This window comes from Sceloporus occidentalis, unplaced genomic scaffold, assembly GCF_023333645.1.
Source record: "Sceloporus occidentalis isolate IW3139 unplaced genomic scaffold, rSceOcc1.0.p SCAF_51, whole genome shotgun sequence".
NCBI classification, from domain to species: Eukaryota; Metazoa; Chordata; class Lepidosauria; order Squamata; family Phrynosomatidae; genus Sceloporus; species Sceloporus occidentalis.
Window position 1 is genome coordinate 3,443,876 of NW_028317031.1, and position 121,896 is coordinate 3,565,771.

Consider the following 121,896-nt stretch of genomic DNA (forward strand, 5'->3'; position numbering starts at 1 on the left):
GTAATGTTCTCGTATTACCGCAGAAGCTTCTGTGGCGGATGGGTGTGAACATTCGTACTAATCATTTTTGGGTGATGTGCCGGCTATTTTATTGCAGAATCATAAAGCTCCCAGAGATTTGCTGCCAAATGTCTACCTTCCAGCGCGTCGCTTTCTATACAATATATATATATTTACATTTTTTTCACAGTATTGGTCAAGGACTGTCTCAAAACGTGCGGGACATTTAGTTATTAAATGCCGTCCTAAATCACACAATTGATGTTGGTCGTGAAATGCGAAAGATGCTTTCCTGTTTTCTGAGAGCATAGCTTATTCAAATATTTAGCTTTCTCCATTGTTGGTTTGAAAAATGTTTAGTATTTCCTTACCAGCAAGTTCCTCCACATTTACAAAAAAAAAAAACCCCACTCTGGTGGACATCCCAGGGAAGCCCGAGGCTGGGATTATACATTAAACACACATTGTCCAGCGGGGCAGGCCCACCTGGACAGCCCCTCCCCCGTCACCAAATTCCTGTCTCCGAATACAAAGCCCTTTGCATCTGGTATGAGATCTGTGAATTCCTCCAAAAGTATGTCATAGAACATCCAATTCCCGGAGACTTCTCCTTAATTTTAACGCTTAGACCCAGTTGTTTATAATATATATATAACAATTTATTCTGGTTACACCTTAGCGAAATGCGCAGGGATTATTGTATTGACCGATTTTCATTAATTCAAAGAAATTTCTTTTAAAATGTTCTTTTCCTCGTTTTTTGTTTTAATATAAACGTGCAAAACGGTGCCACGCCAAGAGCACCAGGAACCGATGGGGATTTCTGTCTTGATCCTGATAACCCCCGACGATGGAGCAAATTTGGGATCTGCGCAAAATTTAGGCGAATGGTGCGTTGGCGCGATGTAAATAAGCTATATCTCGTAGTTCTGATGGGGCCTGGCGGTTTTCACTAGATGTTTATTCTCAGGAGTTGGTGATATTCAGAAGAAACCGGAAGAAGCAGAAATAAATGGGGGCTGGGTGAGCTTAACAGTGTGCGCAGAAGAGATGGCAATTGGTTACAGGGGGCAGTTTCTATATTTTAGCCTTCAGATGGTATAAGAAACTATATGGAGAAAGTGTCTGTTACAATGAACACGCACTATACGCGATCAATAATTATCAATTATATTATTGATAATATTATTTTAAAGCCAGGCTTATGAAACAGCAGTGTGTAAAATCTCCAGCATCTTCTCAAAACAGACAAGCAGTGCAGGGGTTAACGCCCTGTGGTTGAGAATAAGGTAAGCAGAAGCCACTCTGCACTGGGGAGGACCCTGACCAGATGCGGTGGGGGGAAGGGTAGTATTTGCATAACTGATTAAGTCCTGGAGGGGGGATTATAGGCAGGGGGGGAGGGTTTGGATGATGGCACAATGGATGTTACAAAAGATGTGGACACTTCTACATTCCCTTAGAATGTCCGGTGTATGAAACCAAATCTGGGCTGTTATTTACAATGCGTGACTCTACAAACGACCATTCTGATCAGAAGCTTACCCAATACAGTTTTGAATGACCTTGCTTAATGGTGATCAACAACCACTGACCCGTTCATTGTAACGCAGTTGCATAAAAGATCTGTGATGTGTGTGTATATATATATATATAATTTATACGTATATTAGTGTGCACAGTTAAGCAGGTGAGGTTTATTAAACAAAAATGCCCTGAACGCTGGCAAAAGGTGCCTTAGTTTTTATTGTTTGGATTTTTATAGCCTGCCTAACTTAAAAACTAGTTGTTAAGGGGTTAATGAGTGCCCTGCTTAGATATGGTTGCCATAGTAATATAACCCTGTTATTGTGCAGGTGACCTACTGGCGGAGTTCCGGCCTAGCCTCCATACTGCTGTTTTAACCTATGCGGTCTGCAGGGTTTAGTGCTTTTGCTGCAGAGGATAGTGACTGAACTTCTTTGCCGTGCTTTTATTATCTTTTATATATCTTTTTATGATGGCTGCGTACAGTGGGACCCCTTCATATGTTTTATATTTGAATCCCCACCGTACCTCGTTACACCAGAGCCCACCCTTTACCTCCTGACCGTGGCCGGTACCCCCACTCTCCGATAAAAAAAAATTCCTTTCCCTATATGTCTCGTAAAACGTACTTTTCAGTCTTGATTTGCTTGTTGGAGATGTTCTGGTTTTTTGTGTATTGTGTTGCTACATTTTACTTGTGAAAAAACACATTTTAGTCTTCCCTTTTATACAGTATCTAAATGCCTGTGAACGCTGGGACCATTTTAATAAAAATTGGAATGTCCTGGAGACTCTTCATCCATACAGTCTCTATTTCAGGATGCGATTAGGATACCTGTGGCCCTAAAGACAGTGCTGAATTAGTGCCCCTGATCCAAAATACATTTAATTCCCAGCCGTATGTACCCTTGGCTCCCAGTTGCCTGCTGTAGCAATCTTAATACAATGCCATTGGGCTCGCACTGTGATCTTGGTTGCTCAATGTTTAGAGGGTTCCACTTGGTTTGATTGATGGCTGTCAATTTAGAACAGATGCCCAATCACAGCGGGGAGTCCCGTGCCCCCCACCTTCAAAAGGATGTAATGACAAAGAGATGGGAGGGACTGTCAACATGATGCATGTTGTGGTCACTCCACGCCTGTCTTACTGCTTTCCATAAACAGGACTCCCCGTTAGTTTATCAGGTTTATGTTGTTAGAAATGGATTGCCTTGTTTACATTAAAGGATGTATATGTAAGAGGAACTAAACCACGCCGTCTCTGCTTCTCCAGTGGCTGGCTGAGTTTTTTGTAACCCTAAACACCTGTAGTGCCGATGTTGCTCACGTCATCTTTCTGAAATATTTGTAAGTGGTTAAGATGACGTGAGGTTTACATTGTAGTTTTTTGTTTTTTTTCGTATGTTGACCAAAAATATGCAAGACTATATTTTCCAAAAGCTGCTGATGCGTTCCATTGACTTGCTTTGCAGGAGTAGTTTGTTTCTGAATCTCTTTGTATTAAATAGACAAGTATAGCTGTGATTCTGATATTTCTGCTCGCTGGCGTCGCTATGGGCCACGCTTTCCCTATATAATGAAGTTAAGTTATCTGGATCCGATGATATATTGTGCACGTCCAACCTGGGCTATGCGTTATAGAATGAGAAGTGAAGTCTGGGAGCTGACATGTTCCAACATGTAAAAGTATCATATAAAAGGGACTCTGGAGCTTTGCAATAAACTCCCCCGGCTTTTGGGATTGGTACGGCTCTGAAATGGGAATGTGCTCCCAACAGGGTAATAAGTAGGGGGCTTTGTTTAGGTAAAAGGGAAGAATGTGCTGCAAAATAATGGTGAAAAGTGAGATAATTTAAGTAAAGGCTGTCCCGGGGGAGTAACCGTGCGGGGCTGATGCCCATACTGCCGCTAAATTCTTCTGGTTTTGTTTTAAGAAACATTTCCCGAAAAAGCCTTCTTGATAAGAGGCTGCTTGGAATAGTGCGAAACTTGGAAAGCATTCTCACTGGAGAGTACATCTCCGCGTGAAAGCCTAAAAGTGATACCGCTCTGATTATGGCCCAATGTTTTTATTTATGGCTTAATATTAGAAAGCCGTCTCAACGTTTTCATGGTTAATGGAAGTGATGCAGCTCGACCCATCCCAAACCACGTAGTGTCGTCGTACGTAGACTGTAGCAGTCTATAAACAGAGACCCCTTGTTTGTGGATGTCTTTCTCTGCTCAGGTTCATTGATGTCAGTCTGTCTGCTCATGAAACAGCAGGTGTCACAGTTCTTCCCTAGTGAAGATGAGTTGGTTACTTTAATTAGATAAGTCTTAGCTGGAGTCCAATTAAATGCACCTGATTGCTGAGGCTCTTCTCTCGACCTGCTTTAATCCACCTCTGTTCTCCTAATGCCATGACTTGACACAGAGAGTCGCATTCCTGCCACCCGTGGCAACCGCTCGGATGAAGCGTGAGCCGCGTCCCCGAGGATCGCTGATTAAGTCACTGATTTGGGAGTGGACTAACAAAGCAGGTGTGGATCCATTTGTAAGGAACAAGAACAATCAAACAATAACGCTTAAAAGGAAATCTGTGACCAGCAGAGCCAGGGACGTTTAATGACATTAAGCTTTAGCAGATTTTGATCATCTCCAACATCTGGCACTGCCAGGGTGCGCTCTGTATTTACCCCGTCTAGATATATCTTCCCTGATTCCACAGACTAGGCCTCTGTATATCCTCCCCAGCGCTAGAACCTGGCCCTGCATGCCGGTAGTCTCTATAGCTTGCAAGGGACATGCCTGCTAGGCTGTAGGGCCAGTATATATGGATGTAATGTATACACAGGCGCTATTAAACATTTCTGCGCAGGTTTGGATATGTTGAAATATCTTGGCTACCGTATTTTTCGCTCTATAAGACGCACCTGCTGATAAGACGCACCTAGATTTTAGAGGAGAAAAAAAAGGAAAAAATATTTTGAGCTAAAAAATGGGCTATAAAAAAAGGACATCATCCTCCCGTCATGCCTGCACAGAAAAAAGCTGGTCAGACATGATGGGAAGTGTAGTTGGACTACAAGCGCCGTACTGCGCATGCGCCGGCGCCATACGTGACACGGCGCTTGCGTCAAATCCCCCCGTCCTCTCCATCCAGTCCGCCCTTAGCCGTCGCAACGGACCAGAGAAGAGGAGAGGCGGCGACAGAGGCGGCGGTCTCCAGATGAAGACCTCCCCTGGACGGCGAAGCGAGACAGAGACTGTCCGGGACACTTTTGGTGAGTACCGTATTGGCTCGGATATAGGCCGCCCCCGTATATAGTCCGCACCCTAAAAGTTTGGTGCTTTTTTAAAGAAAAAGTTTTTTTCTTTAAAAAAGCACCAAAAAACATACTGCCACTCTGCCCCCCCCCCGCCCCCCGAGATATGCTACCACTGTCCTCCCTCCCCGAGATACGCTGCCACTGTCCTCCCTCCCCGAGATACGCTGCCACTGTCCTCCCTCCCCGAGATACGCTGCCACTGTCCTCCCTCCCCGAGATACGCTGCCACTGTCCTCCCTCCCCGAGATACGCTGCCACTGTCCTCCCTCCCCGAGATACGCTGCCACTGTCCTCCCTCCCCGAGATACGCTGCCACTGTCCTCCTCCCTCCCCGAGATATGCTGCCACTGTCCTCCCTCCCCGAGATACGCTGCCACTGTCCTCCCTCCCCGAGATACGCTACCACTGTCCTCCCTCCCCGAGATACGCTGCCACTGTCCCCCTCTGCCCCCCCCTCCCCAACTTACCGGAGCAGACTCCCGGGTGTCTTGCGGGGCCGGCGGGGGACATCTACGCAATACAACTTCCGGTGCCGGATGTGCCGCACCGGAAGTTGTATTGCGTAGACGTCCCCCGCCGACCCCGCAAGACACCCGGGAGTCTGCTCCGGTAAGTCCGCGGGGGGTGCAGAGGTAAAACGCATCCGCACGATGCGCTTAGACAACCTCCCGTGCCGGCACCCCCCCCCCCCCGTGGGAAGTGCTGGCAGGGGAGGCTGTCTGAGCGTATCAGGGAGTAGGATGCAGGTCCCCTGCACCGCTGCGGGGGATCTGTATCCTAACCCCGCTGCCTGCCCGGCGCCCGGGACTGCATGTCCCGGGCGTCGGGCGCTAGACCCCGAATATAGGCCGCACCCCCACTTTAAAGTCTTAAAGTGGGGGAAAAAAGTGCGGCCTATATTCGAGCCAATACGGTATATCGTTGCCCCCCCCTCCCTGCCTGCATCTTCGCTCCATAAGACGCGGCTGATTTTTCATCCTACTTTGGGAGGAAAAAAACTGCGTCTTATGGAGCGAAAAATACGGTAGTTACTCTCTAGCCCTGGCTCTCTACATATATGCCACTTGACTCGCTTTGATTCCGACTGTAACCTGTAAATGCAGCCCCGCTCCAGAACCAACCCTCCTTACTATGCTTTTTAAGTATGTTGCAGAACTTGAGTGTAGAACTTTTTGTATTCTTTAACTGATATTCACGGTGGCCTCTGCTTCTGGTTTGCCAACACCCCAGAATGCGATAAGAATGTAAGAATAAGTTACCACAATATAGAGGGAGCTGCCAACAGATGCCCGGCGGCATCACCACGTAAACAGAGTGGGGTATCATTCAGGACTCCACGGACCCGGCCAAGTCAGCCTGGAACTGGTCAGGCTATTCGCAACAGTTTTGGCTTCCTCTGATGATGAGCCTGGCACAGAACAGGCCAGCACCGGAATGACACAACTTTTGAGCTCTTTCTTGGATGCACAACCTGAGTGTCTACTCTTTGACTGCCGCGATCTAGAGGCAGGAACCCCTTAGTGTTTAAGGCTGGATACATTGTGGCGCATGTTGTGGATTCCCTGTTTGGCTGGTTTATGTTGCTGTTTGCTTAGCGAATTCAAGCTAAAACCAGTTTGGCGTTGGGGATTTGGTACCAGAGCACCCTCTACTGGTTTACTGCTGCGGTAGCGGCTCTGGTACTCCATTAAATTGTCGTGAAAGATCCAAGCAGTCGGGGGATTTATAGATTGGGTGTCAGAGGGACTGGTGTACTGGTTATATTTCCAAACAATTACTTGAGGCACAAACCAATGACAATGACAATTATATGCTTGCCTTGTAAAGATGTTTTGAAAAGTAGTCTAAAGCAAAGCTGGGAAATGAACCCATTCAGAGGTTTATGGGCCCCCTGTTTCCGGAGCCACGTACCCCACCTGAGAAATTTGAGTAGCATTCGGACAGTTACATCGATTTAGGCCAATGTGGCTTACTCACTATAAACCTTATGGAAGAACCAAGGCCTGTGGGAGGTGATCTCTCAATCACTGCTGAACAAGCAAAGTAATTTATTTGATACATTTGCAAAATGTGGATTTTAAGGTCATAAAGAATATTCTTCAAAAAGTTGTATAAATATTCCTATTATCTCTTTATTTGAGGCTGCTGCATTTTCAAACTTGCTGGTGTGGGTTGATCATTGGGCATCTTGGTTTCCCGTCGAATCCTACTGAAGCATAGTTTCAGCAAAAAAATCAAAAATAAAATCCAAAAAATAAATGGTGATATTTCTAGTACAAAAAGTGTTTTTAATGGCTAGAAATCTGATTCTGCAGGTGTGGCATTTTTGTAAAATTGGTATCTGCCTGAAATCCAGATTTTACAGTTTTTCTTATACGATTACACATAAAATATGCAAGGAATAAAAAATTTAGGAATCCTGTGTTTCAGGTAGATTAAATATTATTTTCATCATGTAAAGTAACATCTGCTTTGAAATCCACAGAGTGCAGCGGCAGCTCCAAGCCCGGTACTTGGAAACATTCCTCCAAACGACGGGATGCCGGGAGGACCCATTCCCCCAGGATTCTTCCAGGTAATAACTAGTCTAAAAACTATATTCTACAATATTATTCCTCTGGGAAACGGCATTGCACCGTGTGGCTGTCACGGTGCGGGTTAAGCCTGGTCGGAGTGCTTTGTCACGTAGATTATTGGGCATACAGGTGCGAGCCAGCCCTGCCTTTTGTTGCGCTGCTGCTAATTATGGGACCCGCTAAACGGCGTAATTACCAGCGGAATTAATGTTTAGAAAAAGCTGTTAAACAAATGCTTGCGGAAAGGCCAATTAATGTTTGTTAATTAAGGCAACTGTTCATAGTAACTAGCTGTGCGGTGTCTAGCAACAGGTCCGTGTCGCGATAAATAACCGCTCTGGCTAATTCAATATCACAACACAGCCTTCAACTCAATATTTCTACGCTCTTCTAATTTAATTCCCACCATGGATAACTTTGTTGCAGATTAAACCTCCGCTCTTCTTATTTATGGGATTTTTTATTTTATTTTTTTATATGTGTGGTATATTACAGCTAGGGTTGTGGATGTGAAGTCTTAAATGACATTTGGCATATTGTCAAAGAGCATATGTGCTATGAATACAAAAAAATTGCAATTGCGTAAAACTAAATTCTTTTTTTCTTTTTAGCAGGGACCCCCAGGTTCTCAGCCATCCCCTCATTCACAGCCACCTCCACACAACCCAAACATGATGGGTCCTCACAGTCAGGTAAGAAGTGGCCAGCAGAGTGGTAGCCATAATTCCGGTTTTTGAATGAAAATGGTCATGCTAATAGACCCACACAAAACACTATTTGTTATTTAGATCTTTGTATTTAATGTAAGAAATCCGCATGAACAAGATTGTAAGCTTGCGAGCCGGGCTCTCTCCACCTAATGTATCGGTTTGTCTTAGTCTGTCAATTCTCTTCTTGGTTGGCGCTATATAAATAAAAGAATAATAATAATGAACAGAAATTGCTTGAAACTGCAAGTTATGAGCCTTATGCTATAGATTGTGTACATACTGGTACCACTGATTGACCGAATGTTATGGACTTACTGCTGTGCATTTAGATTTATAATGTATCCTTTTTTTTTTTTTTTCTTTCTTTCTTTCTTTCTTAAATACAGCCTTTTATGTCACCTCGATATGGTGGTGGTCCCAGGCCGCACATACGGATGGGAAATCAGGTATGTGGTAATAAATATCCAAGGAAATACACCAACATTTAAATATTGTGGAAACTTTGTATGGGTTCCATACGCATCAATTTGCTGCTTTGTTGTCGCAAACCCTTCTTGTAGTCTTCCACCTTCACATAATTCTGAAGTCTCCATCATGGCTTATATGTCCTTTACTTAGTCCTCCGCCTTCACAAATCTCATTCTCCTTTCTTCTGCTTCCCCCAGCCTCCTGGTGGTGTCCCCGGATCCCAGCCTTTGTTACCAAACTCCATGGACCCAACACGACAAGGTAACTTTTTACAACACTGGAACTGCATTAGTTTAGTATCTCAGGCAGGTGCTATAACAGACTTTCTGTTTATTTCACAGGACATCCTGGCATGGGTGGTCCAATGCAAAGAATGAATCCCCCCAGAGGAATGGGCCCCATGGGTCCAGGACCTCAGGTAAGACTAAGCTTTGCTGTGTTGGTGCTTGTGATGGAAGCTTTTAATAAGACATGTTACATATGAATGTGTAAGAGTAGATCTGGCGTGTCAGCCCTTCAGTAGTCGACCAGCTGTTCAGTGTTCCATTGTATTTCCTGATTTGAACATTTTTGGCTTTTAACTCCAGCCATTGAAATGAAAAATGGACGTTAATTGTAACCTGTGTTGCCATTCATTTAATTTACTAAACTGTTTCATTTGATCTATTTTAATTGCATCTTGCTCTCTTGGACTAACCCTCTCGTTTTCTTTTCCCTTTTTCCCCCCATGGGTTTCCGCTCGTTCCTTCTAGTCTGATCCTTGGTTATCATTGCAGAACTATGGAAGCGGAATGAGGCCACCACCAAATTCCCTCGGTCCAGGAATGAACATGTAAGATGTGGCCTTGTGTTGTTAGTGACACTGAGCCTTTTGTTATTTGAGGGATGACCTTTAGTAATGATTTTGTTCTCTGTAAAATGTATTAGGGGACCTGGAGCAGGCAGACCGTGGCCAAACCCCAACAATGCTAATTCGGTAAGTGTTTGGTTGCCCGGCAAACTCTTTTCCTCTTTGTTTTCTGATTGTATCTAGATGTTGAATAGCAATTACTGTTCGGTGGTCTTATTCACCTTTGTTGCCGGCCCTTCCAAGCTGCAGTCCTTACTGCTAAGCCGTCCTAGGCCAGAATACGGCACTGCTGGTGTTGGCTTTCATTAATTAATTGTACAGCGCTGTGGAATTTGATGGCACTATATAAAACAATAAATGAACATCTCGTGCATGATAAATAGCATGTGATTGATTTCTTTACGAATAAAACTTGAAACTTTGAGATTTTTATGAAGGAGAAAAAGCATTGTATTTGTACAAAACCCTGGGGGTAGTATATTTTTCTCTGCACTTGGGATGGTACTGTCACTAATATATATTTATTTTTCTCTCTAGATTCCATACTCCTCCTCTTCACCAGGCACATATGTGGTAAGTTTAATATGGGTTTCTAGAAATGCTGAGCCTTTGAATATACAAATACAACTAATTCTGTGAAAGGGAATAAAGAGGGTACTTTAGAGAGTATTTACACGAAATAAGTGGTCAAACCCCACAATGGGCACATTATACTAGTTCACAGATAGCGCAAGCTGTAAATGAAGAGCTTTTGTTGGTGTCTTTCAGGGGCCCCCTGGTGGTGGAGGTCCTCCAGGAACGCCGATCATGCCTAGCCCTGCAGGTATGTATCCATGTCATATGGAAAGAAGCCATTCTTATTTCTGATCTTTAGCTGGCTATTATCGCGTCGCACCGCATTTATCTGAAGTAGCCGTGCGCAGACATCACAAACAGACCCAAGGAAATTAATGCCTGTAAAGATACATCTAAAGGATCATATGCACATCATATATATACATGTATATGTATGTGTCCTTGGTAGGACCTAATAGTTATCACTGTGTTGTGGAAAGTTTTGCTGTAGTATGTGTATGCAGTAGTGTATGCAGTTTCCCACTTCTAGCTGTTGTGTAAAATGCATTGTAAATTCTCCCTTTTAGATGTGTTAGGGATTAAGCGCAACCTATTGTTTGGGGTTTTTTTTGTTGAGGTATTATACATAAATATGTTTATTTGTCTTTAGAATCAACAAATTCGAGTGACAATATTTACACAATGATAAATCCTGGACCTCCTACAGGGAACCGCTCAAATGTAAGTTTGCTAAGCTGCGATCCCGACCTTGGTTTTAAGAGAACATTTATTCCAATACGTATACAGATTGAGTCCTATTAGTTAGGCCGCCTGCATTAACCTGTGTCTTCCTTATAGTTCCCAATGGGACCCGGATCAGATGGTCCTATGGGAGGGATGGGCGGAATGGAACCTCACCATATGAACGGTTCATTAGGTAAGTGCTATTCTGTATCAAAATGAGTCGGTTCATTTAAAACTTTTTTTTTTTTAATTAAAAAAAGGAAGTTGACTCGCTAAGCTCAATATATTCTCTAGAAAGGTTTTTAAAGTTTGTAATAAATGTGTTAAAAGTAGAGGACTCCAATAACAAACGTTTACTCTAACAAACATTTTCTGGTTTGCAGGGTCAGGAGACATGGACGGCCTTCCTAAGGTAAGCAAACACTTGTGGCCTTTTACACACTATTTATTTTACTCTAAAGGATGGGAGGCTAAAATACTGTACTAAAGACCTGCCCCGCTAGGGGAATGAGCTGTAAATACAGAGTGTTAAATATGAGTTTATTATCTTTCCATCAGAATTCTCCAAACAACATAAGTGGCATAAGTAACCCCCCAGGAACGCCGAGAGACGATGGAGAATTGGGAGGGAACTTCCTTCATTCCTTCCAAAATGACAATGTAAGCATTTTGAAACGATAACACGTTATTTAACCTTACCCGGACATAACACAGGCTTTCGTCTCTCAACCTTTCACGCATCTTTTAAACAATGTGCCACAACTGCCCCCGACAGTCTTAAAGGATAGGAATCTGTTTTAATTGATTTGTTACTGGTTACTGTCAAGAAATGTGTGTAACGTCACACAATCGTTCACTGTTGATGTAGATACTGCTATCATAGCGGAGATTTAAACACTTGCTGAGCACTTGAAATGACTTACGAGGTCGCCCATCAGATGGATAGCCGATTCTGAAAGCATCATTTTAATATATTGTTAAGCAAACATATGAACTTTGGTAGGAAGTTGTTACATGGCTTATGTATAACATAAATACGTTGCCTTCCAAAATGACAGAAGGGCTAAGATGTTTGCTTATAAAGATTTGTCCTTTTTTTTTTCTCCAGTATTCTCCCAGCATGACTATGAGCGTGTGACCCCCCCACTCTTTCACCTTGAGACCATACTCAACTCAGCTGCTGCTTGGAAGGTCACAGTAATTATGGAAGGTGACATGTCTGCTGTTGCAGAAGTTTGTGGGACTGCCCCCCGCTTTCTGTTTCATGCAATAAAAGGGGAAACCATTTATTCTGTCAAGCAACAGAGATGAAAACTGTCAGGACAAGGAAATCCTTTATACTTGTACAGAAAAACAAAAAAACTATTTTTCCCCTCTCTGAAGTCCCCCACTTTTCGCAACGGAAGGAAACTTCGAATAACGGATCTGATTGCTGTGTGCTTTTTTTCATTGTTTCTATGTCTGTGACGTGATATTCAAGGAGAATAGCTGAAATAGGAAACTGTCTTTAGTCATTTTTGTTAGTTTTTTTTTTTTTCTTTTTTCAAGACATTTTTTTCAGTTGCCCTCCTTCCCTCCAAAGAGTTTAATTGTGCAGTTCATGAAGAACTCCATAAACCTAAAGCAGTCCTATTTTATATGCTGTGCAGAGACTCTAATCAGAACTGTACTGACCACAAGACTGCTATCTTTACCTCATGGAAGACAAGACTTGATATTCTCGTTAAAGACCTTTTTTCTTCTTAATCTATATATTAACATAATGACCTAGAAACGCCCAAGAGATGATCTCATCGCGTGGAAGCAAGAGGACTCCATTGTCTGTGGTTTTAGAACTAAATGGCAATATATTTTTTTTAATGGGTATTGGAACACAGGTTTTAATCGGTAAAGCCTTGCTCTAAGAATACATGTTTTTGTTAATGTTATTTTCATTGAAGTGATGCTAGTTGGATATGAGGCACAGGCACCACAAATTCTCTTGTTTACAGGCCTGCCCAGCCATAGCCACCGTCTGGATTCAGTTCCTAGTAACTCGCTCAGCCCAGAACGCCATCGGGCAACATTGTATTGCTTTTTTTATTATTATTCAAACTGGGTCTGAATGGAAGTCGGGAAAGGAACCTACAACTTTAGATTCGTCAATGAAAAGGGACGTCTTTTCCTGCACTCCTACGGGCAATATGTAAGTGTGGGATTTTCGCTCGGTTACCGATTATAAATTGAAGACTTTTTTTTTTTTCTTTCTTTCCTGGAGGTGTAAACGTTATTTAATGTTGCCTTTTTTGGGGCATTATTATTGTGCATTGTCAGACGTGGCTATAAAGAGGAAAAGACAGCTCCTCTCAGGACAATGTTGCAGGAGAAATTCAGTATGTATTTGAAAAGGGATAGTTAAATTATTGTCTCTTGTAATGGGACAGCCTGGAATTTAAAAAAACAAAACAATTGTTCTTTTTGCCCTCCCTTGATGCTGTATTAAATTTAATAAATTTAAACAAACACTCAAATATGATTTACATTGCTTTGGATTTTCATTAAGCATATTAACCAGAAAAAGGTTTACTTCAATTCTCACATATATATATTTTCAGTAATGTGTGTTCCAAATTGTCCTCAATTTTAATTTCTACCCCTAATATGCAACATTTAGCTTTTTTTTTTTCTTCTTAACCCCTTCACTTGAGCATTATTCCTGGATAACTCCTGTATGTGACGGCTTGCTGGTACTTCTGTGTTAGTCTCTAGCGCTGGGGGTTCTGGGTTCTTGGCCAACAGGAGAATTCCAATGTTATCTTCTCCGACGGGTCACGGGAAATAGAAGAATTTGCATGAAACACCCTGGCTGTGTGTTTGATGGAAACGTATAAAAAGTCTTTGGTCGTTTTGCTCGATTTTTATCTATCATCTCTTTAAAGGAGAACACGCACCATTTTCTTATTACTAGGATCACATTGAAAATGTTTTCAGGCAGCTGCATGTTAGCCATTTGTGTGGATCTGTAATCTTGGCATCATTTACAAGACAAACACCGGACTCCTTATCATGCTGCCTGTGGGAAGCAGTACAATGGCTCATTGTTATCACCCAGCCCAACTCTGAGGGCTTATCCGCTAAAAGGCGGGTAGCCAGGAGCATCTGAGGTGCGGGTTCAGTGTAATAAAGCCTATTAAAGGGCCAACGCTGGTAAGTTTTCACTAATACAGTGTACAGGGCCAACCAAGCTCTTTCTGCAGAAGAAGCTCACTTTAGTTGAAACTAAGCTATCCTGACAACTCTTAAGTGAATGGAACTTATAGAGGATTTCACTAATTAGAATGAGAACCAGGTTTGTCAGTTCTAGCCTATATTATTGCTCATATTACTATTTTATGCTGAAGCATATTCCCTTTCTACAACCCTATGAGTCTTTATCTTGCTGGGATAGCTTCACAAATACACACAATGGCACATTTATAATGACAAATCTTGAGGAATGCTGCGCCACTTGCTGTAGATCTATTGCCAAGACGCTTAGGATGCTTTAAATCACTTGTAAGTATGTAAAGTCCACTGTTTCTAATCCAGGTTTATTAAATACATTCAGATAGTTGACTGATGCGAAAATCATCTGCTGTTTAATGGTTACTGGTTAGTGAAGACTTCTGGGTGTTCCTGCTTTTTTTTTTTTTTTTATAAAGCGGTGTCATTCCGCAGTGCTGTACAACGTGTGACCCGGACATTTACAGAAACTAAAGGTAAGGAGCGCCCGGCTCAATCGAGCTTACCCTTCTAAACCAGGATCACCGGAGTAGGTTCTGGTGGGGATGGGCAGCCACCCAACCTAGGGCATAGTCAGTAAATGGCATTTAACAGCACAGATATATTTAGATCCCACAAGAAATATAAATATCAAGGTTTTTATTACAAGGAATGGTATACAACAACTTTAAATTATTTATTTAGTTCATATACAAAATGAAAACTGAGCAACATGACCTCAGACTGCTCCATGGAGGTACATTGCCCAAAACTTTCGAAATGTTTCTGGCTGTAAACCAGACACTCCAGCAGGTGCCTAATAAAGAAAGATTAACTACATAAGTTACACTGCAGAATGGATACCTTATAACAGTTCATTTAAAAAAATAAAGCCCTACCACTGTAGAAGGTATAGAATACAGTCAATGATATCCAAGTAAGTAGCTAGAGCTCAGAATATGAATCCAGCTGGCTTCGTTAAGGGTGTGTGTGTACGTGTACGCGTGCGTCCGCGCACATTGAATACCTGCGTCACCATGAGAAACACCTTGGGGGTATTCTTTTTGTCTCAGTAACAAGTGCCCTCTAGGTCATATTCACTCAGGTAAATATTCTCTGCAATTTAAGACTTTTTTTAAACCCAAAAGCTTGTCAGTTTCTCAGATTTAAACCAGGAAATGGTGATCAACGTATGAATCAGCGCCAGGAACCCTCTCGTAGCAGTTGCATCTTGTATTCTGATAAAGGGGGTAACCCATCCTCTGTCTTGTTTCTCTTAATGAATGGGTACTTCTAATACAGGTATTTCAAAATCAAGTATAAGCTATTGTATAGAACTACTTGTATTACAAAATTAGTTTCAAAGTTTATAAAAATTGTATGCAGCATTGTGAAAGAAATTGCACAACTCACCAGAACAACTTTCCTCTTCATTTGTGGAACACGGAAGGCGGTATCGTATAACGGCTGGTCAGCATCAATCCAGACAAGATTTTTAACGCCATCATCAGACTCCAGATCCAGCGTGTTCAGCTGGAATGCCACAAAGTGGAAGAGCTGTCCATCAGTTGCAATACCTTGAACATAGACTGGCTGCTTCAAGACCTTTGATTCCTCCTAAAAGTTGAAGGATGTAGATTATAAATCATGGATTAATGTTACAATTCTTTGGAAAAAAAATAATATATATATACATTTTTGGACATCTTCTAGTTTAGAGAACAGTGTCAGAAAACCCAAAGGTTAAAAAATGAATTCAAGAACATCATTTGGCATTATTATTGCTTATTGGCACTTGCAGCCACACAGTAGTAGATTCCAAACCCACAGCGCAGCTGATAAGCTTATAATGCAGCAAATCATTTAAAAATAAACAAACCCTGAACACTTAACAGATATACCTGATCTCCCAGTAATATAAAACCTGCAACAAAGGAAGGCAATCAGCATGCACCGAGCAAAGAAATGCTATTTACAACATCACCATTGTACAGCGCTACAGAATTTGATGGCGCTATATAAAACAATAATAATCATAAGCATTTCAACATAGGGATTTCTTTCATATACTGTGAGGGATTTCCCAATATCTATGCTTGGGATGGTACATGCAGTGATGTGTATTTGCTGGGTGTGCATTGTTGTGTGTACACATTTTGTCATTTCAGCAGCAGCACAAAACCTCTCTTCATAACCTCATTAGGGTGTGCTTTTCTTTTTTCTATTAACTTTTTTTCCACAGGCATTAAACACAATGCCGTATGTTTGCATTAACAAAAGTGTCATTTTATCTCCTTTTTGCTCTTATCAGCCATATGATATCTTATGGGTTACTTTCCCTTCACAACACTGAGCTGATTCTTTTTATCAACGCAATGAAGTCAGTTTCATTAAGTCAGAGTATCTGATTAACAGTAAGGCATTCTATTGCTTACCACAAGCAGCTTAATACAGAGTCGGGTTGTTTGTCTAGTAGATAACAGTGCCAGAACACACATAAAATAAATATACAGATGTCTGAAAACATTAAAAAAAACCAGCAGAATAGTTTGAATACTTATTTTTAACCCGATACTGGTATCAGTATTCCCCTTAAGCAATAGCAGCTTTTCGTTACCCTTTTTTTACTCCAACATGAAAGACACGTTCATGCAGAGAACACATTAAGAACTTAACTCACCCCATTCAGAATCTTAGCTTTAGCCAAAGCGCTGCCGAATGCTAGCATGATCATCTTGGCCCGGAGCTGGTCTGGCAGGAATCTGGCTTTGGTGCTACACGGATCCATAATGAATATGGTGTGAGGGTCAGGGAACGGGTAACCCTCTTTGAACCCTGTGTGAGATGAATTTACCATAAATCAATTATTTTTATAAAAGAACAGACCTTTCAAAAGATAAGTTAAAATATGCTATAGCTTTAGTTTTTGATGAAAAAAATGGAATGTTTTAATTTTTCACTTTTTCCCATGGTTATATGTAGCTTTTCACACGCAGCAGACATGGACTGGGTGCTACTGGGTTTAATCCTGAACCTATTGACAGGCAGGACTTAAGGGGTCACTCCAGTGCAGCCCTCAAAACAAAGACTTCACCTTAAAGTACTCAACTACTTACTGTTAGGGGGCAGCTTCTTCTAGGTGGGCCCGTTTTTGCACCAGATTTGGCTGGAAAGTTGTATTGAAATCCGTGGGAGCGCTTTCTGTGCAGTGGTCTCATTAGACCCCCTGGAATTCCTGCATGAGCCGCTATTTAAGCTGGCTGGCAGCGAGTACAGCGAGTGTGAATATAAAGAGGACGCTCAGCGATCATATCCATTAACGTGCATATGATAGCTGAAGCGTCTCTTCGTATTCTGTGGTAAAGCCAAGAGATTCCGTAAATCTCTGCTAATCGCAAAGTGGCTGTTACAGATTCATGGAATGTATACTACATGTAAAGCAGGGGCTTAACGCTGGACCACCCATCAAGTAAGGAACAGATACCTAAATCATTGTGGTTCTTGTATACATTGACTTCCTGAAGGTCAATAGCAGGAGATATGGGGTACAGGGATTCCAGTTTATGGGGCACAGTGTCCTGAATCTCGCTCTCCGAGGCCAGGGGAGGCAGCGGGGCTTTGGCATTTAGAAGAAAGCCGCTGATCCCTCGCACATGAAAAGTGTCAGAACCTGTAAAAGAGACAGATATTTCAGCACATCAACTCTATTGTGTAATTTATATATATATATCCTGATCTTTTGTGCATTTTATATTTTATCACATCAGAACAACTGCTGTACAGATCCACCCAGGGTTGGATCATCAATCAAGGCATGGAATTTAATCATCTCTAGACCAACCTTAATTATGTTTAGAAGCCAGGAAGGAATATGCCAGCAGGAGTTAATAAAACATCAGTTGGGCTTAAAATAAAACCACTAAACATCACTATAATGGGACAGCGATGGCTACATTTAAGCGGTGTGTCGGATCCGTACTATAATACAGTATTCCATCCTCTCGGGTATACTGCTGAGACGAGACCTACCCCTTTGCCAGTAAGTTGACAGACGACAGTTCTCAACCATGCTTCTTTCAGAAAGCGCCGGGAATTTACTGTTCTGCGTCCGACACAAATGCAGCAGGCCTTGTAACAGTTTAGGGCTTCGAAAGGAGAAAGAAATGAGTAAAATCAGCCTGATATACATTAGCTCTATGGCTCTATACAAGATGTCAGAGTTTGCGTTCATGTATGAAACATTTTGAGCCTCATCTAACTTAACACGATATATTTTTCACTTAATAGGCGTCTCCAATAAGGGAGACGAGCAGATTTTGTTATCGGGTGTTAGGTTTATGACATTAGACATGCTTGTCCGGTTCTCAGCAGTGGAGGAACTTAATTGCTGATCTGCTGATTGCGCATGGATATGGCCGACGTGCACTGCTGGCTATCACACATATATGATCGCGGACACCTACCAGTATTCCTCTCTGATGGGCTGCTCTTCAGTGTTGCTCCATAAACACGCTTGGGCTATGGTATTGTGCACCAGCTCTTCATGGTTCGGGAACTGATAGTCTGGATTTTCACAAATGCTCATTATCTTCTGTGGTAAGCCTTCAATCATCTTCGTCTTGGTCAGCCATAGTGCTTGTTTTACCCCTACATGAATTAAGATAATATTTTGTGCTTCAGGCCATCATTTAGCTATAACCCATACCTTCAAACGGCATCGAGGAGACGTTCATGCATTGCCCTATACTGTGCAGCCATTTATAACTTTCAAAAAATACTATATACATGAAAATGTTTCCACCCCTCTTACTGTACAAGGGACCGTCCACAACATGCCCACCTTTCCCCTGGGCACGTCAAGGGACCGCCTGCAGCATTCCCACCTTTCCCCTGGGCACGTCAAGGGACTGTCTACAACATGCCCACCTTTCCCCCGGGCACGTCAAGGGACCATCCACAACATGCCCACCTATCCCCAGGGCACGTAAAGGGACCGTCCACAACATGCCCACCTACCCTAGAAACACAGAACTCCCACCTTTCCCTGTCACAAGGCATTGCCGATAGCACTCCCGCCCTTCCGAGGCGCGTCAAAACGTGACCCATAGCCGGTCTACCCTTCCCGAGTGTGGCATGGGAGCTCCACAACATCCCTTCTTGGGATATCCAAGGTGACCCAATGCACCCATCTTCAATGGCACATGAATTGACCCGCCATTGACAGATCACTGTGTGACATGGAGAGTGACCCTCTTCAGGAGCCCTTCTATCCTGCTGTCCTCTGTGGTAAATTAATGGATGCATCTCACTACCTACCGCCCAGCAAACGGCAGCTTCGTTGAAACACAAAGGACGGCCGCTCTTTATACAACTTCATTTCCTCCGGGGCAGGAGCCCGGTAATGAAAAGGGTCTGACCAGTCCTTCTTAAAGTCCGGGAACCGGGGACGTGCCAGCCACGGGAGATAGTACATACGATCAGCGTACGTGATGCGCTCAAGGCCCGGGATTTCAGGGGGTTCTTTCCGGACCTGTTGCCCTTGCCGTTTGCCCCAGCCGGCAGGAGCACTCAGGCACCGGAGGCCGGTACGGCGGCGGAGACATGACAAACCGGCCCCGGACACAGCCTGAGTCAGTATGGACGCCGCCATGTTTCCGCGCAAGGCCTGATGGGTTGTAACCTTTCAACCCAGGAACTCCTCAATATCCCGGGTAAGCGGCCAAAATGGTTTCTGGAACAGACAGAGCAATGAAATGCTCCGGTAGTACGGCAACTCCGTCAGTGTGACCGGGGCGGGGTGTAAACGGGAATAGAGGGGGGTAATAGTGTACAGACAGAATTGGGGGGGTTGTAACAGGGCATAATGAGGCATGGTGGGGGCAATAGAGTATAAAATAAACAGGAATTCGAGGGGTAATAGTGTATAAACCGGAATGGCGGGGGCGATGGTGTACAGATGGGGATGGGGGGGTAATAGTATGTAAGGCTCGGTGCATTATCCTCTATCTTCAGAGGGGAGGTCTGTGTTTAAATGACATGGTGGAAGAGCAGATATTTTTGTGAAAATCCTTTATTACAGCAGTTTCGGAATATGGAAAGTAGAGCGGAGAAACATAGAGTTTGATGGCTAGCTTTATGCCTGTCCCATGCGTCGTTAAATATCCTTACTGCGTTAGCCTCTCCCACGTATGCTGGGAGACTGATCCACTTATCTACCACCTGTTCTAACCTCCAAAAGTAAATTACATAGCATAGCTCATAAAATTAAAGCGCCAGTGGCAAAAATGAGTACTAATCTCTATTTCATGATAACGTATAATTAATGACATTCAGTGTATTTAAAGAAATTATATATATAATATGCTGCCATCTCATAATTTTTGATGCCTTCCGACCTATTAAGCTCGCTGTCTCCTCTGCTGTGTTCTCCAAAGCGCGCACACTTTTCACAGGTATGAGTGCGGCCCTGGACTATGTGAGATGTATAATGGTTTTATTCATCACGTGTACAGCAGGGGGCAGCACCTTACCCAGGCTGCCCAACAATATGTGTGTCCTGGAAAGCAGGGCTGATGTGGTCACCTTATCGAGTGTCGATTTACTAGTAACTAGGGTCAGTAATTGTTAGAGGGTTAGAGGCGTAACAGAATATATGGAGAAACCCCAGAGAACAAGAAAGCATCCACATCCATCGTTATAAGCAGGAGAGAACAGCACGCCAGATAGTTTACAGAGAGGGTGGTAGATATATGGAACAGCCGCTAATACAGTGAGGGAATTGAAACATGCATGGGTTAGACATTGTTATGCTAAATCTAAAACAAGACGAACGACTTAAGGTCTGAGTCTTTACATCACGAAAATGGGCGGAATGGTTCTTATTTGACGTGGAATTCCATGTTTATCACATCGACTCGATGAACAGTAGACTGGAAGCCATTCATGTTTTAAATACAAAGCATCGTGGGAAATAATATTAATAAGTTTGAAGATCGCAGTAAGTTAACTACTTTACTGGAAGTGTGATTTCTCAGACTGGAGGAGGACAAGGACCGTTATTCATTGAGGTGAATTGTAACCCATAATCACAGTCATTAGAACCCAAATCTATCACCAGGTTCTAAAGCCCTACAAGTCACAATAAACAAACATCAGAACATCTATTCATAAATCTTATTGTGTAAATAAAGTTCTATCACCGGGTCACATGGCTTCTTGGCGTTTTGGCTAAGGTCGTGCGAGTACCTGTGTCGGGGGGATCTTGGACCTCTGGCCTTAAAGCCAGAAGTGCAGTGAAGCCCCGCGATGTTTTTTCTGGTTGCACTCAGATTGGATCGGGGTCTGGATGGACGCACTCGCACCAGGCACTTTTGGTCCATTCATGCACCTTTTTTTACTAGCCCCAGACGTCTTAGGCTAGGAGGCGGTGTAGGAATTTTTATGGGAACTGACCTAAGAAGGCTGGGGTCTTGATTGTCACATTGTTTTGTTTTACCTTGCACTTTATTTTTATGCACTGAGCATGAAGTTTAATTTGTAATCACCTAAAATGTCCACGGCATAACCAGATCCCCAGGAATGATTGAGGTGCTTTCAGTGACCCTTCTCCTTGCTGGGGAGGGTCAAGAAGATCTGGCAATCCTGCAGGGCTTTTGGCCAGAAGGGCTCTCATGCTTTTGGGGAGTGCAACCTCTGAAGACCTGGGGGTCTGTTGGCTGCCATGACCCCTATGGGCACCAGCACCGTTTTTCACACCGGGTCACAGTCATAAAACAAGTCTCCAGCCACCCCACGTAAATGAACAGCAGCCCTCTTTGGCCACTGGAAACACTGAGATGCAGAGTAGTAGGTTTGTGGTAGTAACAGATTTGGAGCACCGGAAATTGGCTTGAATTTTTTACATTTATTTCCTTTTCCCTCTTTTTTTGGCCCAAGTACGGTTTACCTCGCCTTCCTAAATTGAATTTTAATTGGCGCATTGACGTCTCATCTCTTTGGTGAGTTGGCCAGTGCATATGGAGGTAAACATGTTCTGTGTAGGGTTTTAGATTCCTTGGCTTCTTTGTTCTCCCCGTCTCCCCGACCTAAAGGGCTCTGTTATATCCTCACGCGTGTTGTGTTCTGTAGGTGATGGATGATGTGGACTGGCTGTCTCTGAGACCGGTGGAGCCTTCACCTGCTCAGTGTTGTGGCAGTGGCTGCTCCCCCTGTATATACGACGTCTACCAGGCTGATCTGAGTCGTTGGGAGAAGGCCAAGGAGGCTGGGGATGCAGAACTCCTAAACAGGAGAAAAGCAGAGGTACTGATATGGGAAGAAATCATTTCTGTCTCCGAAACGTACTGATCAGTCGTCCCATACAGGAGGTGAAGGCAGGCGTGTGCATCCCGTGTCCAGGATTCAACCGCGTTGCTGCCAGTCCGTGCCATTGAGACACTAGAGTGATAGACATGTTTAACATACCACAGGCCTCAGCAAACTGGTTCCGCAGAACATGGGAAGGCTGGTGGACATCTTGTGTGCCATTTAAGCAGACATAAACCAAATCAACATGGCTATTCCTTTAAATGGAAACCAGACCACCACACGGTGGATGTTCTTATTATGCTGTGAGGCATGCGATGTATATTATGTCATTGTCTTCTCAGCTTTTTAATTCCATACGTTACGCCTTGTTTCCTAGACCAATGACTTGTTCCTGAGCGCAGAGTCATTCACAGCATTTGAGCTTTTACTAGTGGAACGGGAGACGGAGGATACTAATCGCTACAGATTTAAAATCCCAAACGGGAGCAACTTGGGACACACATTAGGACAGCATGTCATACTCAGGTAATAGTTCCTGTCAGCCGAGGAGACGCGAGACCTCAAACAGTCTCTGCCAGGCTACTGGATCGTTTGGCCATGTTTTATTTACTCCTACAATATTGTGTTTCTACATACATACATACATACATACATATAAAACCATCGCCACAGATATAAAACACCAGTGGATTAGCTGTACCAGAAAATAAATACATAAACAGGAAATGGGGATTATTTAAGGGATTTTTTTTTTTTTTAGAAAACATTTCTTAATACTATAATTCTATACTACTCTGTTTGTAACCTGTTGCATGCACATAGGATCAGTAGGTATATAAACATACAAATTTTCTTGCATTTATTAGATATATATACATATATACATACATACACACACACCAATCAGCCATAAGATGATGACCACCTGCATAATAATGTAGGCGCTTTCGGCAGTGCTCAGGGGTCAGCATGGGCACCCCACGAGAGCTGCAGTTTTGAAGATACTCAGACCCAGTTGTCTACCATCACAATTTGGCTCTTCTCAGAGCGTCTCAGATCCTTACATTTCCCCATTTTCCCTGCTTCTAACACATCAATTTTCGAGGATGAAATGTTCACTCGCTACCTAATATATCCCACCTATGATCAGTGTTATTCACTTCACCTGTCAGTGATCATAATGTTATGGTTGATCGGTGTATAATAAATAGCTTATTATCCTTGAGCTTTATTATTACTATGCCAAATTTTTTCACCTCATAAGAAATTGTGAGAAATTGAAGTTTGCCTGCAATATGTTGCCGGCGTTCCCTGCCCGCTTCATTCATTCTTTCAGGTTTACATATGAAAGTATGATTATAGCCGTGATGATCCACGCCATTCAATTCCCAAGATTACAGATACGGTATATTTTTTTAATGAATCAAAGAGGAGAATAACAGGAGTGATTGGGACCGCCCCATACAAGCCCCCCTACCGTCTATCCAATCAACATCAACTTAGGGACTTTTAAATTTGGCGCCTGAAGCTGGGAAATTTCTCAAAACCCCTAACTAAGCTGAGTTTCTGTTCAGTGAAATGTGTGTTGGGTTTAATTAACTTTACGTTATACTCTGCTTTTCCTTTTTCATTACACGACTCTGTGGGGAGCCTCGCGGCACCCACAGGAAAGCATCGGGTGCTGGATTCATGATGGCAGCCCTGCAAAACCCTGGGCGCCAGGAAGTGGTCTCTAGTCGCCATGGCGACCTGGCACCCGGGGTTTGTAGAGCCCTGTCCTACACCATATTCCTAACACCGGGTATTCTTTCAGTGTATGCAACTTTTTTTTTTTATTCTTAGAGGTACGGTCAATGGTATGGAAGTCCAAAGAGCCTACACTCCGATAAACCGTGTGGATACAAAAGGCTACTTTGAAGTTTTAATCAAGGTAAATATGTATTTCATGTCGTTACAAAGGAAGCTATCATCTTGTTACAATACAGATCAATTAAATTGGTAATGATAATATGTGAGAATGAGTACAAATGAGGAGCCTGCAAGAATGTTTTAAATGGCCAGGTTTGATTTTTTGGTAGCAGTGAAGAAGGGAAAAATCCTCAGAGAATGATGTAAAATCTACAATGACAAAATCAGAGATGGTGCAAATTCTTTTAAACACAATTGTTTATTTGTACAGCCCTATATCAGCAATACCTGAGCTGCGTCATCATTATTGGATTTCAGTGACATCACACTGTGACGTTCGTTAATATGTGTTTGAGAATTCTGTTTTTGTGCAGTTATATAAACACGGCTTGATGTCGCAGTATATAAAGAAATGGAAAGCAGGAGACTGGATTGAATGGCGGGGGGCTTTCGGTGGATTTTCCTACAAGCCCAACCAGGTAAGGGATGTGACCTTTTTAGTGGATTCTGGGAGTGATTTTTACTTTAAGTAACAATACTTGTATCGGGGCCTCTGCAACATTCCTTATCCGTCTGCTATTTGGCATGCAGGATATGTGTTTGGGCAAACATACCTACTGACACGTGATGTGATACTCTCACAAATAAAATAGAAGGGGGATTAAAGGGACGCTCCCGCCATCATATGCATATGTAAGCTGCATGGTCCGTGTAAATTATCATGTCTGTTTTGCATTTGCTCCTTTACACGCAGGAGATGAGTTATTTTTATATAATTATGAATTCAGAGGAACAATTAAAATAACAGATCTGCAAAGCTTTATTGCACTCTCTACTATATTATAAATATAGTAAATATTATACAACTTGCAGGATCAATCCAAGACCAAATGCATTAAAAGCAAGAATGATGTGACATTAGTACTTGGTTCAGGTGACATCATGCAATACATGCCTTGCTTGTGCAACATCTTATTCAGTGATGTCCGGTGAAAGGGTTACATACATTATAACATAGCATCTGCCCTGGTTATCTGTTCTGAAATGCGTGCTATTCTCTGAAGTCTTTACTTGTTACAGTATGGGGAGCTCCTTATGGTGTGCTCGGGTACTGGCATCGCTCCAATGCTGCCAATCCTCAGCTGTGTAACGGATAATGAAGAGGACGAAACGTTCATAACTTTGGTGATTTGCTGTCGCACGTTTGAGAATATTTATATGAAGGGCTATCTACGGGAACAAGCACGGTTTTGGAACGTGCGAATGTTTTATGTCCTCAGCCAGGTGACTATAATTTCTTTCCGACTGCCATGTGGAGTTAGAGACTTAATTGCTGCTGCAGCTAATATTGGTACTGATTGTTGGCGATAACATTCATGTATTTCCCCCTCTTATTTAGCAATTACCATTCTTGCCATTCTTCTACATTATCCAATGTTCATGTCCTTGCCCTCTGTACTTTGCATTGCAGGAGCAGTCATTACTAAATCTACCCCTGAGCTATCGTGAGAACACAAAACTTGGCAGGATTGACTCCATCTTCGTAACAGAGGTGTTGGGGACATGCAGACGGGAACCATACGTACTTATCTGTGGCTCTTTAACATTTAATGAGCATGTGATTGGGATTGTGAAACTGCTGAAAATAAAGGACAGTTCCATTTTTATTTTTTAAATTATTATTTTTTTTAATTACATTTTTAGGACATTAAAGAAGTTACACTATGTGGAATCATGTTATACATGTACATGTATGTGTATGTACGTCCCCTCACCTATCACCATTAAATACTGTATATATATATATATATATATATATATGTAGTTACATTACTGCGCTAGAAAAATAAAATGGAAATAAGATGCAGAATATTTGGATGGGGAGAATTTTATACCATTTAGGAAAAAAATAGGCTGGTAAGAGAATCAGTATTTTTGAAGTGATTGTAGGCCTAAAAAAACAATGACATATCACATGTGGTGACTGGGTCTACAGGCTGGACAATAATGATCTAAACTACCCATTGATAAACTAAAGTTTAAATATCAACCAGAGGAAAGATGACTGACGTGAAACAGGAAGAATTATGCCTTAAGGAAACTTTTGTTTTAGTCTGCAACATAGCTGGATTATGTGACACTACTATATGTTAAACATATATAAATACATAAGAACTTGTGATATATCTATATTATACCCCAAGGAATGTGTAAGTCATATAAGGTCAGATATGACATTAAGGTCAAATGCACATCAGAGGTCTCATTTTCTAGCGTCAATAGCCAAAGAAAACAATGACCGACTAGACTTCAGTGTGCATTAAAAATATTTTAAAAATGGGGTGTACATGGTGTCTTTAATTTCTATAGTGCCCATGATTTCTATAGTGCAAAATGCAGTAGGCGACTCTACAGACAAGGGGACAAGCCGATGCAGTGCATTATCACCTACGGGATTATCCACATAGGTTCATGTACTATATCTCTTCAGTGCCCTTTGTGAGCTGTGAAAATAAATATTATTCAAAGTACACCGCATACACCAAAACAACACAAAACAGTGTGCGGTTCTCATAACTGCAGGAGGTGACATTGTCTGAGTGCGAGTCCCACAAACATTGACTGGTCACCGTAACGTCCTCTCGATGTTTGCTACCGATGGCCATGTTGCAGATCAGTTTGTATCTGGGAGGCGTTAATCTGCGTACAATTCTTTTTGCTTCTTCACACAAGTCCTTGGTAAGGCTGGCACATGTATCAGGGTCGTAAGTCACATCTTTGAGCCTTGAGGCTAAGAATTCATCAATAAGCTCCTTTGCTTGTGCATATGGGAACTTCTGCTTGGGGTTTGCAGATGACGCGGGAACCTGCGTACAAGGCGCGAGATATGGCATCATATTATATGACGTTGTGTGATCCCAGTTGGATATACATACGCAATAATATGCAGAAAGGCATTGGCCATCTAAAGATATATTAGGACACCGTTGTACTGATATAGAGTGGAGAAGTCATTGACATACAGATAAACATTACTATAATTTAATGCAAATGTCTTTATAAATAGTTTGGACCAGATCCTCAATATGCTTCAACGTCCTTGTGTTAAACATCACCCGGCACTAATGCAGAAAACTCTGAATTTAACACCGCATGTTAAAAAAACAACCTATACTCAGATTCTCATGTACTAATTCAACTAAATATTGTCCCTTTTACAAAAAAAAAATAGACAACGCTTGCATTGGGCTCCTGTCCAGCCGGAGGCCTGTTAGTATTTTTTTCCTTTAAGAGTTTTTGTACACCCCTAATCTGAGAAGGCTATTCTATTTATATATATTATTACAATAGCACAATACCCCCTGGCTTCCCGCTGGATAACAAAGGTCCAGAACACAACACTATGTATATAACAATGATACAATGTTACCTAGTGATAGATTACATGTCTCAAGCAATATTGTTCCATAATACCTATAGGCTGTGAAGTCGCCAAGCCCATTATTCAGTAAATATGGTCTTTATACTGGGAGAAAATAGCTCCTGTTTACATACGTCACATTAGGTATTTTTGTGGTTCACGGCAAAGAGGACACTCCTTCACAACTTATGGAGCTGTGGTGACCACAAGCCTATGCATTGTGTTACGGTTTATGTAGGACAATGCAATGTTTCAAAAGAGAATCGGACCGGCTCAGAGTCCGTAAAGATTGATGTCCAGCTAATGTTATTTGTACAAGCGATAGTGGAGAACGCAACCTTGAATAAAGTGATATTGTTACTTTGAGTTACAAAGAAGAAACGTACAGTTCAAGAGGATGTGATCTTCATTCCCAACCACAGTGCTAGCTACATCAGAGTACCTGTCCTGAAAACATGACAAGGTTACGCTTTGCCACCTAAAGAATCCTGACATTAATCAGCTGAACAAACCTTCCATCCCATTGTGTTAGAATTACAGGATCGTTTGAAGATGTTGTGAAAATCTATTTCCTTTGGGAACGTTAGCACTCATCTAAACCTCCTCGATTTCCTGGTTTCTCCATTACTTGTAAAACAAATTAATGACATTTAAAAAGCTGTTCAACAAGGATCACAACGGCATACTGGGACATATTATCCTCACAGCAGGTCTTCCTTTATTGCTGTATAGTTCCCTCGGTGTGATGTCAGCACAACTTATAGAAGTTTTCAGTTGCAGATTAATTATCAGGGTTACTTTTTATTTATTACTTTTTGCCAGAACCTGTTGACAGGACCTTGCTTTGTACATCACTATTTGGACAAACGTTTTGGGACACATTTCTTAATTATTGAAATCAGAGGTTGGGCCCCTTACTTCCAGTAAAAGAAAATCTTAATGCTTCAGCATATCAAGACATTTTGGACAACCCTCTGCTTCTTGTGGGAACAGTTTGGGGAAGACCCCTTTCTAGTCCAGCATGACTGAGCCCCAGCGCACAAAGCAAGGTCCGTAAATACATGGTTGGAGGAGTTTGGTGTGGGAGAACCTGACCGGCTGCACATAGCCCTGACCTCAACCCCATCGAACATCTTTCGGAGATTGGGATCCAGGCCTTGTGGTCTAACATTAGTGCCTGACCTCACAAATGATCTACTGGATGAATGGGTGAAAAATCCTACAGAAACACTTCACAATCTAGTGGAAATCCTTCCCAGAAGAGTGGAAGCTGTTATAGCTACAAAGGGGGTCCAACTTCATATTAATGTCTCTGTATTGAGAATACAAGGTCATAGAAGTCCCTGTTGGTGTAATGGTCAGGTGTCCTAATACTTTTGTCCATATAGTGTAGATAATGTTTTCCTAGTGCACTGCAGAACATGAAACATTAGTGAACATTTAAAAAAAGGCTCACAAATATCTTTGTGCACATAGTTTTTTAAAATTAATACAAAATTGGTCCTCAAGTATTCCCAGCAGGCTCCAGGATCCCCTCAAATGGTGACAGGCGGATCTGCTGTGAATAAATAAACAGTGGTTGATCCACCTGGGTGATGTCTGGAGTTCCTCAAAGCCTGCATTGTACATTCTGGAAGAGCTTACCTGCTCGTTGATGATGGTCACTGCCTTTCGTTGTTGAGCACGGACTCTTGTTTTTCTCCTTAAAGCTGCTCTGTTCTAAAAGTTAAACAAAAACACATTTTCCAATTAGATGCTTTCAGGAAAAAAAAATGCCTACCCAACATAGAATGCAGAGCTGTGGGTATCATGAATCCGCTTTGATTAATCTGCTAATTCTAGGTAAAATATTCAATTTTTCAAGGGCACAATTAATATTTTTCACTGTGCTGCCCGCTGCAGGGTTTTACCTTCAGTTCCCTTGTAATTCGTTGAGCAGTTAAGAGACCCTTCAGGCTGATAGATGACGTAGGCTGCTTTGCATCACTTTGCTGAGGTTTTACAGGCATTCCTTTTGTACCTGCGGACTTAAAGGAGGAGAGTTTATGGTTTATCCGGCTATGGCGGGTGGTCTGCATGGATCATGGCTTGGGGTACTTTGACGTAGTTTCCGGCTAAGGAATACATAGACATAAAGTGTGACGGAATCCTGGTATTCCCTTTTCTGTCACTTTAGATCTACAGGTCATGGTTCTGGTGGCACGCAGGGCACTGTGTAGCTATGATTTAGTTACACGCAGACAATATGCCATTGATATTACATGACATGGCCACAATGTCATGTATCCATTGTAGAGTTTTGAGTGTGTATTGTTCAGCACTGATTGTGTGACATGTAGCCATTGTGTAGGTCTGATTATGTGATCTGTGCATTGGGCAGACAGAATGGGCTGCGTGTGTTACTCCAGCTCCCAGTATGGTCAGCCAGCCGAAAGGGTATGCCCAGCAGCTGCAATAACAGACGTCGTCCATTCCAGCTTCAAAACAACAACCAGATATATTTTGGGAACCAACCACCAGTTCATTTACTGGTGTGTTCATGTGTTCCTTCTTTATTGAGACACTCCAGCCATCAGATGCCCTTTAAAGCATATGATAGTTGAGGGGTCCCTTCAAATTTCCCCGTGGTCCTTTTGCACATGCATCCGTCCATCGGCTAGTTGGCTTGCAGTAGACATGTTCAGCCAAACAGATCTCCTGCCATGTGGTTTACTCACCGCCAGCCGGCTCCAGCTCTGCACCCCAATGTGTGCATGCGCAGAAAGTGCTCCCATTAATGTCAGCCTCGGACCAAGTAGGAGGCATTACACTGCAGCCATGGAGCTGCAGCTTCTGCTAAGGTCAGTGCTTTATTTATTAATTTAACAGAAAGCATATTACAGTATACTACAGTATACTATATGCGTTCTTCAGTGGCGAGGTTGCATTGGACACTGGAGTATCCATTTAATACAATGAGAGGATAACAAAAGTTTAGTTTTATTGAAATTAGGTGGACTTATCACAATCGCATGTTTTATTCAGTGTAACTAGCATATCTAACTAACCTCTCGACCAACAATAGAGCAGAAATAAGATAACGGGGAGGAATAATCATGTAGATCCTGAGAACAAGAATAACATGAAGGGTTTTGGAAGTAACAAGAAACAGATCTGCATTAACTGATTGAGCAGCAACGAAACAGATTTGTAATTATTGGTTTATACCCGCTGCAGCTTATTTAACTTATTTCTGCATTGTTAGAAGATGCAGAAATAGCAGCTAATGTGGCAATGCATCACCGTGTCAGCTGTTAATATTTCATCACATCATGCGAAGGCAGTTATCATTTTATCAGAGATACTGTATAACGCTTTGCTTATGTTACATATGTTACATGTTTATATGTAACATGTAATCATAATATGTATTGATAACTCCGCTTATAACACAAAAAGAAAGCAGAGTGCCCATTAAACATAACAATAAAGCACATTGCCAAGTCTACCCCAGAAATAACAGCTTAAAGAAGAATCAAGAGCTTTCAAGACCGTACAGGTCTCTTATTTTACCATAACATAAGAAAAAATAGATCCCTTAATTTATGAAAGTTGGTTGAATAAGAAATATCACCAAGGCAAGAATGGAGATGACAGAGTGACTCTGGCACTTTAAGGCCAGCGGCCGCCTGGTCTGAACATGAAGCATATTCATCAAAATGAAACTTCCCCAATTCTTGTTCAAAGTTCCGTCCTATTATTTATATCTGGGATAACTCCTTGAAATATAAAAATTGGAGTAGACCCTGTTTTACCTGGGTAAGTATATAATGACTTTTAAATCTTGTGCTATTCTAGGATCATCATCTTCCAGCTAGTGACTGGGTCATTATAATGACATCATATAGTCTTCAACATACAACCATTCAATGCTTAGTAAATATAACCAGACACAAGAAAGTTCCAGCATTAATCAGTATTCCATTGGGTCACTGTATGGCCAAGCGGTGCCGTTGGTCCGCCATTCATATAGATACTATATATATATATATATATATATATATATATATATACCACTGATATAATCTGGAGTGGATGTTGGATTCTCTCTTGTTTTTTTTAGAAAATATAATATTAGCAACTTACATCTTTTGCTTTTGCGGTGTCACGATCTCTGATTGTCGCTCGGAAAGTTACTTGTGAAAGCTTGACATCTCCAAGTTTCCTGCTGTGATCCATTGTCTGCCTGTTCATCGAGTGGATCTCTCTCTAAACAACAAGATACCGAAATCCTTCAGATGATATTCTAGTCAACCCTGGTAAAAGAAGAACTAAAAATAGTAAATTCTACCTATGTCATAAAATTCTAAATATTGCATATTTACGAGGTAGAGGTTGTCTGATTTAAGGGAGAATCAAATAAAAAGAAATAAATCTAAGATTATCCTTAGCAGAAGAATATTTTTTATGTTGTCTTTCTCCAGTGTTTGGTAAATCTGGCTCTTACATATGGATCCCTGGAACCCGTGGAGATCTTCCGTTCTCTCCGTGACTCTCTCGTGTCCTGTGTGCGCGGGCAGATCCAGCCTAACCGTGAGACCGCAAAGCGTGAAGTGTTTGCACACAGGCTTCCAACACTCCGGCTAGCTATTTATTAGACCTTTTCTGTTTACTTTGTTCTTCTGAAGACTCTGTAAACATAACAACCGAACAGGCGTGTGCTACTTACTGAGAAAAAAAAACCTCGTGCCCACATGTTCCATTATATTCCTGGAATATTTAAATGAGGTTCCCAGATCACGGGCTGGAATCTGATGCAGTTCGAGCTGTACGAGGTCATGTTAAAGTTCTACCATATCTCCATGATGGTTTGTAACATTGTGGGGATTGCTGGAACCTATAGAGTCCAGATACACAGCTATCTCACAAGCCTCCTCTGTCTCTACCATAGAGTCTGGTCTCGGATGGACGGTGGGATGTCCAGCAAGCCTAGTATGAAATTAATAAAGAAAGGAAAAACTCAAGAGACGACAAAAGAGAACAGACAAATCGTGAAAATAGATGTAGTTAAGAGATGAAAAACCAGAGATATTTTTTATTTTATTTTTGGTCGCTAGTTTTCTTAACTTGAACCTGTCTGCATGGCTGGCAGCAAAAACAATCATAACAGACTATTGTATTCCTCCCCAGGAGGTCCGCTGAGGCAGAATTATTGTAGAAGTTGTTCTACCAGTCCAGCCATAAATCCCATAAAATATATCTTGGAACCAACTTAAAATATGAAGCCCAAAGCAATGAGTCACATATAGAGCCGTGTCAGGGTTTGGACTGGGAATAGAAGCCCCAGAGCACCGGATGAAATAAGATGAAGAAAGTAGTGGGTTTTTTTATATTAAATAGCTATATTTTCACCCCAATAGGAATTGTTATGCCTACAATTAACAGCAGCTCACTGCGTGCTGTCTGGTTCAGCTTTGGTTCATCATCATTAACGTCAAAGGACACGTTGATCCAGTAACTTCAACTACACCAATGTTACTAATTGCTCAACGTGGATTGTCTTCACTGGCAGGGTGCCGATGAGTTATTATCCACAATCCTCCTATTGTTTCTCTCTGAAGTTAAAGGTGTTGTTCCACTTAGACAAAACATTAATTGCACTTTTTAGCATGCTAAGCAAATAAACCCAAATGGATCGGTCATTTTATTCTTTCTTCTGCACGTTTAATTGCATAAAACAACAAAGACATTTTTAGGAAGGCCTTTTTTCAGTTTATTTGCCAAAAGCCTATCAGTGTCTGTATTTCCTTGGCAATTTAATGTTGATATACAAAATTATGAATGGGGCATATTTTAGAGGATTAAAGAATTATTTCTGGGAAGGGTGTGGGGATTTTGTAGTGCTGGGGATAAGATTTCTAATGCTGCATTTAGTTACAAAAGTGTTCAATTCACACTGAGAACCGAACAGTATCTTTAATTATGAGAATAATGGATCTACAGTAGTGTTCGATTGCCTGGTAGACTTGTTCTTTGTTATTTCGATGACTGATTCACTTTACATCATGAGCCAAGGAAATGCACTTTTTAGACACTGGTTGTGTATAACTTGTATATAACAACCCTCTTCTTGCTCAGTGTTTGTTTCTGTTTGGTGGAAACTTGATGAGATAAAATTTGTTTCTATGTGTATTATATTTCCCATATAATGTAACTTGTAGAACCAGTTCTCAGTTTCTGATGCGTATTGCACAAATAGAATGATTGACACAAAATACAATCCTTATCTGAACTCAATGATAACAAACCTTTTGCACAATACCCTGTATATCACTCCAAACCCATTACTAGATAGCATACAACAAGATGCCAAGGATACCTCTTACTCAAAACCCATTACTAGATAGCATTCAACAAGATGCCAAGGATACCACTTACCTGTTAATCCAAACCTATCACTAAATAGCATTCAACAAGATGCCAAGGATACCTCTTGGTTTTATCCAATAAAAACACACATGTAAGGAAATGTTCAGCTGGGAGACTTTGTGTCTTCCTGGCAGCCACTGAGATGTTCAAAGACCACAACGTTGGACTAGAACCGTTCAATGCACCAATTAGACACCAAGTTGCATTGTGACTTCTTCTGTAACCGCTGTAACAAGACTGCCCATATTATTTCAGGATGGTAGAAGTGAGGCCAAGAAACACAACGAAATGCGGCCATCGTCCCAGAATGGGGATCTGGCTCAATGGAGTCTGTCAAAAAGGGGATGTTGCTTATCACAGATACTGGGAAGAACCAATAGACATAATGGGACTGTTTGGTTTTTCTCCTTGTAAAATGGTTGTTTTTTGGAGCTTAAAGAGGAACTCTCATCCATGTTTATTAAAACACATGAAAATATTTTCAATATTTCTAAATAAACACAATGTTTTCCGGCAGCCATGTAATAGCCATTTGTATGTGTTGTAGATCTGTTATCTTAGCCTAATCTACTACACAAACACAGACTCATTATCATGCTGCTTTTAGTAAGCAATAGAATGCCTTATTATTAATCACCCAGCCAGACACTCTGACTAATAAAAGGCTACGGAGGAATGGACTTCATTTGCATTGCCATAAAGAATCAGCTCACTGTGGTGTCTGAGTAATGAACGTCACCCAAAGAATGTCCCATGACTGAGAAGAACGACAACCTCCAGGCGTGTAGATAAAATAATTTTATTGGAATAAATTAATTAAAACTGAGTTTCTGTGATGCTAAACTTTACTTATTTTTACATAATTTAGAAACCCACTGGCATGAAATTTATATATTTTTTTTTGTTTAACCTGCAAGGATGTCCAGGAAGGAGAAGACAAACAAGCAACATACAGCACAAAATGTTAATAATTTAGGCCCTGGTCATACAATCAATGAAAGGGACAGTTAGCGGCTATCAAATCAGAAACTAATCTAGTAATTATTCATGTAATTTAATTGTTAGTGGCAAGTCCGGGCACCGATCTGCAAGGCTGCAGACACTCCCCTGTTCTGGCCAGCCAGGTTTTTAGTGATATCCCATTCTAAGGCCAGCCAAGCTTTACTTTTGGTAAATTTATTTGTTTGTTCATTACTATACCCGATGAGGGAGTCAGAAAATTATTTTGATGGAGAGACTTCATTTAGTTACTTGGCTGTTTGGACATTTGGGGGGATCTTTGATTTTAGGAAGATAGAGGGTGCAAAAGGTGATCCCACTGGATGATACATTTAGATTTCTGTTTTGTACAATAACTTTTAGTATGGCACACCACCAGTAAATGGGTGCACGAGATGTGGCGTAGAGGTGCTTGGAGGCTTTAGGTTTCCTTCTCTATTTTCACTTGTGGGACATTATGCCTGACATCGGCTTCTAGAGCAGTGGTTCTCAACCCGTGTATCCTCAGGACCCACATTTGTCTTTGGTCATTAAGTCGCGACCCAAAAATAACCTCAGAAAAGATGAGGGAGGGGAAATCAGAGAAAAAACTTTATTCACTAGGAGCAGACAGCAACCACAAACCAATCAAGCAACTTGCTTTGCGGTCGGGGAGTAATACTAAAGTACATGCCGGACCGGAGGCTGCCTGATGGCCCTGATTGTTGCGGCCGCGGTCCTGACAGCCTGCTGCTCGCGGATTGCCGCTAGAATGTGTAAGGCAGCCCCAGGAAAGTGAAATTTTCCCGGTATGCCTCCAGTCCGGCCCTGACCCTCCGCGACCCACTGAAGACAGGGTCGCGACCGATGAGTTGAGAACCACTGTTCTAGAGGGATGTGCGGAGGTCTCATCACTTTAAGGGCGGAATTCTGAACAGAATCCGTTAGGAGCCAATTTTATTTTCACATAAGTCAGGAAATAAGTTATATAAAGTATTTAAAACTCTTTTGGCCGTAGAATCGATGTTTCATGACTTCCTGGTTGTTCTATACCCTAAGTTACAGCAATACGGTCTCCCTTTAGAGCCATATACATTATCATGCATTGGCGGTAAACTTTCTTGAGGTTCCACATTTGTTTAGAGGAAAGCTAAAAATTGATGTGGGAATCCAGTGGTTTTCTACCTAGAACTTTAGACGGCCCTAACCCCTAATCCGATTATGGGTTATTTTATTTGCCCTGGCTGGGTAGTGTGAATTCATACTCCGTGTGATTTTACACAGATGGACTGAATGAGACTTTGTAAATCAGAGGATATCCGATACACATCGGGGCACCAAGGGTGGGGAACAACATGAGATCAGTTTCCTATTTAGACAAGAGATGAATTATTTATTTCGCAGCAGCTCAGCCTCTCTGTCTCTTATCTGTACTGGAAGTTGTGAGCTGTGGATAAAGATTACGGTGTTACTGTTCCAAAATGCACAATATTCTCTGTAAGTTTATCTTGGTGATAACAGTGTTATGGAGAGAAGCCGTGATTCAGGCACGTAAAGGTAAGCACGGATTTTATTTGTGATTTCACTCTGTTTGCATTATTACTGAAATTATACAAATTCATCATTTTTGTATTTGAAGACAGTAAGTCTACTTGTTTTGAGTCCCTTACATGGGCTTTGGCTGCCAAAAAGGTTAAATTGAAAACATAGATGACTACCGATACTGTGAACTGTTAGTAAGGTCAACGATGTAACAAAAACTACGATAAGCTGATTGATGGCGGCCCCGTCCTCCCCACTTATACCATTAACAATTACCTAGATGTTTTCTGATGACTCAAAGAGTACCAGCTGTCTCCAAAGAGATCCTGGACTCTACTGAAGGTCACGCTGTGAACAGGCACATTAAGGGTGTAATTTAGAAATAGGAGCTTTAATGGGGCAGTTGGACAGCCAAAATGTAACAGAACAACGAGCCACTTCTGCAGGTCGAGCAGTGATGGTAGAGACTACCCCATATGGATTGTATTTGAGATGCCCCGACTTGAAAAAGTACCCAGTGCATGCTGGTACCACAAGTAGTCATCAAGTTCAGTGTTATGAATAGGCCAGACCTGGGGAACAAAACGCAGAGTTCCTTTGGGTGAAGGACACAGGACGCATCTTGGTCAATGAGACAATTCGTGCTGTACACGGTGTACTTTGTATGTACAGCCATCTATATCACATATATTTTAATTTTATGCACCCATGTTTTTATTTAGATGTACATAGTAAGGAGCTTTCTTTTCTTCCACATGTCACTTCTTATTTTTGGGGTAAAACATTACATTTTGCTTTCTTTCTTCCTGGTGTAGGTGTGAAATGTGGCGGAGTCCTCTCTTCTTCAGCTGGTAATGTCTCCAGCCCAAACTTCCCAGGGCAGTACCCACCACACACAGAGTGCTCTTGGCTCATTGTGGTCTCTGAAGGATCCACCGTCCAGCTCACGTTCCACTATTTCAGCCTTGAACTGCATGACTCTTGTGAATACGACTATGTCAAGATTTACAACGGGGCATCTAGGGATGAGGGAAATCTCCTGGGCCAATTCTGTGGCACCACTTTACCTCCACAGATCACATCTTCATGGCATGTTCTGTCTGTCCTTTTTCATTCAGACAGACATGTGGGCAGCACAGGATTTTACGCCACATATAAGAAAGGTAAGGTTGTATTTTAAAGATATTATTTTTAAAGATTTTTTTTTTTTTTAAAGTTGAAATAATATATCACAGTAAAGCTAGAATTCTCCTTTATGGGGATGAATAGATTGAAAACAGGGACTTTTTGGACACATTGTCTTGGCTAACTCATGCACAGGGAGAGATATACTAAGATCTGAAAGTTGGAAGGGTTAACTAGAAAAATCCCAGAAAGTAACAATTTGTAAGTATTTTTATTGTTTGGATACCTTGCAAAGCTCCACTTCTCACTACAATCTGGTACCTTGCAGATATCTGTGGAGGGGTCCTTACAAGCCTTTCTGGGGCAATTACAAGTCCTGATTATCCTGACAATTACCCAAACAATGCGGAATGTCACTGGCTAATCCGAGCAGCTCCGCACTCCAGGATTCGCCTCATCTTCACGGACTTCAGGATGGAAGATAATGAGGAGTGTAACTTTGATTATGTTGCCATCTTTGATGGTCCAGGTCTAGAGGACCACCAAACCAATCATTACTGTGGGACCACAAAGCCCCCAGACACCACTTCGTCTTCCAATGAGCTGCTGGTGGTATTCAAATCAGATTTCAACATTGGAGCACAAGGCTTCAAGGCATATTTCTCATCTGGTATGGCTATCAGAGTCAAAGGGTCTTCTGTGAACACACATAGAATGTCTACAGGTCCTCAGGTGTAAATAGATCCTAAAGAAGGCTAAGCTTTTGAAACATTGCATGTGTCAGGGGCTTTTATGGTTCTGGGTAAGAATGCAGTATTGATGGAGTCTTGTACTGAATTTGTATGTTTTTCCCTTCCAAAGAGGTTATAACTAAATAATTTAAGATAAGCAGTGAATATGAATATATTTCTTTATCTTTTAGAACGCATTAACTTTTCATGAAATATTATTCTGTATATATATATAGAGAGAGAGAGAGCTAAAATTTGTATCTAAAGTTTTCTGTATCCAGCTTTAGACCCACACTGCCTAACTTCCAAAAAATATCTATCTACGATATATATATATATATATATATATATATATATCTGTATATTAAATATATATATAATAGACTCTATGTATTGATTATAAATTATATCAATCCACAAAAGTACAATTATTATAATCCTATGATTCTTTGGGATCTAATAGAACAGATACCTTGCTTTTTCACAATGTCCATTGATCTTTGTGTTCACATGTAAAATAACACTGGGCAAGAGCAATAACAAGCCTTGGATGTACATTTGATTAAATACCCCATATGGATATCAGCAGGCCTTGTTGTGCACAATAATGTCCATGTGAAGACACTTTGAACCCCTGCACAGGACTGTCTAAACCAAAGTGCTGCTTTACAACATTAGATTCCGGATTATAAAAGCATCATTTCTGCAGCCGTCTATGAAAAACCTGGTCTAACTATTCTTTTCTGGTCCACATTTGGCTTTCATAGTTAGTCCCGGGGTAAATGAGGCTTAGCAGTAAAGTTGCCCTTCTACACCTTTGAATTCCTACTAGCATAGAACACCTGCCTTGTCCTATAGCTGTACTTCTGTTCATGTTACGGAGTACATAACTTGATAATTCTTGGATTGTTTCTCTTGGGGTGAACTCAAGCCAACTCAGCACTTAGTAAACAGAGCCCTATATGCAGAGCCAGATTAACGCTTCATGGGACCATAGAGAAGGTACCACGTTAGGGCCCTCTCTCCCAAAACATACAGGGCATTTAATCCGGCTACCCCACAAGCACCTTGGGTCCTTGACAGGTATAGCTTATGACAGGTTATGGCAGGTTATAGGTTATATGGTTATAGGTTATGACAGGTATAGCTTCTGTATTATCTGGTTCTCCCCATATGATAGACTCCTAGAAAGAGGAGGATCCACGCGTTATCATAATATTGAGTGATACCCAGTTTCCAGGGTCTAGCCCTGGAGAGGGGGAAAGTTTCTAGAGTTCATGCTTTCTGTATCTCTCCCCTAGGGGAATGCCAAGAAGTATTCACAGCTGTGAAGGGTAATATAACCAGTCCACGTTATCCAGAACTGTATCCCAACAATATTCATTGTCATTGGAACATTCAGTTGCCACCGGGGTTCCGCATCAAAATCTTCTTCCATGAGATGGATCTGGAAGAGAGAAGCAGCCTGACCGATAAGTGCGACTATGACCACCTGTCTGTGTACGACGGGGATAGCGAGGGCAACAGACTGCTGGGAAGGTGGTGTGGCCATGACACCCCAACACCCCTTATATCAAGCAAGAATAAACTTCTCCTAGTACTCACAACAGACAGGGACACTGCCAGCAAGGGTTTCTCTGTATCCTACATTGGGGGTAAGTAACAGACCACTGAAAATCATGATTGTGTGTCAGTTCTACCAGTATACTATATACCGTACGCTGTGTGGTGGGGCTAATATTAGTGACCTCATCATTGTAACTACAGACTATTACATTATCATTAATGTATAAGGTGTCACCATATTCTGTAACACTGTATAATATATATTATGCAGCACTGGAAGCAGATCATTTGCCATATAACCGTCCGCGTGGTGCACAGAATCCGGAGTCAATGCGATCAACCCTTGCCATATTAAGCTGTGCTACCCCCTCGCATTCACAGAGACAGGTTTAAGATATTTTGCGCCCTTTGCAAAATCTTTAGAAAGACGAGTATCAGCAAAAAGAAGAGAATATCACATTCCAGGAGATGTTTTCAGCCTGCAATAGAAATGGCCGGGGAGGGCAAAGGGGCAGTTCATACGGGGTGATTCTACCCAATCCTCCATGCTTTTGCAAAGGGGGACATCATGTAAATTTAAAGGGATCACTCAGCTATCATACGATTTCTGGAGGGTCCCTTTAAACAGCCGTTTACTGCGGATAGGTACATGTCCCACTCAGATCCCTGGAACCGATCCCGGGATATTAAAACCTTAGACTTACGGAAATTATTCAGATGGGTGAGAGCAACTAAATAAGGAAGCGCAAAGTAGAGGAAATGTAATTTCTAGTGATTTACAATCCGCCAGTATTGACAGGAGTATACGGTTTCTCCGTGGCTTGCAATAATGCACATTTAGTAGCTGGGAAAAGCTCTTAATGGTTTTCTAATGTACTGGGTAGCAGAAGACATCCTCGTCTCCTATTGATTGACTAGAGGAATTACAGACTCAGCTTAATCTTATTTTTATTGCAACGTGATGTTTGGACCATGTTTAACCCTTTTGCAATGAACAGCTGTAAAGATCTTATAAGGTGCGGCTTAATTAGTAGACAATAAATAGCAAACGTGTTAAGCCCACCGTGAAGACGCGATCTGCCGCTGGAGCATATAGAGCGATGTCGGGCAGAGGACCATTGGGCATTTGCACGGTGTGCCAAATGACCAGTCCAGGCGTGGTCATTCATGGTAACCATAAGCACCTAGCCCATGAGAAACTTTGTTCAGGTTACCTGTATTCAAGCAGGGATATGACATGCTGGTCCGAAATGTGCTGAATGGGTGCAGATATCACCAAATCGGAAACAAGAACCCTAAGACTCTCAGACGACCGAACATTTTTTGAAAGGCACTCAATTGCAAGACTTTTTTAGAGCCGTTACTCTTCTAGAATTTTAACAATTTTATTATTACTACGCACACTTACCCCATCTCACGTTTACCATATGTGCCAGCTGCTTTCCTAACTGTGTAAATAATTCATTCTGATTCGATTATTTTCTCCCCCTCAGTTGTCCCAATAAATGTGACCTGCACCCGTACAGATTTCCATATCCTCGTTCCAAGCCAATCTGTGCCTCAGCTCGAGAGGAGTCACATCTACCTGGGGAACCCAAGCTGTGCCGCTCAGACATCAGGCAATAATTACAAAATCCACGCTAGATTTGATACATGCGGAACACAGCCTCAGGTAATATCTTTCAAACAACCAGGGAAATATGGTTCTAGAGATGTGGATTCAGAAATGTCAAGAGCTGCCATAAACAGAGGTGGGATATAACAAAAATACATATAACAGATATGTCATATCTATGACAAAATATAGGAACTTTCCAAAATTCATTGTGGTGATTTTACTCTGGATCCCCGGAGATCAAAGTGGTCACTAATAGTCTAATCATAACCCTAACGGAAAAATGAATATGGACAAGCCATTGTTGGCTAATTGTTTTTGTCTTCTCGACGTAGCGTGAACATCCTAGCAGCCTGTACTTTAATATGAAATAAAACCAACCACTTCATGCTTAATATTTAAGGAAAGGGAATATTAAATGACCAAGTTGTCTGTCATGAAATCTAATATCTCCCCATAAACTGTGCTTTGCTCGTAGAAGCGGAATAACACCTCTGTGATTGTGAGCGTCCTCTATGTGGACTTCTCCATGGGTGCCAATGAGGATGTCCATGAGTACGAGGTGCAGTGCGAACCAAAAGGGAAGGAAGCCTCCGTGCATCTCCTGTACAGATTGGATCCATCCCGACTTAAAGGATTGCAGGAAGACCCCGCGGACCCTCAGCTTCCAGAAGCAGAATCTTCTGAGAGCAGCGACCGTGTGCAGGACAGCAGCGACGTGGTGTTCATCAGTATATGCATCTTAGCTGGAGTTCTCATGCTCATAGCAGTGGTTGGACTTGTGTTACTTTGACAAAAGACCTCTTGATTGCAGGTTGCTAATAAAGTGGTAACCGATACTACTTCATTTCTAATAACAGATGACGTGGTTAATCAATTGGGAAGAAACTCATCATTCATGTAATTAATGCAAATTAAACTACAACTAGTTAACAAATGCTTTAGAAACATATAAAGGCTAATTTGCAGATTTTATTTTTTTAACATATTTATGAGGGACTGTATCTTGTTATCTTCTAACAACCTGTGCTGCACTTTATTCTGTTAATTGATCCCTTGTAAGAAAAAAAATATGCAGTAATTTTGTATGGAGGGGTACGAAATATTGGCACAAGTGGGTCCATCCGGGTGGCCCACACAACACTGGGATAGGGAGCGATGCCGTCAAGGCTGGCAGACACTCTACGACCACACGGGGTGATGTATTATGGTAGAGCCAGAAAAAACTTAATTTCTAGCTTTTCTGACATTTCTGAAACATCTTACATTACATTATTGCACAATCCGGAAATGCTTAACTGGAGGAGACAAAACTATAACAGTTGCTTTACAGATATCAACATCTGATTTCATATAAAATGTCTGAAATATCACATTGTATGCCAGATATTAGCAAAGAAAACACAAAAACATTCAAAGGTTCAGCTTCAAGCACCCATTCCCTTAGTCATGTTGCTACATGGCCCTTTGGATTTGAGGCTCTGTGCATTCAGTGTGTCGTAAAGCTGTAGAAATATGGCTTGAATTCTCGTACTTGACTTCTGTATAATACCGTCTTCCAGTACTTTTACAAACTGTCCTGCCAAAACATGCCTCATTTATTAACAGTAAAAGTGGCAGCTTTACACGGTGTCTGATTGATTCCTCTTTGTGCTCAAATGTATTTTAATACGTCCATTATACGGTACCAGTGAAGTGTGTCTTATAGCACATTTCTAAGTGATGTGGGTGTTCAAGCAATTCTTTGGTCTCCATCAACATGACAGAGCATGTACTGGGATCAGTTAACTGTTATTGAACCGGAATCTTTATAACCAAATCTGATGTGCCTTTCAATTGTCATTTTGTTTTTACATTCCAGGGATTAAATATATTTAAATACCACGCCATAGGTTTTCTTGACAAAGTCATGTGCTTTTCTAACACATCTATTGTGTTCTCTTAATGTAGGTTATAAATAAACGTGTTATCTCCTTTAAGCATCAGAGGAAGGGGTAGGGGACAATTTCAGCGTGGTCTGCCCTGATTTTACAATTCTTGGCCGCTATAAGAAACTTTTTTGTGTGCAGTTCCCCATAACACCACTAGGGCATCTAGCTTAATAAAGGACTCGGGTAAAAGTAACACTCACTGTATCCTTTATGTTCTTTTTTAGACATAGAATTTACTCCTTTTTGGCAAATGTGCATTTGCATCTTCATCTATAACATTATGTACAGACACATGTGACTTTGGACTGTGATTTGTAAGACAACGGACTATTCTACTGAGCTGACACTCCAGTTGGGTTATATTCCTTACTGGACGCATATCGGGACATTGATTTGTGGACATAAGAAATGTTTTCTATTGTTACAGTTACTTGTTTTAATTTGTATATGCAATACAGTGTTTGATGCAATAAAGATATACATTTTGATCTCTACGGAATAGAAAACATGTAGATATTTTCTATTTTTTGAACCTGCACGAGCGCTGACACAGAACTGCTGAGTTTTACTTTCAGTATATTTATATAGTTGATGTAGGGTTATAATTATATATTTTTTTTGATAAAGGAGATACCTTGCCGAAATGTTGAAGGTTGATTATCACACAGAGGTCTTGGCTCACTTTGCTCTTTTGGCTGCTATTTGGGTTTTTATACTGTCTATTAACATTGTTTTTTTATATTATGCTTCATATATTGGAGTGCAGATCTATTTAATTGATAGTTAAGCCAATATTATTACCATTGATGATGCTAAATTAAAAACAAATAATGCAGGTAAACAATATAGAATACAAAATATTAACAAGTAAAAATCTTTACTCAAAAATAAAGTGTTTATTACATTAGCCTATTTTGTGAGGACCGTCATATCTGTCTATCTGGGTTCTGGTACTAACCGGCTAATGAATCTCAGAGCTCAGCAAGTACAACGTGATGAAGAAGATTGGGTAGCAGCCACAAACATAACATTGAAATCAGTTCTTAAAAGACAATATTTAAAAAAAAAACAAAAAACAAAGTACAATCATCATTAGCAAATTGCACATTTGCCATTTGTCTTAAAAACCTAAGATCAGCTCAAGTTCAAATGTCCTACACATAGGTGTTAAGTATATGGTGTTCTCACACTCCATTTAATAGTTTCTTCCGTGGTGTATTTCCTAGGAATGCTCCATTCCGCCCAGAACTTGATCAACCGAAGGAAAACTGGGAATCCTCCCAAGGCAACTGCACAGTTACAGTCCTGCCAAGTTGTTAGATTCAGATTACAAATCATAATGCAGTTTCTGAACTTGGGGTACTGATCAGCCCCTCTGTTTGGGACACTTGTCTGGGTTAATTTTCCTTTCATTTTGTATATAGGACTGTAATTTCTTTTTTGCCATTTATGTTCCCTAAGTGGTGCTTTTGCCAATGGGTGTAAACACGTGTTATTTCTTATGACTTCGCACAAGCTCTTCGACTGGCGTAGCTCCATCCCTGACATTTGATCGAACCTCAGGCTTGTGCTTCAGAGCAAACACAAGTGTGCGAACCGTCCTCCGATAATGCACGTTTATCAGACGGGAGCTCTGGTAAAAAACTTCACGTTCGATACATTCAACCAAGGAGTCATCTGCCTAGGGATAAAAACAGATAATGAATTGGTATAGTTGGTATACTTGGGGTATTGTAAAACACATCGGACAATTACAAGCAGATATTTACCATGCAAACACTCCATGGACAATAAATACGACTATATAAAAGTTTACTTATAAAATAGAAAAAGCACCAAGTCTTTAGTAAATTGGCAAGAATTGGATCATTTACTTCCATTAATATCACACTTGGTTTAGGTAGCATCTAGGCAATATATACACTTCAGGCAAGTGACCCCAAACTTGTGAATGGTAGCGTATATAGAATGTTTTCAGACATGAAGAACATCTGATTTTTCATTTTGCTTGTGGTACAGTTTCTATATTACTTTTCCTGAGATAGTTCTGTTTAGTATAGTATAAAAGTGTTGCTGGTTATTGGCATAATCCGTTATTCCATTTCAGAACATACAGTACAAACCACAGACCTCCACAAGCAATGCCTCGGCCAGCAGACGCCTGGCATTGAGACGTAGTTTCTCTGTTGCTGCATCACTCCTCACTTCTATGTTTGGTTTGCAGCGCTTCTCCTTTATAAATGTATCCCACTGGGTATGAACTTCTCGTGCTAGGTCTGACACCTCTCCGTCACTGTGTTTTTGGAGGTTTTCCACTGCCTCACCTGGGAATAAGTAATAGAGCCTTTAAGGCACAGTAAAAATGCACAAGTCCTAAAACCATGAACATCTAATTTCCAACCCATGCCCCCCCCCAAAAAATACACAGCAAGGTTGTGTTTCTTTGCTATATCATTTATTAATCATCATCGAAGCACACGAGGAGGCTGAGATGTCACTATAATGGGCTTAAAGATTTTTAGACGAGAAATATTAAAGTTCTTTTCAAAAACACATTATATATGTAGTATACTGTATACACTGTTTATTTAACGCTGCAAAACTAAATTAAAAGGGCTTTTCAAGAAATGAAGAGTAGATAGAAAGACACATGGTTGTCCATCACGCTTGTTCTAACATTTGGCATTTCTGCCTTTCCCATGTCCGCTACCCCTACCAGGATACACAGGATTTGCAGTACCAATTTTTGTTGATCTGATCACTTCTTCAGATGGAATTTTCTTCTGAAGTTCTTGCAGTGTTCTCAGCAGCTTTTTACTTGTCTGATTGGGAAGCTCCAGGATACATTTCCATCTCATTATATCTTCCAGAACCACAACCCTCTTTAAAGAAACAAAATAAATTAAAGTGTCCTCTTATGCAATAGTGTAACACAAACTCATACTCCATACATCTTGGGTGTGCAGATCAGGATACCTGTGATGGAGTAGTGGTGGCAAGAACAAAAGTGTGGCGGTCGCCTGCCCACCTTTCCCAAAGAGCCATCTTGCAGCACTCAGGTTCAGAGGGTCACAATGAGACCTCGTATGAGATGCAATTAATGTCTCTGCTGCGACAGCACAGACCTCCATTGGTTTAACGGCTCACTGGGCCAGTCAGGGTAGATCAGAGGATTTCTCCAGCTGGCCCACGATCCCTACTACCCACAAAAACAAGACATTGGGGCACCTACCCAGGACTTTTAAAACAGGTCTGAGTGATATCACTCTCGATAATTATATCAAAAGCTTCCTATACATCTCATTTCTGAACTAGTTTATTGTTACAGAATCTGCTGGTGCTCTCAATAAATCTTATGTAATGAACTGAAAGTTAAACGTGTTGATAAAGTTATGTATATTATTATATACATGTGAGATACGGATAGCGGGATCCTCTCAGTTAAAGTGAAAAATAGAAATCATCAACTGTCTGCAAAACAAACAAAAAAATGTATTCACCAAGACTGAATTTTAAATAGTTTGGCTCCGTCCCATCATGTCGCGTGTGAGATCACCATAGGGCATTAAATATAAATATATATGTAGTACATATTCACTAACATTACATCATCCTTGCAGACATTCCTCCATTCTTCCACATAGCCCTCCATTCTTCCACATAGCCCTCCATTCTTCCACATAGCCCTCCATTCTCTCCTCTCTTATGCATATTTGTAATTATTTATATTTGGGTGCATTCGTAAACATTTACCACGGCACTTTTTTTCCATTAGCTGATTTAATGGCCCTTTTGTAAAATTAAAAGGATTGTTCACCGGCCCTAAGTTTCTCTTACCTTCAGGGAATACAGAGTCGCCTGCCCCGCTGCCCGCTTCTCTTTACACGAAATTTTACCCCCTGGTTCTTGAAGCTTTGGGTTCCGTATAACGAACTTATCCATTTCCCTGCGCTGTATAAATGCGGAGACTGCAAAGCGTTTCCGTACTGAGGTACAGCGTATCGTTACAGGAGAGAAACCTAGCCGAGCACGGGACCGTCGCGCCGTGATGACGTAACCAAACACAAACTCCTGACTTTCTAAGCACAGCTGTTTTGGTAACACGCGCTTGGAGAAGGCAATAAGCCCCGCCCCCTGGCATTGCGGAAGTAGTTGAGAGTAGGAAGATGGCGCTCGTACGGGCTCTTTTGATTGTGACGGTGTGTGTTTATGCGAGCGCCGGGTCCTTGGAGTCCGCTCTGGGGGACAGTGCTTCATGTCATGGAGTTTGCGAAGGGACATACCCTCTGCACACATACCCTGAGGTGAGCCGTTAGCTGCCCTGAGTAGGCCTTAGGCCCACCCCTTCGGGTGCTATTTATGTTTTCCTTGTCAACACAATGGAGTGCTGTGTACTAAACGAATTAATCCGCAATTCGTCAATCCGCAATTCGTTAATTGACAGTTTGGAAGTTTAAATATAAACTTTAAGGGTTAAATTCACATTTGCTCATAATGATTCTGTAGAGCATCATATCATATAATATATCAACATCAATTGTAATATTTATTACATGGCTTGATGCCTCCTAGGCCCAAATAGACATGGCCGGTACGTGTTTCACTATTTTATATAGTTCTCAGGGACTTATCCCTTCACAGCTCCTAAATAGCTCTCGCCTATATGCACAACATTCAATATGAACTTATAGAAACACTCCTGTCTGTCTCTACTCTGACATTTAGTTATAGGCAGAAGACTAGTGAATGTAAGCCGCGTGCGCGGTCTGTCTCTACGCTTATCTGAGATTATCTTCCAGGTCAAATCCAAGATAATATGGCTGGTTTGCCCTCTAGAAGGGATCTTGTCTCTCTCTTTAATTTAAATGCGTTTTGTTTTATTGCTGTTCTTCTTTACATATGTCCGCTTGTCACTCATTACTCCGTGACATCTAGATTGACAGCCTTGATTTATATTTTCTAATCGTTTCCGTTCATCGCTTTGTGTGATGCTGATCTGGAATGTAATATTCTGCGCTCTCGTTGCAGGAGGAGGAACTTTTTGCCTGTCACAGGGGCTGTCGGCTCTTTACAATCTGTCAGTTTGTGGAGGATGGAGTTGACTTGAATAAAACGAGAACGGAGTGTGAATCAGGTGATTGTGTCACACTCATCACATACAGAAAACATTCAACGCTAGATACCCTCCCAGTGCTTTGATGTATATTCGAGCTCCATGATAAGTTAAATGATCCATAGTATACAGTTATCCTTAGCTGTGCGGAATTATTCCCAAAGTATAGTTACAAGCCATCTCTTTTAAAACGCCTGTATCTTCCAGCATTGTGAATCCACGTAATACGGGGTTTATACATAATATAGATTAAATGGCGCAGAAAGCGACTTCCTAACAATCAAATATATGCTCCAATATTTGTAAATATATTTAGTACCCCAAGAAGCCCTCCGTATAATCTGAGAACTGTTTCAGAACTTCCTTACTTTGCAACCTGATACCCAGACAGTGCTGGTAGAGAGATATATTTCATTGTTTGTTGAATACCGTGCCTTTTTAATTTCGATTATTTGATCTCTTTGTGTAATTTTAATATCAGTGATAAATTTGGCTTTAAACAAAGGTAGATGAAATATAGGAGCCAGGCAATTGGGGTTCCTAAAAATTGCCGCTGGTGCCTTATATTTAACATCGATCTCTATAGGTTCATATTTTTCTGCCTTTTCCCCCCTCTATCTGGCATCCACATTCGTTTGTTCAGCTGTGGCTTTAAACTTCCTAATCCTTTGCATACGTATACAGTCAGTGTAAAGCCGTCAGGAGGCATTGCTGTAGCAGACTCTACCAATGGTATTTAAACCTGTCCATAATGAATGTTACGTGACTAGAGCCTCCCTTTTTCTTGTTGTTCAAAATAAACATCGTACCTTAGTAATTTACATAAGGTAAGGCTTTGTGTGTTTAAAGATTGGTAAGCAAACAGTGCTAAGATAGTTATCTGAGTAACATTGGAAGCTATAAAACAATGGCTTCTGTTCTGTTCCTCCAGCTTGCATGGAAGCCTATCCTCAATCCAATGAGCAGTATGCCTGCAATCTGGGCTGCCAAAGCCAGATGCCTTTTGCAGAGAAGAAACAGAAAGAGGTAAGTTTGTTGCCCAATATAAAGTAATATTTTGCTTTTCTCATATAATAAAGGGAAGAACAAGCAGCAACTTCCCATATTTTGCAGCACTCGTTTCATTGTAAAGCACTGAATTCTTTAATAATCCCTTTGCAGCTGTCCGATATGATGCCTCGCATTCATCTACTCTTCCCGTTGACTCTGGTGAGAGCCTTCTGGAGTGACATGGTGGATTCTGCACAAGACTTTGTCACGTCCTCCTGGACCTTCTATGTGCAGGCGGATAACGGGCAGATTGTTGTAATCCAGGTATTGTTTATCGGGGTGGGATATTTTGTGTCGTTCTATAAATAGAGTGGCTCTGTAACAGGGTTTGCCTGTGTTCCACTAGTTAGATGGTAACATCTAAAAATATTTTTTAATCTGTTAAACAAGCTTGTGAGTCGGGCTCTCTCCACCTAATGTATCGGTTTGTCTTAGTCTGTCAATTCTCATCTTGTCAGACCCCTTGAATTTATGTATTGTATTAAGCGCTGCGTAAAATGTGGGCACTATATAAATAAAAGATAATAATAATAATAAATTAAAGTGAACGAATGCATCCAATCAATAGTGAAGATACTTCATCAAGTCCTCATTAGGTTAGTGACACCCAAGGGACTTCTCAAATATACATTTAATTTCCTTGGTTTTCACTTCATAAACATATAGTTTTGCTTTTGAACATTCTTTGTAAAATTTGTGTCTCAAAACTATGTTCTCTGATGTAGTAATTGTTAGCAGATGCATGTAGCCTGTGGACGTTCGGCTCTCTTTTAATGAGTGTTCCAATCCTTTCCTGGTTTTCCTAGCTAGAACTGTAAATACCATTTTCTCTGACATAACATGTATTTCACATAAATCAATTTTTTTTTCTCTATTTGGTTCTTTCAGTCTCCGCCTGAAGTTCAGCACATCCCACAACTGCAGCCAGGAAGCCCACCATTGACTGACATTATGATGGATAAAACACCATGTAAGATTTGTCATTTTACCCCTATTACAGTGATGTTATAGAATAGGGGGAAACCTCTTTGTATTTAACTCCTTCCTTCAGTACCTTGCCCGCAGGTGTAAACATTGTTCTTTTGACTTTGCAGCTGACCTTACACCAGATGGAGAAGGTCCTTGGAGCCACAGAGCAGGTTTTCTGGAGTTGGAGAGTAATGATGGCCTCATGAAATGCTTTTCTTTGTATGTCTCTGTGATAAAGACTGAACGTTTTTGTGTGTAAATATGTAATGCAATCAGGACTTTATTGATGACGGGAAACTTTATAAAATTAATCCAGGGCTTTTTTTCTTAAATGAATACTACCATCATTCATAATTGGGGCGGGGAGACGTATATTTTCTGCACTTTAGCAATTACAGCCATTATGGGGACCTGTTCCGTCCAATCACATCCATGCACTATTACACCCGAATTAGTGTTGCTTACCACTTTTTCCATTTCTTGTCTGCCCAGGAATTCAAACTGGCTTCTCACTGCCTCCCTGATACTTTCCGTCCTCGTGTTGCTTTGGATTTGTTGTGCAACGGTAGCTACAGCAGCTGATCAGTACATCCCTAATGAGGTAAGCACGTCAGAAATGGGATGATTTGGTTTTGATGAAAGGGTTGAAACGGCCTCTTTTCCATTGCAGCTTGAGCCGGGTTACCAAGTGACGGCTGCATCCCTCTATCATTTGTTTGGTGGGCAAATGCACAGTTTAGGGAGTTCTCATTGGCACAAAAACATTTAGATTTTATTAAAATAAAGTGCATGTGTGTGTGTATGTATGTATGTATATATATATATATATATATATATATATATATATATATACGATGTCAAAAAATAGAGTATTGCAGAGTATGCGGTGATACTTTTTTTAGTGGACTAACATAATATTAGAGGTGGAACCTCTATCATGTTGATTAGTATTGCTTCAGACCTGATGAAGGGAGGATAACTCTTGAAAGCTTGTCTTTTTAATATTATGTTAGTCCAATAAAAAAGGTATCACCGCATACTCTGCAATACTCTATTTTTTGACATCGTGTCTACTGGAATAATACGGCTTCACCCTTTTACATACATATATATATATATATATATATATATATATATATATGTATGTATGTATGTATGTATGTACGCACTCACATCAAATAGGTTATAAACTCTTATGACTGTAGTTAAAGCTACTTAAAAACACCTTTCTAAAATGACAAAATTGGAGTTTTAGTCACATTATATGGCCGTATTATGCCAAGTACTCCAATGTAGTTGGGTCCTAACGCTAAATACTGTTGCTTAATATATATATTAAAAACCAATTACTAGTGCTAGTAAATCTGCAAATACATAGATTAAACTATGTATTTTTGGGCCAAAAGCACACAAGCTCACCTGCCATGTTGACGCATGAGAGTCCGTATCTGTGATAAGAAATGGGGAAGAATTTATTTGCAGGATGCCCAGACTAAATTGAGGGGAATTGGGACACATAGTGTGCCTTGGCATGGCAGATGAGCAGGTGTGCCAACATTAAGCACTAAGGTCCGATGTAGGTTTGAGAGCTGGTAACTTTTTTTTCTTCTTTGACTGCTGTACCACTGTTACCTGCTTTCTGTGTCTTGTAGAAACTGAGTATCTATGGTGATCTGGAATACATCAATGAACAGAAGCTTTGCAAATACTCGCCGGCATCTATTGTGGTTCTCCGAGGAAAACCTGAGGAAAATGAAGAAGCGGGACCATTACCAGCCAAAGTAGATCTGTCACATTCATCCATATAAGTCAGGGAAATGGCAGCCTTCCCCCCCCCCTCTTGTCTTTAACGTCTTAAATTCTGAGGAGAGTCTGGATTTTCCTCTGTAAAGAAATAAAAAAGGAGCTGAAGATCACACCGTACTCTGAGAATCGATGTCCCTTGGATAGTGTAAACCTCTAGTCTTAGTCCGTTTTGTTCTGGTGTGGCTGTGGTTCGGATGATGCTTTGAGGTTAGAGATAATTATTTTCTATTATGGGTGCTTGAAATGTTTACCCTAATCTTAGGCCTTCCGGAAACTTCTTCCAGAACTGGACTGATCGGTAGTGTCGTTGCCGTGAATCTGCTTGTTATAAAGCCTAAAATGCTGCAGGTTAATATGACTGCCTGCGGTTTGTATTGCATTTAGTTTTTATCTTGGTGATGGGGCTAAGGCCAACTATTGGTGATGCACTTGAAGCAGAATAGCATACAGTAGTTAAACGAATTAATCATATACATTGTACAAGTGTTTTGTTTTTTTTGGTTATTAAAGAAATCTTTAATTACATTTAAATTCTGCTTCCTTTGCTGGTAAACTTGCACAGATGCTTTGCTTCTGTAGGCTTTTTTGACAAACATTTTAATGTATTAAAAGCAAATCATTTAAGCCTGCAACGGTAGTATTCATTTTTCGTTGGGTGAGAAGTATATATGTGGGTGCAATATTTTTTTTCATTTTTATCAGATTAAGCCCCTGTACGATTTATAATATCATTTTTTATAAAATGACAAGTTTTTATGGTAGAACATCATATTTCTGGCTGGTAAACATAAGTAATTTTAGTGGACAATAGAGGTGTAAGAGAGTTAATGTTTGGAAGATTACTGATGTTTAATTCCACAGATACACTTTAATAAAATGTTACTTATCAAAAATGTTTTTTTGTGTCCTGGATTTTTTGGGGAGATTCACAATTTACAAGAATTGCATACTGTGAACAAAAATCTGTGCATCAAACCCGGATCTATATAGACAAAAGTATGTGTGCGTGTGTGCAAGGCCAGTGCTGAACATTCAAATCCTAGTAATTAATATAAAAAGTCAGCAATTGCTTTTCTGTATTATAAGGCAAAAACATATCCGTGCATTAGTTTTGGGCTATTCCATTGTATGTAGGGGTACAAGACTCAACTGTGGCCATAAAGTGCTGCCGTATCCTCACTTAATGGTACGGTTACCAGAATTTATATATACAAAAAAATAACCTTGTATTAGACATCTTCTTGTTCTAAGGGTCTGTATGGTTATTACCAGTAGCCTATTCTGGCCTAGTGGGGGGGCTAGGCTCCCTGTGGTGCTACTGCTCAATTGGCTTGTTTAATGGGAGATCACTGATCTACCCAACCGGCCCCTAACCCTGTGCAGCTTGCCGGAGTATGGTTTAGACATGGGGAGCGCCTGAAGGTTAATATGCCCCTGATTATTATTTATTGAATTATATAGCGCCATCAAATTCCATAGCGCTGTACAATGGGTGGACAGGACATAACAAGTAGTATGAAACATAACAATTTGACTAACAGAGACAACAGATGAGGAGGTCCTGCTCAAACAAGCTTACATCCTACTCATTGATTGCTCCAATTACGGTACTTAAATTACAAAAAAAAAATGTTTCAATAAATGAATTTAGCGATGCTTAACCGTGTGTTACAAAGATTCAACATGAAATTCCACAATATACCTTTTAGGGAAAATTGGCTATAGTTTTACAGGGGAAGTCCAAAAACAAATATTTCCTTTGAGCATTAAATGCTGTTCTGTAATTAATGATGTAGATTAGCATTGAAGAAAACTGTTCAATTCCAGCAAACGTCTTTTATCTACAGGCCTGGACTTTTCCCTGCTCAAGCAACACTCAATGTCAGATAAACATTCAGTCTGCGTGTTTTTCCTGATGTAAAGACTCAAACCTTACTCTAGTCATTGATCTTAGATGTAGGATAGCTTTATGCCTCTCTCATGCATGTTTCCTCACTGTGTTACCCTCTACCACTTCTGCTGGGAGGCTGTTGAAAGCCTTCTGTGCAGAACTACCTAGATAATTCATCCAGAGATAATAAAAGAAAGAAAATAATTTATCGAAATTGCCTGGATTAGTTTTAGGACATATAGTAGGGTGAAGTGGTTATACAAAATGTGGGAAAAAGAAGTGCATTTGATGAAATATTTCCTTGATAAAATGCCCCTAGATTTCATTGATTTAGTAAATTTAACATTATTTGTATTCACTGGCTAGTCCTGCTTTACTATTAATTAGATTGCAGGTTTAGTTTTTAGTGAAATAGACACAATAGGCAGACTTGGAATACATAATTAGATCGCAGCGATACATTGTCCTTATCCATTTAACAAAACGGTGACTAATTGTGTAAATGCCGGCGTCCCGTCCCCAGCTAGTAATTCTCTTCAGTGTTTCTTCGGTCTCCAGGTAACCTGAAGCCTAACTCTTGGTTCTGTATGTACACCTCCAGCAGGTATTCACCCAAAGCAGTGCTCAAAGGCAGAATATAACTTGATTTTGACTCTCAGAAAGCTGCTCTAAGGCTTATACCTGAAGATGAACCGAACCTATCCCAAGGTGAGACGCCATCGTGATATTTACAATATTAGTAGGCTGGATGTATAACGGTATGCCTAAAGACCATCGCTGAGTGCAGATATTAATGTTGTGTGACGTGGATTTGATAAGGACCATTGCTCAGTGACTGAAATTTCCTTCCACACACATGCCCCGTCTATGACTGAGTGTGATGGGAGTTTAACAAGGAGGGGGTACACCTAGTATTGTGGTTGAAGCCACATAAAAGTTTAGAGAAATACAGAGGTTTCGAGTAGGGTGATCAGACTCCCTCTCTTCTTTCCCCTCCAATGCTGTCATGCATGTGCTTTACGTAAAGAGTCATCTCGTTTTCCTGAGTATGTATTTTTATTTATTGAGCGCTAATAGATTTACTTGTAGTCTATATGAATATATTAGCAAAGGAAGCTTACAGCCTTAAGGAGTAGTTGGGAGTGTGCAGACACAGAGATACGATCAGGGGTGGAATTAAGTATTTACAGGGGTTCTGATATTATGATAAATCGTAATATGTAAGTTTCTGTAGTACTATAAAAAGCTGTTCTTTTAGCTTGCTTACATTGCACAATATATAACACAGTGTATTCACTAAAGAGCTAACCCTGGCCAGTTTCTCCAGCAAACGGGTGGACATCATCCTTATTAATGTATAGTTCAATCCAGGGACCTACGGGGTATAAGAATTGGCCCTGGCACTTTAAGGACAGCGCCGATAAATGAGGTACATGCAGATGCTTGCTAGATACATGCAGCCGCAGACTGCACTCTACCTACGCTCTGATCTTCTAAAGGTTCTTCAGTTTAGTTTGGAGCTATAACTAGCGACGGTGGTTTTTCAAGATCAAAGAAACTCAAAAAGCTTTTGTTGTTGAAACTGACAGTTTTGCTCGAGGCCAGGTTTTGGAAATGCACATTTATGCTAACAACTTGAGTAACAACAAGCAAAGCTTCAGAGTTCCCACTCACTGCACGGTCATGAATGTTCTCCGAGAGTTAAAACCACCTCTTAAATCAGAGCAATCCATAACGGCGGTCTTGATTTGAGCCATGCTATAGCATGCTACGCTGGCCTCCTGGGGCAGAGCTTCTATGCTGTCCCACACTATAAGGGACTGAAGCCTTTACAGGAAGATGGCAGACAAAAGGACCATCTACCCCACCAAAAAGCCCAATCTGTCACTATCCTGATCCACAGTCATGTGCACACCACATGCGCAAATAAAAATATGCAATTCACGAGTACAAAAAATAAAATAAAATGAATCATAGGTCCCAGCTATGTTGACGGCGTTATAAAAATTGTCTTCCACCCACCAGCCAAAAGGCTTAGACAGGTAAAAAAAGAAAATAGCTAACAGCCTATTAGCCTGTCCTACAGTGAGTCCCTGCAGGAGTCCCCTTCAGGAATCTCCTGTGGAATGGTGAGTCCAGACGTGGACCTCCTTGCTCTCGCGTATCTACAGGGATACCGGCCAGACTCTGCTGGTGATGCCCATGAAGGCTGAAAGCTTCTTGGTCTTTTGGCTAAAATCAAGCGAGTACCTGTGAGAAATTGCTTCAAAGCTTCAAAGTTTTCTGGAGCTTCCTGAGCATAGTCCAGGCCAAGGTCACAGATCAAACCCTCAGCCAGGGAGTGCATGAACGGGTTGCATATTCCTACAGAGAGTGTGCACAAAAAGTGCCACACACAGCCCCAGCTATAAATCCCACCACCAGGGGTGTAGTGCACTTATCAACCCAATCATACAACCAGATCACACGATGAGTGCCCCGGCAAACCAAGCCGGCTTAAGGCCAGAGGACCAAGCTTTCGCCTCCTCACAGCTACCCACGTGAGCCCATTAGTACTTGTCTGGTTCAGGTAGTGGGTACTGGGATTTTGGGACCTAGAAAGGCCGGTAAAGTTATGGGGCTCCAATCCGGTCCCCGGGGAAGATCCAATATTACCCTTTAATCCTTTTAGAGTGAAGATGAAGAGTTTGTGGTACCCTAAGCCCTCAAAATACAGCATCACCAAAAGCAGTGAAAATCTGCTTTATTTGAATTTAAAACCAGGATTCACAGAAAAAAATAACACATTTTGCAGATTAATTCTTAGGTCTTCTCTGGTCTTTAAGCATACACTGGGTGGCACTTCTTCCTGCCTCCACCGTGAGCACGGAAAACCGCATACACCCAGACGCGTTAATCTATTAATCACATGGTATTTATCTATGTAACAATATTCCATTTTTCCTTCAGGGGAGAAACTTTGATAATAATTCATTCGGTTCTATGGAAACAATGCTTGAAAAAGAGGAAAAAGGTAATTTAAATTCTCAGACTGAATAGAACAGCATAAGACACGTTATATGTGATTGATACAGTTAGGTGAGCTGTTTAAATTCAGAATTCATATAAATATTATATATAGATACAGTATATCTATAGATGACACTGGGATGGGTTTCATTTGGGGAGGATTGTGCCTAAATTACTATTCTTTCTGTTTTGATTTGAGATTGCTGTCACGGCTGCACCAGAAAATGCGTGTGCATTACAGTGCTAGTTCTGTTCATGCTGATAATTATTGCTGTTGCGATTGCGTTGGCCACCATATTCGCCCTTCCTGCACGCACTCCAGGTAATATTCTTCCAAATTGGAAATGGTGGTTGATTATCAGTGTTTCCTCCTCAGCAGATAAGGGGAAACATTTGGACCTGTCGCCGGTACTTATGCTGGTTGGCTTATATCGCAAGTAAATTACAAAATACGTTTCTGGTCTTCATCGTCAGAGAGCCGATTATGCACGACGGCAGACAACCTCACTGGGTATCTGTGTGACGATAGAATTACCTGCTTGTTGCCTTCACAAGTCTGTAATTCTGCAAATGACTGCGGCAATGGAGAGGACGAAGCTGCCTCATTATGCAGTAAGTACGTTTCCAATCATTCAAGTTATTGTAATGCAGTCTGATGACATATTTTATAGTTCTGTTGTACGTGTTATTGTACCTTGTTGCATTATGATGAAAAAGTCAAAAAGAATCCAGGAGCAAACATGGATTTGCACAAAAACATGCAGGTGCCCAAGAACAGTAACAATAATAATAATGGGGCCCTGGGTAATTCTTCTCCAGTGTCCCCCACCCCACGACTAGTGAGACCAGCTGCTATCATTAGAGCTTTGTCTGCAGTGATGCAGGTTGGGGGTCTGTGTAGTTTTCGGCAGTGATCCCCACATTGTGTGCAGTGCCTGATGACTGCTTCTGGAATATGATATCACATCTCCATGTTCTGCAAAACCAGATGATGAATAGACCACAGAGGAACCCTGTTGGGTCTTTGCTGGTGGCTGCATATTGCTGTGAAGCTTCATTCACCCAAAGGACAGCTGGTCGGATGTTGACTGGTCCACTCACCGAGGCGGGAGTTCAATAGGGTCACGTAACACAGCGTTACATGACCCTGCAAATCGATGGATTACCAATGGGGTAAAAGATGTAATAGCCCCATCATCTATGAATTTGCCTGCACCGCAGATCAGGAGTACAGGTGTGAGGGCCCAGAAGTGGGTCCGATAGGTGCAGGGGCCCCTTTCATGCAGTAAGAATATTTGCAGAGAGACAGACCCCATTTCAACCAGTTAAATCACAGAGAGCAAATGGTGTTTGGTGGTGATATTGGGCTGATATTACAAGGAATGCAGAAGGTCAGTCTTCATTACTCTTACTTTGCTCTTGTTCTGTTTCCCCAGGTAACCTCCCTGACAGCCTGCCTGGAAACCTATTCTTTCGCTGTGGTAACCCATCAATCTGGATCTACAGCAACTTCAAGTGCAACGGGATTAATAACTGCGGAGACTGTTCAGACGAATCTGCGGCATGTGAGTGTCTGAAAAGTTTAGGTCAATGAAAAATATGGTGACCAAACAACCAACCAACCTCCCGGGCGGTGTTTTTTGTCCCACTACAGAACTTAATGCTAAACCAAACAAAATACACCCAACCTTATTGGATAACAGGTTTCACCTGTGGATGCAATAATAAAACTTTTTATCAAAGTAAAAAAAAAAAAAGTATAATGGTTAAACTATTCTTCCTTGCTCTGCTTCTCAGAATGTATCCATTTGTTTTTCTGTTGTGAGAGGATAGTCAGAATAGGGACCAGGGATGGAGTTCGCTTAACACACATCGGGCATTTATTTAGAGTTCCATATTTGATCATTGGTGCAGGATACATGTTAGATAAGCTTACAAAGTACAAAAATAGATCCTAATTACTGTTTTCCATTCACCCATCAGTGGCGTCCTGCCCTTCTTGCGGGTCCGGCTGGTGGAACTGCAACCCGGTCCTCTTCCAGTACTGCAACTGCGTCCCTCGCAGCCTGTGTCAGAACGGAGCCCAAGACTGTTCAGACTGGTCTGACGAATACGTGTGCATCAAATAACAACAGCCTGTATGTACCGTATGGACGTATTTATGTGTGTGTAAGCCTTGTATTTCGCCTGGAAGAATGTGCTCTAATACATGAAGTTAAACCTTTAAGGCACAAAACATTTTGATAATTTCATTCAAAATCTGCATTGTAACTTAAAAGAAAATATTATATTATAAGGGAGACCAGTGCTGTGGAATTGCTGTATTTTCATAATACCTTGAACAGGTCTGCCCTCGGCAAGCTACTGCAGCTGACTTTTCAAAGTCACAGGACAACTAGCCGGGCGGCAATTTCCTCCAATTTACACGCTATAGCCCAGTTACCAAATTCCTCCAATCCATGGATAACCTTCTAGCCCACCAGATGGCACCCTGAACTTAAAGCAAATCTATTGCTTTTACCATAATCTACATTTTACAATTCTATACACTAAATCAATCAATATATTAAAGTTTATATGACAATAGATTTGTATTACAGATCCACATTATGTGGGTTTCCATAGGTAAAAGTACCTTATATTAATTTTCTCAAGATGTGTATGATTATACATCCCCATGATGTTCTTTTCTCTGCCATTGTTATGTTTCTGATCGCTGTTGATTGATTATGACTGCCTTTCTTATTACTTTATTTACTCTTCTTTTACTTTCATTTATACTCTGCCAATTGCCGATCTGTGCTCCAAAGCACTTGTATTTGTTGGTATCTTTTAAAGTAAAAAACAACAACATTTGAACTAAAAAATAGGGTCTTCATTCATGTATTTTAAATACCTTGCTATGCTACTTGTCTATCAGGGTAACTTACATATAACTTCAGAAAGGAGACATGCACACTGCTAGACTGAATCTAATAAACCAGTAATTAATACCAAGTTCTGGAAAAAAATGCATATCATTAAAGCACATAATTAAGGTACGTTACCAAAAATAGTTTGAAAAAATAGCATTTTCTTGACAAAACTGGTAGTATAAAAATAATATTTATTATAAATCAAATATATAATTCAATGTAACAAATTATACTGTGTTTATTCTCTAACGGTATAAAAACATCCACCACAGACGAAATAAATTGTATTTGGATAAATTGGGCTGGTTTAGTCCTTTGTACCACTGCTGGACATTTATTACAAATTCCTTTCTTGACATTTCTTTGTATATTCTGTGGCAAAATAATATGTATTCCAAATATATCAAAATATGGGGAGATTTTACCATACACAATTAAGCAGATTTTCTGTTAATGGACATCAAGGTCCTGGTTGGCTTAAACCCAACAGGAATCAGGCTGTGGAATAGTAAACCCTACAGTAGCTTTAGTACTGATCATGACAGATTCAAGCTACCAAAAAAACCTCTTGGATTAATTCATCTATTCTTTGACCAAAGCATGATGTTAGGGCAAGGGTTACCATTTGGTTACTAGAATATTGTAGAATATTGTAGGAATGGTAGCAAGACATCACAAGTACAAAAATACCGGTATGTTTTAAAAAAAAAAATTGCTACAGTCCAGAGAGACTACAAAATAAAAATAACACCGACCAAATAAGATATGAATATTGTCTCCAATAACTAGTGCTGTTTTATGGCCGATAATGTGCCCCATTATTATAAACCTGTCTGTGTCCGACGTCAGTAACTGTTCAACAACTCCCAGTCTTGTTCACTTAGTGATAAGCACGGCCGTTTGGAGGATGGGGTGGGGCAGGCTTGGGTTTCTTCTTTATGAGGTCTTTTGATTGAGCCGTGTCTTGTGATATGGCCAGAGGGTAGCACAACCTTCTGTTCAGTTGTCCTGTAAAACTGTAGCCTTTTGGGCTGATTTGTAAGAGGGTTCTGCACAGCACAGACATCCAAATCTTTCTCAGGTAGCATCTTTTCTTTTCCATCTAGATCCACAAAGAAAACGTCAGGATTAAGCAGCTGGGTTAAATCTTTAACAACACTGTCAAACACCTTTCAGAATTAAGCACAAATTGCTAGACTTATTTTCTGTCTCATGCAGCTGTCCTGTAAAGTTAACACTATACTGTATAATTTACACAACCCAATGATCTACAAATTGTCGTTGGCCCGGTTAAAGAGATTTCTGAATTTACCTTATCTCATTTTCAGAGCAAATAAGAATATTGTTAGCCTCAAACTACACTAATGGCCCCAGAAAACAGAAGACAGTCCAAATTAAAAGGTTCTCAGTGTTCAGGTTTTGCAGTCTTATTAGCAAACTCCGCCATTGTGTTGTAAGGTAGCGATGAGTTTAGCAAGGATTTACTCCATGACTGTATTGTATGCTTCTTTTAGTGAATGTTTGCGGACAGGATAAATGGGCACTGAGTATGTTTCCTCCCAAATGTGTTTTAATCTGGCCACTTGGTTGGTACTGCCTGGGGGGTCCAATAACATAACAAAATGGTCCAGTAATCAGCTCATCCAGGGCAGATGTTTTGAAGGGAGACAAAGGTAATAAGAAGGATGTTATGGAATCCTGAGCCGGAATGGATCACTGTATTAATTGTATTCACCCTTATATGGATACTCACAAAATTGCTGTGCTGCAGTCCCAGACTTTGGGGTCTCCTTTGGTTTAATAGCCGCTGCTAAACGACTTTCCCATTGATCAAAAAGCTGAAACAAAATGGCAGATATATCTAACCACCATAGACAGGTATACATATAGAACAATCATAACAAACCAATTGCTTGCAGACATTAGTGTAGCCAGACAGTCAGTTGCCGTGAGTGTCAGCACATATACCACGTAACCACATCTAGTGTTCCATCAATACAGTAGAGGGCTAGGAGTCAGTAGTCTTCCAGCAATTATACTTGTACCTGTTCGGCCCAGCCCCGAGTAATGCAGTTCATGTGGTCAAACTGAAGTAGCGGGTCTTTGGAGTGTTTTAATCCATACCTCGCTTCAATCTTTTTAACTGCAGCATCCTACAGAGGGAAACAAAGCAAAGGGTCAAAAATAAAACAGGTTTGTGTTAGCCTGTCCCCCATCAATATATATACAAGGCTACTGGGTTGCATGGGCACTGCCTAAAGAACTTCTCTATAATATAAAAGCATTAATGTATAATAGTATGAGTTGACCCTAAAGGTACATTTTAGACCTTACATGCACTTTTTTTTTTTGCATGCAAATGCATAAAGAGATTCTGCTCGCCAGCTCCTGTCTCTGGCAAGAGATCTTCAGCTCAGGGCTCCACAAGTGCTAGGCACACCGTATGACCAAAAGCATGTTGACACCGGACTAGCACACCATGGCGAATAATACGAACTGGCTTTACACCATTCCAGCTTCCGCTTGTGTGCAGTTGCTGGGCAATGGACGCCCATTTTATGAAGTTTACCGACGCTTGTGCGGATGTTGCTCCCAGAGACAGAATGGAACTTTGTTGTGTGTGATGCTAGAGGACAGCTGATTTGTATGTGCTACGTCCTGGCTCAGTATTGCATGAAACAAAAATGCATATCTTGGCAACAAAGTCTAGTTTCTTATTGGAAGACTGTCCTTTAACAGGATAACATACTCTTTATTTTGCCTCAACGAAAGGCCAGTTGCTCCCCAATATCTCACCTTTATTCCTGTTCCAGAAATATCCAAGAAGTTAAGAGTTTTAAATGCAAAAAGGAAAGTCACTCCCAAGTCAGTGACACCTGGGTTATCTGTCAAGAAATAGAAATAGTCATCAAATCTACATAGACTTTATAAGGAGATCAGATATGTTTGGGGGCAGACCTAAGTCTGCAGGGAGTGCATTCGTATGCGCATCTGTCTTGTACATATTAACATTAAAAATTCAATTAACTTTGCTGCATGACGGTAAGTTTTAATGTTTAGTGCAGAAAAATGATTCTGTAGTGATGGTGGAAAAATGGCCTTATCACTGTAGCTACCAACTGTATGACGTCGAATAAAACTGTATTATGAGACAAACTTGTAACTCACCCGACATATCAAGCACCGTCAGACTTCCAAGTCCCCTGTGCAGGACCCGCACTGGAGCAGTCAACTTCCTGATCCCAGCGTCTGACAAACAGTTATCCTTCAGGTATAGCTCTGTCAAGCTGCAAAAGACCCAACCACATCCCATTAAAAGGCCCTTACTTTACATAACGCCAGACATGCTGAAAACACCAGAATGATGCATTTGCAATTTACAGGGTAAACCCTAAAACAAACAATACCATATCTATGTCATTTTATGTATCAGACTCCATAGGGTTGCTATTCCACTGAAATAACACATTAAAGAGTATGTATAAAGACTATTATAGTGTACTTTACACATATCCTCATCTTTTTATCACACTGCAATGGCATGTTAGTGATGCCATTAACAGAGAGACAGTGTACGCTCACCTACCTGCTCAATGCATCGGTGGTAAAGTGGCCAATCAGCTCATGTTCATCTCCCAATTTGCAATGTGACAAATCCAAGCTGCGGAGGCCCTGAAAAGACATAATTTCCTCTAATTTCTCAGAGACCAGGAGATGCCTGCAGAGAAGCACAAACTTCATGTGAAACGATTCTGAAATTATGCAGAAAAAAACCCACCAAATAATCATCTAAAAAAAATAATCATCAATCCAAAATCTAAACTGTTTCAAACTAGCTAAAAACGACAGACATTAAAATGTGCGTAAAATCTAAAGATTAGCAATCCTTACCGTATAATGGAAACCATAACTTTTAATCGTTGACCAGCAATAATCGGCATACCAATGTATTTGGCCCTACCCTTCCTCTAAACTTACCACAATATTTAATTTAATTTGGGATATTTAATTTTGGCAGCCCAAGCAAGAATATCCTCTTGCCTCCATTCTTTTACATAGAATTCAATATTTTTAAAGCCTAGCAGTGAGTAGTGAAAAACTGTATAAAGTTGGGTGCACAGAAATTATTATCCAGGGGCAGCTGAGTTAGGTAGACAGGGTACATCACACCCAGGCACAGTAATTGCTCTGCCACCTACTCTGTAAAGCTTCTTCACTGCTCAGCACTAAGGCTGCGTCTAATCACAGCATTGGGACACATACCTGCCTCGAAGACAGAGTGATGAAAGCATAAGATCCCCGTACGCCTCTGTAAATTTCTGCAGGGACGCGAGACCACTGCCAGATGCAAGGAATTTTTGCCTAACTTCTGCAGCAGCAAAAAGCTTCTCTGCAACCTGCTCTGGAAATCCAATCAGGGAATCCACATGCTGAATGTTATTAGCTATGAGATCAAGAGTCAATATGAAAAGAGGTTTGGCAGAATAGCGCAGGCTCCCCTGTTCTGTATATTTAAAGAAGTAGGGCTTCTCCCTTTGCTTGCACGCATCCCCCTGGTTCATGCACAATTCCACCGAGAAGCCTTTGGAGAAGAGACCAAAGGGCCGAGTCTTGCTCTTGGAGATCTGTGACCCAAGGACAAATAGCTTCCCCTTTTCACGCACATAAACCGGTCCTGCATCCTCGCTTGTCTCTGGCCAACGTGACATCATCTTTGGAATAAGAAGACAAGAATTGTTTACGGGACACAAATTGATAATATATACAGGTTGTACAAAGTATGCTAAAACCCATTGACCTCCCAAAAAAATCGCCAATGGCTTGCAGGGAGCACAAAACTCACAATTTACTTGGATGTGACGATCTATAAGTAGTGGGTTTAAAAACCAAGACTCTCCAGGTGCAGGTGTGTTGTGGTTTTAGCTCCTTAATGTTACTATTCAATATCAAGGGCCAACACTGGCAAGTTTATCCAGAGAGGACTGAGCTGGCCCTGTATAATGCATATATTCAAAGTGTGGAGAGACTGAACAACTCTCACTGATGTAACTATACATTATACTGGGCCAGCCAAGCTGTTTCTGAGGCAGAAGCTCACCGGGTTTGATCTTCCTAACATATAGTGAAGTCATGGTCCTGGAACACAACTCCGTTATTTAGTGAATATGCCCCCAAACGGAGAGAACTCCTTGCTAAACGTATACGTTTAATTTATTTTGCTTAAGATATTTCCATGCCTAGGACAGTATGCTTCTGTACATGCGGAATAAATTACAATGAAATACATTACACATAAACCTACATAAGAAAATCCTATACGGTGAAAGCTTTTGTTTTAGGGGGTTGTGCATTTGAGGTGGCTTTGTGATGCTTGCACACTGTATATATTATACGTTTTTCCTCATAGCCTGTGTAATACATATTATGGTTAAAACCAGCGCTTTCACGTGGTATTTACACTGTAAAACTAGCAGTTCTGCCTCTTAAATGTCACAAAGGGATGCGAATGAAAACGCAGATCTTTTCCAATTCCTCACACGCTGACGGATAATTGCGCGCCGAGACGAATACGGCACCACAGACACTAAGATACCCACTCACTGAGTCCACAGTCTGTACAGGTCAGCCCGGAACCTCTGTCATTATTCATCGGGGTCCCAGGGCCGCTTAGTTGTAAGGAACTTCCGGATGCAAGTGCGCTATTTCCGGAAGATGGTTCCTGGTTGCTAAGCAACGGTTTGACAACTAGTGCCGAGAGCTACGCTTGTAGAGCTTTCTTCCAGTGCCATGACCAGGGCGGGTGACTTGGGTGTGAGCTCAGCGGGGGCCCGGGTCACACTGGCGACCTCCAGCGATGAGAGGCACCCCGCGGAGCATATTTTGGACGGGTAAGGACGGCAGGGGTTCTTAAAGGGCCAGCAGGCGCACTCGGTTTTATTTACTTTAAGCAGCCGCGCATTACGCTTTTCTCGTGATTCTACCCAATATAGTGAAGTTTGGGATTCCAGCTTCCATTTAGCGGAGCTTAATTTAAGCCAAAACACGGTTCCCCTTTTAGCCATTTTCACCAGTCCAATCCATCCTGAAGACCGCTGCCAGGGTCATCTTCTTATCTCGGTGCCCACTGGGCAAGTCCCTCCATTGGTTCCCAATACCCCCAGAATGACAAGTCCTTACCCCAAGCTTTCCTAACCTTAGTTCTTCCCACAACTTGCCCCTCTCTTCTACCATTACCACCAATATTTGAGTTTGAGTTGACTAGTGTGGTGGGACTAAAATTTTACTCTGCTGCCCTAATGGTTCTACAGTTCTTCTTACCTGACGTCTGAGTATAATTGGAATTCTAGTTCATCAACAACTGGGTAACTTCAGCTCCTGACTCTAATTCCACTTTTCCCCTTTTTTTAATAGGGACCCAGAGACGTTCTGGACATCAACAGGGATGTTTCCCCAAGAATTCATCATCAGCCTGAACGGTCCTTCAAAAATCAACAAAATCACTCTCCAGAGTTCATTAAGTAAATGAATCTAGCATTGTCTGCAGAATCACGATTGTTTGGCTTCTGTATCTGACCGGTGTGTCGCTTACCAGTAAATTGCTGACTACATGGCAACCCTTCTAGTCAATATAAGTCTATGAAGCCATACCATTAGCTGAAATGTTTGTTACTTGATCTGCAAACTGCTTAAAACATGCAAGCGTTGTAGTCTATAAAACTATTAGGTGGCTTCCTGATGTAAAACTAGTTTGTGCAGATTCATGGACAGTAGACGGCTATCCCATCCCACCCATAGTGCATTGTTATGCCTCCTGTTATCAGTAATAGATGCTGCTCAATGGCACTGTCATACTCTATTCTTTGATTCTGTCACCTAGTTGTGCCTTTTAACTGTGACATTGTTCTGCAGCTAATTTCTTCTCATCCTTCACTTAACATTGTGTTACAAGAGCACACTGATGCTTTTTTTATTTTACATTTTATGTCTTGATTTTCTAGTACAAAGCTTACGAATTGAAACAAGCATATCTAGCGAACCCATCAATTTTGAACGCTGCGTGGAAAAAGGTGAGCGTTTTCTATGGAAAATGGAAAATATGAATATTTGATTCCATTCAAGGGTAAAATACCTTCCTAGCTTTTGCGACCCAGTTGTATGTCTGCAAATGTAATTGTTATTGTATATATTGCTGTTAAATTGGTGATGTGTGTGTTATGAGTTATGGAAAACAGAAGAGATGACTATGAAGTATATGTTGTAGACTGACCTGGTACTCTGGACATACTCTCAGACTTTAACCTACTTTGAGTTGCAGGTTTTTCTGTAAACTAGGATATATATAATATAGTACAGTAGCATGGAATTTATCCATGTATATTATAAATTCACGTTACAATATCAGCTTTATCTGTGGAGATGATGTCTCGGAACCTATTCCTGATGTGCAGCTTGACTGTGTGCTTTTTCAGATCTTGAGCATGTGGAAGGTCAGCTCCAGAATGAAGAGATTACAGTAAGTATTTGTTGGATTATTGAAATCTGGTTAAGTGGGCCAGCGAAGCCCCTGCAGGTTCCTTTAATAAATTATAGGGTTTTTCTGTCTGAAACAGCTCATCACAACTACAGTATGTTTAGAACTTGGTTATAAAGCAGATCTCAGGTGAAGAGAAATGTTGTTAATAGATTTGCGCAGCCAAGTACTCCTAAAATCAAATAATATTATTACAAGTACCTCTAATAACAAATGCTTCTCTTCCAAAATATAACTGCCAAATTGATTATGAACTGTTAGCTGGTCCCTTGAGGTATACCCAGTGTCAACAGGGTATAACAGGGTGCTATCTTGTTGATGCCCCGGTTCCCTTTTATAGATGTCAGCAGCATCACACACCTTGATGCCCACGTGTATCATAGCCTTGTACATGTATATGGTCCATAATATTAAAAACATGCATATTATAAAGGTCTTCTATTATATGGGTAATTTTCTTCTCCCTCATCTAATAACAAAATGTCTTGATTTCTCTTTCAGCTCCCTGGAATCCAAGCCACTCATTTACGCTTTGTGATCCTGTCTGGGTATGACCATTTTGTGGCTGTGTATAGTGTATCGGCAGAACCATGAGATTTGCTGCAAAATGTAAATGAAGAGATGTCCAATGCCCTTTTCTGTTTTTGTAAATATATTGCTCTGCAAAAAAGACACCTTATATTTTGTCCTTATGTGTACTGTAAATTGTGGATATCTTTTTCAAACACTTGTATGACGTGTTTCTTAATAAATCATTGATCTTCAACATCTATTATTATTTAGTCTATTGTGTCTGCTATTCTTTCCTTCATGTCAGATGTAGAATGTCAAGATGCCACCAAAGATGGACAAAACCAAAAGGGGGAAATATTTTGATTGGGGAAAAGTACTATGCACAAGAAGTATACATAGAGTATATACATAAAGTTTTAAGTTAAATATTATATGGGGGCATCTGGTATATTGTTAACAAAAAACTGTCTGCGCTTCTCACCCTAATAAAGTTGGCAACAAATATATAAACATGATATAAATGAGAGGTTTTGGTTATATGAATTGGCCAAAGCATAATTAAGCTCACCCGCCACGTCAAGGCACACTCTCAATAGGGTGAGATCCTACTCTCACCTCCTACATAGTGGGCACACAAAGCAGTTTATACGGCTACCAAAACCTTATTAATGTGTTGGGGGAGGTGCAATTAAACCTCCTCCCATTTAACCCCTGGACAGCAAGCTGCAACCAGACTGATGAGGAGCCAACAACCTCAAATATGTGCAAACAGGGAAAAGAAAAAATGTCGGTGCGCTAAGCTAGTCTCAGGCTCAAATACAAATGTATAATATGAGGCCTACCAAACAGTGTGAGCATGCTGCAAATACAGTGTGTTGGCTGTACAATGTATACAAAAAAAAAAAAATTGTACAGCCAACACACTGTATTTGCAGCATGCTCACACTGTTTGGTAGGCCTCATATTATACATTTGTATTTGAGCCTGAGACTAGCTTAGCGCACCGACATTTTTTCTTTTCCTTATATTGTTAACAAAGGCAGCTACAACAAAACACAAGTTTTTTTAGAATACTGGTATTGCAAAATGTAATATTTTAGAAAGCAACAGATCTGATTTAACTCTAGAAACAGCCTTTACTCTCCCCAAAATTTTCCAGTGAGATGTCCAATTGCCTGTAAAAATGCTCGCTGGACTAAAAGCATTGTTCTTAAACAGATGTCTCTGATGGTTTCTTGTTAATTTCTACAACATTATAGATGGGAGCTTATTATGTCCTGGAAGATTTGGTAGGAGTGACAGGAAGAAACGACAGCACAGGGGTGACGAACAAAAGGGACATGAAGGGGCTCTGCTGGAATGATCCCTTAACTACAATCTGTAAAACAAGTATACATTTTGAGGAACTAAAAGCATAAAGTACATTCAAATATTCAAGCTCAACACTTAGAAGTGTCATGTGCAAATGTGTGGCTACCAATGGTCTAAATTGTATCATCATGCCTTTAGCTTAGTAGAAATCAGAAGTGCTCTTTCCCAGCTTTCCCTATTAATGGATCATAAAACATTTTACCATTAGGTGGAGTCTAACCAGGGATCCGTTTATTGCAGTCACTCCCTCTGCCTATTGCGATTACATTTTGCTAATGTACCAAGTATTACCAGAAGCGCAAATAAGAAAAGGTAGAGGCTTTCCTTTTTTGTAGGGTGCCTATAATAGTTAATTAAATAAAACAGCACACTCCATGTTCTTAGTAAAACATATTTTAATTTAATCTTCTATACTCTGAACACTGGACATGTACAATTATTTGCAATATCAGGTAGGAGCCGGCTATGCTTTAAGCTACGACCGTCACAAACAAACTAATTGTGGAGTCAGGCTCTGAGTATTTTATGACCAGTATTAACAGTTGTGGTTCAGATAGATGATGAGTGTGGGCTCACACGGATAATTATCATCCAACGGCAAGTGGCAACTTGGCTAGTCCATTTTCTCAAGAACAAAGCGTACTTCTTCTGGCTTGTAGCCCCATGGACCCATCTGGCCCTGTAATGAACAGAAATGTTACACAGATATACTGCGTCATGGCTCTGGCAATCATCAAGGGATGTCAGCAAATATCATTTATTTTATTTTATTTATGTGTAAAGACTCACGGACTGAAGTGTTTTCTGCAACTTTGCATCTACTAATATCAGCGTACAATTTGGTATTGCATATATTTAGTTGTGTTAATGACATGAATGGCTAGTCTCAGAGCCCCTAGGCACATGCCTGGTGTGCCTCATGTATAAAACAGCAATGGTGGGATGGATGGATCCAGATTAACAGCCAAGGAGCATCACATACATAAAACCTACATTGTTACACTCCAAAAATATGACTGCTCTGGGAAGGAACGTCATATTGATTTGTCCCCCAGATATGCCTTTTACTCCCCTATATGCCACTCTGTATATAAGACGAGGGGTACTTTTCTGAAAAAAACCTTGTCTTATAATTGAGCAAATACGGTAAATATCGTAAACTGGTAGCACGATGAAGACTGTCACCTTGTAAATGATTTTGCCATCCTGCAGGATGTAAAGCCTCTCGGGGAGAGCGGCATATTTGGCACTGCACAGGTTCTGCATGGTATCTATCACCACGGGGCAGGAAGGCAGCTCTTCCAATAGGCGCTTGGCGGCGACAAGTCGATCTTGGATGCTTTGGTGCTTCTTAATATGTACATTGTTCTTTAAGGCCCATCCATCTGCAGCACAAGGGACAGCAGATTAACACAACCAGCCTGGGTATTTCATGTAAACTGGCATATTTATCTTGTACTATATGCTATGGTGAGGTTGCACAACTTTGCCTCAATAAAAATGCTACAAAAAAAAAAAGTTACCGGTATAATAAAATGATCCAGTAGTTAAGAATGAATTGGAATTATATTGTCACCCCAAACACTAAGTGTTAACACATTCCCAGGGTTTCCTAGAGGTTGTTTAACAAACAAATTGTGCAGTATTAACACAAAAACTGTAAATAGGAAATTTGCTGGAGACATAAGGAGTGTCTTGGGAAATCTGAGACTGTTGGTAGCTATAATGGATCACTCCAATCTTGAAAATATGATCAATAGAAAAGCTTAGATAGTTGAGTCCACAGTCACCTTAGGACGTGGCCCTTATCATGACAGGTGACCAAAGTATTACGGGAATTGAGGGGTGGTTGGAGGACCATAAGCCTACCAAACATATCCAGCCGCCTTGCAAGGTATTGGAACAGGACCCAGAGGTATGGCATCATTTCACTGTTTCAACACGAGGTGGCCATGAAGAAGCTACAAATCATCTCTATGCATAGACCTCAATCGTTGCTACTGCTCAGTGGACGGTCATGTGAGATCTTCTGATCGACCTAAACAGCCCATGATCTCCACCGCCTGCAAAGGCCAGAAAGTGGAGCAACTTGGCTGGACACTGCCTGAAAATCGGGACTGTCCTACTTAAAAAGGGGGATGCTTTGGAGCTATGTTAGCACATGAAGGATTTAACGTAAGTGCCAACTGTGTACTCTATTCATCCCCAACAAGCCGGGGACGGTGCATAGAAATAAAGGAGGGACTTGGGAACAAAGAGTAGTGTTTCTTATGGTAACAATATGCTTTACAATAGACAAACGCAGGCTTTGTTTTTATTTATTATTATAATAAACACGACATTTTACATCCCTGTTTACTTAATTGAGGTTTTAACATTTATTTCAACAGATTCACAGAAGGTGACAATGTAACATATTAAATCATATTTTGGTTCAGTTCTCGCTAAATAAATTGAATTCTTTTTTCTCATATCAAATTACTGATAAACTCTGTGTCTGTTTCAAACCGTTGTGGGCAGCAGGGCGATTCTTTGTCGCGTCAAACCTCCAATGCCAACGTGAGGGATCATATTCTCAATGGCAGTTTTAGGATTTTAGCCTCTAAATCATTATATTGTTTTCCAACGAACGAGACGTTATAAAGACTCCCGAGCCAGGCCACTAGTCGTACGTCACACGTATGTATTGTGTTTGGTGTGGAGTGGAAGCTATTTTTTTATCTGTCTTCAGATGAAGGCGTAGGTGCGTTATTATCACAGAGGATAATATGGTTTAGGTATAGAGTAGTTATGTAATCACCATGCAACTCTACACTTAAAAAATATGTTGCGGGACCTGCTGGTTTTGTAAGACTTAAAGAGAAAGTAAATAGTTTAGGGAACCCCCCTCTTCAGATTTCTTTTGCTTAGGTATCAACTCCCAAGCTGATGATAATGAAAGTATCAATTATATTTGTAAGATGTGATCTGTTCGCTAGATACATCTTTTAAGGTTTTGGGGAAGCTAACCGGAGGTGGCACTAGATAAATGGATATTAAAGTGCTGCTTTGGGTTTAAACATTGATTTCTGGGCTCCATCAGAACTATACTTCCCAGTGTTTCTGCTCGTGAGAGACAGGACCCTCTACGGGATGTAAATCCCGTTTTCTTGAAGCTCAGAATGTTTGCTGGGTATGACATCATATATTGACTACTTGCCAGGCTACTGAGCAGTGGCTACTGCCTTTTGGGACCTGGATACGCTGTATGAGCGTATCCAGGGCCGGAAATGGTGGGGAGCCAGCGGTAGCCTGATGACATAAGTGCGGCGATTTCTGTATGTGCCCAGCCGCATGCTAGGTGACAGATTTACCATAATGTTTCAACACCGTAATACAAATTAATTTCTTTTGAACGGAAAAATTAAACGTGTCTCATTCCTGATTTTTGGTATAACTAAATCCACCTATGAGCTTGAATGTGGGCCTCATAAATCTTTATTTTTTGTGGACGCCTTGAAACCTAATTATAAATTAATTATAACAATTTAATGAATACAATAACTCAATGTTATCTGCTACTATATGTAATGTAATTTATATTATTATTCTTATTTTCTACAGGCTCTGTTCATTAGCTGTCCTGGCTGGTGTTGTGCTGCAACTCTAATAATCCTCAGGCAGCCTACCGAGCTTCATTTTCATTCTTAAAATCTCTTTCAACGTGACACATGCCATGGAGGTTAAAAAAAATCAGTTTTACCTGTTAGATATTGATGAGCAAGAAACATAGATACCCCCAGGACCTAGTTGATGTGTACAGTTTGCCCTGAATATAGGCAAAACCAGTATGTGGGATACCCCAATTAAGGGACAAATAAAAATTCATAACTTGCCACATGGGATGGTACCCTTTTGGGTGCATTTGTTTTGTTCACCCATGCCATTACAGTGTGGAAATCTATATAATTGAAATTGGGAGAGATTCCACAGATATGTGTTTGACGATGGAATTGCAAACTGTAAAAACAAGACGGGTCTACTCACCATAGAGAGAGTTTACAGGATAGTTAAACATTTGAACTCCCTGATCTTGCTGAATTATCTCTTGCAAAAAGGGCTGAGTTAGCCCTGCATAATGCATAGGTAATTATTAAAACCCTCCTCGGTAACTTACCTATGCATTATACAGGCACAGCTCTTCTTGCAGGAGAAGTTTGGCTCTTCTTCTAGGAGAATGGCAATGGGGTTGCCCTAATGTATAGAGGCATTGAGTTAGAATGTTCATCTCTCCTGTTGTTACCATCTTTAGTGAAAAGACCAGATAGTCACACCTGACTTATTATTTGATCTCATTTTAATCAGTGTTAATAACTGCTATGCTGTGTAATTTATGATTTGCCAATACATGTTAATGCTGGAGATACCCTCGTACCTCCATGGAATATCTTACCTGCGGCATGTGCCTCATCAATATAGATGATCAGAAAGTCCGCCACATTGCCAAAATCCTGGATAAGCTTATTGAACTCATCAAGCTTGAAGAGGAATGGTGGTCAGGTACAGCTCCCAAAATTGAGAACCAATGGGCGATGACCTAGAAGAAAAACATCACAAGTCCAATGATCCAGAATGGAGTGGAGATGGAGATGGGAGACCCAACCACAATATTTCTTGCTAGGATGGCATTTGTTCTTGTAGACTATGCCACACAGATATATCAGAAAGGTCTAAGAGTCATGAAAGTCCAGCAGATTATGAGAAGGTGGACAAATCTGCCCTTCACTGAAGAGGGCCAGGAATACCACTATAAGCTTTTGGATAACAGGAAAGGAGACAGTTTTAAAGAAACATTTGGTCTATGTTGAAAACTAACTGAATGTTTTTCTAAAGATAGAGACCGACAACTTTTTCGGGTTCTAATCGCTGAAGTTTAAAGGAAGATCCCCCAACATTTTAGAATTTGTGATTTGGAAAAGATTCCCTTCCAGCCTATGCTTGCTCTACGGGAACAACAGACTTCACACCGGACATCATGGGTTCTTACCTTTTAAATAGTCTAATACATTATGTAGTTCACCATTTAGGTCCACAACTGGAGTATTGGGGGCCGCATGCCCCAGGAACGCTTCATCTTCCAGTCGAAGCCACATGATCTGTAGAATAGACCTTAAAAATTTGTAGGTGAAAAAGGTTGGTCCCCAGTCTTCATATTGAAACTTTGGAACATGGGCTCCAGTCATCTCAAACCGAGATTTTAGCACAGATGCCATGGTCCTTGGAAACAGAAGCATGAGAATTCTGCCCACAGCAACGTATAAAAATAAGGAGCAAAGGATAAGTGTCTTCTGCACATAACGAGTTGCAATTCTGATGATCTGGAACAAGCTCTCCATGCTGAGCTCCGAGCGTACCCAACAGGTAGATGTGACATTCACAGATTACCTTTGGCTCATATATCAGAGGCTCAGCCTGCTTAATGGAGAGATTCCCTGGGGGAAATATTTGCTGGCAGCTGATAGTAGGTGTTACCTTTCTATAAACACGCATGTACATACGGATATGAAGTTGTGAAAGCGAGAAGGAGAAAAATAATTTCAGTCTTATTAAAAAGAAAAAAAGAAAACTTCTCATGACAGTGGTTCACACTAAGTGGTTAATAAAAATCTAAATCTGCTTGTTCATAAAGAGGAGTAGTATCACGAGGCTGTGTCCATAGCAAACGCAAACAGAATACTATTTCAGGAAAGGAATAAAACGGAGAGAGGTAAAAGGTACAACAATATAAGCAAATGAGTAATAAAATGTGAAAACAACATATGGTGGATACTAGTACGTAGAGTCAAAGTCTCCAGGCACCATAAATATTCAGGTATTCACCATGGTGAACAAGACTATAATAACATTTGAACCAGCCAAACAGATGCAATAAAAAAAACATACTAATCCCTACATCCACAGACAAGCTCGGTATTGCTTCATCTGGTGAAAAAAAAATGAAATTGCAAGTAATGTTTTCTTTTGTGGAATAATAACATCTTTGAACAATCAAGTTCTGGAACAGTCCTGCCAGCTTATATTATATATTAGTGCCTGTCCAAAGAGAAATGGGCAATAATTTTAATTGATAAAAAAACCCGGAGATGATAGCAGTTGTGCCATCATTTCCCCCATGTATCTCTCAGGTACTGTTTGCCGTTTTATTGGTGCCCCATATTTATACAAAAAGGGACCTTGTTGGCAGGGTGAGCATGAGGATTGGTATGAGTATGGATGAAAACAGAGCTGGTAGAACAGGTGTGGGCTAGAGCTCAGTACAGTCAGTCCAGAAGAGATGATGGCAAGCAATGTTAGAGCAAGAGGTCATGGTCTAAAACTAGAGGGTCAGAGGTTTAGATGTAACGTAAGGAAGTTCTACCTTATTGAGAGGTTGGTAGAAGTGGTGGAGACCAATACAGTGAGGGAATTTAAACAGGCATGGGATAGAAATAAAGCGATCCTCACTATAGGACCTGGCCAAAGACTGATAGGGGGTTTAAATTTCTTACATTGGGAAAGACCGGCAGACTAGATGGGCCGAATGGTTCTTATCCGCTGTCAAATTCTATGTAAGATGGAACTGAGGGAGATATGTCTTCTTGTTCTTTATACAGCATACTGGGCTAGAGGCCTGGACTGGCCATCTTGAACACCGGGTGAATGCCAGTTGGGACGCTGGCTGACCCCAAACTCGCCCAACCTGACTCTAAACAAATGAGTTCAAAGAGTAGCAGTTTTTGCAGCTGAGACACCCAATTAAATGATTCCCCTCAGTAGCTGGTAAACCTATAGATTAACTGATAGTTCTTTTACCTTATGCTATTTAAGTAGAGTGGCTTATCTTCCAAATGTCCCTCTTTGTTCAATTTTCCTCCCCTCATGTCCCTCTTCTCTATGAGCCCAGAATGTTTGCTCTCCATTAGTGTATCACAGGGTTCTACAGTCCTAAATATCGGATCAAATGTGTTTTAGAAATGAAAATGTATAAATAAATGTATAAATATAAACAATACACTATTGTTCTCCTTAATGGTAAAGTTCTGCCCCTAGTCACACCTATTACTACACACTTGGAACAGTTGTTTCCATCTTTGGCTCTTTGAAATGCTAGGAAGTAGGGGAGAGGGCAGGTATACGCACGACCAGGACCCGGCCATGTATTCTACCTTTTTACCCACTTTCCGTTGGCTTTACGGTGTAATCTGTCATAATTTATCTATATAATTGCAAACAGACAAACCAATAAAATAAAGACATTGCTCCTTCGCCTTCATGTTATAATAACATAAAGGCTATGATCCCCTTCCCAAATACTATTAAACTCCCAAAATCAAAATGAAAGTCATAAAGGCTGAGTACAAATCTACATTACGGAAAGTGTGAGACTTCACGATTAGAATACATAACTATTACTGTAAATACACTTTGAAGTCTTTGAAGGAATAGCACTCATAACATTTATGATATTAAGTCTTCATCTAATACACGTGGTTTGACTCACATGTTGCTTCCTACACCACCCATTAACAGAAACATCGGGTCTATCCCCAGATCTGTTCACGTGCAGCCTTTACAGTTTTGTCCAATAACTGAAGACAAAATCTTTATAGTATCGACGTGTCAGGATCATTATTTCTCTCACAATCATAGGGGGAATCTGTTGTGTCTCACAGCGTGAAAGCGCTAGGATTGTTAATGCTGATTTACAAGATGCATTTATAGTATCTGGGATGGGCAGCTTGGACAGTTGGATCCGTATCTCAAGATTGTAAGCTTGCGAGCCGGGCTCTCTCCACCTAATGTATCGGTTTGTCTTAGTCTCTCAATTCTCGTCTTGTGACCCTGAGAGTCTGCCTATTGACCCTGACATTGGTGAAGAAACCACAGGGTGTAAACCTTAGACCACAGGGTCACTTTCTTCACTGCTCTTCACAATGATAGCAGACAAGAGCTATCAAATCGCTTGCAACAAAAAAAGGCAGACGAGATCATCCAACTGATAAAAGAAGCCTGCTACTGCTGCCTCGATAGGTGCTGTTCCACCTACTCTGCTGAACCCAACACTTTTGTAACTAAATGAAGAATTGAAAACATCAACTTACGTGGAGTTTTCCTTTATTTTTATAATGTTTTCTAGGAACACTTAATTCCCGTGTAACACAAGTATCGGAACAAACGATTAGCCAGAACATTCAATGTAATATTTCCCATTACCGCACAGTGAACTTTGTATTGGTATTCTGCTGTCAGCCAGTGAAGAATGTTGCTCCTCTACCTGCATTGTTTAAAGGTGCTCTTCTTCAGACTAACATAGCATTAGAAACATCATTTCTATTACTGTTGAATTGCCAAACGCTTCCCAGAAATACCTCTTTCATCACAAAAGTTTCCTTATTCATAATTTTTGCCACAAACATTTAATTGACATATAATAGAAAAACAGACACTCATTGGTTGCTGCTAAAAATAATGAAAAATTGTATGCATTGTTTTATGTGATGTAAAGAATACAATAACGGACTGGCTGATGTTTATTTGCTTAGCATATTAGAGAGTGGAATTAATGCTTTGTCTAAGTGGAACAACGCCGCTTAAAATATTATACAATCCATGTGCTTTCTGTAACAGGAGGTGTAAGTCAAGAATCTCCTATAAAACCCTACCCAGATTGCTATACTCAGAAATATTACAAATAGTTTGTACCTGAACATGTATGACCTGTTTGTTTTCTGGTAACTTCTTACTTCTGAAATATTTCCGTCACGTCTGTGAAATTTCCAAACCACAATAACCTGTACTATATTTATATATATATATAATGGCCACTTTTTCTAAGGTACACCTTGCTTGGACCCCCTTTTGCCTTCTTCGTGGCATACTTTCTACAAGGTGCTGGAAACATTCCTCAGAGATTTTGGTCCATATGGACACGATGGCATCACGCAGCTGCTGAAGATTTGTCAGCTGCACATCCATGCTGCGAATCTCCTGTCCTACCACATCTCAAAGGTGTTCTATTGGATTGAGATCCGGTGACTGTGGAGGCCATTGGAGTTCAGTGAACTCATTGTCATGTTCAAGAAACCAGTCTGGGATGATGTGAGCTTTGTGACATGGTGCATTATCCTGTTGGAAGTAGCCATTGGAAGATGGGTACACTGCGATCATAAAGGGATGGACATGGTCAGTAACAATACTCAGGTAGGCTGTTGCATTTAAACAATGTTCAATTGGTACTAAGGGGCCCCAAAGTGTGCCAAGGAAATGTCCCCCACACCATCACACCACCACCAGCCTGAACCATTGATACAAGTTAGGATGGAGCCATGCTTTCATGCCGTTTACGCCAAAGTCTGACCCTGCCACCTGAATGTCGCAGCTGGTATCGAGACTCAACAGACCAGGAAACGTTCTTCCAGTCTTCCATTGTCCAATGTTGGTGACTCTGTGCGAAGTGTAGCCTCAGTTTCCTGTTCTTATCTGACAGGAGTGGCACCCGGTGTGGTTTTTGCTGCTGTAGCCCATCTGCTTCAAGGTTAAACGTGTTGTGCGTCCAGAGACGGTATTCTGCGTACCGTGGTTGTAACGAGTGGTTATTTGAATTACTGTTGCCTGACATCTTGAACCAGTCTGCCTATTCTCCTCTGACCTCCTTGCAGCCACACGCTTACTTGCCCTTAGATACACTTGCCCTAGCATACACAAACATACTTTCTCTTTCCTTTATCATTATTTCTTCCCTTGCTCTCTATATTCCCCATTTCTCATAATAATCCCTCTTTCTCATTATCCTCACCATTATCTCTTCATATCTCTCTCCTTTCTCTTTATCCCTCCTCCTCAATACTCATTCTTTCTTTCTTCTTAAAATGGTGGTCCCTTGGTAGGAGCACAAGGTCTGTTTATACAGACCTCTGTATTAGAGCTTCCTTATGGTACAAGCAGATTCAGTGCTGACCTCAAAGATATGACATCATATACTAGCTCTCAGCATCAATCACCACTACACAGTGTGAAGGAGCACTGGAACAGACCTTGCGCTCCCTTTTTGGTTGGCTAGAGGGAGATCCATTATCTCCCATCCAACAGTCCAGTCTGCCTCCGAAGAGCTGGCAGGGTGGCAGACTTCCCCTGGACATCGAGTTGCGGCATGATGTATGACTATGTTGATACCAAAACTGATCCATATACAAAATTACTGATTACCAAGGAACATGTTAAGAAATGTTTATTGAAACAATGCAGATAAACTCACTTTGTCCTGGCAAACTGCCCCTTTGGATTTTTCCTTCAAGGTATTAACAAAGGTTGGTGCCACCTAATGAAGGTGGGTTTTGTATATTTATGCAACTATTATAAACAAACGCCGCAGCCAGAAACATAATTTCCTAAGACTTGGAGTAGCATTCCAAACTGATTTTGCAAGACGTGCTCACATACAGGTCATAAAACTTGTAACCTTGATATATATATATATATATATATATATACCGTATTGGCTCGGATATAGGCCGCACTTTTTTCCCCCACTTTAAGTCTTTAAAGTGGGGGTGCGGCCTATATTCGGGGTCTAGCGCCCGACGCCCGGGACATGCAGTCCCGGGCGCCGGGCAGGCAGCGGGGTTAGGATACAGATCCCCCGCAGCGGTGCAGGGGACCTGCATCCTACTCCCCGATACGCTCAGACAGCCTCCCCTGCCAGCACTTCCCACGGGGGGGGTGCCGGCACGGGAGGTTGTCTAAGCGCATCGTGCGGTTGTCTAACCGCACGATGCGTTTTACCTCTGGCCCCCCGCCTGACTTACCGGAGCAGACTCCCGGGTGTCTTGCGGGGCCGGCGGGGGACATCTACGCAATACGCGTATACAACTTCCGGTGCCGGCACATCCGGCACCGGAAGTTGTATACGCGTATTGCGTAGATGTCCCCCGCCTGCCTCGCAAGACACCCGGGAGTCAGCTCCGGTAAGTCGGGGGGCAGAGGAGGACAGTGGCAGCATATCTCGGGGGGCAGAGGAGGACAGTGGCAGCATATCTCGGGGAGGGAGGAGGACAGTGGCAGCATATCTCGGGGGGGGACGGACAGTGGCAGCATATCTCGGGGGGGGGGACGGACAGTGGTAGCATATCTCGGGGAGGGAGGACAGTGACAGCATATCTCGGGGGGGGGGCAGAGTGGCAGCATGTTTTTTTGGTGCTTTTTTAAAGAAAAAAACTTTTTCTTTAAAAAAGCACCAAACTTTTAGGGTGCGGCCTATATACGGGGGCGGCCTATATCCGAGCCAATACGGTATATATACACAGCACATGAAACACAGCACAGCAAATACTTTGTGTGTTTGAGAGAGAAATCAGATGATCTTGGGGAAGCATTCAGCAATAACAATAAATTATTATATTGTTTATATTTTTTATTGTATTATATTCTGCAGCACTGTTATAATATAAGCAGAGTGGTTGAGATGTGGAATGCACTAGAATCAGAAACGGTTGGATGCCTTGCATTGGTATTTGTGGTTATAATAATTTAACTTTAGTATACCGTATATAGTAGCGTCTAAGCATTAACTTTAGCATATTTAATAGCGATCCAGTGAAAAGCTGTATTGCCTTAGGAGTCAACATTTTGTATCTCTCTAAGACTAGTTCTGATAAAATTCTCGTTTGTTTTCTTCTTTTGTTCTTGATCATCTGATATGGGTACTTGGAAAGGTTGCGCTTAAGTTTCTTCCAACCTGAGTAAACTCTGCTTCAACTTGACCCTGAAGGGTTTTTATATATTCTCTTTATATATTCTTTATATATTCTTTTTAGTTAATATTGTGTAGTTAAAATTTTGGTAAGGGTTAAAAAAATAAGAAAAAACTTAAAATAAGTGAAAATGATATAGGGTTATTTTGCTTCCAAATCAGGGCAAGTTAATGAATATATTTTTGGCATTTTTGTTTTCCTTTATTGTAGCTGTGTATAATTTCTAAACCCTACTTGCCCCCCTCCCCCCCAAAAAATAATTTAAAAAAGACATAATAAAAACACAAAAATGCTCTGTTCCTGTAGCCTAAAATATCCTTAAGGGGTTAAGCGATAATGCTGGTTCATTTTTTAGCACCCTTGTTTAGGTAATCATAGTACAGCTAGTTCAGAGAAACTGTAGTATGAGCAAAGCCTAAGCAGAACATTTACCCCGCGCAGGGCATTCGTAAAATCCAGGACGTTACATCATATCCATCCCCGGTAACATCTAGATGCCATCTACTCAGAGCTCCCTCTCTTCGAGATGCCGGTGGGTGTACCTGTTGAGGTCAGTGGGCGGACTGTTGCTATCAGTGGGTGGAACCAGTAATGTTACAGGTGGGGCTAGCCCCCAAATGCTTTAAATTTGTAAGGGGTGGGAGGGGAAATGGGCGGGGTGTGGGGAGTGCCTAAACACCGCTCATGCAACCTGGATTAGAGACGCAGAGAAGCGGCACTTTACCCGGAGTCTCTGGGCAAAACCTGGCGAGTTCCTAGGTACGGTCATATAACAGCGCTTAGCGGAGAAGGTGGCGGAGGAAAGCGGTGAGGGGTGGCTGGGATGCTGCATATTAATCATTTGTGTGTGAGTTCTTGCCCTGTTACCCAATCTACCAAACAGACCGACTCCTTATGATACTGCCTGTGGGAAACAAGGAAAGGCACAAAAAATATTACACGACTCACAACAATGGCAGCCTCCATGTCTGCAGATAAAAGAACTCTATTGGAACAAAATGAAATAAGGCTAGTTTTTCTGACGTGGTAACCTACATTATTGTATACAGCATGGTCATTTATGCACAAATATTATTTTTTTATGAGACAATGAGGACATGTGACTTCATGCGTGGGTCTGCTCAATACTTACTGTATGAGAGATCTGATTGGAGATCTACTCCTTACCTCTCTACACTTAGGGAGACTCCTGATTTATGACATAAGCATAATGGGGGCACTCTGTGTAATCATCTGGGGTAGATTAACAGATATTTATGTCATCAGAGATCTCCCTGGTCCCATTTTTTTACCATCATATGGACTAAAGACTGGCTAAGCACTAAATGCATACCCCCAACATTTCAGGTGTCCGGATTGTTACACATGTGTTCGGGTGTGTGGCAAGAGGCACCTATGACGTGGGTGGTACCTGCTACAAGTGGGTGGGAGTCCACCGGCCCTCCTTTCCCTAATAGCCACCTCCCAATGCTAGCATCACAAGGAGGAAAAGCGGGAGCTGCTTATTTTTTCACCTCCCTGGGCCGGTCAGAGGAGGTCAGAGGATCTCCCCAATCTATGCTACCAACTGCCTGCAAAACGGACACTATAGTTGAGGCAACTTGGCCTGGTTGCCTGGTTGTTTTATGTTTATCCAACCTCTGCACCGTCTTCTTGTTCAGTAAGCCTTCATGAAGGTTCTTTGAGTAAACTCAGGTGTAACAAAGATTTCCAGACAGCAATTCTTCACGTATTTTCCCCGTTTACTCAGTTTGGCCTTTATACAAACTGTCTAGGATTAAGACATTAAGTGACGCCTAATTGCATCCGACTGGTATTGTGTTCAAATCATTTAGAGAAAACAGTAGTTTACAGTCATTAGCAAATTTACTGCATGATTGAAAGCCTTAAGGCAAGATGAGTAAAGCACAGACCACAACACCGGTTATTTTTAGAACAATAACACGAGTTGGAATAAGAGTTGGAGTCAAATGCCAAAATGTAACATTTTTGATGACTAAGATGTGGGTTGGGTATAGCGAGCCTTCAGCGTGGAGCTCTGCATTGTGGAGAGCAACTTTTTTCATACCAATATTAGGGCTCCTTCACCAGATCACCCGTATATACACAATGTGACCATAACGTTCTGTCCATATTACACTGGTGTTGGGGCACTGTGGCATTATGTGGGTCCATGTAATTCCTACAGGACCTGAAAAAGGACAACTGGCAGTCAGCACATAAATCCCACCGTTGATAGTGTGCAACCTAATCGGGACCATTGAGTAAGCAGTTTGAATTTTAAATTGAGATGAACATGCTAAAAAATATTTATGATGTTATTTCCACCATGTATACAATGGGACAGGGAAATCGATATGGGCCGCTGTCCTTAAAGTACCAGAGTCCATTTTACGTCCTACTCCTGTCCTGTTGTATATAAAGATGGAAGTATTCATAAAACCCTAAAATATATGTCTAGTGGCTCCGGTAAACAGAGTGACTCCAGGCATATACCTTGGGGGGGGTCCAGTACTTAAGCTACTTAAGATTTGGAATATACTGTTTAGTTTGAGCTGGCTATGGTCCAGGGATAGGCGAAGAGTCTGTCATTGGACTTGATCTTTTGGAAGTCAATATGAAGTTCTGGCCATCATAAAAACCGGCAATAAGTTTTGAACACATCTAAGCTTTCAACCATATAGCATGTGGGGTGTTGGATGGAATCATATAATCTCTGGGTTTCCAAATATCAAGCAAAGCAGAAGCTCATTAAAAGGAACACTATACAGCCCATGAACCAAAGATATTAACGAGAATGATGTTATTGATTACATTATACTAACACATCTCCTAATTGCGTGTCTTTAAGAGAGTAAGTTCCTCTTCTGGACTCAAATTCCCTTTCCCTCTTCCCTCAATGTTTTTTTTTCTAGAAGCTCAGGATCACACAGTATAAACACAATGAGTTTATGTTTGCTCCCCCTTATCATTTTTCCACAAGGTACATCATGGTTGCTGCTTGAACACAGGTAACACATACAGGTAAGCATTTAAGTTTGGTGAATGGTTACACAGAATATAGGTGATGGCTAGCAAAATATTTTAAAGGGCAGAAGGATAGCATCCCATTTACTAGGTCCTGTTTATTGTTAATATATATACATATATTGTGTGTGTGTTTTATATCATTAGCTATATTCTTTCCAAGTAACAACTAAGAACCATGATGGTATTTTTTCCCACGGGCTCAAAAACACTACCTGAATGCGTTCCATTTAATTAACGTCTTGTTTGATTTATTACACTACTCCCAGGTTTCAAAAATATTGTGCAAATGAGGAGAAACAGATCACAAATGAATATGTAGTGCCGGAGACACACCTACGGAACCTGCCCATGTATAAATAGATGTTCTCATAAAATGATACCGTAAACATCCTGTGAACTTCTGAAATCTCTGATTGTCTCTGTTAACAGGTTGCAATAGAGGTTGACGAGTCTGCTAATGCCTGACACAAGCTGTGCCAAAGCCGGGCCAGACCCAACTCCAGCTGCTGAAGCTCCAAATGATGCTCGAAGGGCCATCTGAGGTCACACTTAGAACCTGGTATTGAACCCTTTCCTATACCACAGAGATCAGCCATTTGGTTTGACCCCCTGCCCCCCCATCAGCTCAGCTGATTGCAAGTATTATATTTTCCAAAAACGTCCTGGGTGCTCTACTTGGCGTAGAACCATACTTCATGAAGCACACACCCCGTCTTGTAATGGTGAAACATACCTGTGATAAAACAAATCCTCCACATCACAGCCAGATATACAAAATGTCAAGTGAGAGGACCCAAAAAACTAAGGCTGGACCAAATATTACAAACAAGTTTATAACTTTAAATTAATACCAATTTTAACACGTTCAATAAATGGCGCCTTGAAGGAGTTAGTAACGTTAATACAAAACAGCCTATTGAGAGAATGATAAATACCTAAACGTTAATCCTTCTCAGAAGATAGGCAGAGATAGAGGCCCTGGGCACCTTAAGGGCACAGCGGGCCGGGGCACTCCGTTTCTTACAAGTGTGGAGCGCCGTTCAAGGGAAGCTCCAATGCTGGTTATGGTGGACATTTACTGGGGTCTGTAGTGGACAACTTAACTAACCCTACCACAGACACTCTGCCTATCCCTAGCGCCATTATTCTACTTGGATGCGACCACGGAGGAGTCTCAAAGGTAAATCCATCACGAGATATACTTCTCTAGAAGTGGAGTACGCCAATCTCTCTGGGGTTCATTAAATATAATAAGAGTTGGTAAGAGAGTTTGCCGGACAGTTGTTATTCCAACTCCCTGTATTCACTATGTGCTATAAGGGGCCATGCCTGGCAAATTAATCTGCAAATGGTTCTAATTAGACTTGGGCGCTGGCTAACTCTTCCTGTCTTCTGTTCGGGCGAATATTCGTGTGCGATCTTCGTGTTCGTTTTTTTTTTTTAGAAGGGGTTAATATGGCGCCAGGAGTTTAAATGTCCGTACGAGCAACTCTATTGGTCGCCTGCAGGGGCCTCCTCTGCCATCCACCAATCAAGTACACGAGCCCCTGCTGGCGACCAATAAGGTTGCTCGTAAAGACTTTAAAAATCCTTTCCCAGCAACTTGGCCCGCAGAGACCACTGGTCTCCCTGCTACAACAGTTAAAATTCCGTACAAACGACCACTAAAGTCGCTTGTACAGACCTTTAACTGTTATAGCAGGGAGACCAGAGGTCTCTGCCGGCCAAGTTAACCCCTGGCGGTGAACCTACGGATTTCCGCAGCATCGCAGGGGTTAACGGGAGCAGAAATCCGTAGGTTCCCCGTCAGGAGTTAAAAAGTCCGTGCAAGTGAGCCTATTGGTCGCCTGCATGGTCTTCCTCTGGCATCAACCAATTGTCTGCTTCAGTGCCATATTGTGACTTTACAAACATAAACCAAGGTTCAGTTCGGGTGAAGCCAGCACGTGCATACAACAGGACGTGCAATTAAAATATAATAGAATTCACCATAAACATTGTGGGTTTTTTTAATCTATTCTTTAATCAGGGCCTGGCTGTACAAGCAAAAGGGAGACGGCACAGTAATAATTACTTATGAGATGCCACCTTGCCCCAATGAAAATACGTTTATATAATTATCAGATACTGAATCGGAATTTTCAGGGTGACTCAGTCTGCAGAACTAGCATTTGCTCTGTCCTTGTGAAATGACTGTGGGAATAGATGCATCTCCATACGGAATGCCAGTTCAGACGCACAATAACACCACAGAAGTCAAATTGTTTTATACTATCTGTTATGTCCTGTTTACTCGTTGTACCGTGCTGCGGAATATGATGGCGCTATATCAAGCAATAAATAATAATAATAAACTATTCCATGCAGTGAAACCTTATTATATTTAAGTTTTAGTCCACGACCTCTCGTGTCAGCATCCCCCCTTTCCCAGCAGGACTTTGGAGACCATAATATATCGGAATGATCATTTCCCAGCTGTCACCCAAGGTGCTGATACTCACTATCCTCCAAACTAGGGGGCAACTGCCCAGGATGGGCAATGGGGCAATTTGCCCCCTTGGCTGCTGCGATTTGAAAATGTAGGTTCACTGTGAGCTTTTTTTGTCTTTTTTTGAAAAGGCATTTAAGCATACGTTAACCCACGCCTGGATCCTTCCTGTGCAGTTCCTTTGTTGTGAATGTCTGTTGGAGTAGGTCTGTGTCACGCTGTTATGGGACCGTTTAAATGGTCTTGTCCTTCTAGGCTGAATGTTGAATTATCTCCTCTTCAGGCTTTCTCCTTCATAGCCCCCCGAGATGAGATACTCAATGCTCTGGATGAGATGATGATCTATAATGCTGCCTGATAAATGACCTCTTTCTGTAAGTAACTACACTTTATTTGTAAACCCAGTAGCCTGCTCATGTTTCCCGTTGTACAGCACTACGGAATATGATGGCGCCATATAAAACAATAAATAATTATATTTTCCACTTTATCTCAATATGTGCCAACTTTTTAACGGGACTTATGCCCCACACAGTCCCACTAATGAAGAATGCCTATTAAAGCACTTTGTACTGTGCATTCTTTAATGAGTCTGAAACAAATTAATAAAATACACTTTAGGAGAAGCTGCAGCACATCACACCTTCCCTTGGACCTTTTTGCAGGACTTTTGACTGCTTGAAGCTACCAATGGCAGGGAAGCACTTGCACTGAAATTAATGGGAGGCTTTCTGTGTGTCCACAGGGGGGCTCAGACCTCTTATGGAAATGTGCAGGAGCTGGCGGTGATTATAGCGTGCATGCGCTTTGACGAGGAGTACGCATGCATTCTTTCGTAAGTCTGAAAGAAATAAGAATCAATTACCTTTAGGAGAAGCTGCAGCGCACCACACGCCCTTTCCCTCGCCTTGTTTTTGAGCTATTTTTGACTGCTTGAACCAGCCTATTAATGGCTGGAATGCAATCCTATTGAAACCAACAGTAGTGTTTCTTGTGCCAGCGCATGAGCGGAGTCAGACCCCCCGGGTATCCTGCAGGCCGAGGAGCCGGGGGCGGACGGGGAGCAGATGCGTTAAAACAGTAACTGCCATTCCTCCAGTGCTGTATCCATTCTAGTACCTTAAATACTATACCTGCCTATATATATATATATGTATATATACCCCTCCAGCTGAATAACCTGAATGGTAACAACAGCCATAACAGGGTCAGAATTGTTGGCGCTCTTTAAAACCCATCTGTAATTTACATTCCGCGGATACGTTTCTAATTCCTGGTATGTTGGGTTCCAGAATATATTCTGCTTTCGTAACACTTCCAAGCAGGGTAATTATACTAAGGAACACAAAGGAGGGCAACCGCATGCACCCGTGCCGACAGATCACGCGGGCACAGACAGCTGGCATCTGGTTACCATAGACATTTCACGTGAAACATACTTGTTTTAGAATCTGGATAGCAATATGTCCACCCCACGCATGTTTAAATTCCCTGTGTTTACCTCTACCACTTCTGCAGGGAGGCTGTTCCATTTATCTACCACCCTTTAGATCTTTGAACTCACATTTATTTTGTTAATGTAAGTTATGGTGATCATTTGTGTCACTTGGTTGGAGAATTAGATCTCAACGTTTTTAGACAAATCATTGTTCAAGTAAGAGGAATCTTTTTTTAGAGCACGTCACCCTGTTTATTGCATGGGGTCCACTTGATATGGATGCCAGAGGAAATCAGTGTCAGTATATAATATATTATATATATCATAATATACAATGGCAGCATTACGGCTTATAGACACCAGCCGAGGCAATGAGAGAAGCAGCAGCTGCTATGCAACAGGTGAACGGGCGGGGGGAGAGGGGCTAGGCGCTCGCCAGCTTCCCGAACGCTGTGATTGGATGGCAAGAGAAGTCACGTGATCATCACTGAGCCAGACTTCCGGCAACAACGCCCTAGAGTCCCGTCACCACGGTCTGCGTGTCTGCGTGAGTATTATGGTGAGTGAGTGAGTGAGTGAGTGAGTGAGTGAGTGAGTGAGTGAGTGAGTGAGTGAGTGAGTGAGTGAGTGAGTGAGTGAGTGTGTGTGTGTGTGTGTGTGTGTGTGTGTGTGGTGTGTGTTTTTTGGTTTTTGTTTTCTGGGGTATAATTGTAACCCATTGACAGGTTGATGGGCAGCTGATCTCTAATTATAAATTGGGGTCCTGGTACTGGGGGTGATGGGAGGCACAGCATAAAATAAAGATTCAGATGGTGCATCCAAATTCTCTGAATTCTCTAGCGAGCTCCAGTATGTGGGGAGCGATGTGCATGAATGGAAACTGTCTAGGGGTTTTGGTTGCGTAGTTTAGAAGTGTCTGCATTGATCCGGTGATGGTAGGCAAAGCCTTTCCTAGTAGTCTTGTTACACATTCAGCCTTTCGTGCCCAAATCCCAGTACACTGCGGGGTGCGTGATGTCCCCTGTAAGTCTGCCTACAATTCATTATTGCACCATGTCCAGCCTATGACATCATACTTTAGCCTCTTTGGGATTTATTCCCTAAAGCAGGGGCTGACAGGGGAATCTATAGGAAAGTTGTTTCAACTCACCAAATGTACTATACATTTTGAAGGGTCATCTCTGGCAGGCTTCCCCTGCAAGAAGGACTAAACCAGCCCTGCATAATGCATCAAACAATCATAACAATTAAATATCACTGATTATGATTCAAAACGTATAGTGAAGTTACAGAGCTGAAATCACAACTTTCCTAAAAACCTCTGTTAAGCGAATAAACCCCCTGGTATTGGAAACTGCTGGCTTAGTTACTGCTAGAAAGGTACCAATGAACGAATAAATGAAAAAATATGGGCGAACCGCATGTCTACCAGAGAAATATGCAGCGCTGTCAAAGTGAATTTTAATATTCTGTATGTGTATAAATAAAAGGTACATACCCCAGCATACAAGCTGAACATCCGCAAAAAGAACTCCTACCAGTAAAACGCTGTTACTTTTCTCAAGGGAGGAGATTCTTCCATCTTTTTTTTTCTGTGAACATATTTTTTTATGAATGCCCTCCCTTTAATTTTAGTAGTGCCAAAAATCATGATATTAGTATTGTTTTTTATTTTTTTTTATCAAGCCAGACTATTAGGACTGCTGATGCAAACTCAGAATTGTTGGCAGCTCTAATATACATAGGAGAAATCCATTCTTGAATACAGAGTTTTAGTTGCTAAGAATTGCAGTGGAGGGGACCACCAGGACATGGCTCAGTGACATTAACTTGCTTCCAGTGTCCCCCCCCCCCAGCACTTGGGTTCAGAATTAAACTCTACAATTATTTCATAAAATTTTAACTTTTTGTCTAATGCTTTATTTTATTTTTTTAAGGATTCGTGAATGAAAAAGCTCTTATACAGGGAATAAATGGCAACCGCTGATGATCTAAAATTCCAAGGTGATTCTTTAAAGGGGTGTCATGGACATTAAACTGTCTCTCTACACATGCATGGTTCAGGTATGAGGATATCCTGAATATAAGACAAGACCATGGACAGAATAGGATTTGAGTGATTGTTGTTGGCAGCTCAGTTATAAAGTTCTCGGGTATAGAAATAGATGATGACGTTTCTCAGTGTTGTGACATCTGGTATATATTTTCTGTTACGACGTCCTCGGATATGAACTCGGTAGGTTGTTCTCCAAACCATACAATAAATTAGAGAGTAAAATAATTTTCCAGGATATTTTAACAGGAAACTTTCAATACGGAGACACATTAACTCATGAACCAACAGTTGGACGGATAATAAAGAAATGACATCAGGTAGTGTAATATTACGTGATCAATAATAGGGAGGGGCGGAGAAGAACCCCTGGTTGTTGTTCTTGGGGCGTTTTCAACTTTCTTTTATTATTGAACTGGAGAGAGAATCCTTTGATCGCATACAATTTCTAATTGCATGAATAAAAGCAAGTTTTGTCGCTGCTTATATGTAGTCGCACATGCGGCGCCTGCTCATGCTTCAGCTGTATTTCAGAGTTTGACGACGCAGCTAATTTGCTGGCTGCGAATCCTGACGCCACCACCGTGAGTATCGGAGACGCCGAGGATGTGGGGGGATACAGACAGCGCCGCGGGTCTGGGGAGGAAGATGATTCGCTGGGAAATGAAGACTCTGACAAGACAGAGGTTGGTTCAACACAGAAGTTTATCAGTAGACTAACAGTGTTTGGGCGGTCATCTGTGCCCCGTGACAGAGGCAGCAAGAATAGCCAACAGGCAATTAAGAGCTGCTGTTGACCTGCACCTACCATGTTTGTATATTAATGCGTGAGCACAGACTGCTAGAGAATGATGGAAGTTACTCCATGACCTCTAGAAAGGTACGGCAGCCCAGGATCAAGCAGTGCATCTCACAGAGTGATCCTTCAGAGTTAAACACCTGTTGGCCACGTCATCACATGTGGATTTCAGTGTCCATTTACTTCAGATACTTATCTATGCTCTATGGTTGTTCTGTTGAAATGATGCACTGTAGCTGAGACTATTGATAAGGTTCATAAATAGACTGGATCACTTGAATTTAATCCAGAATATTGGGTGTAGGCAGTTTGATGCATGGCTTTGTTTTTGGTTAACATGCTTTAGAGATTAATATTTGTACTGCTGGCTTGACTTGTATTTTTCCCTCTTGTAACTGCTTTTCTGTGGCCACCTTATGTTTTATGGTACAATCTAGAACATTTGGGATTTTTTCTTAATTTCCTTTTATCTACAGCTGCTTGCTGGACAGAAGAAGTTGGCCCCCTTCTGGACATTTGATTATTATCAAACATTCTTTGATATTGACACTTATCAGGTAAATTGGAATATATACTATCAGGGGGGTGGATGTAGGTTTTTAGGGGCACTAACCAAAAGATTTGTCGGGGCCCCACCTTTAACACAGTTCGGTGCATGCACTGACAAGCTCAATGTGTCGGTGTCTTTCAATGGACCCGAACAACGGTTTAATCTGTTTTATATGGTAACCACACTACTATGTAATAAGCAGCACTACATTGCAACACAAAGGGATATAATATGGTTGAGTGAACACGGTGCCTTTGCTGCAGTCAGTTCAGGAGCCAAGTGCGGCTGAATTGTTGACGCCAGTAGAATTGAATACACGTATCATCTGCTGGTAGAAATGTTTGAGGCTCCTAAAAAAGGAACTATTAAAGTTTCATGATATCTGCCAATTTAGTTTAATGTGGGCAAAATATAGGGTTCCTATGAGGTTCATTTCTTTCATGTTAGATCTAGTCGCTGTTTTCCGAAAGTGGGTTTGAAACTTCATAATCCACTTGACTTGATTCTCTGGTTCTCTTAATTTTACATTTAAACAGGTCCTGGATCGGATAAAAGGTTCTGTTCTACCGATACCCGGACGCAACTTTGTAAGGTTGTATGTGCGAAGCAATCCAGATCTGTATGGTGAGCGATGAAGTTCTTTGACTTTTTTTGGATCCCTCCACATGAAATGGGAAATTTTGCCTTATGATGTAAAGTATTCAGCTTATTTAGTGCATTTCAGTGGTTGCATATTCCTGTCTCTTTAAACAATACCATCTCTTGGAATATTGAATATTGATTACATCAACACATCTTGAGCTGATTCCTTTTCTACAGGCCAATGTATAAACATCAGCACCTTGTCATACTATAACAAAATCTTTAAAACTAGCATAACTGTTTTTTGTTTTCTTTCTTAAGGTCCCTTCTGGATTTGTGCCACTCTTGTTTTCACAATAACCATTAGTGGGAACCTGTCCAACTTCTTTCTGCACCGTGGCGAGCCGCAATATCACTACGTTCCTGAGTTTAGAAAAGGTAAGTGATTTCTAAAATTAAATGGTAATAGCTGAAACAATTAAATTCTGGCACAACCGTTGCCAGCGGCAAGCCCAGACTAATGGCTCTTAAAAGACACATGTAGAGCACACCTGAACATGGACTAACTTGGGGTGGAATGGTTGGTCCTGGAGAACAATAATAAAATAAAAGGCTGCATCAAAAACATACTACATACAGGAGCCTAGAGAAGGTCAAGCAAATGAAATAACTGCTTACAACTCTTGAAAAAAAGTTAGAGGATGAATTGCCTTGCCTTGATGATCATCTTAATAACTTCATTGGGGGGGGCAGGCTATTTCAGGAAATTATTACCAGGAAAATGAGGGTAGATACTGATTTCAGATAACTGATACTGTGATTTATTTTCACAGCTAATGCCCTCTTCTCAGAACCTATTATCATGGTGCACGAGAGACATCCTAAAATTGTTTAACTCCTTTTTGTAACTATAATAGAATAAGATCCATTCATTTTGAATAGATAGATAAATGCATAGTACTGCATCAAATACTTTTAAAATGTATAATCTATTGAACCTCCCTTAGCGGGGCTTTTGGGGGTACCCGATTAATTTCTTGCAAGATGTGCCTGATCCTGCAGCTGAATATCTGCTGATGCTGGTTTCCATATGTCCAGTGTGTATGTCGACCAACAAATTCACCCTCACTATGTTCTTAGCGCCCATCTATCCGGAAATTCCGCTGTCCCAAGTCACACAGCGGGTCTTTGTTTGTCTGTTGCAGTGTCTATTGCTGCCACTGCAATTTATGCCTATGCCTGGCTGGTGCCATTGGCTGTCTGGGGCTTCCTATCATGGAGACACAGCAAAGTGATGAGCATGGTGTCCTACTCCTTCCTGGAAATTGTGTGCGTTTATGGATATTCTCTCTTCATCTTCATCCCCACATCTGTGAGTGTCTCCAACAGATGGCTCTGGGGAAAAAAAATCAAATGCCAGGGTCCTCTAAGCCTAGAAACTAGTAGATAAGGTAAACAAAAACCTGCATTTAAACCAAGCGCAGATACAGAGGTGTGGGTGGGGAGACCATTATGTCACTCCACTTTTGTTCATGACTATCTGTGATTTGGTGACTCCAATGAACTTATCATTTCCCCTTTAGAGTTTCTTACATTTGCTTCTGGGTGAGCCTGTTCTCTCTGGCTATAACCTCTGTTTCTCTCTCTTGTAAGTATGAGCATCTAAATTGCTATCCTTCTGTTTAGGTGTTGTGGATTATCCACTCAGAGATACTACGCTGGGTCCTTATGGCTCTGGCAATGTGCCTTTCTGGGTCCGTCCTCATGCTCACTTTCTGGCCAGCTGTGCGTGAAGATAACCGCAAGGTTGCCATCACTACACTAGTGACCATCTTGCTACTTCATGTTCTCCTGGCTGTTGGCTTTGGGGTAAGTCTTATGTCTTAGTAATCTACCAACAGACAATTCTTATAAATTTAGCGTTAATTTCAGGTATGAGCATATCCAGATTTAGAAATCTGAAAAAAGCTCTCTGTACTTAGCAGGCAGAGCATCTCTCTTTTTTTCCAAAAAATAGGGATTTAATCATGCTGTCTGTATCATAATGCGTTCTAATCTAATTTAGTAGTTAAAACTACTACTAAACTCGCCATATACATCACATGATGGGTTACTTATGATTGTTAAATATAATAAATCGTGTAGAAATAATATATTTTATTTTATATTGTAAACTAAGACTTGGATATTTGTCTAATGATCTAAAAATATAATGAACTGTTAATTAAAACACCAACCACCCCTACATAGCCCTGTCCAAAAAACACCCCCATAAATAACCAATAGCCAAATATATCACTGCATTACTGTTTTATTCCAAAACCGTATGTATATATTCTTTGTTTATATATAAAATGCGTATGCGTTGTTCCCCAGGAATATTTCTTTGACGCTCCTGAGCAGGACCACGTGACACGAACGGAGACGTCTCTTAATGCAACAAAAGGAATAGCACGGAGCCGCTGACAAAGGGTAAAGACAAGAAAGTACCTTAAATTATAAGACGTTATGTTTCCCCTTAAGTCGCATTTGTTTTGCAGACAATGAAATGATCTTGCTAAGTCTATTTCCAAAACACTTTCCCCGGCTGTGCAAAATTCATTATTTCTACACCTCGGTGTTCCTTTGCCGATTATAATGTATATTTCTATGTCTTCTTCGTGAACCCAGTAGATAATAAGTTATATTTTAAAGGTCACCGTGATAAGTAAGTGAAGTCATTGCTTCAAGAAGTGATGCGATCGGCCCGTAATTATTCCATTGGTTATGTCAGATTTTGTTGAGATGTTCTCTCTGAGCAAAGCAGTCTCATACCTAATGTATCTGAAATTGACTAAAACTGAATATACTATTTTTCATGTCTAAAAAATAAAACTCTCTCATAAAGCAAACCATTTTGATTCTTTTCTAGGTACCAGCTTGCTTCCCTTGGGTGTTGGGACTGCATAAAACTGAAGACAATCCTCACAATTGCTTGGTGAATGGGACTCCTTGGAGAGTTTGCTTCTGCATCCATGATCACTCGTGCCTACAGAATTTAAATTATTTATTAACTTAAACAGGATTTTTATGTTATTTATACAGTTATATGTGGGTGTACATGGTACAGAGAAGTGCCTACATCTGTTTCATGTTCAAAAGAGTCTACATTTGTAGATAGTAAAGATGTCCTGCTGTCTGCTGGATTCTGTTGCAAACATCCGTGCAACACTATATTGTTCCGTAGCGCAAGTGGATTTTTTCCCCCCTCTGTTTATGTTTCAAAGGGAAACCTTAAAATATGTTTACATAGTTCCTCTGAAATTACATTTGAAAACGATGTAAATCCATGAAGTTTAACATATTTGTGTTCCTTCTTCAAGTAAAATAAGGCAAGACAAAATTTTGAAAAAACAATTTTACTCATATGGGAAAAAAATATTGACTTACATTGACATGATTTGCTATATTCATAGGATATCAGGCTATTAAAACTCCCTACTTGTTAACCAGGGGGATTGTGGAAGGAATTTGTTTTTGTGCATGTGTGACCAAAAAGCTTCTTCATCCCTGGCTTTGTGAGTACAAACTATTTGATTGTTTGATTCAGCTTATCTGCCAAGTTGGCCAACAAAATCATGCCAAGCCAAGTGATCATTTGGCACCCAGGTCAACATCTCTTCTGTATTAATACTCAACTGACTTTTAAGGTCTTTGCTCATCGATTGAGCAAACGTCAATTGTACAGGTACCTAAAAGAAATCATGTCGGAGTTCTGTGTTGACTTCTTAAAATAAAAATGATTTAGAACTTTGTTTTGAGACACTGAGTGTTTTGTGTGGGCTTCCAATTTACATGCATTATAGCTCCCACTCTTATAAACCAACTTTACCCCTATAAACGAAGCATACCTCTTCATTTTCTCTTTACGTTCCTGGGGCGGTTAACTTCACAGACATAAACTTCACTTAAAGTTCAGTTGCCTTTTGGTGCTGGCTCTTTTCCTCTTCTTCAGGTCCAATACCTTCTTAACACAGTCTTATACAAATCATGTACATCATGGTTCATCTGGTGTAATGACTGTCGGAATGAATTTGAATTCCAATATTCTCACTCAATACAAATAGAAGAACGAATCCTCCTTGTGCTAAGACCGTAAATCCTGAAAATGTAAGCTACAGGGCCTTCGCTGTTTCAACATTAAGACAAAAAATACGTTTTCATGTAAAGGCATTTTGATGACACTTAGCAGTAGTAGGATGCTGCAACTTCTTCCCTCGTGTGGCTCTTAACACATTGACTCCTCCTGGGAAAAGGGTCTTCCCCAAACTGTTCCCACAAAGTTGGAAGCATAACATTGTGCAAAATGTCTTTGTATGCTGAAACATTAGGATTTCCCTTCTCTGGAAGTAAGAGGTTACCGCTGACCGTGGAATGTATAGCAGGGATGAAATTTCACAAACTGATTTATTGTAAAGGTGGCTTCCCATCGCAGTATCACGTTTGAATTCACTGAACTCTTCAGAACGACCCATTTTTTTCAAAAAAGTTTATAAATGCAGACTTTGTGGCTAGGTGCTTGATTTTATACACCTGTGGCAATGGGTCTGATTGAAGCACCAGAATTCAATAATTAAGAGGTATGTCCCGATACTTTTGTCCATGTGACGTATATCCAACATAGGCTTACTGTGATGGTGAAAATATTGTAACCTTTAAGTGTTGTATTTACAACGCTGCTTTCATATCAGCTTCATCCGCTGTGACATTTTCTTCTCTTCGGTGTTTTATTGGAACCTTTGGAGAGCTTTAGAGATGGTGTTATAGAAATACATTTAAAGCTTTTTATTTAAAACGTTCCCATGTCCACACGAACAGCAGGAGAGATTTCTGTGGCTGAGAGGTCTTAAGAAAAGTGTTAACAGCAGCAGTGGTCACCGCAGCGTAATATGGCTCCAAGAAACAAGTGTATGGTAATCCTAGGCCGTGACATCTCCTATTAGGATGTAATGTTTCCATCAATTAGTAAAGACATGAATATAGTTTCTGAAGAGCATCTCCTGTAACCAAGCAGGCGTCACCTTAGTTAATGGCCGTAACTCTACCTACCCCCTGTAAATGATGATATCAGGATAGATGAAGTTTCACCGCTCTGGTACTTTTGGTGTAATTAATTAGCTAGCAGACTCCAACACCAGCAGGAAGAACAGGGGAATTGTGCAAAGCGCTATGATATGAATTCACCAGGTACCAGGTAAGATGCCAAGAACATTATGGTGATTCATTTTTCATATTCATAAAAATGTGTTCCCTGCAAAGGTATTTTCTAGCATTGTTTGATATAATATCGGCTTGTATTTTATGGATTTAACAATTATGAAAATGGTTAATTTAAATATGTATACTTATACAATCTGTAAAATCAGGAAATATCGTATTTGCTCGATTATAAGACGAGGTTTTTTTCAGAGCAAATGCTCTGAAAAATACCCCTCGTCTTCTAATCGGGGTCGTCTTCTAATCAGACCTCAAATAGAGGTCTGATTAGGAGACTAAGATCCAGATCCCCCGCACCGCTGCAGGGGACCTGGATCCTCCTGTCTCACCCGACTCCCCCCCCCCCATCATACACACTTACCGGTGCTTCCTGCTGTGTTGCCGGGGCAGCGGGTTGACGTCTACGCGATCCACGTAGACAACGTCCGCTGCAGCCGGAAGGAGGTGTGGCTAGCAGCGGGGGTTGTCTGCGTCCGTCGCATAGACCTTCCCCGACTGTCAGAGATCAGAGTTCCCCGCACCGGTGCGGGGAACTCTGATCTCTGACAGCCGGGGAAAGTATACGCGACGGACGCATACAAACCCCCGCTGCTAGCCACACCTCCTTCTGGCTGCAGCAGAAGGCGACGTCAACCCGCTGCCCCGGCTGGAAGCACCGGTAAAAGAGGGGGGAGAGCGGGGGAAGGGGGGGGGGAGAGTGTGTGTGTGTGTGTTAGTTAGTTAGTTAAATGGGGATATAGGGTGTGTGTGTTAAATGGGGGCATAGGGCATTTCTGGAGTGGCGTTAAGGGGGCATTTAATAGAGCACTCTGCCTCCTGAAATGCCTTATACCTCCCTATATGCCACTCTGCCCCATAATATGCCTTTTAACCCCCTAAATGGCAGAGTGGCATATAGTGGTATAAGGCATTTCTGGAGGCAGAGTGCTCTATACAATGCCTTTTAACTCCCTTAATGCCACTCTGCCTCCTGAAATGCCTTATACCTCCCTATATGCCACTCTGCCCCATAATATGCATTTTAACCCCCTAAATGCCAGAATGGGATATAGGGGTATAAGGCATTTCTGGAGGCAGAGTGGCACATAGGGGGTCAAAAGGCATACCATGGGGCACAGTGGCATATAGAGGGTTAAAAGGCATATCATGGGCCACAGTGCCATATTGGAGTGGCAAGCCTGGGGGCAGATGTGCGTAACTGGGGGACAGGTTGGAAAATACAAGAAATAAAAACAAAAAAAATATTTTTCTCAATCATAGCTTTTATTAAAAAAAATAGTTTACATGAATTAACATTTACTGGTAAAACTTTTTTCCTTTGGGGTCGTCTTATATTCAGGCTTTTTCTTTTTTTCCTAAGTTAATATTCAGATTTTGGGGGGTCGTCTTATAATCAGGGTCGTCTTATAATCGAGCAAATACGGTAATTGTAAAATAACAAGCATTTTTTTGTTTTACGTGAGCTATGTGTACCAATCCTGTCTCAAAATAAGAAATAATTACTTTTTGTATTTTAAAATTGCAGACATTTTACAGATCAGTGTATTCAATAATACACCTTTAAGAAACAGAATGCAGGGATATCTCTTAAAATTACAAATAAATCATGCTTTTTTTAACCTGTACGTAAGCAGTTTAGAGATACGCTATTTGGACAAAAGTATTGGGACACCTGACCGTTACACCAAAAGGAACTTTTATGACATTGCATCACTATAGGGTTAGTGATAAAATACCATATTGTATTTCTCTTTCAGAACCTCGTCTTCCACAGTAAGTCTTTCTGATCTTCCCATGTGTCCTTTACTTAAACCGTACATGTCATCATACGAAGTAAGCAGGTTCATTCAGAAATGCCAAAAAGAGAGAGATGATGCATTTCGCAGAGAAGAATCTGCCAGAGATAAACTGAAGCATCTTGAAGCCACCACCAGAAGCCATATTCAAGATCTGAAAAAACAGTTGAAAGAAGCGACCAGTGAAAGTAAAGGTTTGCACAGAACAGTGAAGAAATTACGCACGGAGCTGGGTCTCGAGGGCAATCCAAAGTTCAAAGGCAAGATGACCAAAGATATAATAAAAGAGCTGCATGAGAACGAGGATCAGTGCTCCCGTCTGCGAGAGGATAACAACATGCTCTCTGTGCAGCTCCGAGAACTGATCCCAATCATCGCTCAGTGCCAGAAGCAGAAGGCAGGTCTGCAGGAGCAAGTTCAGAGTTTAGAAGCTAAAGTACAGGATCTCCTCAAAGAAAATAACCGGATATCCCAGAGCCTGCAAGAAAGCCAGAGAGAGAAAGAGGATTTGGAGAAAGTTCATTTAATGCTAAAGAAGTCCACGGAGGATGGCAAGAAAGTTACAAGCCGATCAGTACAGACCATCACATCCATCCCGGTAAACTTACAGAACAACTACAAGAGGAATTCTAGGGACACGTCCAGCTCAAGTGCATCCCAAGTTACCGTAGACAGAAAGAAGGTTTCATTGGTATCTAACAACACTTCACCCGTTACTGATGGTAGCATACAAAAAGCATATGGAATGGTGCGGGATCAGACATAATCTCTAGGGGAATTTTATTTGTTTCCTTAGTTTATATTAGATGCTGCTAATTATTTTTTGTGTATTTTTAAAACTTTGACCGCTACAGCATTTACCCCAAATATATATGGAGCCTTGGAGCAGCCAGCTGCGAAGATTCAATTCTGCAACCCAAACAAAGGCAGAGGTATAGGCAGCCTATGTGCTTCTTTATGTACCAGTTGTAATTGGCAATAAATGCACCCTTGGTCCTGGATTGAGCAAAACAGTCTTAGACACATAAACTTTACCAAAATCACCATGTGCATCGAAACCAGGTCCGGTCTGGCTGAAATGGTATTTTGAGAGGCGAAATGTTTTGGACGAGTGTATTGATCTCTGTATAGCTCTGTTGCATTCATTGTTTTTGCTAACTAGTACGTCTACTGCTCTAAAGTGTGTGTTGGTAATATTCCTGTCGAAAAAGGTCCCTATTTTTAAATTTTGCAGTTAGTTGTTATTTGAAGAGGATGAAAAAACAATAATTAAAGTACAAAAGTTTTGACAAGCCACGGTTTAAAAAAAAGTATATGAGCCTTTGGAAAGGTGCCGGTGAAATACACATCGAACACTAAATATGCTTTCTTCAGCCACATAAATCACTGGTCAGATACCATCTTTGGGGGCAAATTGTATTCAAGGGGCTTCACTTGGCAAGTCTATTGAATCTAGGAGTCCTTGGCCTTTCATTTTGGGTTGTAATGGTAATCCTTCTTGAACTCTATGCATATTAAAATGATTTTCTCAAACCCACGCTAGGTCTCTTCATTATTGAGTTTAGAAATGATCCAGAGGAGCCTGGAGGCAAGCAGATGTTCTCTTAAATTCTTAAGTCGTGTTTAATTTGGTTTGCCAGGAAAAACCCCAGATGTGAATCCAGTTTCTATTTGTGTCCCACGAAAGATCAGAGGCTGACCCCGAGGTTGAAATCAGTGACAGAGCGTTATTTAAAACCCCATTTGCTCTTCATCATTTTGAACTTGACACCAGCTTGAATCTAGTCTATGTTACATTGAACTAGACATGAACACCAGGATCGTAATATGTTCTCAACGGCTGTAACATTACTGTTGACAAATTGTATCACTCTACATTTATATATGTTTATAAAAGCATCAGTAACATCCAGAATAGGTTTTGTTTACATTGTTTTCTGGAACTTTACCCAGTATTTGTTTATCAACCCCTTGGACAATGAAAAGGCATTCAGGCCAATAATACTGACCACTGCCTCAAGCGCGCTGGATCCATCGGGTGTCGAATATGCATTTGCAGTACTTATAAAGGAGTATAAATAAGTGCTTAATGTTAATAATGGTTACAATTAGTGTGGTTGACCTGATAATGTTCTTACAGAGGATCACAGAAATTGTAGAACGACACATATCGTCTGTTGCAGGCTTGATTGGGGTGGAGAAGACAAATTGGGCCAAATACTTCCGAGCGATCATTATCAGCGGTTACCAGCTGAACATGATAGGATTTAATGCTATTTTAATGCATATGATGGCCCTTGCAATGCGTTGATGGATTTTAATATGCATCGTTTACTAATAAGGCTGCATGGTACCCTGGAGTTTATGAAGAGTAAAGGCTCCTCATCATAGAATACTTTCAGGAGACAATCGTCAAATTCAGCCATTGTATTCACTTTAATGCATATGAAAGCGGTAAGTGTCCCTTTTGTTCAGATCCCAATAGGAGCACTTCTCTGCTGTTACTCGTTTTATTTTTTCTTCTGAAGGCTTAATCCCATAAAACAACACAAAAACCTCCAAGTAGTTTCAGTGTATATGGCAACAACCTATCAGCGCCTGCTCCTGCGTCACATTGGTTGGTACACCACGGCTTGAAAAGCTTTTCTAACCAATACACTTGTGTATTCACATCAGCAACTTTCTATTGTTATTCACTTCACAACTTCCTTATCTTCATGTCCACTTATTACGCCCAAATCATTAAACATGCTAACAGGTAATCGCCTATATCACTGTGAGGACCCCTCACATTCCAACAGGCATTGCTTGGGCAGCCCTTAGCAAAGCTCCCAGTTGTTACAATGCTGACAGGCAAAAGAAGGGTGCATTTGTGTCTGTAATGGCCAATGAACGTTTTATTATCATTATTGTTTAAAGACGGCCTATTATATACATACATTATACAAACATTCTGCAAGCACTGCACTCAGAGCATTTCTATGCTATTCCAGTATAACGTTTGTATTTGAATGGCATTCAAGACAGGCAGCACACGGGCAGCCCATGGGGCCTGTCTGTCAATCCTGGTCAGGCATGGTCAAGGCCAGCCTAGACGGAGGGGTCCTTCTTGTCATGCCGCGCTGGTTGTTTGAATGGTGAAGCGGTAAGAAGATGAATATGCTCCGGGAGATACAGGTAATGGGGTGTCAGCTGCGCCACCCTTTCCCAAAGCGGCTGTGGGGTGAGCCTCTCGCTGGGTGCACCTCGTTTCCGAGGGGAGATATATGTAAACACACTGTGTACCTCATGCGCCTCACTGCCAATCTGACACCTACAGATCATTAAAGTCATAATCTGCTGCTACAGTTGGCTGTCTGTTTGTATTTAGTAACTAAAATGAGCCAAGTCAATTGTACACCGCTGCAGATAGGGTGGCGATATCCAAATCAATAAATAAGATTGTAAATTACTATTAATCATATCCGTGTCAGTCTATGGGATGGAAGTTAGCCCCCCCCCCCCCAGCCTTATTCGTTAGTAGTGATGATGAATGTCAAATATATTTTTCAATAGTAAATATATAGTAACTTTTTGAATGCCGGCTGACATTGAATTAAAGGTCCCGTGATATATTGTGGTTTTAGTGATCAGCCCTGAGCCGTATTCTCCTTCTTTCAGTGAGACCAATATCTGTAATTGTTACTTTCTGTATATGTTGGCTCCTGTATGCCCGTGACCGTGTAGCTTTATTCTTCTCAACAGGGGAAACCAATCTCGTTGCAGGTACTGAAATGGCGATTAGCTGTGAGCTTTGCGTGGACCGTCCTGCTGCTGCCTGTGATCTGCATGGTTTTCATCACCCTAAGCAAGATACAACTCTTACATCCGATAGATTGGTTCACAGGTGAGCGATTCCAGGGCTTAAAATCATGTGAAACATAATCTGTTCTTTAACAACGATGCAAAATTATTACTGGTAATAAAAATCTTTACTCTAAGTGTTACAACTGGATTGACCTTTAATGTTTTTATCTTCTGATTTTACCATACAGCGTCCGTTGGTGAATTTAGGAGCCCTTACACATGTTTCTGCATTCTGTTGCTTTGCGTAGTATTGGGGATTCACTGTATCTTCAATGTGGAGTTCTTCACAGGTGAGCCGTGTTTTTGCTACATAGAACAATAACAATATGCTGTTAACATCTGTAAGAAAGTCAATTTTTAATAAATCAGAGTTAGAACTAAATTATAATAGTTCTTGATACAGACATTTGCTCAATCGATGAAGTGTTCTGTCTCTGTCATCTTTATTTCTAATGTTACGATTCGAATTCAGAGCAAATAACATTAACGGTATTTCCTAGTTTTGGGTGTTTAATGGAGGACTTAATGCTCACTTTAAGAAAAGTTAGTTTTTTGAAAATATTTTAATAGTGATTTAAAGGGCGATGGTGTGAGGGTTTCAAAGGGACGAAACATGCAACCGTGAGTGGGCCATATTAAAACGATCAGTTTAAAATGTTTGAGTGGCGAGGAAGAGTACGTTGCCATTTTCCTGTAACTGTAATAATAAAAAAATATAAATGTCCATATATATATATATATATATATATATATATATATATATTATATTATTTTTTTTTTACCACCTGACCCTCATTCCTTTTGTTTCTAGTGGTTCCTTTCATCCCCTGCTCTCGAATATCCCTTATTAGACAAATACTACTTCCACAGCGTGTTTTCCATTCCTTGATTCATGCTGCTATGGGGGTGATGGTCTTCTGGTGTTGTTCAGTCCTCTCAAATCGACACTTCTGGCTCCTGGTTGCTCCATGCACATCAGCGTCTAGGTAAGTGTATGTGTACCCTGAGAGCGTTGCGACGGTCAATAATGTCTTCCCCAGAGTCATTTTTAATAAATCGTTGTATGGTTATATTTTTAACGGCTTCGTATTAAAAATAAGTTCCTGATTAAAATGAATTCTTAGAAATGAGAAATTAAACAAATGCCATGGTTGCGTTATGATGTTACGCCTCTTACCTCCTCTACCTGCTGTGTGTTTGTATATGTAATGTATATATTTTGTTCTCCAGTCTGGATGAAAATGCGGTCCCATCAAGCTGTCTTAATGAGCATAACCTCTTCTTGTTGCTTGCTGGAGCGTTCCTTGGCTATAGCTACAGCCTGTTGTACTTTGTGCACAATATGAACTACGTTCCCTTCCCGCCTATACAGGTAATTATTACAGAAATGATCTGCTAATGAGAAGAGTGCAGGAAACATCCCAAATTATTTAATGTTAAGGTCAATCAGTTCTGTTTGGTAGCTGCCTGCAATTTTCTCAATGGAAATCCTTTTTTTCTCGTATATGTCTGTGTTTAATATACACAGAAATATAGAGCTGTGTTTTAACAACTGATTATAAAACATTACAGAGGGCTTTACTTTAAACCGGTACACAAAGTTAAATGACTCTATAGAATATTCTTACACATTGTGTTGCTACTTTACTTATCTTGGAATAAAGTACAATATGGCAGTAAAAGATAATTTGATTAATGGATTTTTCTTTTGAAGCAATTCAAGTATTTGCGGTTTAGACGGTGTCTACCCCTGCTTATAAAGCACAGCTGTATCCAGTCGCTGTATCTGGTTCGGAACTATGCTGTTGTATACTTTTTCCTCGGTAAGGTTTTGTTTTGAGTTTAATCCCACACTGATTTTAGGACCATACAGGGTATTAAAGTGCACATTATCTTCTAATATCCCAATGTGTGTTAAAGGGCAAATACTGTGTGAAGATGTTTTCCTTATTGTGTTTCCTAGTATAGGTTTCTATGCTAGCTTCTGTGCAAATTGCTGTGATTCAAAGCTGCTCCTTCATTAGTAGTTATGGACTGCGCTGACCATAGTGATAATTACAAAGTACTCACAAACACAAATTAAAATGCATTTTAGCAAGTAAATGGACAAGCAATTCATTGAGATAATAACCTTTTGTTTTTGTTTCAGGGTACGTTCCACGGTCATGGATTGTGTCGGTAATGAATTTGCAGATTGATGGGTAAATACGCTGACGGTTGATATAACTATATAAAAAAAGTTAACGTTGCATTAGATTTTTTACTCTTAAACAGGCACTACCGTTCCAAATGTTTTTCTAAAAACAAGAGGGGACCCTGATGTTCCACAACATGAGATATGTACTTGACATGCTGGGCCTCCTTTGGTAGCCGCATCTCAGATACATTGTTGGCAATAAAAAAGAGTTAATGATTTTAGAAGAACAAGTCCATTTACTTACCTGCCGATACAAGCAGCCATCTTCTGCCTGTTAGTGTGCAGCTGGCCAGTTGGACTATCACTGTGTGTGTGTGGGGGGGGGGTAGTTTAATGGCAATTTAAATTGATAAGATGGCTTTTAAAGGGGAACACAAAAAAAATCTACTTCAGCATTAAACAAAATAATAAAGGTCAGCATTGACGACAACAAAATTATTCTCATTTTGTTTCAATAAACATCCTTTATCTACGGTTTACTACAGGCAGTATCTGGCGGCTTCTCTAGTAGATTGGACTGAGATAACAGAGCTAGAACCCATAGTGATGACAGCTGTCCGAAGCCAATATATATTGCAAAAACTATAACTGTCTAAAAAACAAAACACAATACTTTGAAAAACATATTTAATCTGATCGTTTAATCAGTTTTCCTTTTTAAGAATCCTCCCCATATTAACAATGTGTTACCGCAGGGCCAAGCTCACTGTGAGAGAAATTAGCTTGGCCCTTCATAAGCCTTTGAGTTGGAATGTGCATGCGCCTCTGTAAATGGAAATGTAACAAAAGGGAAAAAAACATTTCTGTGACATGTTCTCCTGTGCAGGCAGCAGCCATTGCTTGATACTCTGAGAGGACTCTTAAATCTATCGTTGTTTTACCAGACCTGGTTGGGTGCTACCTTTCTGCTCACCATGTGGCACATGGTGTGGCTTCTTTTCAGAATCCATGCAACGGAGGTCAGTATTAGCACCCAAGACTGATAAATACAGATAAGAATGAAAAGTGTGGACCTTTGATTTTGGTGACTTATAATTCCCATCATCCTCCACCAGCTACATGTTTACCTTTGGTGCATATACTTTAGCTTTTCATATAATGCGGTGTAAGCTTAGGAAATTATCTTGCTTTATCCTTTAAATACATTTTAATGAAAACATGCCCTTAATGATAACACCGATATGCTACATTTTTGCTAGCTGATAAATGTAGGTTTTGGTACATGTTGCAGAAGGGTAGCTTATCGTCTTTCCTGTTCTCACAGGCTCAACTTTTTCCAGTGCAGTCTCTCTTTGTACAAGAAGAAGAACAATGTCTTACTAATGTATTAAACAGTAATGATCCTCTTCTCAAGGTATGTTTTGGTGTTTATTTACCGAGCTGACATTTTAGACTTACCCGATCTAGCATTTTAACCTTGATATTGTATGGCTTTGTTTTTCTGTACCCTATAGTACCTGGCCTTCCAGGACCTTGTTCTTCTTGCTCAGTATTCACCGTCTAGAAGACAAGAAGTCTTCAGCCTTAGTCAGCCAGGTATGGAACTTCCAGAATGTTGTACAAATATGAGCTGTAAACAAATGCCTGTTTTAGCAGAGAGCCTAGGTAGTAACTCCTACCTGAAACATCCTGAGCCTGTTTTTTAAAAGAAAAAAAAAAAAGTTTGAAGGTAAAAGAAGGGGGTGGTTTGGGAAAATTTAGCAAAAAAAAAAACCCAGTTAGACAGCAGATGATTTGGATTTGTACATCTAAAAGTAGGCAGTATCATTCTTGCCTATATACTTAAGATTCTTTCTTTTGTTTGCGTCAGGGGGTCATCCATACAACTGGGCAGCAATCTCTAAGGAATGCTTGAGTTTGCTGAATAATTTGACTGCTAGGCTTGTTGCTCATCAAGAAGCTGCTGCGGAGAACGGGCGTACAAAGCTCTTTTCCACCACAGAGTCTCAGAAGTCATTCAGTGGCTCAGGTACTTCTTTACACCAACAATCTGTTACTCCACATACCACTAAATTTAAATTTCCCATTCATATGCGTTCTCTTTGATTGTGGCTTTATTTTGGTGGCTTGAAGGTGCATCCCTTGTTGAAGAATCTATTGGCCAGACACCAAGACTGAGTGTAACATCTCGAACTCCCATCCCTTCACTGCTAAAGAGCACCTACACGCTTAAACAACTGGCCTCTGAAAGCCCGCTTCCATCTCCAGCGGCCAGTAGAGTTTCTGCCGACATTAATTCTCCATGGCATGGCTCCATCCAAAGCCCCCATGTGATGAGGAGAGGTGCAAAACTGTGGACACATAGTCCAGGTAAGCATTGCTAAGTTCTTTACATGCAGTTCATGTACATTTCTGTAAAGTCACATATGTGTTTGAAACCTTGGTTTACAGAAGCTGAATTTTGCTATTAGCCATTAAACCCCTACTGACCGGTTGATCTCTTGACGTGATGTTTGCATTCAAAAGTTGTATGCAACACTTCACAATATGTGTTTTAATTGCAATAGTTAAAGCATTTAAAATAAACTGATGTGCCTTATAGTATGTCTGCACTAGTTCTTCTACAATATAAATTAAGGTAGATAATTAAAAAAAAATAGTATTTTGTAAAATTTAACCTCCTTTGATTTTCCTGTAATAGTATGGAGCAGTGAACCTTTTTTCTTTATTTATTTATTTTTATTTTTTATTTTTATTTTAAGATTCCCATGTAAATGGGTCAGAGGTTGGTGATATTTCTCCTGCAACAAATCCAATACCTACACCTGTCAAAGACCAACAGAACTTTTTCTACACATGGTATCAGAAAAAACAAGAGCAGGTAAAGATTGTGATGTTAAGAGTATGATTGTGTCCGTTTCTCTGCTTAGATATGAATGGTCTTTATAGTGAGCATGTAAACAGCGCTTGTAGCCAATCACCAAACTAGAAGTGCTAGACAATATTTATCTCACAATATTAAACAATATTATTTCATAAAACTATATTTATCTATTGGAAGCCATATACTGGCAGAATGTTTTTTTATTTTTATATCTCTTTGCTCTTGTGTTTAAAATAATTTAACATTTTAAGTTATTTTTTTTTTTTGTGTAGATGAAAACCTACCTGTCGAAGAGAGTTTTGATCACATATCTCTTTAGCAAGGTAACGGTGTACACAGAGTAACAATTCGCTATAAGCAGTCTAGTGGGGGAAAGTGAAAATGGTTAATTCGTTGGCATGTAGATGGGGCTCTAGAAGGCATGTATCATGCCTTCTCTCTCTCTGTGGTTTTGTGAAATGATCTTTATTTCCATTATCAGCTCCCGGAAGCATCTAGTCAGGATGTGTTCGCTGATGCGCAGATACACATATGGGCCCTGGAAGGTGAGTATGTGGAACTTCAAGCACTGGTTCAGTGAGAAAACAGAGATTGGGAAATAAACTAGTTATTTTCTGCACTGACCTTTTTCAAGACAACTTTCTTTACAGTGCGAACATAAAAAAAAAAAAAATAATGGACAAGGAAATATACAACATATACTGGGTTACTCAATCAAATGTGAATTCATGTGCATAACGATAACATGATGGTACGCGTGGCTTCCATTAAATATATATAATAAATATAGATGTAAATATATTTACAAACTTTTATTTAGTCTTTAATGTTTTGTGGAATCTTTGGTTAAAAAGTTTAAATTCAGCACAGCCGGTGAAATGGCACCTTTTATTTTATTGTACATAATAATAAAGTGCTATTTATAATATTGGTTATGATTAGCTGCATGTGAGATTTTGGTCATGTTTATCCTCCATAATCCAAAATAATCTGTGCAATGATAAATATACTTTTTGGGGGTTTTATTGAGATGGGGTACCCTATGCTTTTTAGTAACAACCCAAAAATGTTTTTCAGGGTTATCTCACCTGGTTGCAGCCTCCTTCTCGGAAGACAGAATGGGGGTGGTGCAGACCTCTCTTTCTGCCATACTTGGAACCTTCATGTCTTTGCAAGAGGTAGGTCACAAAAAGCTGCAGGGAGCCTTTTTTGTGCGCAGCTACTTTATTATTATTCTATAAATCCTTTCTAGGCTGTGGAAAAGCATTTTAAACTCCCACACGCTTCCAGCAAACCTGCCAAGATTAAAGAGACTTTGGTGGATTCGTCCTACAAGACGCTGAGGTTTGCTCTTCGTGCTGCTCTGAGAACTGCAATCTACAGAATAACCACAACGTTTGGGGAGCATTTGCAGTAAGTGTGTTCCTGCGGGCCGTCTACTGACCATTAATACGATATAATCCAAATAAGCTCTGCTGCCATCTATTCCTCTGTCTGTAAATAAAGGTCTTTGGAATCCAGTTAGGATTTCTAATGTTTATGAAACTAAGTCATTTTTCTCTTGATTCTGCTCTCTGTGTCAGTTTACAGCTAAAAATGTGATCGTAATTATAAATATGTGCTTACTGATTTTTAGAGGTACCAGCTTTGTAAACGGTTGAGTAAATATGGGCAAGACTGCTAGAATGGCATATAGAAACAACAACAACAACAACAATAATAATAATGCTTGCAAATTGTAATTAGAATTTTGTAGCATTTCGAGGCACCATCAGGAGACAAGCATTTGCATCACTTTTACCATTTGCATTATGTGGGATTAAACACAAAAGAATACAGATCTTGTCTATTATAGCTACCGCCTTTATACCTCTTTATAATTTTGTAGCCTAGGTTCTCCATTATTATAGTGTTTGTTGTCATGTCTATTTTCTTTGAAGTGTAGTTTGACTGTTTTTTCACAAGTTTGTTGGACGTTGAATCTCGTATCGTTGTGCATTAAGGGCCAACAGCAGTGAGTGTTTTCTCCAAGAATTAGTCCTACATGATGTGTCTGGAACACGAGTTTGAATTCTAGTCACAAAACTAAATGCTTTATCATCTGTTCCCTTTTCTCTCTAGTGCTGTCCCAGTGTCCTCGGAGCACAGAAGAAAGCTGCAGCAATTCCTTGACTTCAATGAATGAACCTGTAACCCAAATCTGACACTGACACTGACACTTCCCTTCGTGGAGAGGATTTATGACCTATGTGAAATGGTTAAGAGAAAAAACACTTATAAACACAAACCTAAAGATACAATAAATGGAACGTTTGTGAAAGATAATTTATTGGACAATATTTGGTATAACTTTTTTTTTTTTTGGAATTGCTCCCTAGTTACCTGTTGAGAGGAATTAATATTTTTGTACGTTTATCTTTCATTTTTCTCCTGACTATATTTTGTATATGTATCTGTTTTTAATCAGTGCAATAAGTTGTTCCACAATATTAAAGGTAAAAGCAGAGTGTAAATTCTTGAAGGAACACGCTAGCCTTATTTTCATGGAAATTGCAAATATGTGCAGGTTTTCTTTTGTTGTTGGTGGTGTTCTGCCTCATTGGAACCAACCCCGATAACTCTACCATGATACTCCGCGGATCTCCCAACAGTGCGAGTAGAAACAACCAGGGGAGGACTTAGTCTCATTTTGTATCCAATAACTAAAGAATGTATATGTGTTTCAAGCTGCATGCAGTAAAATGCATTACAGTCCATTAAAAAATGACCTCAAACCTGCATTAAAAATATTTGGCTACTAGACGGTTCCTTTTAACAAAGATGTCTGAATTGCTTTTGATAAGAGTATCTGTATTTAGTTGGGATGGTTACAAGTAATGCTGCTGTCACCCAACTGTTACCACCTTAGACATAAACAGACAAAAATAGCAACCTTTTGACAACCATACTTCTAATTTTATATATATATATATATATATATATATACACACACACACACACTGTGCTGCCTCGATATCTCATCCTTGTGTTTTAGATCTACTAGCTGATCTATCAGGGCAGATATTTTGCAGAGGATTAGAGTGAAAACATTTAACTTAATGGGCAACACTATAATATATATAGCTTTTGATCTGTAGTTGTCATGACAGAATACAATAAAAAATGACTAAACTGATAATAGAGGGTTATACCTCCTATAATGGCATTCAATAGACATTGGTTAGTATGTAAAGTGTGACCACATGGAATGTGTAAGGATATAAATGTCAATCTTAATCCAGAGCGTACTAAGAAAATCTGAATACTTTTGAAATATAAAGTGGCCCTAAAACAAAGTAATAGCTGCAAGAAAACATTTTCATTGTGTTTCACAGGAAATCCTCTAAGAGAAAAAAAAAACCATACAAAGACATGGAATTAGACTAATAAAGATGTCATTTTTAAAGCTCTGTGATACGTGGCCTTATTTTTCATAAACTGTGTATTTTAGTGTTATGAGTTGTACAAAAAAAAAAAAAAAGTAAAGATTCCATTGGTTGCTATGGTGAACACTGCAGGTTATATGTTCATTTAGGTAGTCATAAGTAGCAATCTTGTGTTTTTAGGGAAATCATTTAAAACTTTTTAAAAAGGATGTTTTGAATACAATAAAGGAAAATGTTTCATTTTATGCTGGGAAGGATAGTGACACAGAGCTTATTTTCTGTCGTGGCTGCAATGCCGTTTGGTGTCAGCAGGTGGCGCGCACAGCATGGGTACCACAGGTGAGAAACAGAGAATTTGACAGCACGTCTAGTCTGTCTATTTTTCCTGATGTAAATACACAGACCTTAATCAGTCCTTTTCGTTATCTCGTCTCAGATTCAGGATAGCTTTATGCCTATTCTATGCCTTTTCAAATTCCCTAATTGTATTGGCCTCTACCACTGCTGCTGGGAGGCTGTTCCACTTATTTACCACTATTTTAGCAAAGTAAAACTTCCTTACATTACAAGACAAAGTGTTCGTGTCCTTGATTACTTTACAGTCGTCTCTACTATTATGTAGGCTGTCAGTCCTTAATTTAATGAAGAATGGAATACAGTGTCCATGTTCAGTGCTGATATAGTTCAGGTATTTCTGTTTCATGTAAGGTAGGATGGTGAGCCCCTCGTTAGAAAAAGCTCCTGGAGCATATAACCCCGAACTTTTCAGCAGAGCATCTTCATTGCCAGGCAAGCGGTGGGTAAAAGCCCTATAACGTTTGATAAGTTATTTTCTAACTTTGGAACGTGGTTTCGGATTTACAGTTAATGTAATCTGCCTGAAGAGCACAAATCTGTAGACTGAACACTGATGTAGTAATGCGGGATGAAGGTGAATGAAGCACAGCAACGATGCCAGGAGGAATGGCTTTTTACTAACCCTTTAAAGAGATCTGATTTACGTTAATGTCAGGATGTCTGTGAAGTTGGTGCCACTGCCATTGTAGGGCCAGAGAGGAGCGGTGGGAACCCGTTCTTCTGTGGCCATGCTCCTCGAAGTGATATTTCGCTCCCTTAAATGTAAAACCAAGACAGGGCCAGATCTTTGGGGAACCTGAATCCCAACCCAAATCTCCCGCTAAGAAAATGTCTTCGTGGACCTGGCCATTTTCAGTGAGTGCAAGTTCTGTGAGTAAAATCTCAATGAAACCGTAGAAAAAGGTGCAACGTACAGGAGAAAAGCAAAAGACGAAGTGCCGTAAAGGCCCCGCGAGCTGTCATAGGCCAGACCAGCGTCCATCTATTCATGATGGTCTTACCAGCCCAACCAATGTGCCCAAAACTACAAGAGCGGAGAGCGCCTGGGTGGGCCTAACCTGGGGGCCATAAGACAACCTCGGGCTTCGCTGCAGCCTCAGCCTTCTCCTCACTCGCGGGTACCTGCTCAGTCTTAGCCAGAGAGGTGAAATTATTATTATGGGGTGAAATGAAAGCTCAATGGCCACTTAAAGGGCAAGGGGAGTCAAACCTTTATATACTGCAGGGGGTCTCTCTCTGATTCTCATGAAACACTGGACCTCCAGAACTTTTACAAAGGCAGGGGTACTCAGCCTCTCACCCCGTGCAGTCACATTTGTATAATTTATAAATATATATTATTATTTATTGTTTTATATAGCACCATCAAATTCCATAGCGCTGTACAATGGGTAGACAGGGCACAACAAGAAGAATGTAACAACAATTTGACTGACAGAGACAACAGGTGAGGACGGCCCTGATCAAAGAAGCTTACAATATATATAATATGTATCTATCTATATATATATGTAGACACTCTGTATGTAGTTATTTTAGGTATTTTGAGACTTTCATGATGCATGAAGAAGTAGTGTACTATGGAGTCCCGCACACACATGAGTTGGGGTTGTGCTGGGTGTGTTGTAGCCGGGGGTGTGTATATGACACTAATGCTGAAGAAGGACCTCCTTCATGCATTCGCTCCCTCCTTCCACAGACCCAGCTGCTTACACATGTGTCGTGCCCTCAATGTTAGCACAAAGTGTCACTCGCAGCTCCCTCCGGAGGAATGGAAATTGTCAGCTTCAGAGACAACGGTCAGCCCGCGACAGCCTGACCCGCCTTGGAGGACACCTGGAATGAAGCGCTCTTCAGCATCACAGAGCAGCATGAAGGGTAGGTACCGCAGCCATGGGTTTATGTCCGTTTATATCAGGTATATATTCTTTTTGCTACCAAAGTATACGTAGTAACCTTCATCGGAGAACAAGGCATCGTATTCATTCGTTTTCCGTCTATAACTGCTTTAATGTTTTGCGTTGTTGACATCATTCTTATCAGTACTTCTTATTTATAATGCAATCTCATATCTTGGCTATTCATTCATAGACAAAACTCATATCCGAAGCCTCTCACCAGAGAGGGCCTTATCCGGTCGATTGCGCTCAATATTTTATGTTTTCTCTGCGTAACCATTTGTGCCGCATATTTCTTCCTTCAAATGTCATTTAGTGATCCCTAATAAGAACTGTGTTTATATAAGAAACACTCATTATCATGAGTTTCTGATGATCATTTTTTTTTAAATCCTAATTTTAGTGCAATTTCCCCTTTTTTTGCTTATCCATTATGCATTCGTTGTATGGTGACTTTTCTCGTTTCTGAATTGACAATATAGATGCGATGGTAGCAGTCCAGACCTTTAATGTAAAGTGTTGGTTGTGCAACATTGCTTTTTGTGAAATCACATGGATACAATCTGTAACGACTGCATTTTAACTGATCGTAAACTGATTATTTGATTTTTAGTTCATCGGAATCTTGTACAAACACACAGCTGGTCAATTATATTTAAATGTAAAATTGTACAGGGTGGTAGTTAAGTAGGACAGCCTTCCAGCAGAAGTGGTAGAGGCTAATACAGTGAAGGAATTTAAACATAGGATATGCGTAAGGCTATCTTGAATCTAAGACGAGACCGAGGATCGATTAAGGTCTGAGTCTCTACATCAGGAAAAACAGGCAGTCTTATCTGACAACAAATCCTATGGATCTATGGTATATCGGTATACAATGTAAACGCTGATATATATTTTTAAATATCTCAGAATACACAGATCTTACCTAATATGCAATCGAGTGACTGATGTCTCATTATACACAATTCTTAGAGGTATAAGCCACAACGCAGGGAGCTTTTTGGGTTACTATGATACTCTTTGATTATTATTATTATTATCTTATATAATAATTAATTATAATAATATATTATTATTAATGCCAACAATTTACGCAGCGCTTCCTACAATACATATGTATTTGTATGATTTAGTATGATTTTGAGCTCCGCCGCATCCTAAAAAAAAATGTGAATTTACAAAGCTGGTACATTTTGGTCAAAGAGCCATCTTGTTGCTCAAATGGTAATTCATGAAAGGAGTCCGTCACGTCTCATTTAGATTTTATTTTCTACTGGTGACGTGTACGGAGGAAAGCGAGTTTATTTGATTGTAAAACTGTTTATTTACACTATGAGGTAACCGGGGCCAGCGGTCTCATGAGAGTCCCGGTACTCGCGCAGTCTATTCTATAAGTACTAGGAGCCACTAGACCGGGCGACACCGTAGGGTTAAAAGCTGACGTTACCTGTGATTAGCAGATAAATGTTAATTAACCGGTACGTACCAACAATTAAAAAATAACAGCAAAAAAAGAAAGAATTTTTTTTTTGATTAAAACCTTAAATGGTTAATGTTCCTTCACAAATAATTTATTGTATTGTTTGTGGGAATTTTTAAAAAAAATTATTTATTATTAAAATAATAGATTTTCCCCCCCTGTTTTTAAGACGCATAAATGAGTTGGAAAATAAAAATTTTTGGAAACACTGAAATGTTTAAATTGTGTCTAGTGTTTAGTGTTTCTATTTGTTTGTCTCGTTTCATGTTTTACTTTTTCAGTAAAACAATAAAGAAAAAGACCATTTAGCATGAAGGAAATGGTTCCAGATTATAAATTCCAGCTTCAGACTCGACCGCATATTAACCCTTAAAAAAATAGCAACAGATCATATAGCTTTACTGCACTATATAGTATGGTATAGGAGATCCCTTATGTGATCTCTCCGCTTTGTAATTTTTTCTCTGTATTTAAAACCCCGTATATGTTCAATGTAAACACAGCCCTGAATTATGCAGCTTTTTGCACGTTTTTTCTATTATGTGAATGCATACTTTATAGATTTTAGAATTTTTATTTTTTATTATTTTTTTTTACTTTGCACATGGAACAGGTGTCTGAACTCCAAATCGCTTGACATATATACATAATATTTTATATGATTCATGTATTCATATTACCAGATAAGCAGGAATGTTCTTGTCATTCATATTTTTTTATTGGTTTTTTTTTTTTTTAAATGGACAAAATTAATAAAAAATGCTTAGAAGGGAAAAAAGTGCATTTTCAAAGAAGCCATCTCTGAGAAATATATGAAATTAGAAAATATGCATTGAAATATTCCATGTTCAGAAACATGAAAATAATGATTTTATGTTTGTTTGAAAGAAGAACCAGACAGAACTTTACATTAATCGTTACAATGTTCAAATAGCCTTTTTTTTTTGTATTACTGCTGTGGAGTCCATACAAATAACTCTCTCCCGTACCCCAATTCCTTATAGTTTTATAAAAAAAAGTGTATCAAATAATTATTAAAAAATTACTAATATTAATAAGTGCACAAAAAGCCAGTTATTGGAGGCGAGTTGGACGTGGCTCGGGATAAAGCCAGTCTGGAGTCCAGCCAGTCCCTTTCCTCTGCTTTTCCAGGCTGCTCATGAAGCTAGCCGGACCCCTCTCAGAAGGTATCCCAGGGGTACCTAAACATTTAAAAGGGTTGTTTTTTTATTTTTTTATGTACCCCTGATTCTTGTAAAATTCTCATCACCGCTATTTTCTCTTTAAGTAACCTTTATAGTTTTAACCAGAAAAATATTATTTAATCCAACTCTGTGACCGAACAGCAGCTTCTCTAAGTCGTTTAAAATAAAAAAATAAATAAAATTAAATAAAATCGAATCAATACCCTTTAGGAAGTACAGAACTCTGGAAGAGGGTAAATACAAGCAGCACTATGGAGATGGCAGTAAAATAGTTTGAATAGAAGAAGCTGAATGAAAGTTTGGAGTCTATATGATGCTGAGGTTATATAGGTTAGGGACGATGGTTTCACATTAAGGGACTCCGTCAATGGCACATTAGTGTTAGAGGAAAGAAAGATAAGAATTCGGTGTTAGAGAGACTGGGTTTTAGGAACCGGGCAGTCGCCAATTTAGAAATAGAGATGAGGAAAATAGAGGCATTATTTAAGAAGCAAGGAGCGAGATAGATCTGTGTGCCATCAGCATACAGGTAGTTCTGTAAGCCAAACGAGGATATCAGTTAGCCAAGAGGAGTACCGCCGGCGGGATTAGGACTCTAACTCTAACACATGTTTTCTTTTTACTTTTTTGTCTTGATTTTAACCTTATAGCCATAAATCATTGTCTGTAAAGAAGCAATCGCTGAGATACATCAAAAGTGATAACATGGCTAATGTGTGAATCCAGACATCCAGTAAGCCCTCTTCACTAATTTATAGCCGCTTCTAAGGAGACAGACTCCTGGATAACCCCAGCACTTTATTCCTGAACCGCAACGGAGAATCAGGACGTCTTCTCTTATAGGGGCCTGCAGACGTTAAATAAGAAGCGGGCGGACGTTATACTATACTATACCATGATCTACTTTATGAGTAATAGCTAGCTCCTCTGTCTGTTGGATGAATGCTATGTGTGGTTTTGTGATTGGCAACTGATTGCCACATTTACAGTTTATACTAGATAATACGCTGTAATTCATTCTCTGCTTTTTTTTTCTCTTATTCGGTTTGGGTAGCAGTCTACTGATTTTTGTTTATAATGTTCTTAATTATATATCTTACGGTAGAGCGGAATATAATAATGAATAATGAATGGACGCGTCGTTCGTTTTGAATAAGTGTTTAATTGCTTATAATTCCATTCAAGAATTTCTTTTTTCTCTTCTTCCTTTCTCTGATATTGTAATACCCTAACCGATGTATTCTAAATCTGAGAACATAAAGTACAAAATATTTAAATAAAATTAAAAAAAAATTAGAAAAGAAGCGATATTCAAAAACCAAAAACTTTATTTATAGAATGGTTTCTGCAAAACAGTAATCGATACGTTTTTTTGTAGGAAACTTTGAAAGTTATGTTTTTACTGGCAGCGTCTCTTACAGTATTTCCATTAAAAATCCCCCACCTATTTGAAATCCCTATAGTTGTCAGTTTATTAAATGATAATATATTAGTATATATTAGTATATAGTCTGAAGAAAATGGAAACTGGCTACAATGTATTGTTTCAGATAAAGCATAATAAATTGGATGTTTTCTTTTCATATAATGTGTTAATTAAAAAGAAATGTGTCAAAATAGAAAAAAGTAAGATGTGCTGTGTCAGCACTAATTAATACATATATATACTTAAAAATCATCCTTATGTGGTCTTCACTGCCAATGTGGGTTGATAATAAATCCAAAGAGTCTGAGTATGCAAAACTCGCCAAGGTGTGTGGGGATGAAATGAGGTTTCCAGCATGTATTTGGTCCTCTGGTATCAGCGAGAATTGCGGTAAAATCAGAATTTCTGTTTTATAGTCTTTGGATATTGGTGGCATCACCAATATTGTGTTAAGGAAGTCCCTCAAGGTGCACAGCTAGACCCCATAACAGCTGAGGAATATTATAAAAATGATTCTTATTACATATGTAATAAAAATCCCAAAATGAAAAAATATAAAATTAACATTTCACATAAACGAGCATTCTAAAACACTAGTATTAAATAAAATGATGCTTAAAAAAGGGAAATATTATATTAGTACATATACTAAAAAAAACAACATTTATTTAATTTATTTTGATAATGAGAATAGTGCCTATAGTAATAATAACGTATAACAGCATATACTACAACTTCATCTGCCTTTCTATGTTCTTTTCACATTATCTAGTAGAGCTTTGTCATCTGTTGCATTTCTGTAATGTTTAATTCATTTTTCTAAATTCATTTTTCAAATGGTTCAGCATTTTTATGTGTTTTAATAAAACATTTGCCGTTTTATTAAATGACATCAGGTAAGGTAATCGTGTGTTGTAGCCCTGCATAATGCATAATTAAAGTGATGTGAATTTCAAGAAATATAACATTAACTATGCATTATGCAGGTCCCGGTGAAGCTGGTTGGGGCTGAGTGGAACCTTTTAGGTATCCTGCAAACTCCCACAAATCTCAGATTAATAAATTCAGCATTTAAACCTAGTATTCCCCATCCGGATTAATGATGTGCTTATTGTTAGGTGTTTTCCAACACATTATCGTTTGGATCATATAGATTTGCAATATACTGTAATAGGCTGACAAGTTGTCAGCAGAAGAAGATTGGGGGCCCGCTGTCCTCTGTGGCCCTATGTGGAGATTGGCACCATCATCATCTTCACAGAAGTAGTTAAAACACGATACATCTGGCTCTTAACCTAAATCACATCAGTATTACTTTAAATATAATCACAGCTTTTTTTTTTTTTTTTAAAGAATTTTCTTTTTAATTATTAATACTTTTTTTGCATTAGAATGCCGGAGATTTCGGTTCTGCATTTCATTTCAGTTTGCAGTTTCAAACAAAATTGAGATCAGAATTTATTTACATTTGTTGACCTAATGCCAAAGATGTAGATTTCCCATTAAAAAAATCTTCAGATTTATGCTTCAAATTAACTTAAAACTGTCGTTATTTGCACACTAGTATGTTAAGCAAATAAACCCTTTTTCATTTTTTTATGGGATCAACCCACCAGTGCCTACTTTTTGTCACCTGACAATTAAATATACATGTTACATGATTAAAGGATTATTATTTGAGAAGGGCTTAGGTACCCAAAAGTATTGCATTTAGTTTAAAGTGTTAAATTCAGCAGAGTAAGTGGAACAGCGACTTTAAAGGCTATATCCTTCTTGCATCATTTTTCAGTGATGTCACTGGTTTATGGTTTTGCTCCAGTTGTCTTAATGTTAATGTGTTTTTACTAGGAATGTCCGGTTAGGTTGTTTATACCGAGCACTCGGTTTTAGTGAATAAAAGCACAGGGGCTGAAACTAGAAAGCTGAGTCCAGGATGAGCCCGATCACTCGTTATGGTCTGGCTCTTTACATCAGGGAAAACACGCAGACTAGATGGGCCAAATGCTTCTTACGTGCCATCAAATGTCTCTATGAAATGAAGCTCGGCATTTCCCACGCAGTTTTGTGCTTGATCCCATTAAAATATATCCATCATCTTTAAAAATATATTATTTCCTTGCAGTATGAGTAACTACCGTATATGTATTTTTGTTAAATGGCCAGAAGACCTCTTGATCGCCTGATTCATCGTTGTGCGCATCATCCCTTTAGGGCTTATTCAATAAAAGCAGAGTGGTGTTTCATGTCCTTTACTTCTCTGTTCATTTTGAAGGTCCCACCCCAGTGAGCATACCTGGGAACTCTCTGGGTTTTACCTGGAGATTGCTGTTTGAAGCACGGTCAAGACCCGGATCCCCCGGGTCGCGGGAGCAGGGTATTGACACGCCCTGTTCCCCACCCATTTTTTCTTTAAATGGGGGTGGTCCCCGCTGCCATCAGCGGGAACGCCCCTGACGTCAGCGGGACCGCCCACCGATGTCAGTGAGACCGCCCACCGACGGCGGAGGGACTTCCTACCGGCGTCAGTGGGACCTCCCACGCCATCACATGACGTCAGTGTGGAGTCCTGGCCGCGTCCCGCAAGGGAAGGCTCCGGGTAGCCGAACCCAGAAGTTCCCAGGTATGCTAGTGAGCGTTTGCTGCAGGAACAGCTTGGCTGGCCCTGCATAATGTATAGACAAACCAGTGAGATTTCTACCCCCATTTGCATTATGCAGGGCCAGCTCAGCCTTTTTCCAGAGAGACTTGCCAGTGTTGGCCCTTTATAATGACTAGAGAATGAGTTGAAACCCTCCTGACAACTCTCCCTTTAGTGAATAAATCATCTTGTCCCGTATACCTCTCCTTACATCTAGATTATCAACCCGGTGCGCCCGTGTAGTAGTCAAATATGTTTCAGGGTCCGAACACTGAATGGATCAAGATCTAATTCAGTTTGTGCTAAAATGTTTTCAATTATTATGGCACTCATCGCAACAGGGAAGACTCACTGGCATCAGAACGTACAGCAAAGAGAATTACCGGATTCTTAACCTCCGTGACACTTTTATTGGAAGATTGGGACGCGGGATTCCGACATCAGATGTAGACTAGAAGCCGTTGTGGATTAACAGGTGCCTGGCGGGCTCGGCATTTGTTTGATCATGGCCTATGGATCATGGCGCATGGATCAGCGCTGCGTACGGTGAAATTGGTTTGGTACACGATTGATTGTGTGCATTTGAAAAATGTTGGAATGCAGAAGATAATACCTGGCGTTCCCGTTCCGAGGCTGCTTCGGTCAGAGGCCACACGTGGTTTGATTTTCCCATGGAAGATATAATGTTTTCAAGGCACATTCGTGACACCGGGCCCGCTTATTGCCTCGTACTTCTGCGCGTGAAGTTAATGCAGAACGACAGGCGATATTCATGAGGCATGTGCTCTTGATTAGATCATTTGGGACATTAAAAGCTGATAAAAGGGGTATATTTTACAAAAGGCGGATTGGATAGAGTACAAGGCAGCACTCAGAGAGAAGCCGGAGCAATTTGTAGAACAAAAAGAAAACACTAGAGATTGGGAATATCGTTCTGGCGCCGATGGAATATTATGCGAAAGATTTTTCTTTAATGTTGTTGCCGTTAGACACATTCTGCATTTCTGTCCGACTTCAAATGCAGATTTAGGTTCGTTAACTAAAGTAGCGTTAATTATTTGCATATGTATTGGTGAATTTTAGGTGTGCCTATGGACAATGTTTTTACTCCTTAAAGTGACACTCCAGCCATCATGTGCGTACGATGACAGTGTGG

General features: G+C 40.6%; 12 protein-coding genes across 44 annotated transcripts in view; 8 read left to right on the forward strand and 4 right to left on the reverse strand.

Annotated features, from left to right (window-relative positions):
* LOC149288460 (single-stranded DNA-binding protein 3-like) overlaps positions 1 to 11,879 on the forward strand; it is a 21,187-nt gene extending 9,308 nt beyond the window's left edge. For 4 of the 32 annotated variants that reach the window (XM_089491748.1, XM_089491750.1, XM_089491769.1 and 1 more), the window contains 13 exons: positions 7,324 to 7,413; positions 8,511 to 8,570; positions 8,790 to 8,853; positions 8,934 to 9,010; positions 9,369 to 9,424; positions 9,520 to 9,568; positions 9,980 to 10,015; positions 10,211 to 10,265; positions 10,668 to 10,738; positions 10,856 to 10,934; positions 11,125 to 11,153; positions 11,300 to 11,401; positions 11,850 to 11,879. In XM_089491748.1, the coding sequence (XP_089347874.1) occupies positions 7,324 to 7,413; positions 8,511 to 8,570; positions 8,790 to 8,853; positions 8,934 to 9,010; positions 9,369 to 9,424; positions 9,520 to 9,568; positions 9,980 to 10,015; positions 10,211 to 10,265; positions 10,668 to 10,738; positions 10,856 to 10,934; positions 11,125 to 11,153; positions 11,300 to 11,401; positions 11,850 to 11,879 (798 nt within the window). Of the gene's footprint in view, positions 1 to 7,299; positions 7,414 to 8,025; positions 8,107 to 8,510; positions 8,571 to 8,789; positions 8,854 to 8,933; positions 9,011 to 9,344; positions 9,425 to 9,519; positions 9,569 to 9,979; positions 10,016 to 10,210; positions 10,266 to 10,667; positions 10,739 to 10,855; positions 10,935 to 11,124; positions 11,154 to 11,299; positions 11,402 to 11,849 lie in introns of all 32 variants that reach the window. The other 28 variants (XM_089491761.1, XM_089491776.1, XM_089491743.1 and 25 more) reach the window with 27 other exon arrangements.
* Positions 11,880 to 14,720: 2,841 nt separating this feature from the next.
* Positions 14,721 to 19,631, reverse strand: LOC149288461 (large ribosomal subunit protein mL37-like). The gene is made up of 7 exons (XM_089491645.1): positions 19,298 to 19,631; positions 18,445 to 18,628; positions 18,011 to 18,126; positions 17,466 to 17,651; positions 16,662 to 16,816; positions 15,395 to 15,598; positions 14,721 to 14,798 (listed from the first exon to the last, which is right to left on the reverse strand). The coding sequence occupies exons 1-7, from the start codon at positions 19,629 to 19,631 to the stop codon at positions 14,721 to 14,723; spliced, it is 1,257 nt and encodes a 418-aa protein (XP_089347771.1).
* A 2,480-nt stretch (positions 19,632 to 22,111) lies between these two features.
* On the forward strand, positions 22,112 to 25,871 carry LOC149288462 (NADH-cytochrome b5 reductase-like). Its single transcript, XM_089491808.1, has 6 exons — positions 22,112 to 22,282; positions 22,665 to 22,813; positions 24,131 to 24,218; positions 24,571 to 24,675; positions 25,277 to 25,480; positions 25,668 to 25,871. Exons 1-6 carry the CDS (start codon positions 22,112 to 22,114, stop codon positions 25,869 to 25,871), a joined length of 921 nt encoding a protein of 306 aa, XP_089347934.1.
* A 10,613-nt stretch (positions 25,872 to 36,484) lies between these two features.
* LOC149288463 (CUB domain-containing protein 2-like) lies at positions 36,485 to 42,375 on the forward strand. Its single transcript, XM_089491646.1, has 6 exons — positions 36,485 to 36,560; positions 37,361 to 37,708; positions 37,999 to 38,340; positions 39,703 to 40,056; positions 41,461 to 41,639; positions 42,061 to 42,375. The coding sequence occupies exons 1-6, from the start codon at positions 36,485 to 36,487 to the stop codon at positions 42,373 to 42,375; spliced, it is 1,614 nt and encodes a 537-aa protein (XP_089347772.1).
* Positions 42,376 to 45,005: 2,630 nt separating this feature from the next.
* Positions 45,006 to 47,455, reverse strand: LOC149288464 (transcription elongation factor A N-terminal and central domain-containing protein 2-like). 2 transcript variants are annotated; one of them, XM_089491798.1, is made up of 4 exons: positions 47,351 to 47,455; positions 46,254 to 46,395; positions 45,644 to 45,837; positions 45,006 to 45,194 (listed from the first exon to the last, which is right to left on the reverse strand). In XM_089491798.1, exons 1-4 carry the CDS (start codon positions 47,453 to 47,455, stop codon positions 45,006 to 45,008), a joined length of 630 nt encoding a protein of 209 aa, XP_089347924.1. The 2 variants fall into 2 exon arrangements, with proteins under 2 accessions (XP_089347924.1, XP_089347925.1); XM_089491799.1 differs by having other exon boundaries at positions 45,006 to 45,190; positions 45,640 to 45,837.
* A 224-nt stretch (positions 47,456 to 47,679) lies between these two features.
* Positions 47,680 to 52,453, forward strand: LOC149288465 (transmembrane protein 59-like). Its single transcript, XM_089491647.1, has 8 exons — positions 47,680 to 47,817; positions 48,542 to 48,647; positions 49,558 to 49,652; positions 49,788 to 49,940; positions 50,565 to 50,646; positions 50,771 to 50,864; positions 51,138 to 51,246; positions 52,298 to 52,453. The coding sequence occupies exons 1-8, from the start codon at positions 47,680 to 47,682 to the stop codon at positions 52,451 to 52,453; spliced, it is 933 nt and encodes a 310-aa protein (XP_089347773.1).
* Positions 52,454 to 57,324: 4,871 nt separating this feature from the next.
* Positions 57,325 to 59,480, forward strand: LOC149288466 (low-density lipoprotein receptor class A domain-containing protein 1-like). Its single transcript, XM_089491648.1, has 5 exons — positions 57,325 to 57,355; positions 57,551 to 57,673; positions 57,826 to 57,963; positions 58,788 to 58,916; positions 59,335 to 59,480. Exons 1-5 carry the CDS (start codon positions 57,325 to 57,327, stop codon positions 59,478 to 59,480), a joined length of 567 nt encoding a protein of 188 aa, XP_089347774.1.
* Positions 59,481 to 61,987: 2,507 nt separating this feature from the next.
* On the reverse strand, positions 61,988 to 65,916 carry LOC149288467 (leucine-rich repeat-containing protein 42-like). Its single transcript, XM_089491649.1, has 7 exons — positions 65,860 to 65,916; positions 64,530 to 64,978; positions 63,853 to 63,984; positions 63,435 to 63,553; positions 63,063 to 63,151; positions 62,312 to 62,419; positions 61,988 to 62,104 (listed from the first exon to the last, which is right to left on the reverse strand). The coding sequence occupies exons 1-7, from the start codon at positions 65,914 to 65,916 to the stop codon at positions 61,988 to 61,990; spliced, it is 1,071 nt and encodes a 356-aa protein (XP_089347775.1).
* Positions 65,917 to 66,053: 137 nt separating this feature from the next.
* Positions 66,054 to 68,391, forward strand: LOC149288468 (intraflagellar transport protein 25 homolog). Its single transcript, XM_089491651.1, has 5 exons — positions 66,054 to 66,154; positions 66,678 to 66,784; positions 67,265 to 67,333; positions 67,736 to 67,779; positions 68,299 to 68,391. The coding sequence occupies exons 1-5, from the start codon at positions 66,054 to 66,056 to the stop codon at positions 68,389 to 68,391; spliced, it is 414 nt and encodes a 137-aa protein (XP_089347777.1).
* Positions 68,392 to 70,294: 1,903 nt separating this feature from the next.
* Positions 70,295 to 75,056, reverse strand: LOC149288469 (type I iodothyronine deiodinase-like). The gene is made up of 4 exons (XM_089491652.1): positions 74,708 to 75,056; positions 74,114 to 74,257; positions 70,867 to 71,066; positions 70,295 to 70,360 (listed from the first exon to the last, which is right to left on the reverse strand). Exons 1-4 carry the CDS (start codon positions 75,054 to 75,056, stop codon positions 70,295 to 70,297), a joined length of 759 nt encoding a protein of 252 aa, XP_089347778.1.
* Positions 75,057 to 90,378: 15,322 nt separating this feature from the next.
* On the forward strand, positions 90,379 to 94,855 carry LOC149288470 (protein YIPF1-like). Its single transcript, XM_089491653.1, has 8 exons — positions 90,379 to 90,409; positions 90,993 to 91,144; positions 91,734 to 91,814; positions 92,344 to 92,431; positions 92,711 to 92,827; positions 93,595 to 93,761; positions 94,076 to 94,258; positions 94,766 to 94,855. The coding sequence occupies exons 1-8, from the start codon at positions 90,379 to 90,381 to the stop codon at positions 94,853 to 94,855; spliced, it is 909 nt and encodes a 302-aa protein (XP_089347779.1).
* A 7,739-nt stretch (positions 94,856 to 102,594) lies between these two features.
* Positions 102,595 to 110,493, forward strand: LOC149288471 (nucleoporin NDC1-like). The gene is made up of 18 exons (XM_089491785.1): positions 102,595 to 102,618; positions 103,207 to 103,327; positions 103,476 to 103,577; positions 104,099 to 104,273; positions 104,518 to 104,659; positions 105,002 to 105,110; positions 105,437 to 105,488; positions 106,311 to 106,443; positions 106,749 to 106,838; positions 106,939 to 107,020; positions 107,295 to 107,453; positions 107,558 to 107,788; positions 108,187 to 108,305; positions 108,581 to 108,631; positions 108,790 to 108,853; positions 109,386 to 109,486; positions 109,561 to 109,721; positions 110,430 to 110,493. The coding sequence occupies exons 1-18, from the start codon at positions 102,595 to 102,597 to the stop codon at positions 110,491 to 110,493; spliced, it is 1,980 nt and encodes a 659-aa protein (XP_089347911.1).
* Positions 110,494 to 121,896: the final 11,403 nt, after the last annotated feature.

Bases quoted from the DNA above. Each gene is read 5' to 3' on its own strand.
- LOC149288466 (XM_089491648.1), top strand. From the start codon at position 57,325: ATGGAAACAATGCTTGAAAAAGAGGAAAAAG. The intron at 57,356-57,550 runs GTAATTTAAATT...TTTTGATTTGAG, and splicing joins GCTTGAAAAAGAGGAAAAAG to ATTGCTGTCACGGCTGCACC. The intron at 58,917-59,334 runs GTGAGTGTCTGA...TTCACCCATCAG, and splicing joins TTCAGACGAATCTGCGGCAT to TGGCGTCCTGCCCTTCTTGC.
- LOC149288462 (XM_089491808.1), top strand. From the start codon at position 22,112: ATGGATGATGTGGACTGGCTGTCTCTGAGACCGGTGGAGCCTTCACCT. The intron at 22,814-24,130 runs GTAATAGTTCCT...TTTTATTCTTAG, and splicing joins GGACAGCATGTCATACTCAG to AGGTACGGTCAATGGTATGG. The intron at 24,676-25,276 runs GTAAGGGATGTG...TACTTGTTACAG, and splicing joins TTTCCTACAAGCCCAACCAG to TATGGGGAGCTCCTTATGGT.
- LOC149288463 (XM_089491646.1), top strand. From the start codon at position 36,485: ATGCACAATATTCTCTGTAAGTTTATCTTGGTGATAACAGTGTTATGG. The intron at 38,341-39,702 runs GTATGGCTATCA...TCTCTCCCCTAG, and splicing joins CAAGGCATATTTCTCATCTG to GGGAATGCCAAGAAGTATTC. The intron at 41,640-42,060 runs GTAATATCTTTC...CTTTGCTCGTAG, and splicing joins CATGCGGAACACAGCCTCAG to AAGCGGAATAACACCTCTGT.
- LOC149288464 (XM_089491798.1), bottom strand. From the start codon at position 47,455: ATGGATAAGTTCGTTATACGGAACCCAAAGCTTCAAGAACCAGGGGGT. The intron at 45,838-46,253 runs GTACTGCAAATC...ACTTATTCCCAG, and splicing joins GATCAGATCAACAAAAATTG to GTGAGGCAGTGGAAAACCTC. The intron at 45,195-45,643 runs GTCTGTGGTTTG...TTTTATCCCTAG, and splicing joins CCGAGGCATTGCTTGTGGAG to GCAGATGACTCCTTGGTTGA.
- LOC149288465 (XM_089491647.1), top strand. From the start codon at position 47,680: ATGGCGCTCGTACGGGCTCTTTTGATTGTGACGGTGTGTGTTTATGCG. The intron at 49,653-49,787 runs GTAAGTTTGTTG...ATCCCTTTGCAG, and splicing joins CAGAGAAGAAACAGAAAGAG to CTGTCCGATATGATGCCTCG. The intron at 50,647-50,770 runs GTAAGATTTGTC...TTGACTTTGCAG, and splicing joins TATGATGGATAAAACACCAT to CTGACCTTACACCAGATGGA.
- LOC149288470 (XM_089491653.1), top strand. From the start codon at position 90,379: ATGGCAACCGCTGATGATCTAAAATTCCAAG. The intron at 92,432-92,710 runs GTGAGCGATGAA...TTCTTTCTTAAG, and splicing joins AAGCAATCCAGATCTGTATG to GTCCCTTCTGGATTTGTGCC. The intron at 92,828-93,594 runs GTAAGTGATTTC...TGTCTGTTGCAG, and splicing joins CGTTCCTGAGTTTAGAAAAG to TGTCTATTGCTGCCACTGCA.
- LOC149288468 (XM_089491651.1), top strand. From the start codon at position 66,054: ATGACCAGGGCGGGTGACTTGGGTGTGAGCTCAGCGGGGGCCCGGGTC. The intron at 67,334-67,735 runs GTGAGCGTTTTC...GTGCTTTTTCAG, and splicing joins TGAACGCTGCGTGGAAAAAG to ATCTTGAGCATGTGGAAGGT. The intron at 67,780-68,298 runs GTAAGTATTTGT...TTTCTCTTTCAG, and splicing joins TCCAGAATGAAGAGATTACA to CTCCCTGGAATCCAAGCCAC.
- LOC149288467 (XM_089491649.1), bottom strand. From the start codon at position 65,916: ATGAATAATGACAGAGGTTCCGGGCTGACCTGTACAGACTGTGGACTC. The intron at 64,979-65,859 runs GTATCTTAGTGT...CTTATTCCAAAG, and splicing joins ACTGTGGACTCAGTGAGTGG to ATGATGTCACGTTGGCCAGA. The intron at 63,985-64,529 runs GTATGTGTCCCA...GCTTCTCTGCAG, and splicing joins TCACTCTGTCTTCGAGGCAG to GCATCTCCTGGTCTCTGAGA.
- LOC149288471 (XM_089491785.1), top strand. From the start codon at position 102,595: ATGAATATGCTCCGGGAGATACAG. The intron at 104,660-105,001 runs GTAATTATTACA...TTTCTTTTGAAG, and splicing joins TTCCCTTCCCGCCTATACAG to CAATTCAAGTATTTGCGGTT. The intron at 109,722-110,429 runs GTAAGTGTGTTC...TTTTCTCTCTAG, and splicing joins ACGTTTGGGGAGCATTTGCA to TGCTGTCCCAGTGTCCTCGG.
- LOC149288461 (XM_089491645.1), bottom strand. From the start codon at position 19,631: ATGGCGGCGTCCATACTGACTCAGGCTGTGTCCGGGGCCGGTTTGTCA. The intron at 17,652-18,010 runs GTAGGTCTCGTC...TCTCTTTTACAG, and splicing joins GTCAACTTACTGGCAAAGGG to GTTCTGACACTTTTCATGTG. The intron at 16,817-17,465 runs GTATCTGTTCCT...CATCTCACACAG, and splicing joins CAAGAACCACAATGATTTAG to GGTTCAAAGAGGGTTACCCG.